General features: G+C 35.7%; 1 protein-coding gene across 1 annotated transcript; it reads left to right on the forward strand.

Moving 5' to 3' along the window:
• The first annotated feature begins 26,202 nt into the window (after positions 1-26,202).
• Positions 26,203-115,267, forward strand: Pen (karyopherin subunit alpha). Its single transcript, XM_081726911.1, has 11 exons — positions 26,203-26,360; positions 43,783-43,857; positions 58,832-58,997; positions 61,121-61,268; positions 73,688-73,943; positions 78,136-78,274; positions 86,831-87,006; positions 93,342-93,524; positions 96,391-96,573; positions 99,907-100,056; positions 114,985-115,267. Exons 2-11 carry the CDS (start codon positions 43,783-43,785, stop codon positions 115,081-115,083), a joined length of 1,575 nt encoding a protein of 524 aa, XP_081583037.1. The 5' UTR covers positions 26,203-26,360; the 3' UTR covers positions 115,084-115,267.
• The last annotated feature ends 21,771 nt before the right edge of the window (positions 115,268-137,038 follow it).

Here is a 137,038-nt window from a genome sequence, read left to right on the forward strand (position 1 = left end):
CATAAAACTGAAAGATTTTATTTCATTTCTAGGAGGTTCATGTGGGCAGGTCATGTAGCCAGAATGGAAGAAGTGGGAAACGCTTTCAAAGATTTCAAATAGGAAAACGGCCATTGGGAAGACCTAGGCGTAGATGTGAGGATATTGAGATGGAACTCGCAGAAATAGGTGTACAAAGTAGAAACTGGATATAGTTGGCTAAGAACAGAAGTCAATTGAGAGTTATTGTGAACGCGGCATTGAACCTGTGGGTTCTCTAGGCCATAGAAGTAGTTAGTTAAAATAATTACAAATATATATTTTAGAAAAGAGGAGAACGAAACCAAAATTTTGTACTTTATTTTTTGTATCTGGATGAAATAATTTGTGTTGGAATTTAACATTGTTGATACTAACGAAGATTAATCCCTTGAATTTATATTCTTATATTATAATGTAAAGTAATGCGAATGAAGTGGGCCATGGTTTACAGAAAACCGAAAAACCTCTCCATCAGAATGATAACATTAATCGGCAAAATTATATTTATTGAGACATAGGGTCTCGAGTCTTATTCCTTAACGGTGTTTGTAAAATTGCTGTTCACAAATCAACGTAAAAATTGTAATACACTAGTTCTATATCGATCGTCTCAAACTAAAACGACAAGTTGCGTTCCATTGACGCAAACCGCTATGGGATGAGGCATCTCCTCCCACTATTAACCTCTTAAACGAGAAATTTTCACCTGAGGCCAATAGCCTGTTGGGGAATTTTTAAAGCTTAATTTAAGATAGAAGATTTACATTATAATATTGCTTTATAAAGTCTTTGAAACAAATAATAGTACTAAATTTTAACTACATATTATTTTAATATAACCTACTCTAATACAACCCACATGAGCCAATAGAGATTTCACAGTTATAACCATCATCATCATCATCATCATCACAAACATGTCAGTTTGCTAATTTTCAGTAGTTGCTTTGCGTGTGATATATCTTGAAACACGGGATTGCACACAAAGGAACATCACATCCCAGTCCTTGCAACAATACACAGTTTCTTTCCGCACTGTTCTGCTTGAGCACACTACACAACACATTCTAGAATGTGACTGTCTGTTGCTGTGTTGTATTCAATGAAATGTCTGGCTGTAAGTCGAAGAGGATTTTCAGAGTCTGGGCGTCCAACTTTTCTTCCGGCTACAGTACTACCTGCATATTTTTCTAACACTAACAAGACACAATCTGAAATTCAGGTGATACATGTTTTTACCGCTCTTTTTGAAAATGATGTACGAATTGAATACCGTAATATGGAGCAAATGCCGAACAATTTTTATGTAGTACTTTTTCAGACGTTTCCATGCCAGAGGTATGTGACAATACACTGATCAGCAAGGTCTACCCGCCCATACCTTTACCATAATCGACAACTACCGTAGGCTTATACTTCTCATTACCTCGTTTCTTCACAACGGTAACATCATTGTCATGCACTGTCGAATGCATGAATACGTCCTTCTTATCTCGCCACTTCAGAGCCATCAATTTACCGCAAAACCATGTGCAGAATTCACCCGTTTCTAACTTCTTTTTTGCCATATCGTTTGGTAAGTCGCGCCTGTTTACGCGAAGAGCTGTAACTGCCTTTGTTTTTTGTGTTGGACCAAGAGATTGAAGAGCTTGGGCGAAGAGTAGTAGTTATCCATGAATACCATATGACCCTTGTTTAGAAGACCTTCCATTAGCGTAAGAACCACTTAAGATGGATAGTCAACACCAACCATTAGAATACCAAGCACTGTGTCAGGTATATTTGTTGTTTTACCTGTGTATACGAGCATATCATATACGTAACCAGTCGAAGACTCATAACTGAAACGCTTTCATGCCAAATCAGGATCTCTTCTTGGGAATATATACCTTTCAACCTAACCTTCCTTGCCAGAAAAGTAAACTCTCATCTACGCAGACTTTTGTTTCAGGTGTATATGTACTCTTCCATTTTGATATGAGCTCAGCAAGAACTGTCCTTATGTTGTACAGTTTACGATTGGGTTCCGTCTCGGGATCATATGCTTCATCGTTTGTAAAATGCAAACACGTCAACAAAAGATGGAAACGCTGCTCTCTCATTACTTCATTGAAAAAAGGAATTCTTAATATTTTCTTCTTGCTAAAACCATTGCTGAAGGTGAAAGTGAATGACATTATTATTTTGTTTGTGGGTCACCCCGCCGCCCCGACAGGTTAGAAGGACACGCTAAATTTATTTTGGGATGACAAAACGGATTGTGAAGGATATAGAAGTGAATATTGACCTCTTTCTGTTGAAAACATGATTCTACACGTTTGTTTAATTGAAATTATAAATAAAAATATGTTTTAGATTAAATGAAACATGATTTCTAGTCCCCATAAGCTTTTTCCCTAATAATAATGATTGTGATACGTTAAAATATATTTTAAATTGATTGAAACATGATTTGCAGCTCCTAGAAGCCTTTTTTCGCCTATTAATGAACAATTAATTAGTACGTAATTGCATAAGAATAATATTAGTCGGTTGCAGAAATATGTAGGAATTACATTTTGAAAAATTGTGAAAACAACATATTTTGAGTATATACCTCCTTTTGCGCCGCGCCACTGTGTAGTATTTTTAATGGAGTGAAAAAAGATGTGAAGATGAGTTGAGTTGAATTTTAAGTTTAGCAGCGCGGCTATGTAAGACGTGGACCTACTGATTAACGTGAAATTAAATTTGGGCCTTACCGCCCTGCACCACTGTGTAGTATATTTAATAAAAAAACGTTTTGTTTTGTAATGGAGTGAAAAAAGATGTGAAGATGAGTTGAGTTGAATTTAAGTTTAGCGTTTCTTTTAGCAGCATGGCTTTGTAAGACGTGAACCTATTGATTAACGTGGAATTGAATCCGGGCCTTTTGTGTGAAATGTACGTACGTACGCTAACCGCTTAAAGGGATGGGTTGAGGGGTTATTTATTTATTTAGTTGATAAAGTGGTTGAGGGAGGAATGATTATTTATTTAGTTGGTGTATATTTCATTTCATTTCATTTGATTTATGTAGATTTTTTTTCATAGTTGCGAGACGTGAAAAGCTTTGTTTGCAGAAACGCACACAATATGATCTGATGTCGTTGAAACATATTTTTCAAATGCGAGAAAGTGCCCAGCTATAGTGCTGAAGTTTCAGTGACCTATTAATGAGGTTAAACGCGATTGGTTGTTCTTAACATAGTTCATGTTCTACAGATAGCAGGATGCATTTTTCCCTCCCACTTAGCTGGAAGCTACATGGCTGACCCCATTCCTTGTTTTAATAATAACACATTGAATGCGTGTCATTGAACGTTAGAAGAATGCATCTTCTTCCTCCCACTTGGTTGAAAGGTGCTTGGCTGATTCACCCCCTTTCCTTGTTTTAATAATAACACGATGATGAATGCGTGTCACTGAACGTTAACAGGAGACATTTTCTTTCCCCTACCCGGTTGGAAAGTGGATGGTTGACAACCTCTTTTCTTGTACGTTGACTGACTTTCACTGCACATTTATCTGATGTTGACCAAATTTTTGTTAAATGTTCTATGGTACCACATGTATTTAGAGAGCCAATCTTGGTGCTTTTCTTTACCAAGAATAAAATTTAACACGAGGCAATGTTTATGATGCTTTGAAAATTACTGTTTGGTGTTCTTATTTTTGTTGAGAATATACGATGAAAATAAAGTTGTATCGTCATGACACGTTTTCGCAGAAAATGACTGGGGACAATTTTCATGCTATTAACTAGTATAACCCGCTAACATTGTTTATAGAACTGAAGTATTAGGTATATGAAAAATGATAAGAGTCTTGATTACTTTTTCAGGACATGATACGGTATTGTCCATTGGAAAATGATAATTTCCGTAGTAGGTAGAAAATGAATGGTGATTTAATGAACCATGTTATAAATATATGAATGATCATATTTCTTTGATTATTTATTTATTCGTGCCCTTTACGAAATAGAACTTTGTTTTGTTTATGTAATTTTAAAGTGTTACCCAAAATTGTTCTATTGATTAAGGTAAGATATATATATTAAATTATGATAATGATTGTTGGATACGCGGTGGGTTAGTAATAGATCGTTTACTTTCGATGCTTGAGTCCCTGTTTTGATTTTAGTTTGCACCAAGTGAACGTTGTGATGAACAAACAGTGTAAGCGTGAGTTTTATTTCAAGCTTAGTTGACATAATTGTGGGACGAAAAACTTAAAGGTTTTTGTTTGAGTTTATGAGACGTGAGCCTTTATGTTCACACAGGAGGTGGACAATATAAGTTTTACCAGGAATTAAACTCCCCCCGGGCCCAGTTCGGGACCCCGGCGTGCACCGAGTACGACCGTGACGCGGACGCGCTAGTTTTTATTCCTTCGCGCGCGGATGCTGTCGGTTACGGTACGCGGGTACCGAACGCGTACGGCACGCGTTTTTTATTTTAAAGAGATGTACGCTAATTTTTTAGTTAGGAATGAGTTTGCTAAGGGAGATGATATCAACCGGAATTGAAGTGGGGACCCCCTGATTCATTTAGGGAGTATTATTCCTAGGAAATTTACATATATATATTATGAAAATAATTTACGTAAGTTACATTTGGCATTAGAGATATGTACTTTTTCACTGCTTCCTAGCACACATATATTTTATTTCTGCATTAGAAACTTACTTGTTGAAGGGAGGGCCCTACAATTACTATTAGACTGTGTAAAGGCTATTCTTTTGTGTTTACCAAAACTTAGGGGAGAATGGGAAGGAGAGAGAAAGATTAGTTTAGTTACGTTATAGCTGTTGGGTATTCTTTTTCACAAGATATTGGTAGAGCTAAATAAAACTATTTTGAATAGGAAATATGTGGTCCTTCAAGAACCGTCACTGATTTTTTTAAACTTATTGCAGAATCATAACTAAGTAGATTTGGTAAAAATATGCTCCGTACACATATAGAACACTTGATATATGTCTGAATGACATGTGTAATAAATATTTATGTATTTACTACACTATGAAATAATTTGCTCTATTAGAAAACTTATTGTTTGTTTTACCTTGCATTAACAGTTTGATTGAGTAAAAAAATATTATAAAGAGAAACTACGTTTTTTAGTTGGTACGCTTCTTGTACAAGCTATTGAAGTGGTAAGACTCAAACCCGGAATATTTTAATTAATTATTCGAACACTACGTGTGAGCGTACTAAAATAATTAGTAATTAATTATTCGAACACTACGTGTGAGCCTACTAAAATAATTTATTTGGTTTGTATCTTTTTCATCCTTTTGCTTCACTAGAAGCTCCTTGTTAAAATAACATGTTTGAACAATATGTGGAACTTTAGTTGGTTCGTTTCTTATAGAAACTCGTAAGAACACTCTATGAGTGTGAACTTGTAAATAAATCATTTCCATAGCAACTTGTATTTGTAATCTTATTAAGAATGTTAGTGTACTAAAGAAAAGCTCGTTGTTATAAATTGAAGGGAATAAACTTTATTCATGCAGGACTTATTTTAATTTTTTCGCTTTATTAGATGGTAATAATTTGAAAGACGTTGTGTACGGAGTACGTATACTTTTGAGTATACAGCGTATGGTTGTTGGACGTCCTCTTCTGGTGAACTTAAGAGACAAACTGAAGTTTTTTGGAAACAGATTGGGTAGAAGTGAAAGTTGGTGCTGCAGACACATATTAAAATAAAAATAAATACAAAGAGAAGCGATACCGTGTCGGGTAGACATTACAGAATACTGACAGAGTAATAAAAATAAGTTTGGCGTCGTTATGATTAAACATAAGACATTGTCGGCGAACAATACAAAGAAAATTGAGGACGCATTAGGTAAACATGTTGAAGCTTTCTCCCATGTTAATTGACAATAGGAAAGAAGAAGTATGGCCCCACTGTGATTAAATGTAAGACATTGTCGGTGAAAAATGGAAAGAAAATTAAGGACGCGTTAATTGACAATAGGAAACAAGATGGTATCGTCATGATTAAATATAAGACATTGTTGGCGAAAAATAAAAATAAAAATGAGGACGCCGTAATTGATAATAAGAAAGAAGTTTGATTCAGCTGTGGATAAACATATTATGTTGTTGACGTACAATATAAAGAAAATTGGGGACGTGGTAGAATACCGTTAGGTAATAAAAACAACTTAATGGTTTGGTAGACGAACTTTAGATAATGACAGCGGAGAATATAAAAATTTTTACTATTACGAATAGTAAAACTTGACATAACATTGAACATGAATACAATAGCAGAATGTAACATGGATGTGATATTGAGTATAAAATACAAAGGAACTTTCCCTAAAATGAAGGTTATTGAGTTTATATATTGTTGGTACATGTTTTGTTTACCTTAATAACAATACTATTGGAAGATGTAAATGACCATGTAAACCGTTTATTTGCATACAGTTTATGTAAAATATTTTCTCTGTACATAGATGACATTGGTTTATTGGTACACGATATGAATACCGTAATAGAATGTAAACACCGTTAATGATTTTATTTTTGAAAAGAATTATTTGAGAACACAAATGAAATTTAAGTACATGTTTTCTATGTCCTTATTCGTATGAAAATTGTATAAAGAATTGGGAAAGTGAATGCAAAAATATTTTAACTGTTATACTAGGTGTGTTTTAAAGTACCACGTGATGTGACGTTGTTAGTAAAGTTTTCTTTATATATTGAATTTGAAGAGAAGATTGGTATAGTATTATCATGGCTTCGTTTTGTAGTCAAGTTCAAGAACACATTGAGAGTCCAAAAAAGAAGTTAAAGTTTTCAAAGGATTTTCCGGAATCTCCAGATATTATTATTGAAAAGGAGATTATTGATTTACGGGACGATCCTGTTTTAATTCCCACATCTCCAGTGGGATTACCAGCTTTCTTACATGGTGGTGCAGTAAAAGTTCCAACATTAAAATGGTGGTTAATGGAGTATTTATTTCCAGAATTGGATGGATCACCGAACATGGAGGAGGCAGCATCATCTCCCGATTTATTCTCAGAATTGGATGGATTACCAGAAGTGGAGGAGGTAGCAGCATCACAAAATGTATTTTCTGAATTCGATGGATCACCAGACGTAGAGGAGGTAGCAGCATCTCCTGATTTATTCCCAGGATTGGATGGATCACCAGACGTTGAATAGGTAGCAGCATCCCAAGATGTATTTTCTGAATTGAATGGATCACCAGACGTGGAAGAGGTGGCAACATCACAAGATGTATTTTCTGAATTGCATGGATCACCAGACGTGAAGGAGGTAGCAACATCACAAGATGTATTTTCTGAATTGGATGAAACACCAAATTTATTTCAGGAAAATGAAGAACAAGAAGAAGAAATTCATCGTTTATTCGATGAATTAGACAATTGCAAACCAGATACCTAATTACCGAGTGTTTCACCACTGGATTGTTTATTAGTAGAACAGGAGAAACTATTGGATTTATCATTACATTCGAATTTGGAAAAGTATAAATGCGATAATGTGGACAAAAAGTGTGTTGAAAAAAGTATCGTAAAGTGGAAACCAAAGAGGGTACTACTTTGCAAAGCTGTACCTTAAATTATTTCAATCAATTTGGACACAGGTGCCTTTTTGTAAACAAATTAAAATTGGAAGCGGAAGCAAGGTGCATGATGAAGTGAAATACTTGATACTTATATGAAAGAACATTTTAATAGTAAACATACAATTGTTTTATTATCAATATGAACAATTATCAAAATCAGCGAAATATATTGAGGACTTAGTTAATATATTAATTTATAAAGATAGAAGTTTATCTTCAACCATGTAATTTTGTATATACGTTTTCTTTTTGTGTGTGTATATATTATTTTTTGTATTATTATTAATATGTTTTGTATTTATTTTTTGTATTATTATTAATGTTTTGTATATACTTTTCTTTTTGTGCGTATATATATTATTTGTATTATTATTATTGTTTTCTATATATATATATTATTTTATGATTATGTGTGTTATCGAAATATATATATACATAAAATTTATTCTTGATTTTTATTTAATAAAAACATTTCCTAAATAAAATAATTATGTTTTCATGAAAATAATTGAAGAGCAATCGATTTAATAAATAAATAAATAATCAGAGTTTACGTAGTAAAAAAAACGAATAAAATAATTGCAAGTATGTTGGCTTAAAAGTCTCATTGTAAATAATACAAATTACATATACGTTTGCATTGTAAATGCTTTTAGTTTACGAATTAATTTTTTAAGAAGGAGCTTCCATAGGAAGCGAACAAATAAAATTATCACACTCATTAATTGTTTAGAGATCTTAACATAAATTGTATGAAGTAAACATCAACCTAGCATTTGAAAAGGAAAATACAAATAATAATAATAATAATAATAATAATAATAATAATAATAATAATAATAATAATAATAATAATAATAATAAAAATGAATTTAATATCGGAACGTAGTTTTTTTAGTGCTTATGCAAGAATTTTAATAAGATCGCAGCACAGCTGCTCCGAGTTTTTATAGGAACATAGTTCCTCAGTGCTTCTGCAAGAATTTTAAATAAGATTGCAGCACAACTGCTCCGAGTTTTCATAGGAAACGCTTCATTTACAAGTTCGGAACATAGTTTCTCAGTGCTTCTGCAAGAATTTTAATGAAATCGCAGCACAACTGCTCCGAGTTTTCATAGGTTATAATAATAAAACAGGTAATATATAATGTGATAATAATTTTGTTTACATATTTCATTGGGATATATATTTTAGTTACAAAAACAATTATAATTTTAAAGTTTTAATATTCCTTGAAATATTGTTTAATACATTCAATATTTATAATATTATATTTACAATTACATGTTGGCCAATTTAACACTGAGTTTTTTATCACTTGTTTTGTTAATTTACACAGTTTGTTTTTATTATTTTGCGATTGATTAATACAAGATCTTTTATTTTCCATTACAACTTTTTAAAAATGCATATTATATTGTAAATGTTTTTGTAAAAATAATTCTGTAATTAACTGAATATTGTCTTTATTTAACAACATGTTATATAATGTATATATAAATTCCCAGTCTTCAATACTATTGTACGCCATGTATTATAACATAGCATATCATAGTCTAAAGTAATACACTCATGTTCATTTAAATTACTGATTTGTAAAACATCCATAACAAAAGCTTTTTATGTGGTTTCCATCGGGCAATACATAGTAATACACAATCTTCATTTATAGAAAAAGAACTACATTGATATTCGCATTGATCGTATTTGTTTAGGGAAATACATTGATACTCACTTTGATGATTTTCGAAACATATTTATCTTGTTCAAGATACGCTTCTTTTAAATCATAAATATGATAATAATTAAATGTAATTTCCTGATATGAATAGTTAAATGTGTTTATAAGATTTGGAATAATGTTGGTATCTATATATTTTATATGAATTTTTAGATATTGTTATAATATTTGGTCACGTTTTTAATTAGGAAATTCCACACAGTAGTATTTAATTCTTCATCAGTTTTACTTACACATTTGTGTACAGTTTCATTTTCACTTCGAATCGCACAACTTTCACAAAGTAATGGTTCAGAAAGTTTATAATTTTCTAGTAGTTGTTTTACACAAACTTCACTTACTTCGTTAGAAGTACAATCACACTTTAGTTCGTTGAACATTAAATTGTCTTTAGAAATTGTATTTTTATCTGCTACTTCCTCTTCAGAGGATATTTCATTTGGATATCTGAAATTTCGCCTGTAACCTAAGTCTTTAATTGGCTTTTGCTTAGGAAAAATAATTTTACATGTATCATTTTCTTCAGGAATATCACAATCATTTGGATGCACAACAATAATTTTCTTTTGTTTTTCAAGTTCAAAGCGTTTTTCACGTGGTGAAATATACTTAGAGTCTACACTATTGGTTTTGGATAATGAAAGATCGGTTTGAATTTTACTTTTTCTTTTCTTATTATGAAACGAATCAGAATATGTTTTACTTGTTAACTTTGTACAAGTTTTTATTTATTTTTTGCTTTCCACTTATGGAAACAGACTGCCTTTGACTGTACATCTTATCACGATAAAATCCGCTTTATATTTGTATCACCCATGACTTGATTTATACTCACAAACCTGCCCAGAAGACTACGCATTACCATATTTACTTTTCAGCTACATCACTTTCTTTTTTATTATCCATAAACATTATGAAGCTTTTTATGTGAAAATAGACATTATGTAATAAATTACATGATAATGTGTTTTTTGCCCGTACCGTAGTACTCTAAAATAAAATCAATAAACATCTTATCAATAAACATTATGAAAATTTTTCTGTGTGAAAATAGACATTATGTAATAAATTACATGATAATGTGATTTTTGCGCGTACCGTAGTATCGTCGTATCCTCAAAACTCGTATCCACGAAACTCGTGAAATTTTGCGAGTAGCCACTCGAAAAATTTCACTTCGTGAATACGATTTTTTCTTTTTCTTGGTTGAGAGGACCTTTTCTTTCTTGAACTACTTTTACCATTGGTAAGTAGCGCTTCTTTTTTCTCTTTTGTAAAGTGTTTTCATTTCTTTCCCTTTTATTTTCCTCTACTATATCTAATAAATTATGTATTTTTCAAACCAGTCGATGTGGTTAAGGGAGGAGGAGGAAGAGGTGAAAGATGATAATGGTAATGATGATTGTGATTGTGATTCCATTCCTTCTTCTACAAAATAAAAAAATACAAGTGGTATTAGTACAACTTAATTTCACCAAAATAGTGCAAATTATTGTTTTTATTGTGCACAATAAAAGTTCTGTTATTCTTTCCACGCATAGGAATCAATTTCTTTTAGTGTACAAAACCTTAAAATATCTTTAGTTTCCAAATACTGTGTAATATTCTGAACAATATTTCATACATTTTTCGGATTTTCAATAAATCTGTACAAACAAACTATTTGTGCCGTGTATAATTCAAGCCTAATTCCCAATAAAATGTTCATATAATTCGATTTACCCGTTACAATTTTAAAAATCTATAAAAATGTCACTGCTAAACGTACCAATAAACATAAAGTCAACTTTAGTATTCCCTCATATCATAGTTGCTAACGCTCTCGCATTCAGTGCAAGCAGTCCCCAGTTTAATTTCTGGTGGTGTTAAATACTAGTCTTGCATAGCGTAGCTGCTAAAATTTTCGCCTTTTACTTCCAATGGTTTGAGTTTTAATTTTTCTTAGGGTACTACGGTGCGCACAAAAAAACACATTATCATGTAATTCATTACATAATGTCTATTTTCACAAATAAAAATCTTCATAATATTTATTGATAATAAAAAAGAAAGTGATGTAGCTGAAAAAGTGAATATGGTAATGCGCAGTCTTCTGCGCAGGTTTGTGAGTATAAATCAAGTCATGGGTGATACAAATATAAAGCGGATTTTATCGTGATAAGATGTACAGTCAAAGGCAGTCTGTTTCCATAAGTGGAAAGCGAAAAATAAATAAAAACTTGTACAAACAAGTAAAACATATTCTGATTCATTTCATAATTAGAAAAGAAAAAGTAAAATTCAAACCGATCTTTCATTATCCAAAACCAATAGTGTAGACTCTAAGTATATTTCACCACGTGAAAAACGCTTTGAACTTGAAAAACAAAAGAAAATTATTGTTGTGCATCCAAATGATTGTGATATTCCTGAATAAAATGATACATGTAAAATTATTTTTCCTAAGCAAGAGCCAATGAACGACTTAGTTTACAGGCGAAATTTCAGATATCCAAATGAAATATCCTTTGAAGAGGAAGTAGCAGATAAAAATACAATTTCTAAAGACAATTTAATATTCAACGAACTAAAGTGTGATTGTACTTCTAACGAAGTAAGTGAAGTTTGTGTAAAACAACTACTAGAAAATTATAAACTTTCTGAACCATTACTATGTGAAAGTTGTGCGATTCGAAGTAAAAATGAAACTGTACACAAATGTGTAAGTGAAACTGATGAAGAATTAAATACTACTGTGTGGAATTTCCTAACTAAAAACGTGACCAAATATTATAACAATATCTAAAAATTCATACAAAATATATAGATACCAACATTATTCCAAATCTTAGAAACAAATTTAACTATTCATATCAGGAAATTACATTTAATTATTATCATATTTATGATTTAAAAGAAGCGTATCTTGAACAAGATAAATATGTTTCGAAAATCATCAAAGTGAGTATCAATGTATTTCCCTAAATAAATACGATCAATGCGAATATCAATGTAGTTCTTTTTCTATAAATGAAGATTGTGTATTACTATGTATTGCCCGATGGAAACCACATCAAAAGCTTTTGTTATGGATGTTTTACAAATCGTAGTAATTTAAATGAACATGAGTGTATTACTTTAGACTATGATATGCTATGTTATAATACATGGCGTACAATGGTAATTGTGCAAACTTTTAATACGTTATGTGAATAATTTGCAACACTGCATAGTAACATCGAAATTGAAGACTGGGAATTTACATATACATTATATAACATGTTATTAAATAAAGACAATATTCAGTTAATTACAGAATTATTTTTGCAAAAAGATTTACAATATAATATGCATTTTTAAAATGTTGTAATGGAAATAAATAATCTTGTGTTAATCAATCACAAAATAATATAAACAAACTGTGTAAATTAACAAAAACAAGTGATAAAAAACTTTCAGCGTTAAATTGGTCAACATGTAATTGTAAATATAATATTATAAATATTGAATGTATTAAACAATATTTCAAGGAATATTAAAACTTTAAAATTATAATTGTTTTTGTAACTGAAATATATATCCCAATGAAATATGTAAGTAAAATTATTATCACATTATATATTACCTGTTTTATTATTATAACCTATGAAAACTCGGAGCAGTTGTGCTGCGATTTTTATTAAATTTCTTGAAAAGCACTGAGGAACTATGTTCCGAACTTGTAAATGAAGCGTTTCCTATGAAAACTCGGAGCAGTTGTGCTGCAATCTTATTAAAATTCTTGCAGAAGCACTGAGGAACTATGTTCCTATAAAAACTCGGAGCAGCTGTGCTGCGATCTTATTAAAATTCTTGCATAAGCACTAAAAAATCTACGTTTCGATATTATATTTATTATTATTATTATTATTATTATTATTATTATTATTATTATTTGTATTTTCCTTTTCAAATGCAAGGTTGATGTTTACTTCTTACAATTTATGTTAAAATCTCTAAACACTTAATGAGTGTGATAATTTTATTTGTTCGCTGTCTATGGAAGCTCCTTAAAAATTAATTCCTAAGCTAAAAGCATTTACAATGCAAACGTATATGCAATTTGTATTATTTACAATGAGACTCATAAGCCAACATACTTGTAATTATTTTATTCGTTTGTTTTACTACGTAAACTCTGATTATTTATTTACTAATTAAATCGATTGCTCTTCAATTATTTTCATGAAAATATAATTATTTTATTTAGAAAATGTTTTTATTAAATAAAAATCAAGAATAAATTTTATGTATATATTTATTTCGATAACACGTATAATCGTAAAATAATATATATACAAAACAATAATAATAATACAAATAATATATATATGCACAAAAAGAAAAGTATATACAAAACATATTAATAATAAACAAACAAATATATATATACACACACACAAAAAGAAAACGTATATACAAAATTACATGGTTGAAGATAAACTTCTACAGTACAACCCCTCAAATCCGAACCCCGGAAATCTGAAAACCCGGCAAATCCGAACACGTTCTCAGGGAAAAAAACTAACTACAGCTAGAAACTGAAAAAAAATTATTCACACAAATTTAGTTTTTTTAAGGTTTTAACATGCTTAGACTTAATACTTATTCAAAACGTTATAAAATACAATTAAGTTTAGATAAAATAGGTAATAGTTTACGTCTACTTACGTATTTGAAAACATCCAAAACAATGAAATCATTTTAGGTTAACTGGATTACGATTCACACCAAAAATTGGAACACCAGATTAAACAAACACTGATTTTTCACTTGAAGTCAGTTATCTTGAACTCTCGAAGATTAGAAATTCAGTGACGAAATAACTACGTAATATTATTTCCCGGGTAATCCGAACCCCCCGAAATCCGAACAGGCTTCAGCCCCAATTAGTTCGGATCTGAGGGGTTGTACTGTATCTTTATAAAGTAATATGTTAACTAACTCCTCAATATATTTCGCTGATTTTAATAATTGTTCATATTGATAATAAAACAATTCTATGTTTACTATTAAAATGTTCTCTCTTATCAGTATCAAGTACTTCAGCTCTTATACTGTTATTATTCATCATGCACCTTGCTTCCGCTTCCAATGTTACTTTGTTTGTAAAAAGGCACCTGTGCCCAAATTGATTGAAATAATTTAAGGTACAGCCTTCGCAAAGTAGTACCAGCTTTGGTTTCCACTTTACGATACTTTTTTCAACACACTTTTTGCCCACATTATCACATTTACACTTTTCCAATTTCGAATGTAATGATAAATCCAATGGTTTCTCCTGTTCTACAAATAAACAATCTAGTGGTGAAACAGTCGGTAATGGGTAGCTGGTTTGCAATTGTCTAATTCATCGAATAAACGATGAATTTCTTCTTCTTCTTCTTCATTATCCTGAAATAAATTTGGTGTTTCATCCAATTCAGAAAATACATCTTGTGATGTTGCCACCTCTTCCACGTCTGGTGATACATCAAATTCAGAAAATATACCTTGTGATGCTGCTACCTCCTCCACGTCTGGTAATCCATCCAATTCTGGGAATAAATCAGGAGATGCTGCTACCTCCTCTACGTCTGGTGATCCATCGAATTTAGAAAATACATTTTGTGATGCTGCTACCTCCTCCACGTCTGGTAATCCATCCAATTCTGAGAATAAATCGGGAGATGATGCTCCCTCCTCCACTTCTGGTAATCCATCCAATTCTGGAAATAATTCGGAAGATGATGCTGGTTCCTCCATTAACCACCATTTTAATGTTGGAACTTTTACTGCACCACCATGTAAGAAAGCTGGTAATCCCACTGGAGATGTGGGAATTAAAACAGGATCGTCCCGTAAATCAATAATCTCCTTTTCAATAATAATATCTGGAGATTTCGGAAAATCCTTTGAAAACTTTAACTTCTTTTTTGGACTCTCAATGTGTTCTTGAACTTGACTACAAAACGAAGCCATGATAATACTATACCAATCTTCTCTTCAAATTCAATATATAAAGAAAACTTTACTAACAACGTCACATCACGTGGTACTTTAAAACACACCTAGTATAACAGTTAAAATATTTTTGCATTCACTTTCCCAATTCTTTATACAATTTTCATACGAATAAGGACATAGAAAACATGTACTTAAATTTCATTTGTGTTCTCAAATAATTCTTTTCAAAAATAAAATCATTAACGGTGTTTATATTCTATTACGGTATTCATATCGTGTACCAATAAACCAATGTCATCTATGTACAGAGAAAATATTTTACATAAACTGTATGCAAATAAACGGTTTACATAGTCATTTACATTTTCCAATAGTATTGTTATTTAGGTAAACAAAACATGTACCAACAATTTATAAACTCAATAACCTTCATTTTAGGGAAAGTCCCTTTGTATTTTATATTCAATATCACATCCATGTGTCATTCTTCTATTGTATTCATGTTCAATGTTATGTCAAGTTCTACTATTCGTAATAGTAAAAATTTTTGTATTCTCCGCTGTTATTATCTAAAGTTCGTCTACCAAACCATTAAGTTGTTTTTATTACCTAACGGTATTCTACCACGTCCCCAATTTTCTTTATATTGTACGTCAACAACATAATATGTTTATCCACAGCTGAATCAAACTTCTTTCTTATTATCAATTACTGCGTCCCCAATTTTCTTTTTCTTTTTCGCCAACAATGTCTTATATTTAATCATGACGATACCATCTTGTTTCCTATTGTCATTTAACGCGTCCTCAATTTTCTTTCTATTTTTCACCGACAATGTCTTATATTTAATCACAGCGGGCCCATACTTCTTCTTTCCTTTTGTCAATTAACATAGGGGAAAGCTTTAACATGTTTACCAAAGCGTCCTCAATTTTCTTTGTATTTTTCCCCGACAATATCTTATGTTTAATCATAACGACGCCAAACTTATTATTATTACTCTGTCAGTATTGTGTAATGTCTACCCGACACGGTATCGCTTGTCTTTTGTATTTTTATTTTAATATGTGTCTGCAGCACCAACTTTCACTTCTACCCAATCTGTTTCCAAAAAACTTCAGTTTGTCTCTTAAGTTCACCAGAAAAGGACGTCCAACAACCATACGCTGTATATCCAAAAGTATACGTACTCCGTACACAACGTCTTTCAAATTATTACCATCTAATAAAGCGAAAAAATTAAAATAAGTCCTGCATGAATAAAGTTTATTCCCTCCAATTTATAACAACGAGCTTTTCTTTAGTACACTCACATTCTTAATAAGATTACAAATACAAGTTGCTATGGAAATGATTTATTTACAAGTTCACACTCATAGAGTGTTCTTACGAGTTTCTATAAGAAACGAACCAACTAAAATTCCACATATTGTTCAAACATGTTATTTTAACAAGGAGCTTCTAGTGAAGCAAAAGGATGAAAAAGATACAAACCAAATAAATTATTTTAGTAGGCTCACACGTAGTGTTCGAATAATTAATTAATAATTATTTTAGTAGGCTCACACGTAGTGTTCGAATAATTAATTAAAATATTCCGGGTTTGAGTCTTACCACTTCAATAGCTTGTACAAGAAGCGTACCAACTAAAAAACGTAGTTTCTCTTTATAATAATATTTTTCTACTCAAACTGTTCATGCAAGGTAAAACAAACAATAAGTTTTCTAATAGAGCAAATTATTTCATAGTGCAGTAAATACATAAATATTTATTACACATGTCATTCAGATATATATCAAGTGTTCCATATGTGTACGGAGCACATTCTTACCGAATCTATTTAGTTATGATTTTGCAATAAGTTAAGAAAATCAGTGACGGTTCTTGAGAGACCACATGTTTCCTATTCAAAATAGTTTTATTTAGCTCTACCAATATTTTATGAAAAAGAATACCCAACAGCTATAACGTAACTAAACTAATCTTTCTCTCTCTCTTCTTTCCCATTCTCCCCTAAGTTTTGGTAAATACAAAAGAATAGCCTTCACGCAGTCTAATAATAATTGTAGGGTCCTCCCTTCAACAAGTAAGTTTCTAATGCAGAAATACAATATATGTGTGCTAGGAAGCAGTGAAAAAGTACATATCTCTAATGCCAAATGTAACTTACGTTAATTATTTTCATAATATATATATATGTAAATTTCCTAGGAATAATACTGCCTAAATGAATCAGGGGGTCCCCACTTCAATTCCGGTTGATATCACCTCCTTTAGCAAACTCATTCCTAACTAAGCAATTAGCGTACATCCCTTTAAAATATAAAACGCGTGCCGTACGCGTTCGGTACCCGCGTACCGTAACCGACAGCATCCGCGCGCGAAGGAATAAAAACTAGCGCGTCCGCGTGACGGTCGCATTCGGTGCGCGCCGGGTCCCGAACCTGGGCTTGGGGGGAGTTTAATTCCTGGTAAAAACTTATATTGTCCACCTACTGTGTGAACATAAAGGCTCACGTCTCATAAACTCAAACAAAAATCTTTGTGTTTTACGTCCCACAATTATGTCAACTAAGCTTGAAATAAAACTCACGCACACGGTGTTTGTTCATCACAACGTTCACTTGGTGCAAACTAAAATCAAAACAGGGTCCCCAAGCATCGAAAGTAAACGATCTATTACTAACCCACCGCGCATCCAACAATCATTATCATAATTTAATATTGTAGTGTGCCACACGCGCCATCTCAATTGGCGCCAAAATTTTTGCCACACTCCACAATTACTCAAACAATTAACGACAATTATTTTTCTAATTGAGTAGACAAATTTAATTTTTTTCTTAAATCTTAAAACAAGGAAAAGCGAGAGAACAGGGAAATGTTAGTCATTCTCTCGCGCTCATTCGGCTCTTTCCAGCTGTCTTTATTTTTTTTGTTGGATGAAATATTCTGTCTGCTTCATCCCTCCCAGCCAGCTGACTGTCTGCCTCAAGAATCAGTTAAACCATAACTTTTCTCGTCTGGAGAAGATAATATTACCTCCTACAGGAAAGTAACAGATTCCTACTTTCGGTTATCACAATCTTAAATAAATAGAGACGACAGAATTAATCCGAATTTCATTTAGTTAACTTAAAGGTTAAAAAGGTTATTTTGCTAGCCAGTAATATATTCAATAACTATGACACAGAGTCTCTTTTCCTCGCGATACAACTACAAGTGTCCGATTATAAATTTGATTTTTCACTCTGTTTTTGGACGTTTTAGTAATATAAATTGTCACAGACCTAAGTTATTATCTTTACAGCACACTTGCAAAGTTTGAACTTTTAAACCCTTGAAATTTTATTGGAAATATAATATGTCTGGAGAGTCATGGTGTAATTAAAATTGTCTTAGTAAATTGTACTATCTGTAACTAAAAGTGACTCTTTGTACACATGAGTTCAAATGTTAACCTTCTCAGGTTATCAGGGTTTTTGTATCAAGAAATTTTCCCAACTAAAGAAGCTTTTAGGATACGCCCTCCGTCTGCTTACGCAGTCGCAGAAACTTAAATTCGTTTCATAAATAATTAGAAATCCAATCAGGTAAAACCCTGGCGTACCCCTGTATTCACACGTCCGTATCCTCGTGCCGTGTGAACATGATAAGGGCTAAACAAAAAGTGAGTACATCTCTCTTTTGGGGGATTCATTGGGGTATTATCATCGCTACATAACTACATAGTTTTCGAAGAGACACGGGCTTACGCCTGTTGCCCCCTTCGGGGGAATTCCGATAACCTTTCGAAGAGGCACAAGCTCCCGCTTGTTGCCCCCTTCAGTTAAAGTTCCATCAAACTCCACGACATGGACTTATCGTCCGCAGTCTAACTTGGAACTACGCCGGAACGTTGACACCCTTGTTATAGCCCGTTCTTCGGTCGGGAGAAACTTTGTTACATCTCTCACCGACTTGTGCTATTGTGTCGGCAGTGACTGTTAAATTCCATCATACGGCGTAAGGACGGTATTCCTTTCACCACGGTCAACTCATAAAGATTCATCATTGGAGACGAGCAGTGTGTGTTATCACTAATCCATTCCTAAGTGCTCAACTGGACAGTACCTCTGTTCTCACTGTGAGTATACAATCAACCTACAAACTTAGTTACTACTACTCAGATTCTGCTTACCTAATCTGAGCACTGGCCCTAAACGGATCTCTTCAGGATCTCTCATTAACTCAACTCTTGTGTTCCTAAATGCTTCCTAAAACAATATTAGTTAACCTGTGCTAACGCTGAGTTACGTATCTACAGAAGAATTTTTGTAGGAAAGTCACCTGTAATGTACCAAGTCCACGGACTTATTCGAGCCAGCTAATAAAATTCTTCCTAACTCGAACTTGCATTGTTTACGTCATTCAAAAACATTCTCAATACTTCCTTTTGGTGAACGTTTCATAATTCTTTCTCAATATCTATATTAACGCCTCGTATCGACGTGTCCATGTTGTAGTCTACTGGAGAAGGCAGATGACCTGTGGAATGAAATCCTGTCGGACGTAGTTCGAATCTGTTAACTGCATTCACCATTCGTCTCACCTCTATTCTATCATCCATCCAGGAGAAGACCAGCCTGTGCGAAGTCCCAAATTTTCCGAAGACTTCTAATCCCGTACGAAGCTCAGTGACGACATCGTCTTACATGAAGTCCTGATCATCGTCCGTCTTTCCTGCTCTTGTATTTCAGCCGCTCGAAGTACAAGTGAGTAATTTCATCGTAATTGTGTTTTTAGTGCTTTTAAGTGATTGTGCTACCTGGTGCGTACGAAACGGCTACAGCAACGTCTAGGTAACCCCGGAGTCTTCCCATCTCGACTTGGAGTGCCTGGAGGTAGGACCACGGACCTCAGGTGGGTTACCACTGTTTATTTAATATTTTCATGTACCTGTCATTTGCATTATCTTTTCCATCAAGTCGCTTAACTGTAAAGGGGATCACCTCCCAAGTAGTTTCAAAATTACTTTGAAACCTTTTGTTACTTAATATCGTTTGTATGAATTGCTAATTACTTTTGATTTCCAAGATCTCTTTTAATTCGAGCTGTAACCTCGTGTTTAATTATAACGATATAATATGTTTTGATATGCTAATTTGCTAAGTATTCAGAACCGGCTGATAGCAGTGGTATTCCAACTCGCTAACGCCTACTCGCTAATATCATAATACTTGTAATCATTCGTTCTCTTGCGTACTGACCACCCTCGTCCTTACTTTGACGAACACCGCCCTGCTTTTGTTATTTGTATTGTTACGGGACCCTAAAGCTGTCCCCTTGACGAGTGGTCATTCGATAGCCTATTTGCTTGAGATGGACATCTGCGCCTTTGCGCCCTGACTTGGTTGTTATTGAAACTGTATGTTATTTAACCATCTATCATCTGAGCTGCATAGCTCCTCTTTGACACGGACTAATTTAAAGTCCCTATATAAACAGACTTTTTCAAGGCTACCTCCTGCTATTATTCATTATTATTGTGGTAATAACAACCTCCTCCACCAAGACATACTTTGGCGACAGAAATGGTGGTAAGCGGTAAGGATCTGTAACCCTAAATGGTGCCAGCTACGGCGGGATACTAGCCCGCATCACAAGTGTAATTTTGGTGCACGCGCGACATAAATGTTGTCGGCCTGTGACATGCGATACCCCGCGTCACGCACATAATTTGATGACAGAATCGTTGGGATATGTACCCACTGACATAAAATGGTGGCTACATTGAGACTCGAACCCTGGCCCACACAAATAGTGGTCCTGATATGAATTAATCTTGTTGTGATATAATTATCCTCTGGCGGTATATAAATACTTGTTCTTGGCTATCGTTCTCTATATCGGTGTCTTCACACCCTGTCAGTACGCCCATAAATTAGTTAAGCGCTCGTGTATATAAAACCTATATTTTGAATTCTACCAGAGCTTACTTGGGAGCGTGAACAAACTATTCGTTGTTCTTTAAATGCAAATGATAGAAGCGGTGTTTTTACAACTTTCTAACACTGAGAATCCTACCAGTCCACCACGAAGGTCTAGTTTCCCCTTGAGACCGTTCGTGGCCGCGACAATATATATATCTTACCTTAATCAATAGAACAATTTTGGGTAACACTTTAAAATTACATAAACAAAACAAAGTTCTATTTCGTAAAGGGCACGAATAAATAAATAATCAAAGAAATATGATCATTCATATATTTATAACATGGTTCATTAAATCACCATTCATTTTCTACCTACTACGGAAATTATCATTTTCCAATGGACAATACCGTATCATGTCCTGAAAAAGTAATCAAGACTTTTATCATTTTTCATATACCTAATACTTCAGTTCTATAAACAATGTTAGCGGGTTATACTAGTTAATAGCATGAAAATTGTCCCCAGTCATTTTCTGCGAAAACGTGTCATGACGATACAACTTTATTTTCATCGTATATTCTCAACAAAAATAAGAACACCAAACAGTAATTTTCAAAGCATCATAAACATTGCCTCGTGTTAAATTTTATTCTTGGTAAAGAAAAACACCAATATTGGCTCTCTGAATACATGTGGTACCGTAAAACATTTAACAAAAAAATTGGTCAACATCAGATAAATGTGCAGTGAAAGTCATTCAACGTACAAGAAAAGAGGTTGTCAACCATCCATTTTCCAATTGGGTAGGGGAAAGAAAATGTCTCCTGTTAACGTTCAGTGACACGCATTCATCATCGTGTTATTATTAAAACAAGGAAAGGGGGTGAATCAGCCAAGCACCTTTCAACCAAGTGGGAGGAAGAAGATGCATTCTTCTAACGTTCAATGACACGCATTCAATGTGTTATTATTAAAACAAGGAATGGGGTCAGCCATGTAGCTTCCAGCTAAGTGGGAGGAAAAAATGCATCCTGCTATCTGTAGAACATGAACTATGTTAAGAACAACCAATCGCGTTTAACCTCATTAATAGGTCACTGAAACTTCAGCACTATAGCTGGGCACTTTCTCGCATTTGAAAAATATGTTTCAACGACATCAGATCATATTGTGTGCGTTTCTGCAAACAAAGATTTTCACGTCTCGCAACTATAAAAAAAATCTACATAAATCAAATGAAATGAAATGAAATATACACCAACTAAATAAATAATCATTCCTCCCTCAACCACTTTATCAACTAAATAAATAAATAACCCCTCAATCCATCCCTTTAAGCGGTTAGCGTACGTACGTACTTTTCACAGAAAAGGCCCGGATTCAATTCTACGTTAATCAGTAGTTTCACGTCTTACATACCCACGCTGCTAAAAGAAACGCTAAACTTAAATTCAACTCAACTCATCTTCACATCTTTTTTCACTCCATTACAAAACAATACGTCTTCTATTAAAAATACTACACAGTGGCGCGGCACGGTAAAGTCCGAATTCAATTCCAGGTTAATCAATAGGTTCACGTCTTACATAGCCTCGCTGCTAAACTTAAAATTCACCTCAACTCATCTCCACATCTTTTTTCACTCCATTAAAAATACTACACAGTGGCGCGGCGCAAAAGCGGGTATATACTCAAAATATGTTGTTCTTTCACAATTTTTCAAAATGTAATTCCTTCATATTTCTGCAACCGACTAATATTATTCTTATGCAATTACGTACTAATTAATTGTTCATTAATAGCTGGAAAAAATGTTCTAGGAGCTACAAATCATGTTTCAATCAATTTAAAATATATTTTAACGTATCACAATCATTATTATTAGGGAAAAAGCTTATGTGGACTAGAAATCATATTTCATTCAATCTAAAACATATTTTTATTTATAATTTCAATTAAACAAACGTGTAGAATCATGTTTTCAAAAGAAAGTGGTCAATATTCACTTCTATATCCTTCTCAATCCGTTTTGTCATCCCAAAATAAATTTAGCATGTCCTACTAACCTGTCGGGGCGGCGGGGTGACCCACAAACAAAATAATAATGTTATTCACTTTCACATCCGTTGTATAACCTCGAAATAAGTTTAGAATATGCCACGTGGGACGACTATGCGCTCCAGTACTCTTTAGCTACATTAACTTTGCTTACATCATTTGGAATTGTTTGGCCCTGAATAGAAATAATTGTTTGTGGAACTGATATTATTTTAGTACTGTGCCGTTTTAGTATATTGATTGCCATTCGCATTAGGAACTTTTTGTGTATTCTTTTCTGATGCATTGCAGTCAGTTGTAATAATAACTATTTCCATATCATTACTATTCGCCATGTTTGCTAATACTTATATTGTCTTACAAGATATTATGAAATGTTTCCACAAAAGAAATTACAATTAAATTATGGTAATTTCGAGGAATTAATTATATTTCACCTCTTTATAACACCACAATTGCGCTAATATATTAATTAAGATAAAAAATGAAATAAGTTTGTAAGATCTCACCAGGTACTGTTCCTAGGATATTGAAGAGTCTGTCTCTTCTTTTTTTAATTGTAGAAAACTGATTAAGTGTTTTATTAACACTAAAGACACTCTAATACGCCAAACTATGTTCACCAGACGATTACAGAAGGTAATTGCTGATTTATAGTATACACATATCACTTAATCCATTTTTCCTATTATTCTAACACTAAGTCTCAATCTTTGAATTTTCCCATGTCACCATGTTTTCTGCGAGAGGAACCAGCAGCAGCACTTGTAGAGGCAGCCATTTTTCTCGACAAATGACTAACAAGTTGCCCACTTAAAATATGCTCAATAGATGGCAGGAAAACCCAGAGGGGTATATGGTCAATGCATTGCAAGAAGTTTCTCAAAAATGCCACGCTCATACGGGGCATAAACAGCGAGAAAGAGATAAGCCGACTTATGCAGAGTCGTTTTGAGAAATGATTAGCGTTATGCTAAATGATTGACTACTGCAGGAAAGTTATGTTAGTCGAATTCTTTAGTATGGCACTAATCACGCGTCAAAACGACTCCGCTTAAGGCCCAAGATCTTTTCGCGACGCCAAAAAGCGGTTGCCCCAACAAAGGTTAGATTCTTCGTGACGCTTAAACGCGGTTCACCCAGTTGAGGTTAATGTTCTTCAAATTTGTTAACAAACGTTCGCAACGTATGTGTTAAGAAATTAAAATGTAAATCTATATATTTAAGAAGCAGCAATAAATAGAATTTTTCCATTATGCAAAATTTACTAATTGGCATCATATTACAAAATCAATATGATATCAATGATCACAAACAAAAACAGTAAAACCGCGCCTTCATTGCTTCCAAATGCGATTATGAATGCGAAAGCGAATTCGAACTGCGAATTCATATTCCTCTGCTAGAAGAGAAGTTTTGCGAATGCGATCAAGCTGCAATGTTTTTTTTTTTTCAAAGCTTCAATGTGAAGTATTTTTGCTTGAAAATTCGTTTGAAAGTTTTGAGAGCACGAAGAACACGAATGTGGATAAATGATATATTTTTATCAAGAGATAAGGGGGGAACTTTTAATTTATTACCTCAGCTAGGGCAACAAGAAGAAAAGTTTTTCTAGTATTTTAGAATGTCACCTGCAACATTCTAATACATATTCACAAAACCTCTCCTGTACTTGAAAAATATTCCAATTTTCGAGAGTGTCGTTTGTGGTAATGTGGATGAGCTTGGTTCCACAATGGAACTTTATCAAAAACACAATTTATTAAAGCATCAACATCTATTTCCATCTTTACTTTTATTTTTATTTTTTTTTATCTGCGCACCTCGCAACGCCGTCTGGTTTCACGCAAAACAAGCTTTCTTCTCTCACGTACGGTAGCGCTCTTTTCCTGTGCTCAGGACTCTCCATTCACACGAATTCGGACAGCAACCTTAGCATGTTGGGATCGTTCGCATTGGCATCTTTTCGTTGGTATTCGCAATTCGAAGGTCGGAATTAGTCGAGGTACTTCAATTTATTTACATTTGCTGGGAAATTCGTATTCTCAATCGCAATCGCATTCGGCTCCAATGAAGTCTTGGCCTAAGTCTGCGCACTATCCGATACGAAAAGAGTGCTATAGTAGAGCAATGCAATCTAAAGTGTATATTACCTCTTGGTAGTTAAGGAAAAAGTAGTGCTCGAAAGCTTAGGATTTTAATTTTGGTTATGCCCGCTCCATCGCTTATGGATACATATGCACATTTGATGGATTAAAGACAGTAGGAAATTATTTTCACAGAAATCGTTGAAGGTACTTGTTAAATAATTATCTATCATATAAATAGTGGAAAATATATTTACTCTTTATTGACCTTTCAGCGTTTATAAAAAATTTCCAAAAATTTTTGGTAGGCCCATGCTTACCCGATGTGCCCGCTAAAGCCGCCACTGCGTAAGATACGAATTTACAAGTACATAATTTAAGGTGAATCACTAAAAGGAGGGACGTTGTTCGCATTCGCTTTTTTTCTTTCTTTCTTTCTTTTTTTTTTTTTTCAAAATCAGTTGGGCTCCTTAATTCTCAACCGCATCGTATTCTCTTCCACTGTACGTAAGAGAATCGTAAAGAAACACGAAAACAGGAAATTTATGTTATATTCCCAACATCTCAAACTAAACCATGGACTGTTTATTGAGTGATGTTTACTGTTACAAAATGGGGCTCGCTACAGTTAATATAGTAGTTTGTTTTTAATTGTACAGTTTTTTCTTTTTCTAAAGTTCATAAGAGAAGAAGCATAAAAGCCAGTGAACATTATGTGCAGTTACTTTTTGTCATAGTTATTTTAACCAATCAGGATTAAAAGTTTTGTCTTGTTGTACCCAATTGGAGAAGGTTTCCTGGTTTTAAATTGTACCATTAACAATCATTGGATGTTTCAATTCATGGGAGTTTGGCTGGAGCATTGAAAGCGAGTGGTCTCTTGTGAATGAATTTTTGAATTGTGAAGAATTTGCGTGCTAGTTTAAGGTAAAATATATGTTATTGTTTAGTACTTTATTAATATAATTTCTTTTATTGAAAATCTTAATTTTTGTTGTAGATTTTTAGCAATGTGAAGTAGGTTTGTCCATGCCTTCAGTGTAGATTAACCTTTGGAATGTATAATGAACGTATGTTGGTGGAAATTAAATAGCGGTTCGGGGTATAGTTTCTTAAGTTACGCATTCATTCGCTATATACAGTAATTGTGTAATAAATTGGTAGTTCAAACATCATAGTATAAACTTCACACCTTTTGTAAATGTGTGGTGCTCAGAATTCGATATAAACGTGTCATCTCTGCACGTGTAATTCGGTGGTGAAGTTTCGTTGAAATATCACTTCTTTGTTCCCTGATTGTTTTTAAATATACCGTATAAAGTAAGTACTTTGTTAGTTTTTCAACGGTATTTTTTTCTCAACTAGTATAATAGGTAATTCGGTTTCACTCGATCAGACTTCTACCGAACAAAATTTACAGGTAAATACGATTTGAAACATTTTTCTTGAAGGAATGACTGTGAGTATAAGTAATTTGTTAATGTACAGTATGTTGGCGGGTAGAATCTGTAAGAATATTGTAAGTATTTAAGGCATTTATTCCGAGGTTGGCCTCAGCTTAGTTTTCTACAAAAAGCGTAAAACAGCTACGAAAATTTTAAAATTATTTTTAGGACTGCTTGAAATGTAATAGAATTGGATGGGTTAGAGTAAGGTAAGATAGGCCTAGGGATAAGTAGAATAGGGTTAAGTTCCAAACTTGGGCGTCCGTTTCCAGCAAAATTTTTAAAATTTACAGGAAAGATATGTATAATTTGATCGTTTGTGTGCTTGATAATATATAAGGGTCTCGAAAAATCTGTTTATTTGTTATATATAAGCGGTTATAAACATTTGACTATATTGCGAGCGGAAGGAACTACTTGGCGCAAGGTAACCAAACAGTTGCATTGTGGGAAAGTAACGAGCATTTATGTTACCAACATGGCGAATGTACAAGGGCAATGAACTAATAGTTTTAACATTTGTGAAGCGATTCGTTGATAACGAGCAAAATCTTTCAAAAGTTTGTGAAGAGCACGGATTAATGAACCTAATAACAAATTGTAGAAAATGTGGAAAGGAGATGACAGCAAAAAAACGTGGCGAAAGCGGACGCCCAACTTCGGAATAAATGCCGTAGAATAGGACAGGGTAGGTTTAGCCTGAAGTAAGGGAGGTTTTGACCCATTTTGTTGAAATTAATAGTGTAATTTCTCGTCTCTGCGTAAGGATACAAAATGAAACATCTCTGTATATTTGCAGACCTGTTCAGAATAGAAATGCTCGTTACTTTCCCACAATCCAATCAGTGGTGTCCTTGCGCGAAGTAGTTCCTTCCGCATGCAAATATTCTACTTCCACATGTTTAACCGCATATAAAAGAATAAATACCACTTCCGCTCTGTTAACATATCAGGCAGACAAATGAGCATTTTTTTTTTTTTTTTTTTTTTTTTTTACGTTAAACTTTTAAAATTTTGCTAAACGGACGACCATCTTCATAACTTGATCTGTATTTTTAGAACGTCTAACCCAGTCTAAAGATGTAGGAAGTGTGGAAATTTAGTAAACTGAAAGCTCTAACTTCACCTAAAATATAAGAAATATGACAATTTGGTAGAACCGTTTGAGTAATGACTTTAATTTGTTTTCTCTCTTTCGGTTTCACTTGAAATCAAAACTAATGTACTCTATTCTGACGTACTTCGCCATTTATGGATGCTCTTCTTGAAGTTACCGTGAAGTAACTAATTCTCATGAGTTGAACTGGCATGTGTTCAGTTTTGGGGATCCAGCCTTTTTTAAATTTAATTAGAAAGGTTAAAATCACCATAATTTTTGGTTTTATTCGGGTTAGGTTACGTTACGTTACATCAAAATTACCATCAGGCCCTATAGCATTTCGCATATATCGCTTCCATACAGTGTATTTTTAATCCATTGACTTCTCAATACTCTTACGTAACATCAACTCCTTTCTTCTTAAAATCTATTTTTACTTCTGTCCCAACACGTCTAGACATAATCCATTCAACTGAAATGTGACATATGTGAGACGGACTGTGGAAACGTATAATCATGACTGCAGTTTTTTTTTATTCTATTTTTATAAATACGCGACTTAGATCACATTTATAAAGGTGAAGGGTAACATATTAGAGACTGTCCGGGAACATGAAATCCTATGTCCTTCGGTTGTTCCCGTTGTGTGTTCGTCTTTCTCTGCGTAAAGGATGTAAGCATATGGCGTTCACAGGTAAATTAGGGAGTGTAGTTTAATTTAACTTCCCGTAAAGTCCCGTGGCAATTGCCTATATCATAAGCTGAACAGAGCATAGTATATCTGGTTTATAAACTGGTATAGGTTAATGAAAGTTTTTTCCATTTAAATTTGGAAACTGAAGCATATGTGCTCCCATCGAGATTCGAAATACGGGATCCCGCGCCGAGAGCTTTTAGTAGTAAACTTACAATAGCTTCTCCAGTTGCACTTTGGTAATTAGGACTGACCACTTTCAAAGGTTATAGTAGAGTAAGAGCGGTTTAGCTTAGTTTGGTCCTATTTTGTTAAAATTAGTAGTGTAATTTATGTCTGCATAAGGATACCAATTACTAGAGCTGGCATTGTAAAGTTTACCTACTTGTAACCGTATATTCTCAAGTGAATTCACGTAATATGATAGGTAGTTTGAATTATCGATGCAGATTTCTGTTGAAAGAATAACGAAAACTTCCTTCGTTGGAGGATCTTATCGCACGATCTGGAGGTTTTATTCGTACAGGTTTACTTTTGTCACAACACTAAAGACTTGTTGAAAAATTAATTATTTCACAGACTTCCTTATTGTCCTCTAAAAGGTTTCCACTGAGCGACATATCTCACTTGGCATAGATAAAATTCAAGAGGACACAAGAAGTAATTGTTGAAGAATTAAAATTTTTGACTGTTATTTAGTATCTCCCCCAATCTTGCATATATAAGATTTACAGTGTTACTTTACAAAATATAGCTGAGCTAGGGACAGCTAGCGAAGGGAGTTAGAAGGCCTCCCAAGGCCCTTGTACTTCTACTTTATCACAAATTAGACAAACAAGGTATTATGTTCTGGAACCATGAAAGTAGTTGGAGATACTGCCATCCAATTTTTTAAGATTTCAGATGTGTAGCATGAAAACTAGTGGAAAAACACAAACCTGTGCTAGGTGGCCACTAGACATCACAAATGATATCTAAGCGATTCAGAGAAGGGTGAAGCTGGTGGGCCCGCCATCCGAATGGAGCAAGCGCGTCAGCGGTGATAGATATGCGTGCGAGCGAGGATAGTGAAAGGAAGTGAGTTTTGCCAATGATGCGAGTTACAGTAGCACTTGTCATGGTTTCATACTAGTAACGTTGCACTAGGCAGAAATATGCCGCCTGCGTAAAACAGCATCGAATAGAGCAGTCTTTCATATGCCCTCACTTATTTTATCCATGGTAAAACCCGGACTAAAGTGCTTTCAAAACTATAAACAAATTGTTTGGAGAAGCACTTGGTACGCTGTTGCCACTTCGTGCGCTTCCCGGTGAGTCCTCGGCTGGAACTGTCTTGCGAGCCGTAACGGAAAAGAAAGTCCCAAAATATTGCTTTATTTGGATGGATGAAAAGACATGTTGGTCGTCCCAATTTGTGCATGTTGGGAAGGGGAAGAGGGGCCTATGTGTGTGTGTATCTTTCTATGTGACAAAAAGAGAAGTGATAGTAAAGATTAGTTTTTTTTTTTTTTTCCCAACTTTAAGAAAGAAAAAACTGCGAACAAAGTCAGTTATAAATTTAGATTTCTCCCTGAAGGTTTAATAACAGCACACTGCGAGATTATTAGCTCATGCCACACGCCAATTTGGGTGACGTGGACTGTAGCGACATTGCCAGTTAGGGGGAACGCAATTTCATTCTGGCACAAGATATAATGTAATGAACATTGTTTCACAAAGCAATTCCTGGTCACCACTTTATGAAACCAATTGAAGCAAATAATATTCCATTCCCAGCTGTCCTATATTTTAGTCTTTTCCTGTATTTCCTATATTTTTCTGTGATGGCTTGTATTTTTAATAATTCAAAGGTCAGTTCCAGTAATTTAAATTGCTACATATTAGTAATATGTTAAATGTGTCTTAGCATTTTTTTCTGAGGATTAGTCACTAATCTTCACTATTTCTTTTATTTCCTTTTCCCTATCTTCCCATGTCCACTTTTATTCTTTGTTTCCTATGTGCTTATTCTTCCCCAATGAAGCTTAGCTGAGGAACCTTGCCATGCTCCAGTTTCTTATAACGCAAGCTGTTAGCATTTTCTTTGTGTATGTGCAGCAATATTGGCTAGGTATTCACTGCCTCCCAATATTGCTGTACATAATATGCATTGTTCTTACGCGTCCTCGAAAACCTGGAAACAAATGTGTCGTAGAAACGCCCTGGAAAAGTCATAGAAAGCAGAAAAATGGTGAAAATCCTGGTTTCTTTAGAATTGTGGTCAGCACTGACAGAATATTTCTTTAATTTCCTTCCCAAGCAAAATCAAATTTCATTAGTCAGAACGCTACAAGAGAATCCGTCAGAATTTGAGATTTCCTGTTACATTTGCATAGTTACATTTTCTTATTAGTGTAGGCACTTTGATAAATTTCTTGTGATTATGCAAAAACAGGTTCCACTTATCTATATATTTGCATGATGAATTTAAAGAATAATGGCAAGAGTTGTAGTATTTGATCTGTACGATGAGAACTTCTGATCTTCTAAATATAAAAGTGAAAGAAAAAATCTGGCAGATAACAGAATTGATGGCTGATTAAGGCGCACGGTTGGCGTCGAAAGAAGTCGATAAGGTGCAACAACAGTTATTCACATTAAATGCAAAGAAATTCTTCATAAAAGTAACAAACTTACCTTCAACAAAGGCTGCCGCTAAACAACGGGATTTTGAAACATTGCCAGATTTTGCATCCTGCTGTTAGACATGCAAAGGAAGAGCAAGATAAGATATTGCCATCTTAGTAACGATTAGCGTTTTGTGTGCCCTAGGTGTTTAGTCAGGAAATTGACAAAGCCGTAGACGAGTAGCGAATTTGAGTGATCAGAGCATACACCATGACTTCTTTGTTGACTGTAGTGCTGACTGTATTGGAACAAAGTAATGCTGCTCGAAAATAATAAAAGGAAACCAAGCTGTCCAACAATTACTAAACTTGTGAAAGCAGTGTCAACTCTTTCACACGGTTAGGTATTTGTTGAATGTAATTTTTCGAGAAATAAGAACTTGATGCCATCCAAGAGACAAGGACTGAATGAAGAAACCATCAATGGGCTACGAACGATTAGTGGCTAAATATGCAAATGAAGTTAATAGCACTAAAGAAATGTTAATGTACTACAAAGAAGAACATAAGAAATATCGTGAAGATGTGGACAGAGATAAACAAAACTTAGAACAGCAAGAAATTGAGCATAAGATCACAGCAGAAAAGACAAAAGTGAGTGCCAAAAATGTGGAGGAAAGCATGTGTTGAAGTTCAAGAAGTTGAAAAATTAATTTCAGAGGGGGGAAACATTCGGCTTCAGAAAACAATAAAGCATCGGCTCATGGACTACGTGTCAGCTGCACAAGCCCTGATTGAGGATGGAACGAAAAGACTTAAAAATGCCACAACAAAGGTGTCGCAAAAGACACGTGTACTAGTTCATTATTGTACCTTTAAAATGTAAAAGTAAAAATGTATAATAGTGGTGTTTCGAGGGAAAGGCATAGGCAACTCGGACCACAAGAGTTTTTCTCTAAATCAGTAAATCAAGTCTTTTATTTCAATCTTTTTCAAAACAATACAGCAGGTCGGCTAAGTTTAAAAAGTAAAAAGTTGTATATCTGTATTAAGAGGCCTTGTCACTTTACAAGAACTTGTAGCTGTCATAAAAAAAAAAAAAAAAAAAAAAAAAACCACTTAACCCTACCATATTTCACAATGTATACATAGTCTTGAAAGGGTCATAAAACGTTTTCATGCAGAGAGTGCAACTTTCTATGACGTCTTGCTTGCTACTTGCTATCGCCCTCCCGCTGACATAAAGGAAAAACCAGTTTCGCCGCTTCTGAAACAACTGATTCTTTTCAACAGGGAGGGAGAATGCGCCAAAATACAAGTTTTTAATGAGGAAGTTCACTGTTTGTCCACTAGTGCAGTGCTGCATAGGTGGAAGTACCTTTCTTGCTTTCAAGAAGTTGTAATGTGTACACAGTAAATAGAAAGATTGGGTTTCAAGATTTTTCTTTTTTGACTACTACAAGTTCTTGTAAACTGACAAGGTCTCTTTAGTCTAAATCTTGTTTCCAGTTGGCTATTGAGGTGAAGGGTGGCCTTTTCTTACATTTTTTTTTCTGTGCTTTAGATATTCCATTGTATAAACCAAACTGTCCTATATTGTTTTTTTTTTTTTTTTTTTTTTTTTTTTTTTTTTTTTTTTTTTTTTTTTCAATGTCCTGGGAGGCCTGCATTAAGCAGCAATAACAAGACATCTTACTGCGACAAACTACTATCTTTCTAATAGCGTGGTCCTCTCAACGCTTAACAGCCTGACAGTTTTCTTCAAGCAATGGCATGAACTTTAGTGCATGGAATTTTCTTAATTTTTTTTTAAACTATTATAATTTACTTCATACATGCTTAGTTCCAGGATTAAATTGAGAACATTGTACAGAAATAGTTCGTTATTTCAAGTCACGATTACGATTCCAGATTAATGGTTTTTCTCTTGCAAATTTTTGAAGGTTCATGCACTGTATATTCACTGCACCGTGCTGGCTAACGTTAATACCTCGTTCTTCACATTAAAGGCCACGCATAAACAGTTCTCTCCATACACATTTTTGAAAATAACTAAATTTTTACCAATTTTTAGTTCTCTGTACAAACTGGAACAATGTTTTGGTGTCGAAATGCCTTCGACTTCCTATACTACAAGTAAAATAGATATATCAATAACATAAGCCACGCCAGATATTGTAGCGAGCGGGCAGTAAAATTGTTAGATATTTCATGCTCCCTTTGTTCTCCACTACATGCGTATCTTATTATACTACTGCGTAAAAAGTAATACCTTGCAACACTAATTTGAAATTCCATACTAATCAGGTCTGCTGTAACGAAAAATTTCGCTACTAAACTGAAAATTCGGGAGGGAGCTCTTAATTGAAACCTTCCATAATTTTGTTTGCTTACCTATTCCAACTAGTTTAGATTAGTTTATTTAGGTTTAGCTTTGCTTCAAACAATATACACGTTCCAGGGACGTTGAAGGGATGTGCAGTAAAATTAGGGATGTTCAAGGGGCACCCAACACGTCCAGTGGATGATTCTGGGACATAAACTACGAGACACGAAATTTTCTTATCCATACTCTGTTGCTATACAAGGGCGTAAGTAGACTCCGAGCTGTGGGTCGCACGATAGCAATGCCGAAGAACTTTCCAATCACTAACTTACAGGGTGTCTACTGGTCATGAAAGTCATGAAAAAGTCATATATTTTGCTTATAGGGCATGAAAGCCATGAAAAAGTCCTTTATTTACCCAACTGGTCATGAAAATCTGAAATCTCAGAGTATATTTTTATACTTCATACTTTTATACCTCATACTGCATGTACTGAAACAGTTGTATCAGGTCAGTAATTGTGAGAATTTCCCCCACCAGTTAGTGCTGGCTAACTGGTACTTTACTGTCTTCCTAGCTGCTCCCCATTTCATCTTCTAGTCTCTGTAATATAGTAACAACTTTTTACTGTCCAACTTTCTGATCTGCTATTTCTTTACTTCTAAGAAATGTAAATTGTAGATTTTTGGGCCTTTAGACTTATGCAAATAATATTATTCGTTTGAGTTTGCAGATTTTAAATTTGATGATTTATTTTTTAAAACTAATTTCTTTTATAATTTGTTTTGCCTTTGGGCAGTTCTCTGAGTGCTTAATTTCAGACAAATTTCTGCTAGATGGATAATTATACTCAGAATTAAAACTTCAAATACAGTATAGAGTGATTCACTGGTAAGAGCAGGCCCGTAATTAGGTAAGTGCTATTCTGTGCTCGAGCACAAGGCGGCAGAATTTTAGATTCTTTCTTTAAGATTCACAATAAGTGATATTTAAGACTAGCAACCCGCATAGTTCCGATGCACCGCTGATGGTAGGGGTTTGTTATTACTAATGGTAAATTTTTATCGCCATGGTCATGAAAATTTGAACAAAAAGGTCATGAAAAGTCATGAAAAAGTCATGAATTTACTTTCTGGTATTCCAGTAGACACCCTGACTTACAGACGAGCTCAAGGAGTTCGGACATTCCATCCTTAATCCCAATACATTCCTCAGGCATCCAGGGATGTTCTTTCACATGTAAGGAATATCCATACTTCATTACTTGGATTGCAATATTGGGACGTCAGTTTTCATCCCTTGGACATCCTGTGCAAATCTATTCGTCCAGGTGTGTGTGCAGTTTATATTTACAATGGCTAGGCTTATTTCGTTTCGCAGCTCTCTCTCTCTCTCTCTCTCTCTCTCTCTCTCTCTCTCTCTCTCTCACACACACACACACACACACACACACACACACACACACACACACACACACACACACACAAATAAATTAAAAAAATCAGGGTCGTTGATCTTCCTGGAAAGAACTTCACAGCTGAGAAACATGTTGAACATTTTCTCCTTCGGGTTCATCAAAAAGGCATATGGGAATCAGAAACATTTAAACATGATTTGATTTTAGCGTCCCTTTCATCAGCGAGGCTACGAGGCGTGGAATCCGAAACACGTAAGCTCGCGCTGCGAATCGAACCCATGTCTCCTATGTCAAAGTTGCGTATATTAACAGCAAACTAAAACCAAACCAAAAAACTAAAAATGTTCGTAAAAGTGTAACTATTCGTAAAATCTTGAATACACATTTGTGGGTTATCACTAAGGCCCGGATTTTTATGTAGTCCAAAGTACCGAAATATGTACATAAATATGTAGCAAAAATCAATGAAATATGTAAGAAATATGTTAAAAATATGAAAATATGTAAAAATATTTGTTCGTGTTTATTTTGTGTCTGTGCTATTTTCTTAGCTAATTAATATACTGTAACATATTTATGTAATAAAAGCTTAACAAGTGTAAATAACTTCCTACGGATACGTACAAATTTTCAGAAGAAACAAATGAAAATATGTATAAAGAAATTAAAAACCACATTATTGAACATATAAACACAAAAAAATATTTATTTAAACAAAAGGCACTTACTTTTGGGACGAACAATGAACCACTAAATAATTTTACGCAATGGAAAAACTTTGTCACTAACTTGTCACTGATACGTTCAAATTTTCACTAAGAACAAATAAAATTGTCTCGTGGAGAAATGAAAATCACATTATTGAATATCAAAAGAGAAAAAAATATTTAAAATAACGAGCGCTTACTTTCGGAGCGCACCATGAACCACTAAGTATTTTATATGATGGTATTCGAAAAAATCTAACTTGCCACAGATACTTCAAGCTTTTACTAGTAACAAATGAAATTGTCTCTGAAAAAATGAAAACCATATTATTGTATATGATGAAAAAAAAAGCGCTTACTTTGCTGATGCTCAATGAACCACTACATACTTTTCCAATTGTTCAGGAGCTAAAGAGAGTCGTTGGTCAGTCAGAATCCTTTTATAGGCTGAGAAAGACCTCTCCACGTCGCAGGAAGTGACAGGCGCGAACTTCAGCAAATGGCATTTTCCAGGACTAATTTCCTCAGGTGCCTCCGTTTCTTCTCCTGCATGCAGTCCTCAATGTTAGGTATCCTGGATTCCTCTTCAAAACTGACTGGAACTTTCGGGCAGTTTTCGCACCTGTTTCTCCCTGCACAATGTTGAGTTTCTTGTATTTCCGTAGAGGTTGCACATACAAAAAAGGTGAGAAAGCCAGCCAACTGTATGCGTTTTAGTTTGTTTTGTCGGCACACATCCGAGCGGCGTCTGCTTGCAAAGGCGTAAGCACAAAAATCCTTATATTGTTTTCTTTATTTATATATAAGAAAACAGATTTTTTTCAGGATTGGAAGCGGTAACTGACGACGTTTTTTTTTTTTCTTTCTTCATATTGTAGAGTGTACGATTTGGTTTAACCCAGCTTTCCCTCAATGCAAATCGGTTGAACAAAGTGAGAGAAAAAAAATACAGATATTTGAATAAAGTACTTTTTGAGTTATTGTTACATATATAAGCCTACTTTTATTTGCGTATTATTTAAAGAAAATTAGCGAAAAGGAGCCAGAAAACTGAATTTATTTAAAAATATGTACAGTAGACGGAAAATATGTAACAGACTTCAAAATATGTAAAAATATGTAACGTGATTTTGGTTTATATGGCTCCTTACTTCGTAATTTGCGAACATTTCATATTTTCACCAGCGTACATACAAAGGAAAAAATATGTAAAAACATAAAAATCCGGGCCTTAGTTATCACGTTTCATTCCCATATTCGTACTAAATTCACTTAAATTCCCCATTCTTTACAAAAAAAATATTACAAAAGCAATTTTTTTTATGTAACTTTATGGATGTTTCTTTTGTGATTTTTATATAGTTTATTATTGTTATGCAACCAAAGGAAAATTCTAAACAATCCTTAATTTTAATAATGTTTACTATTGATAAAATACATCGAAATGCCGTATTTTTTTGGGGACGGGGGTCATATAAACCCCACGAGAGGCAATTATTGAAATAAGAATCTTTGGTAACCATTTATAAATGGGTCAGAGCCAAAGTGGACTCAAATAATTCGTATCTTTATTCACTTTCCTTACTGATATGCAAAGTAAGTCGTTATATTTGTTTAACTTTGACTAAATTAGTTCTTCTGTACTCTGTAGTATTCTGAAATTGTCCATATGTAATTCTGTATAATGGTTCCACTTGTGCAATTGATCTTTCTGTCCTAATGACTTGATGATTATATTAACAAATATATGAAGATCAGTCAACGTATTTTTATCAGGAGTCCTTCGTGAGTCGGCAGACGTATCGAATTTGTGGCCAATTAGTCCCGGTTTCGAGTTCAAATGGAGGAAAATTTCTCTTGTATCTGAGCCGAGAAGCGGTTTGGATTACGCTTTAGGCTTATGTGACCCCTTCCAGCATAACCCGGTTGTTGCATACTAACACCAAGGCGAAACAAGCTTATTTCTGTCCATATGTGATATAAATACATAGAGCAAATTATTAAAAAAAAAAAAAAAAAAAAAAAAAAAAAAAAAAAGGGTTTAAACCCAAAAAACCGGGTTTTTAGGTTCTCAATAAAAACCATGGTTTTTGCCAACCCTGATCAACAGCTAAACCATGAGGGAGCTCCAGATGCATTGGTGATCCTTGCGTCTCGTCGAATCAAGCTTTTCATGTCACCACTAGTGCACCAATGTGAAGTTCTACAGCTTAAGTGGTTTTACATTGTAGGATTTGCTTCGGATGTATAATTTCTGTAAGTGTTAGTTGTTAGTGAAATTGTGGTGACCTTGCATCTGCTTCAGGGTTGAGCGCACGTTCCCTCTCCATGTAGAAAGGTTGTTACGTTTTCTTTATCAGAATAGATTGATGGTGAAAATTTGGTTTGAGGCAGTTTTCAGCGAACATGCACCACGGAGAACAAAAGCTAATTTTTATTTGCTTGAAACTGGGCATTTCAGTGCGGGGATGAACATCCTTCACAGCAAAACATGAACAATGAACTTGCGCCAGGAATGGCGAACGAACTTAACATTCGCAGTTTGTCAAATTTCATTCCTCTGACAGCGTTACAAAAGGAGGTCCGTGGGCACAGACGAATATCGTGTTTGGATGAGCTTCTCAATCTGCGCATGAACTGATATAGTGCTTAGGCTCTAAGGTTTTTCGGGTAATTCAATAGTAAAGTATTTCTCCTTAAGTGTATAAGTATCTAAAATGACCATTAATGTATTTCAAGCTAGGAAAATGGATCTTATTAACACGTTAAGTTTATATACAGTGTGTTACATACTTTGCCTTTTTCCTTTCGCTATTCTACTAAATTTATTTGTAGTTTGCAGTAAGAAACTGTGATATGAAAAGATTCCCTAAAGCTTCCAAGAGCGCTACGGATAAAACCCTTGTCTGTGTTGCCGTGACGTAAGCAGTTCATTTTTCCATTGTTTGAAGCGTTATATCTCGGTAACGAAGAAATAGATTTTTGGTATGTGGTATATTGAAGACAAGTTCTACACAATGGTGTCTTTAAATTACAACCTTTGGACAAAAAGGAAATGACCATTGGCTAAGGATAGAAGTCGGTGGAGAGCTTTTGTGAACGCAGTATTGAACCTCCTTGTCCTATAGGCCTTAGTTAGTATCAAGGCAAAACTGATACAATAGAAAATATTACGACAAGAGTTTTAAAGAACTCTTAAATATACCATTTTAAACAATATAACAATTTTTACAACTTGAATATCTCAGGAACAGGTTGACATATTACTGCAAATAGAGTTACCATCTTTATTCAGTCATTTACATAATTGGATTGTTATCTAAAGTCTTTCCAACCTTAGAACAAAGTAGACGTAAACAAAGCGAAATTTATTACTCCGCGGCTCACACGTGCTTCAGCAGCGAAAGACGTAAAGAGCAAGATCGCCTGCTTACTTACTGTCGTCGCATAATTTCCAAAGTGTAAGGTTACAGTTGGTGGGTAAATAACGCACTGACACAGTACTGTTATGTTGTAAATATATATTTTCTTAAATCATTCCGAGATTGCCTCTGTCCATGTTGTCCTCTTTTGTGTTTTATAACGCGAGACTAAGATGGATTGTTACTCATCGTCGCCAAGAAACTTGCATTTTACAATAATTTTAAATATGAGGGTAGGCGCGCGAACGCATACGCAGTAAATCCTATATGTTCAAATAGGAGTGAGGTTGAAATAAAGCTAAATCTGTTGTTAAATATTATTTATATTGCGTTTATCACAAAATGCAGGATAAATTCAAATATCTTCATTAGTGGAGTGGATTAGAGGAAAAATTCATAAGAATCATGCATATTGTGATAAGAACATAAAATTTTGCACAGTCTACTAATATAGTAACAAATTTTGACGTAGACCCCAAAATTCCGACGCAAATTTCCTGGAATTCTAGGCGCTGGAACATCTGGAGCACTGGAGAACGGTATGTTATCGCTGGAATAGCCATTATGTGAAAACTGCTTGACCTACAGAGCCAACGTAAGATTCAAATGCAAGAGAAATAATAAGCCTAATTTAAATTCTATATTGTCTTAATTGCACATCATCCAGGGCCGTACGAGGGGGCCAAAATTCATTAAAAAACATAAACCTATGGTTTTTGTTCATGGTTTTATCCATCTGGAAGCTTTGGTTTAACAGATATCGCAATAACACTCTTGCAAATCGTTTAGCAAAACCTTAAGCTTTACGTTGATATCCTTTTAGTGTATATGAGATCAATAGTCTCGGAGCTATATGCATTTAATGTGATGCGCTACACCAATGGTTTCCGTTCATGTTAGTATTGAATAAACGCCTGCAGCCATCACACTTTACTTGATCATTTTGTGAGCAAAAAATAAATGCAAAAGTGACCCACCCAGTGGTTGTATCTGACACCAAGGGAAGCATAACAAACGCATGTGTTTCCTCCCAGTATACAGTTGCAAATGTTTAGGCAGCAGTGAGAAATTAAGCGCGGTTAGGTAGATGTTTGTAGATAATTGCAGTGGCTGGCTACAGTGACTCCCAGCTGAAAATATGGTTGTAATGATAGAACTTTGCGCCGTAACTGAAGAAATCTATTTATATTTGACAAACGAGTTGTTGTCTTGAAAAATCAAATTATATTTTATCAAAAAAGCCTTTTAATATTACATGTGTGAAAGAAGCTTGAAGCTGGAACTTTAAATAACCAGCCGGTCTTTGCTGTTCATTGGGATATATGCAGATATTCAGGTAATGTTGATAAAGTTTTTGTTTAACAGAAACAGAGTTGAGAGAAGATTTATATATCACAAGAATCATCGTTGTTTAAGCTACCAGAATATATAAAAATTCCTACTCAACTACTGAATAACTTTCTCGCAATCTGTATGGGAAGGTCTAAAAATGGCTGGCGTGATCCTTACAAGTGATAACATGTCCAACATTAGGTTGGATTAGATTTTAGCAAGTGGAGGTTAAGCAACTACGGGTACAAACAGCGTTTGTGATATGAGATACTGAATAAAAGAAAACTTAGCTGTTGAATTTTGTGGATTACGTTCATTTTTTGAATAGATTTTTTTCTGAAAATAAAAAGGTGAATCCCGACATCTGCAGAATGCATTAGACTATTTACTTCGAGTTCTATTTTCTGGAAATATATCTGGTTACGTTTGGTTATAACATCAAAACATATCGTTTTTCTTGGAATGAAAACTATTCTGAGGTTATTTTGTATCAAATTACTGCTATAATTTTTTTTGGTAAAATATCTGCCTGTAGATTTTTTTGAGATTATAAAATATAAAAACAGATTGGACAAAAAATACAGAAAACAGGCCGGTAATGTGAAACTTTAATTTGTACGTAAATGTGTATATAATGGTTGAATATATAAGTTAGAACTGATAGTGCTACAATATATATATATATATATATATATATATATATATATATATATATATATATATATATATATATATATATATATATATATATATATATATATATTTTGAGGTATTTATAAGGGAGAAACAACTACTGAACAAACAGTAACAGTTAGAAAAAAATGTCGAAAAGAAAATGAGAGATTAATATCCCAGCCGATTTCAGCCATTCTAATTCTGAAACCATCGACTGGAACATGTGTATTTTATGTCAGAACGATAAAGCTGAATCGTTGGTCTGTCTTGCTAACAGCTCGCGCGTGGACAATGGAGCAAACTTTAAATCTTTGTGCAATGATCTTCTAGATTTTAAAGAAAAGGTTGGACTTCCATCAAGCATTCAACTTAATCTTCTCGACGATGGAAATGGTATAGAGGAAACGATGAGTAGAAAATATGCGAAATTTCACGAAACTTGCCGAAATAAATTCGAGAAAAGTAAGCTAGCGCGGGCTATTGCTGCCAAACGAAAGCAAGATGTTAAAAACTCTCAAGCAAGACCATCTACTCGATCATCATTCCCAGTTGGTCAAATTCGCTTGCTGCTTTTGTGATGAAGCAGGTGATGAAACATTAGTAAACGTGCGCACGTTGGAACTAAGGAATCGTGTACGCGAAGAAGCTGTGATCCTAAATGACACTAAATTATTAGCAAAACTGAGTACTGGGGATATGGTCGCAACAGATGATGTGCAATTAAGACAATATAGAATTTAAATTAAAGGCTTGTTATTTCTCTTGCATTTGAGTCTTACGTTGGCTCTGTAGGTCAAGCAGTTTTCACGTAATGGTTATTCCAGCCATAACATACCGTTCTCTAGTGCTCCAGATGTTCCAGCGCCTGGAATTCCAGGAAATTGTCGTCAGATTTTTGGAGTCTACATCAAAATTTACTATGTTAGTAAGCTCTGTGCAAAAGTTTATCATAATATGCATGATTCTATCATTATGCTACTCCACTATATTTTAAATTATTTTAGTAGGGATTATATTGCGGTAGGATACTAGTGCAGTGAGACCAATAACTAATCGACCCACTGGGAGCCAGGTATGTTTGTTTACATCTACTTTTTTCTAAGGCTGGAAAGAGAATAAGCAATCTTTGGAAATAGTCCTTTGAAGAAAATCAAATTGCCAATTTCTTGTAACTTTGTTTCTACTTGTTTGAAAACGGCCATTTGATGACTAGTTATTCTACACAAATGTACTTCGGATATGCGTTGTGCCTTCTCACTCGCATTATTACTGTTGTAGAAGTCTCTAAAAATTTGTTTTTCGATGTTTGGGGTTTTGCAGCGTCGTTGGTTTGTAACGGCATAATAGTTGTGCTATTGTGAGTTTTCATTTAATATGTAGATTTGAAATACATAATAATCTGATGTAGTGCCATTTGAAGAAAAAGAAAAAAAAAACTAGTGGCAACTGTTAATCTGGTTGTATTGCAGTTTTTTTTTCTTTGCCTGGTATTCAGTTTTATATATATATATATATATATATATATATATATATATACTAGCAGCGTTCACCCCGCTTCGCTGCGGTCACCCCGGAACGCAATAAACGTTGTTACTTAGATAATTTTTACTTTTTCGCTTTCAAGTGATATGATAAAAACCATAGAAGATTGCAGTAAATGTTAACATTATATCGCCTGTCATTTATGTTAACCCGCCCCGCTTCGCTGCGGTCACCCCGGAACGCAATAAACTTTGTTACTTAGATAATTTTTACTTTTTCGCTTTCAAGTGATATGATAAAAACCATAGTAGATTGCAGTAAATGTTAACATTATATCGCCTGTCATTTATGTTAACCCGCCGAGTGACACGGTCATGCGGGTTGCATATAAATACGTTTATTTTTACCTATGATGAACTAACAAAGGATTTGTACGTTATGGACACTTGAATGGTCAATTATCTCAAGACACTGGTAATTAAAAATTAAAGTGATATGATAAAAACCATCTAGGGTCCAAATCCTAATAACCCCCCAAAAATGAAAGAAATTGGTTCAGCCGTATTAGCGTGATGAGGGAACAAAGGATTTGTGCGTTCTCTTTTATATATATAGATATATATATAATCTCAAGAACCATACAAAATTTGGAAATCTTGTTACATTTTACTCAGGTTATTTCTGCTTATTCTAATATCACTTGAACATAACTGCTGCGCCTAGAGGAATGAGAGCTATAAATTCCCTTGTCACAACGTTCTAGTTTTTACTTTACAGCTGCGAATGTAGTTAGGTATAAACTTGTAACTTAACTACATCCCGCCAAGTGAATTTTGTAGTGGACAGTGTGCATGGGTTTTCTCGGGGTTATCCCGTTTCCTCGTACTTTATTCTACCATTCCATTCATTCATCAGTCTCTTGTAGCCTAGCCGGCGGAAACGTGGGACGTAAAATTGAAAAAAATAATTTCATTTCGAACTTGCAACTTTTATTTCTGTGCTGTTAATTTACTTGTTTTTATTGTAAATATTCGTATGCTTCGTACTTCAGCGGACGATTGTCATGTGTAGAATGAATCAGTAAATTCAATGTTAAGATTTATTTTTTAAATATTTTTTGCAACCTTATTCTCATCCTTGCAGATGGAGGATATACCACAAGAAAACGTTGTGCCTAATAGATTGAAGACTTTCAAAAATCGGGGCAAGGATGTTGAGGTAAGTATTAGGTAGCTGTCCTTAATAGTATTTTAGGGAAAATGCATGACATTATCTACTTGGAGAGAGTGGTTCAACTTCCAGGTATTAGCTTGTGGCTTGCTTAGATTCATGAGCGCTTTCTTACTTGCTGTAGAAACTCGAACAGTGACTTTCATCGGTCGCTGTGGAACTGATTACGTAATGTTTTCCTTTATAATTGTAAATGTTACTAGCAATTTGTTTCTCCAGTAGCGGAGAGGAGTCGGAACTTTATGTACACAAAGCAAAATACGAATAGAATTTCTCTTGTACTTTGCATGATCTGTCTGTGGTAAGTAGTAGTTTTAGAACCATAGGGGAGACGAAGAAAGTTTCCCACAATAAATCAGCTAATGAAGGCTATTGTATGTAGTTAAATGTGTCTGAAATAGGAGACATTGAAGTCACATTAATCACACGAATTGAAAAATAAAATTAGTCTTCAGATTCGTACGAATGTTTTTACACGAGAGCAGTGGCTCACTGGTATAGAAAGTCATCTAGCGCAGAGGAGTGTATGTTTGATTCCAGGTGAGCGTATGGTGGACGGTTTCCATTAATCATAAGATTTGTCTTGTGGCAATCTTGGGACATTAATTTACTTTAACTTTGAAAGATTTCATTTTACTATGTGAACATTTTCTTTAAATACATTGATTACATATTACGATTAATTTAAAAAATAAAATGCCGAGAATATAATTGTCACCAATAATAGTATATTCCTTTCCACTGGCGGTGATTGGGAGTAAATACCCGGTTTTTCATTGGGATCTGTGTAATAACTCGTAAATGTTCTTTTGTAACGTTTTGGGGGTTTTCGCACAGGATTGGCATAACGAGAATACTAGCACAAGCGGGCAACCGTTCACTAAAGACAATAAGAGACCACGAATTCACTCCGCCATATTGCAGCTTGCATCACCATAATTTGATTTGAACTTGATAGTGCACTTCTGTTGGTAAGTGTTCAATTTTATTCCCGGAAGTTTTATAGTTTTTATCCTCCGCGATCAAGACTCCAGGGGAAAGTTGAAAGCTCGGAAGTACACACATTAAGGAATTACAAAAATCTAAGTAGAATAATGGAATTCCATTCCATTCGGCGTCTATAAGATGCCGTGTAGATTGGCCCAAACTTAGGTTCAGATGGCCTGTTCCCTATGATTGTCCAAAATAAAGTTGTATTAATGGCAATTCGTAACACTTTAATGATAGTGGAAAAACTTGGAGGTTTTCTTTTTAATTTTTTCCCCTTGAACTGCTCATGTTTTTCCTCTTCCCATGATCACGCTGTCACAATTGAATTACAGTAGCAATAGTTATTTCCCAAACTAATGGAATTCCTAAGCGTGGTTTGCATTGTCTACGTTACAGAAGTTACATCTGCAACAATGGCGTAAATTACAACAAATGTGACATCCGTTGTTAAGCGAAAGTTGAATGTAGGTTTGTATAAAAATTACTTAAGCTAATATTTAATTGGATATTAACGCGATTTGATAAGTAGATTGCACAGTTTTGGCGTAGTTCAGCCAAGTTTTTCAGTGTCTACTTGAATGCAATGTTGCCAGACGTTATTTCTTTAACGGATTTCTTGTTATAGGTGTTCTTGCAGTGTTTTCCATTAACTCGTAAAAAGATCTGATCTGAAATCTGCAAGACAATTGTCTGCAGTGTACTTCTCTATCTAGGAGACTATTTCACTTTTCGCCTCATCTGCCTATTCTACCACTTTTTATGAATTTTCATAATCCGCGCAATTTCAGCATTGGTTTTGCCAGTGTTCGAATTATACTGGCCTTTTGTTTGTATTGTATTACCCTTTTTTTTTCCCCCATTCTGTGTCCGATGTAAATAAATTTCATGAACTAAAATCACTCATTACAAATATTTATAAAAACAGAATTTTTAGACAATTTGTCGAGCAAAACAATATATTCACATTTAAAAACTACATACGTGTGAGTTTTGTCAACTAACACTGAGTCCATCATACTCAAGAATTTGAAGAGTATAAATTTGAATTTCTGAACTGATAAGTTTCACTATACGTTTGACTACTTCAACGCTCTATTTGCATAATTCTAAACACCTACACAAGAATGGACAGAACAATGGTACTGCACAATTGAAAAGTTGATAAGAGCGCGGACCTCACAGTAAGCTAGACCGGCTCAGCCAGGAAATGAACATTCGGAAAGACTAATTTGTTTAATCTGTCACATTTTGTCAAGTATCACATTGTTGCAAACATTGGTAACTTAATGTGCATTCTGCATAAAATTCCTTTAAATTGGATGGTATCCAGCCAGACTAGACCAAGTATCAATTTTTGCGAAATTGAGTTACTCATACCAAAATACAGGTAATGTAAATTTTTATCTGGCAAAGTAGACCAGCTATATTATTTAAATACACAATTCGATATATAATTCACACTAAATTATATATATATATATATATATATATATATAATATACAGTCGCGGCCACCGTTAAGCGACCCTTACCCATACCCTTCGTAAGAAACAGCTCCTTCCACAAGCATGACCACAAAAGTGTTTTCTGCACGTGCTGAGGGACAAAGTTGTCACATTTTTTCTTAAATGTCTGGACACTATATGTTCTTCCTTCTAGAAAGCCGTAGTATAAACGTATTGACTCGTGAATTGTGTAATAAAAAGTGATCTAAGAAAAATGTTATGATCGGGTGCCAACAAAATTCAAGTAGGGCGAAAATACCAAAACTGAACACGAATTATTTTTTTAAAAAGATATATATATATATATATATATATATATATATATATATATATATACTATTTTAAAAATTAAAAGATTATATCTAAAGTGACTTGCTCATCAATACCTTACTCAAACTTATAGATAGAAACATGGATTTGTACAGAATATTCCTTTGTCAAAAGGCAAGGGCTAATAAAACAATTTTAAAAATCCTTTTTTTTTTTTTTTTTTTTTTTATTAATACTTAGAATGTATCATAAATTCTTGAAGTTAAGATGGAACTAGGGGATAAATTCTTAAAATTAACAGAAAACACGTTTCAATGATTGCGAAAACTTCGCTCCTATAGGAGAAAAGAGGGGGTTTGTATTAATATTCAAATTTCCGATTATTTGTTTAGAAAATGCCGAATGTGAGGATTCGCTTAAAGAGTAAGATTCAGCACATACACTTCTCATTAAAAAAAAAAATTACAGGCCGCGACCTTCGGATTTTCTTTTTTTTTTAATTCTGTTCTTGAAGGGAAAATGGGGTCAATTTCTATAATATTATAATTTTAGTTTTACTAAAGAAATATCCTCAGGTAATTAGAAACAAAGATTAGTGCAAAATGTCAGCAAAATTAAAAATTTGATTAGCACTCGGTTGATAATACTGTCAGTACCGAAACTTAAAATAAAAATTGAAAACAAGCTGTTGAGAATATCTGTAAATACTTTACTTTTGTATTGAAATCAATGTAATTCAATTGAGTGCAAGTATCTTACATGAAAACGTATCCTAAGGTTAGTGACGTGGGCTGGGTCTATGGTTTCATCATTGAAGCCAATAAACTGGTGATATTAAATAAATGTTTTAGAATTTTTATATTATTCCAATATGTGATCATCTTTGATTAAAGTAAGGTCACTGGTTTGGGACGCGCAAAAACGATTTAACTCAGACTTGACTAGTGTTGTCCACGAGAGGAGACGTCTTGTTAAGGTTGAAGTCTCGTCTTGTCTCGATTCTCAAATAATTCTTTATCCTCTCTTTCGAAAATGTTCTAGTTTTTTAATTTTATATCGACTTTTGAGAGTAATGTACGTCAATTTTTGCACTTAGTAATAAGAAAATTAAATGCTTTGTGGGGATAAGTGTTGAATAATTAGCATTAATTAAAAAAGATACATATCGCCCGCATTTCTTAACCAATATTCATATCGAAACCAGACCCTAGCTAGGAGTAGCTTCGACCACCTTCAGCCCCCTGAAACTTTCGTGTTTTGCTTCCTCTGCTTTGCTTCACTTCCAAGTACACGATTCTTTTATTTGTTACTTAGACTTTTCTGGCCAGAAGGACCAGGTTGCTTATCTGGTACCGCCGAAAGAAATTAGAAATTTCCAATCAGCAAGAAAATACGTAGACACCACCACCATACTACAATCTCTTCGAACAAAATCTCAAGGGAAAGTAGATAACTAAAACTTACTATTTGACAACTGTGAAAAACATTGGTCATAAACAATAAATTGAAGCGTTCTATAAGGAATGAAATTTTTTGAGAAAGCATTCCAAGCTAAGATTTTTCACTTCCTTCTCTTCGTTTCTTTAATTTGCAAAACAATACAAAAAAAAAAGTTAACTTTTAACTTCTTTTTGTGTTACTCAATCGTGGATGAAGACGTACGACATATTGTCTTTCCTTCTTTATATATATATATATATATATATATATATATATATATATATATATATATATATATAATATACTTAAAAAAAATCATGCTTAAATTTACAAATATGATTCATTTCATTATGGCTTGCAAAAATCGGAAAACTATAAAGGGAAGAAAGGAAAATCACCCTACTACCTGCCTTTAGTTGTAAACTATAGCGGCAAAAGTTAGGCTCTTGCAGAAATTGAGAATAAATATCTACCTTTTTAAGTGCATAAATTTTACCCCTTTCCTTACTTTTTTTTTTTTTTTTTTTTTAAGTCATCCTGAAGAAAATAAAATCCGGTTTAAAAAATGAGATTCTTCGTTAGCTAATTTTTCCTACAGATATTTTAAGGGCAATAAATAAATATATCACTTTATCGAAAACTTTCGAATACTAACATAATGCAAGTTGGGTCTACGTTGAACTGAAAAATAAGTTTTTACTTCTGCTGTTCCCATATGACAATCTGGAATGGAAACCTTCAAAACAGAGAGGAACCAGTTCATTCAGTTTAGAAATCTGGCATCATTGAGTCCTTCTACCTCCAGTGCAGTTTGCGGTTGCTATATATATATATATATATATATATATATATATATATATATATATATATATATATATATATATATATATATATATATATATATATTAGGGATGGCCAAAATTTTCCGGAATCCGGATTCCGGAAATTTTGTTTTCCGGAATCGGAAAATTTACTTTCCGGATTTCGGAAAAATTCCGGATTTCGGAAAAATTCCGGATTTCGGAAAAATTCCGGATTTCGGAAAAATTCCGGATTTCGGAAAAATTCCGGAATTCGGAAAAATTCCGGAATTCGGAAAAATTCCGGAATTCGGAAAAATTCCGGAATTCGGAAAAATTCCGGAATTCGGAAAAATTCCGGAATTCGGAAAAATTCCGGAATTCGGAAAAATTCCGGAATTCGGAAAAATTCCGGAATTCGGAAAAATTCCGGAATTCGGAAAAATTCCGGAATTCGGAAAAAATCCGGAATTCGGAAAAATTCCGGAATTCGGAAAAAATCCGGAATTTAGAAAAAATCGGAATTTTTCCGAGATCCGGAATTTTTCCGATTTTACTTTCCGGATTCCGGAAAGTAAAAATTCTGGAATTGGCCATCCCTAGCTAGTAGCTGTTAAAAGAGAAACACAATAATGAATATATATACTGTATTAGTTTCTTGTAGTTGGATATGTCTTTATCACTTACGTAGACAATTGCTACTGCAGTTATTTACTGCTTTATGAGAAGGTCTTATTTTCACACACAAAAAAGTCGCCGGTATGTCTCAAACATTATCGCGTTCCCACCTGCAGCTGCTCCAAAGCACTGCAAACTACTTTTTAATCAGGCGAAAGGCAGTGAAGGAAAAGAAATCTCAACAAATATTCTAATAACATTCGCTTATTGTCAACATACCTACAGTGAGCGCAGAAAGTGTTCGTACACCGTGCATACTTTATATTGAAAACAGCTAGCATGAGAACGGGAGGTGGAAAATATATATATAACCAGAATTAAGACTACACATTCATACATTTTATTTCTATATACAAGAGAAAGGCCAAACAAAGACAATCACTGTTTTGCTCAGAAGAAAAGAGAGAATTCCTTTTTTGTAAACGCAAAAAGTCACCGTACACTTATGATTGAATTAATGCTTATAAAGTATATTACGTTATTTATTATTTTGTGGGATTACCCTGTGCGTTAATGATTGTCTGTAGTCTTCGTGGCATTGATTTCACCTGTAGTAGTTCGTAGTTCTGTAGCTTCGGGACTATAGAAGTCAGTGGAGAGCTTTTGTGAACGCGGCATTGAACCTCCGGGTTCCATAGGCCATAGAGTTAGTTAGTTAGTTAGTAGCTTCGGGACTGATTATGTCCCATTCTTCTTGAATAGCTTTTCTCAGGCCTTCTTTAGTAGAAAAGCTGTGCCTTCTGATTCTTGTCACCAGAACAGACCATAGATGTTCTATGGGGTTCATGTCTGGGGATTGGGGAGGTGTGCGAAGCTGTTTCAAGGTATTATAGAGTAGCCACAATCGAGTATTTTCCGCTGTATGTTTGGAGTCGTTGTCTTGCTGAACAATAAATTGTTTTCTGCGCACTAGTATGGAGATTTTTCTTTTAATATGTTAATATACACTTTGTGGATCATCACTCCATCGATAAAGTGGAGACGACCCACTCCTGAGGCACTCATACAACCCCAGACGAGCACGGACCCTCCTCCGTGTCTTACTTTAGGGACGAGATTTTGAGGATTCATCTCTGTATTCACCTTGCGTCATACCATACGCCTCCCATTGGATTCGATAAGATTAAATTTACTTTCGTCCGAAAATATGACCCTATTCCAGAAAGAAGCCTGATCCCTTATCTTTATACTCTTTTTCAAACTTTAGTCTCTTTATACGATTTGTCTTGTTCACCCATAACATTTTCCTGGTTATCCGAGCATGATACCCTACAAATATTCCGCACTGTACTGGCTGATACTTTAACACCGCGTGTTTCCAGATCCGTTGCCAATTGCACAGCACTACTTTTCGGAAACTTTTTTCTTTCCCTAATAATGTAACGTTTATCTTGTTCACTCAACACTCTTGGTCTTCCAGTTTTTTTTTTTTTTTTTTTTTTTTTTTTTTTTTTCGCAGTGATAGAAACATTATACATCGCAATTATTGTTTGTACTGTTGAACGAGGTCTGTCTGCAAGGTTTGCTATCTTTCTCAAAGATTTACCCTTCTTATGCAATTTAATAATTACTTTTCTTGTCTCCTCATTTGTTTCTGTTCGGTTGCTTCCCAGTTTTACAGCCCACCGTGCAGTTTTTTCACTCCTATTCACAACTAAACTTATTCTGTTATTCGTCATGCTATAAACAGAGGTATATAATCAGGTGAATACTAGTGAACCCCAGTTGTGGTATCTTTGTTTCGTATTCGTACGTCAGGTGTACGATCTCTTTTTGCGTCTACTCTATACACTTTCTACGGAATTTATTTACTTTCTGACCATTAAACTTGTCTTTTTGTTCTTTATTGGTATATTCATAAAGCTTAGTTTTCATTATTCATATTGTGTGTGTTACTACACTTCTTAAATTTTCTGTTTCTTTTTCGCAAGCATTCTCGTTTCAATAGCATAGGTGTACGAACACTTTCTGCGCTCACTGTATGTACAGTAAATACAAATTTATAATTTTTGACTTTACGAAGTATACAATGTAATTGTTCAATAATTAACATAAGCAGGCATTCATTAATTTATATTAATATAATAATTAATAAAACTAATAAGCGGGTGATTGATGACTCAGTGGTAGAGTTTTCATCTATGGTATTCTAACCCAGGACATGTGGGTTTTCGATGGCTGATTTTGTGTTCGAAAATTTTTCCGGTGGTAGGCTTACTCTTGGTTCCCTTTCTTATATTTGTTCCATCATCACTCATTAACGAATTTAGTTTATCAAAACTCTATAGCCATATATTCATTCTGTCCGTCAGTGAAACAAACAGTCTCAAGTACTATCTGATGGATTACCATCAATTTTGGCCACGATGTACAGAGTCAATAGTTAAGAATCGAGTTCCCTGATGAATGTAATATTCAAACCGGAAGCGGTACAAATCAACCATTTCCGGTTTTAACGTTAATCATTATATAGTAAATATGGTAATAGATAGCGAGAAACGGTTTCCAGTAATCGACATATATAACATTCATGTAGATAGAATGTTACCCAATTTGTGCATCTGCTGAAAATAATGAGCTTAGGTATTTAGAGAGCATTTTCCGCTTTAGAAAATGTGTGCTTGGTAAAGAATGTAGAGAATTAGCTGAGTCAGGCACGTAGCTAGAATATGGTAATAGGAAGGGGGGGTATGTCACGAAATACTGTGGTTATTTACCAGGGGCTCAATCATTCTAAATTATTTTATTGGCAACATATATTGGTTCGTTTAGCCAAGATTTCTAATGGAGGGATGATATGAAATACTGTGGTTACACACCAGAGGCTCGATCAATCTAAATATTTTACTGACAACATACCCATATTGATTGGTTAGGACAATAAAATGAGGATATATTAGTAAGTATTTTAATAAGAAGCTATGAAGATATCTCGAGTAAAAAATTATAAAAAAGTATTTAAAAAGATATAGTCTTCCGAGGTCATTCGAACGGTGTCGAGAATTTTGCGTCTGGGAAATTTGCGCCCTACCTCAAGAACAAGGAAAATTGCGCCTGCAATGTACCTCCACCGGGAAGTTTGAGTCCTGCGAAATAAAAGAACCTATTCGAGCTTACGCATTTGCTCGGAAGGGCTGACATTACAGCATAAACAATCGTCCCCCCACAACCATGCCATTTGTGATTTATTTTCATTGTGGCTATATAAGGGGACAATAAACTTCAATATAAGCCAAAAGAACACAACGGATCAACGCAATCACTGCTTCTTCCAGAGATGATTTTGGGGGAACACTGGCCTCCCCAGAGCTCTCAAAGTGCCCCCTCGGAGGAGACCAAAATAATACGTCTATAATATAATAATAAATAGAATAGTACCAGCAGTGACCCCCTCCGGAATACTAAGTGTGCCCCCCCGGAACATTTTTTCTGAAAGAACGACTGAACGCAATTGTGTGTTTAAAGTGTAATTCCAGCAAGTAAACACACTGTACATAGTTTTCTTGATAATATTACTGAACTGATTTTAAATTCACTTTACATTTTCTTTTCTATATTTTGTGTCCTAAAAAGCCAAACAACTCGCAAGGATTGTGAACAGAGATATCTGGGTAGAGCCAAACAGCCTTTTGTAGATTAAATTATACTCTTTGATTATATTAATAAATAATTATATATCAGTCATTTATACTTTTATTGTAAATTTTGTAGTATAATGAAAAATTGTATTTGTATGGATTGCCCTTCAGTGAACTAAAATTGTATTTTTTTTTTTTTTTTTTCATTTGTTCGGAATATTATAACGGATGGAGTAACTCACTGAGACGATGAGAGGAAAGCCTAGTTCAAGTGTGAGTGGAAGTTACTTTACACAGTACAAAAATAAGTTGAATTGTAGGGCGCTAACATCCCAGTGCAAATATATAGCCGGCGCATTTTCCCCTCTTTTTGCGGTAGGGCGCAAACATCCCATTGCAAATATATTGCGAGCGCATTTTTTCCTATTTTTGTGGTAGGGCGCAAATTTCCTGGGCGCAAAATTCTCGCATTCAAGGGAAATATAATGTCCGTGAAGTTGACAAGCCACTTATGTCAGACTCCAATTTCGACTTTAAACGTCGCTAGTGCTATGTTAGTGTTCGATAGTGACGCAAATCGTTAGCACTCCACAGATAACGTGTGCTTTTTAAATAATGGATATGTCTTCTAACTGCATGCCAACACGCCCACTTCTAAGAATCATCTCAAAAATGAGGTTAACCGTTAGAGCAAGTAAGTGCTCATTAGTACCATTAACATTAACGTTAATGCCTCCATTGTACGGCCCTTTGAGTAATAATTACACCACGTATAGTCTCAATGGGTCCCTATATTCTCGCGAACATTCTGACGTGCCCAAGTTAGTTACTTTTTTTTGGAACTATTGTTTATCTGTTATTGTTTATTGCTAGTCTGCAGAGTAGTCCTTACATTAATATGCCATTGTCCTTGATAATCATTGCGTATTTACAAGCAGTTTGTTATTACTGTTAGAAGATATCAAAAAACAACAGATAAAATCTACTACTTAACGGTTCATATTTTTCTTTTACAGTACACAAACGATTAATAATAATAATAATAATAATAATAATAAGACTATTCCAGCATAAAAGTTATCAATTGCATCACACTGGCAACAAGCGACGCATATTTTAACTTCATAAAAATTCGTTTCTCACGATTTTCTGGAAAACTACGTATGATATCTTCATTCTGTCAAGTTGTTTATCTCAGTGTGATATATGTATTACCTCTGGACAATATCACAGTAAAACAAAAATTAAATATTAGGAGTGCATCGTACTTTTGGACTACATCTCATTAACCATGGGAAGATTGAGTAGTGTATACTTTAGGATGTAAGTTTCAGCTTAACTTGCATCATACATTCTTAGGATTACAAAAAGGAAATTTGTTCGTTTGCATTTGAACAAAATTCTTAGGATTACAAAAAGAAAAAATAATTTTTCTGAATTCCGGAATTTTTCCGAAATCCGGATTTTTTCCAAAATCCGGAATTTTTCTGAAATCCGGAATTTTTCTGAAATCCGGAATTTTTCTGAAATCCGGAATTTTTCTGAATTCCGGAATTTTTCCGAAATCCGGAATTTTTCCGAAATCCGGAATTTTTCCGAAATCCGGAATTTTTCCGAAATCCGGAATTTTTCCGAAATCCGGAATTTTTCTGAAATCCGGAATTTTTCCGAATTCCGGAATTTTCCGATTTTACTTTCCGGATTCCGGAAAGTAAAAATTCCGGAATTGGCCATCCCTAACGCGCCTTTGAACCAGTTCATTAGTAGAGCTGTCTATTTTTAACAACTCTGATGCGGTAGGAAATACTTATCTTAGTCTTGATAGGTTCCCAGTGATTAAAATCTAAAGGTACAAATGTAAGTATGAAAAATTAGTGCTTCACCTTACACGTATTAGTTCCATGTGTCTAGCTTTTCGATGTATATACTTCCTACTGACACCTTCCAGGGCCGCAATACCTTAGGGTCAGTTTTATTTTGCATCTTCTACTTCTATAAAGATTTAGAAACTCTTGCCGGAAACGCTGAACTTCCAAATCTAATTACTGAAATTCGCTTGTTAAAAGTTAGGAAAACCTAATTGTTCCGTCTGAACCTTCGGCAGCTGCATGCAGTAGGTTAGTCGTGCTTAGAGCTCTAATTGTTTATATTGAACACTTGTATTTGCTGAACCACGCCAAACCCCATAACATACTTATGCAAATATTCAAGAACTTCGTTATAGATATAGGCAAACGAAAGCGCAGGTACCGAAATCCATGGAAGTTGCTGAAAATATTCTTAAATGTCCAGTGTGAAAAACTACTAAAGAATTAAGTAGTTGGCAACTTTGAATCATTATGGAAACTGAGTAACACTGCACAACACGAAGTTTGTCCTGTGCTTAAAAATGTTTTTCTAATGTATTTTCGAAAGCTATAAAATATAATCTGCGATTGGTTTCTTCATATCGTATACAGTTTTCCCGAAAACAATCTTTATAGATTACCTGTCTTACGTAAGAAACAACTGTGAATTCGTTTTTAGGTTTCTTTCTAGCACTTGATAAGTGATATCGCTATCAGTTCAGTATTGTTATAAAAATAAACATTACGCTAAATCATGTAGTGATGAATGTTACATTACTATCACTGTACAGGCACCACTGATGAATAGGCGCTGCAATCTGTTTTGCACTGTGCCACATGAAGGTTGTGCTTTGCAATTGCAGATGTTTGTAAAGTGTTATCGTGTATTGGGTTTCTGCCAGTGAGGTACAAAAAGTCCACTATTCAGTGTATCAGAATGTATTCAGTGTAACGATAACCCTGATTTGTTTTGTTAGTGGTGAACTGATATTGAGTCAAAGAATTAACCTTACCCATGTTATCAAAGAGCACTCTAACTGTATTTTGGATGGCGAATAAATCAAGGTAAAGAGTGGGTGCCACACATCTGATGTAATTCTTGTTCCAGGAACGTGCGAAACTGGATGCGTGGAAAATTAATTCGATTAAACTTTGCGGTATCAGTTTGGGAGGGACCTGACCACATAGATGACCGGGGCTTTTGACATGCAAAGGGCTTCTCGTCAAAATCGAAACATCACACCCCAATATCCTAATTTGAAATCAGCAATGCATCCAGTGCCCCATTATGAAGATATACAGATGGTGATCAGAAAGATGGAAACACCTGAACGAAATTGCAACTTACCAGATTAATATGGTGTCGGGCCACCTTTCGCCTTTAGAATAGCCTTGATGCGACGTGGGATGGAGGCATAGAGGTCGTGAATGGTAGCAAGTGGAATTTTACACCATTCCTCGTGCAGAGCATCGGCCAGTTCTGTGAGAGAGGATGGAGGTGGAAATCGTCGCCGGAGTCGTGTTTCCAAGACGGACCACAAATGTTCAATTATGTTGAGATCTGGGGATTGGGAGGGCCAGGGGAGGTGTTGAACTTTATCCCGATGTTCCTCAAACCACGCTGCAACAACGCCAGCTGTGTGAATGGGTGCATTATCATCCTGGAAGATGACGTCATTGTCCGGGAACAATATCCGGACCATAGGATGCAAGTGGTCTCCTAAAATTGCGACATAATCGTTGGCAGTGATTCGTCCACTAAGTGTGACCACAGGACCCAATGAAAACCATGATATTGCGGTCCACAGCATCACAGGGCCGCCACCACTGTGCCGGGCGGAGACACTGCAGATCATAAGCTTCTTTGGGCGTTCTCCACACATAAACACGGCCCGTGGTTGGGAATAGGGTGAAGGGTGACTCATCCGACCATATCACACGTTTCCAGTCCTCAACGGTTCAAGTTACATGGTCGCGGCACCATTTGCGGCGTGCGAAAGCGTTATGGTCCCTGATGAGCGGTTTGGCCGTGCAACACGACCCCGTAAGTTCATATCATGTAATTCGCGGTGGACTGTGATTGTCGAAACAGGGTGGGGAAAGTGCTGATTGAGTTCCTCCGTCACTTGCTCCGCAGTGGCACGACGGTTCTGCGTGACAATGCGCTTTAATACTCGGCGTGACCTGTCACTCATGATTTTCTTCCGCCCACTGTTCCGCTTCCCCGATGTGGTTTTCCCGTGTGTTGTGTAGGCCATCACCACCTTCGACACTGTCCCACGCGACACACCTAACACAGTAGCCACTGCCGTCACACTCACTCCACATAACCGCGCACCAACAATTTGCCCTCTTTGAAAATCTGAGAGGTCTCCCATTTTACACTACCTCCGTCTGCTGCAGCCACTGGACACTGCTGTTCCACTGCGCCTGACGTAGTATGGAGACCGACCTAACACACCACCACCAGCGGTCCGGCGCTGCGGGCGCCACACCACTGCCAACCCATACATCTGACGTGTTGCCAACTACAGGTATTTCCATTTTTTTGATCACCATCTGTACCTGTGCGAAGGCTCACGAAAATTCTAACTTTTGATGTAGAAGGCAGTTCTGACAACGAGAACGTCGAGCCACTGTCTTCCTCATGTGCACTATATCTCATAACAAGAATAGTTAAACGATTTAGCACGAGCCACCTTCAATCTATCGAAAAGAATAGTGAGAATCTTATTCTAGACTTCAGGAGTGGTCTTGGAGAAAAATGTCAGCACGTTTCGAACAATACAAACTTTTAATCTTACTTTTTAAGAGACTGGAGGAATTGTTTTGTAACAGGTAAACAGTAATTGAAACTTGTTAATGATAAATGCAGTGCTTCCAAACCATGAGATGGCACAGGTTTCTGAAATTACCCGTTTTGGATTGACATACTTTCCAAAATAATTTAGGGGACGTTAGTAATGGACATGAGGAACTGTACCACCAGGACATTGCAACATTTGGACAGTGGTTCAGTGTACGATGGAACAGCCGAGTACTTGCTCAATATTGCTTGTCTATCAGACTCCTTCACAAAAAAAAAAAAAAAAAAAAAAAAAAAAAAATCATTTCCGTAGAAATTTGTATAGACTTGTTTGTATACGTAAAATGCCTGTCCAGTCTAACAAAATGACCTCACAATAAATAGTACGTATGAGAAAACTGACTACATACAGATTCAACACGTAATTTAGTCATCTTTTCAACTAAAAGACACAACAGGACTTCAAATTTGTTGTACAGTATAAGAAGTCTTTCATAAGTTTTGCACATTAAAGTAATTTTTCACAAATTTTAATTTCGTGAATTTGTGATTGGACAGATCTGGAAATTAAGTGCTTTCATATAATGTATGCTAATATGTAAAACAGAAAACTAGATTAGATTTTACGATAATGTGGCCCAGAAAGATGTCAGCAAGTAAATATCGACATTGGAATCATTGGAGTATATTATTCCAATATGCATAAAGTAATACGTATATTTATTTTTTTTTATTGCTATACATGACTGCATATTATACAAGCTTGAAAACCATAACATACAAATTAAAATTTGTTTTATGGACTGGTAAATTTATGTACATGGAGTGTCTTGAAAGTGGAATAAAGTTCAGTTGATAGTATTTTGCAAGTGTGTAGTGCTGTACTATCTAAAATTAACTAGTTTGCTATTATTGAATTCTTGGATACTGGCGGGGGGGAACATAGTGTAGACGAAATAACTGGATTTATTTTTCATGTGAGCACACTATTTTTAGGAAGGAATAACTCTTGGTGAAAACGTTTGCTATATTTTTTTTTCTTTATGAAGGAGATGAGACGAAGGAGAAATGAAGCAAACATTGAGTTGCGGAAGGCAAGGAAAGATGATCAACTTCTGAAACGTAGAAATATTTGCAGTGAAGACGAACCAAATTCTCCATTACAAGAAAGTAACAAATCTCCGGTTACAATGTCTATAGAAGAAATAGTTGAAGGTAAGTTTCCAGTAAAGTTTGTTTATAAATATAGTGAGAAAATTATCACGGAATAGTAAGAGCACTATCCTACAACGAGTGGAAGGGGGGTGGGTGGGGTGAAAGACCTAAGCTTTCATTAAGTCTCATTGGGACTGGAAGAAAAGAACAAATTTCAAATGGTTAAATTGGAGTAGTCACAGTAGGTTGAAAGCAATTTAGTGAAGGAAAGTAGAAGGAAAAGCGGTAAGTGGTGAAGAGAAATGTGTGTGTGTAAAAACTTATAGGCAAGAATTTTGGTACATTCGTAATTTCAAGATGAGATTTCCTAGGGTTACTTTTATTACTGGACAAACTGTGTTGTAATGAATGCTATCCTGCAGGAGATACTCAATATGAAGCAGTTTCTGGATGCATAATTTCAGTCCTGTTTAACCCGTCTTAGGATGTGAAGTCCACGTGGCAGAATGTATTGCGAGATGGAATAAGTTGTAGATTTTAATCTGATACAGATGCTTTCGTGTCCCAAGAGAAAATGAGGTTTGGGAACTGCGATTCTCTCGATAGGGGACCCTTCCTGCCCTATCCTATTTTTGGAAAACGGCTCATCGAATAACTCGTCACCTGCAACGAAGTGCAGTGGTACAGTCTAGAAAGAGGAAGCACTCTCTCCCTGGATAAGATATTGGATACATCTGATGTTCCATTGTTGAACATGGAACCAACAAGTCGTGTGTTCCATTTTGGCTTTGCGCCCGATTAGTGAAAATAGCGGGAAGTTGGGTATAGGATACCGGTATATGCAACCATAAGCAATGGTTATGCAAGTTTAGTTTTGCGCTTACCGACATGTCCAGTTGAAATTTTCCTATCCTATCGCCGCCCGAAAGTTACCTATCGGCTTGTGTTGTACGTATTTTTACATTGTACCGATGTGATTTTTCCAGTGAATTCTTGTACAAAGTCTTTACTCACACCTTTTGAGGAGGTATGCAACCACGCAGTGAGTTTTACCTCATCCGCCATCTTTAAATCTGGGTCTGAGTTCTGACCTGCCTCGTATTATTTCCAGACAGTGAGACGTCCTTTACATGCTCTTGTCCACTCAATTTACATCATAAGTCCGGGAATCCCTTGCGACGCCATTGCATAAATCTGAAAACTGCAAATTTGGATAGAGCAGGTTAGGTAGTAGTAGTTTGACGATACTATGCCGCATCACGTCTACAGTCAGTAGTTTGTACAATAAGTGTTTTCGAGAAATACCGTCCCCCTCTTAACAGTCGTACTGTTTGAAAGGGTTGTTTGAAGATAGCACTGAGTAGAGTTGTTTCATTATTTCGATTCAAATACACATCGTAAGAGAAATGGAAACATACCTTCCATATATTTCTCCATTAATCTAATTTCCTTATGCTAAGAATATACATTTCAGCTATTTGTTAATACTGTAAATATGAAAATATGAAAAATATATTAAAAGCTATCGATTAGGAGCACCTTACTACTGAAAGACTTACATGTATTATTTTGTCATGCTGAGTGCACATAACTTCGTCAAATATTTATAATCATATACAATTCATACTGATGAGTTTTGCCTTAAAATTGTCGTTATTCAAAATACATTGATATCTAGTTACGATAATAATAATAATAATAATAAATAGACTTCTTTAAAAATAAACGATATACTGTATCCTGCTCTGCAACACAATGCAAAAATCTTCCTAATTTGTAAAATTGTAGCATATTTGACTTTGGTCTTTTTACCGATTAAGGAAGAATATGTACTATGATTACCATAACTCTCTTGTCCAATCATTGTGAAGTGAATTCTGTGAATCGTATGACCGCCCATTGTTATATATTGAAAGAAATGCACTGCTACTGAGTATTTCGTGTGAAAAACCCCGTAGTTCACTAGTTGCAAAAGAAAAATTATGTAAATAGTGTTCAGTTTAAAAAAGTGATTTAAATAATTCAGCTCTGGTATTAAAATATAGTTTAGCATTTCCTTCAAGATGGATCGCATGGAAGAATGTCTTGTGTGTACTTCAACTAATGTTTAACTAATGGTAATTGTTTTATAATAGATTAATCGTGTTCGAAATAGTTTCTGAAATTTGGTATTTATTCAACAGGTATGTCTTCTGATGATTTGACCATTCAGCTAAATGCTACACAGGCTGCTAGAAAGACTCTTAGTAGAGAACGTAATCCTCCTATCGATGATATGATTAGATCGGGAATTGTGCCTAGATGCGTCGAGTTTCTGGGTTATTTTCACTGGTGAGTACTTATAAATATTTCCTGATAGATATATGCTTAATATAATAAGTCGTACCGGAAGCGTTAAAATCGGATTAAGAACTGCAAAGTTGCTACAAATTGTAACCCTGAAAGGAATTATATGCACATTTAAGTGAAATCCTGTTTATCACTTGCAACGCAGAAGGAAGCATCTGAAGTGTTCTAAAAATTCAGAAATAACCAATTTGAGTGGTAGCACTTGAATTAAAATTTGATTCATAAAAAGTTACTTGATCTAAAATCTTACTCTGTAGCTAATCATTTTTTATAAAGTACGATATAAATAAATTAGAAGCAGATTTAACAATGTGGACGCCACAGGAGAACAGCGACGACAATACGCTAGGTGTCATCTGGGGCAAGAACTCGCCTTAGCGCCCCCCTGACCAACCAAACCAAACAGCTCCCCCAAATATTTGCCCAATCCGGCGTTCAGGACATAAGTTCCGTTTGCCCTCCTGCCCCTGGTTACGTTACTGAAGGAGAAAGCTGTGTGTAGCCTGGTTCATAAGAGACGGCCCGATAGCCAAGTGCAACGAAACTTTCGGGCTTGGCATACTGAGGTAGATTGCCATAAACAGGGAGCAGGTGGCCCATCTGTTTCAGACGCAAACGTGGACAAGGTACGTCAGGCATTTGCAAGGATTCCAAGAAAATCAGTGTGCAAGGCGGCCAGTGTTGGAAATGCCACGATCGTCAATGCAGTTTTGCACAAGAGGTTCTTTGTTTACAAGGTGCAGCTGCTTTAGGCACTAAAGCCTGCAAACCTACCTTATCGCAACAGTTTGTAGTGGAAATGCTAGCTAAGAGTGACGCAGACAATGACTTTGGAAAAAATTTTCTCCGATGAACCAATTTTTCATGTATCCGGCAAACTGAATAATCATAACGTTCGTGTATGGAGATTATAGGGTCTTCATGGTACCCATGAAATGGAAAGACAGTCCCAAAGTCAGTATGGTGCACAGTTATTCTGTTGCATCATTGGCCCGTTCTTGTTTTTAGCGAGTTTACCGTCAACAGTGATGTTTACCTAAACACGTTGCACGAGTTTGTGCTACAATTGAAACACCTGCAACCTGACCTCATATTCCAGGATGTGGCATCACCTTCACTGATCCTGGAATGTCTTAAATTTCTGGATGGAAAGTTTCCGGATAAGTGGATTGGACGAGATGGTCCGATTCGGTGGTTGTTACGACCATACCTAACCTCACCAGTAATTTCTTATGGGGTTTTGTAAAGGATCAGGCACAACCGAATCAAGGTTACAGAACTACAAGACTTGAAGACATGCATTCAGAATGCATTTGTACATGTAGCTGTGGAATTCTGGAGCGTACATGGAAAGAAATTGAATACGAACTGGATGTTGTCCGTTCGAGGGCTACACACGTTGATATGCGAGGATAAAAAAAAAAATTCAACATATTACTGAATTTTACTAGCCTTTGTCCACTTCTTTACAACACTTTATCGGACGCGATTAATAGATAATGCAGGATTCGTTTATAAAACCAATAGTTTTTAGTTCGAGTCCATGGATACGAGTTCATGTGGAAAATAAAATTTTCCTGTGAAAAACATTGCCCTTGGTTTTTGCTACACATATTGTCAACCAATAATTTTCGCCTGAGTTGCAGGTGCCTACAAAAGTTTCTTTGGATCTTCATGTTTCTGCAGAATGTTAAAGGGAATCACATGAAGTCTGTTTTAGCCGAGTTAGTTGAAAATAATTTTGGATGGCAATGGAACAGGCAGTTCTGATCCATTTCAGCGTTCAGTTCGAATCCAAATTTCAAAACAGCTTAATTAGTATTCTTGAACTAGTTCGTATTCGGATGGCTTTCAGCTAAGGAATTTGGATACTAAAGATGTTAGAATGTGTTTGATTTTCTCTTATTAAAAAATCAAATCTAAAAAGAGAATCTTAAGTCAGTGCCGAGTGTGTAGCAGATAATGTAAAAGAACAAATTTTAGTAGAACTCACTTGCGTACGAATTAGTAGCTGCTTCGGGTATCCTTGAGGAACATATGGAAATTTGCTTCATTATGCATGAAGTGATCGTATTAGTTTTGCGGAAGCAGCAAATTAATGACGAGAGGAAAGAAAAAAGTTGAAGATAGGAAAATAGATTATTTTGAACCGGCTTGAAAATAAGACTAATATAATAGAAGATATGCGCAATGCTGACGAGGAAATAAAGCATTTGCAGAAGTGAAATGAATTACGTAATGCTGCTTTTTTTTTCTGTAAAGATACGTTAATATACCGCAGCGAGTATTATATACACTTCCCCGAAATATAAATGCACGACTGAACTTTGTGCGTTAAAATTGAGTTTGGCGGCAACGCACTCGAAATAATAGAGGGGAAGTCATAAAAAATAGTGAAGCATTCCCAACAAATCTTGTTTGCTGTTTGAAATATTCAGGTCCTATTCCATTACTTATTGCAATGTTCGAGCAAAATCGTGCCTTGGCAAATGCAGTATTTAAAGAAAACTCACTTTTAACCCAAAGAAAAAAAAATTAGGGATTTCCCTTGCTACCAATACACTGAAAGATAGTTCAACAGTGTGTGTGTCGATAGCTGTGCATGGTTTAGTTGTTGGAAACACTTTTGAACCTGGTTGGAATCCCACTGGCAGCTTTTATTTAGAATTTTAAACTTCTGTTAGGTTTTTTTAAATAGAAGTCATGCTTTAGAAAGTCGCTGTTTCCCATTTGAATCTACGATTTCTGAAATGCCAAGGAAATGAATAATCAGCATTTTTTTCTAAGTGTGCAGTCGCCCCTTGTCAGTCTGAAAGCTCAGATAACGCACTAATTAATGGTGTAACTGGGGATGTTAGAGATGACAAGTTGCACCCAGGATTTTGTAAATATTGAATTTGGTAGAGCATAAAGTACAGGATCTGACCTGGGTTGCGTACAAATAAAATTGAGCATATACAAGAGAAACAGATTGATGTCAAAGGGGTTGAAAAGGGTGAGAAGGGAGTAACTTTTAGGATTGGTTAATCTACTCGCATTTACTTGTAAATCTCGGTGTTTCCTTCTCGGCGATTCTTCCTGTGGATTGATGTCCGTCCATCCTCTGGTCAGCTGGGCGTCCAGATGGTAGTGAATTAAGGTTCTACGAAACCCGGGCAGGAAAACTAACGTTGCGAAGACAGCAAATTTAATCAAAATCGAAATTACTCTTTAATGAATTATCCATCGTAGCTAATAGTTATAACAAAGTGCTCTCTAGGTTAGAGCAAGGTAAACTTCTCGTAACTCAGAATTGTAGCTCGTGCTCCTACATGTTGACTCGTCTCTCATCTAAACCGGACTACTACTTCCCAAAAGTCTCTCAATGGTTTTGTTCGATGTCCCTTCCGGGTTAATATCCTGGGTCGTTGATTTCTTCAGTTTCGATGAAAAATGCGTGCTCCATAGATTAACCAAAGGTGAGGTGATGATTGGAATGCTGACAGAGAAACACTGTCTTTTTTAAGAAATTACATGTGTTGAAAGAATTAACAAACAGCAAGAAAACTTCCTTGTAAGAAAAGTAAATGAACTTAGAAAAAAAAATCGAAAAGTTATTAAACTTTAAATAAACGATGCTTTTTACTGCATTGAATTTTAAAATAAAATGTACCAAATTCCGAAATAAAATGCTTCATTGTGTGTTCAAATACACATATCTTCACATAAGGGTATTAGATGCTACAAATTGTTACTGAAGTGGGTTAAAGCGTTTGTTCTTCTTAGTGTACTTATTCACGAGGGAATGCTAGGCATTTAACCCTGACAAAAGTATATGCTCCCTTCAAGAAAATTTTCATCCCCGGCATGGGTAACTCCCCCTGTAGAATTTAAGTGTTCACGAGAAATGAAACAGGCAAACTTATTTTGTAGGCAAAAGTACTATACTTAGAGACAAAACTTGTTGAAGAGATTGTTTTATCAAACTTGCGTCATAAATCTCCCCTGTCCGTGTATCAGTTTTCTCCGCAAGACTACAATCTCGATTACTTCATGGATCACTATCACATGTGTTCAGCATGTGGGGTCAAAAGTTGGAAATAGTTCGATTACGGAGGTAATATTCAAACCGGCCGTAATAAACAATTACCGGTTGTTAACGTTGGTCACTTATGTATCCCACTATAGTCCAGTCAATATGTCATTAACCCGGAAAAAAATCATAAGCTGAAATTTTGCACATTCTTCGGGAAGGTGTATATATAACATACTAAGTCCTAAAAAATCTGACGGGTTTGGCCTCCATATTGGAAAATGACCGCCAAATAGTGATTTTTAAAGGTAATAACTGTTTCTCACTTTAACAGCTATAACTCATGTTGTATTTGCACTATTGCTGTTATTTTTACTTCATTCGAATAACAAAGGATCAGGCTTATAGACTATACATAACTTTTACCAGTTTACTGCACATGTGGGAAGTAACGGAGGGATTTCTTTTTAAAAATGACCAAAATTTCCCTTCTGATTAGTTTTCTTATACATTGACGCAGAAAAAAGTAACAAGCTGAAATTTTGCACATATCTTGGGAAAGGTGTATATAAGATATTAAGTCATGAAATATCCGGTGACTGGTTTGGCCGCCATATTGGAACCGTTATGTTGAAGGTAATAACTGCTTCTCACTTGAATAGCCATAACTCACGTTGTATTTGCACTATTGATGTTATTTTTACTTTAAATAACAAAGGACTACGCTTACACACTCACCAGTGTACTAGAAATGGGAGAAGTAACGGAGGATTTTTTTAATCCTGAAACTTTCCCTTCTTTCCATTACTTTCTCTTAAGTTGACAATTTCGTCTGAGAGTAGCAATTAAACCTACATTAAATACAACATACCGAAAATATAGCTTCCAAGTTTCACTGCGATCATAATGATAGAAAAGAAATAAATATTTATACAACTGGTGTAGCGGGGTTCTATCGGAAGCGAGTTTACCATTAATCTTAGGCAAATTATCTAAAAATCACCAAATTCTCTAATTTATCATTAGTAACACTTGACAAGAGTAAAACTTCTGATAACGTGCATTCTACAATAGTTCCAATTAAAGAGGCTTTTACAATGTTTTCATGTATCCAAAGTGAAAGGCAATCATAATTGCAGAATTCGTTAACAGTATGCCTTTTTTAGTACAGTGTTTCTAAATGCAGTCTGGATTCTCAATAACGATTACGTTTCAGTAGTGTCCACGTTCGTAATTTCATCGGAACTGATTTCCTCATAATAGAAAATGATGCAACCACTGCCATTACAATGTACACATAAGGAGGTACATATCAGTTTTTTTTTCTTTCTTTCTTTCTCCACTAAAATACGCGTTCGCATCCCATCTTGCAGCTACAATATACAGTGGAGCTTTCACTGTCATGCTTGGTTCCTAACACGTTTCAATCCTCTGCGATCCCCAGGGAGTAGGGGGTAGCTTGTTACCCTTCCAAAGTTGTAACTGATGGTAAACCCAGAATAAGTGCTGATGGGCTGCTGCACTAGTAGGTGGCAAGCTTCCAACTGAATCTCAATGGTGACGGGATATTTCGCAATAGCTTTCATGAATGCTCGATAACGCAGCCAATCTAAGGTAATCAAATGACCTTTAAGTACAGTACAAAGAAGAAACAATTCAACTGTAGCAGTGACGGATTCAGGTGTCTCATTCTCATCGTTGAAAATAGACTTGTTCTTGTAGGTCTTTCGAGTTTCTTCAGCAAATGGTATGCCTTTTACTTTCCTTGGCGGTAAGGAGCTGATGTATCGCACCTGTGATAGCATATAAAAATATTAAATGTGTCTTCATGTTTCAAAGATTCTCTTGTAATTTTCTTGATCTGAATACTTTAGAAGGGACTTTTCCCCTGCCAGGTTTACTGAATGTAACATCTATAAAGGTAACTAAGAAAATTCTTCACCTACCACCTTCGAACATTGATATATCTTTCAAGACGTACCTGGAATATCAGTCCCCATCAGCATCGACGACCTTCTGACAACGTTTTGGAAGACAATGGATTCCATCGCGGTAGAAGTTGGTGGGTCGTGAAGCGAAGAAGGTATCAAGTGTTTTTTCCCCTCTACTAGGGATTTGAACTGGCGTCCCGTAATGTGATTGTCCAAAGAATGGAACAGGTGATAATCGGACAGTGCAATATCCGTGGAGTATGGCAGATGAAAGTGTTTCCCATCCAAGGCGTAGAATGGTTCCTGGATCATCCTAGCCACCGTGGGGCTTAGTTGTCCTGTAACAGGAGGACCCCTTATCGATTCAGAAGTGCTGGATAGTTTTTTCTTTCTTTAACACTGCTCAACTGGCGACAGTACAGTTGCACTGATCCTCTGACCAGCAGGTAGTAGTTCCCGATGTACGATGCCTGATGCGAGCTGCCCACCAAACACAGGATGTTCTTCTGGTGCAGTGCTGGTTTCGGCTGTTTTGAAACTTGTTCATGAGATGCTAGCCAATGATTGCGCCGTGGAGCCTTGTACAGGACCCACTTCTCATCACATGTCATCGCACTGTCCAGAAATGGTTCCTTCCTCAGACGAAACAGCAAAAACCGCAGGTGTCTCCTCGCGTTTCCTTCTAGCCCAGTCAAATCATGTGGGACCCATCGACTCAACTTGTAGTGCATTCCAAGTTGATGGCGGAGCTGCCGAATGATTTCTCCACTCACACTAAATTGTAGTCCCAGTTCCTCACATATCTGGTCATTTGTTCGCCTCAATTGCTGCCTGAAGATCATTTTGTACATGTGTTGGTCTTCCGGCACGTGGTGCGTCTTCGAGTGTTTAGTCACCGTCCTTAAACTGGTTAAACCATACTGCATGTCCGCGTAGTCACTACACCCTCAACAAAGCCTGGAATATCTTCTGCCTGGGTGCTGGGCGTTTGACCCCAGTTTTAACTCTTATAGCATACACACCCTTATGACGCTCTGTGGAGGTCCCATGTTCACTGTCCTTACTCAAGTTCACGGTGTAACTGAAATGCCACAACTAGGTAATGTTGGATATACATACACCAACAACTGACCTTCACGTTATCTTCATTCACATACAATCACGGTGTGAGGGCCAATTGAACAGATCTCCACAAAAAGCGAGAGAACTTTCTTGGTTATTTTTATTTCCCCACTTGCTGAGAGGCCAAAAGTACAAGATCAATCTTCCTCAATAATTGATACTGGATATGGTTCTTTGATAGTTGTATTGCAGTACGCACAACCTGGTATCTGTATCTCCAGAGGCTTGAAAAACACTGGTGCGAGCCGATGACAGATGCTTAGAAAGTACTTCAATAACTCTAGATTTGTTCTTCAGATTCGCAAAGAACTTCTTATGACAACTGGCGTTGAAGTAAACATAGCAGTTGGGAATGTACACTCATGTCCAAAATTATTGTCGATTGTCTATAAATATGTTCTAGGAATATAATTTGATAACGAATTCGCCCGGTATTTCTTATAATGTTAGTATGTGTATAATCGGCAAAGACATGTGTGGCAAATTTCAAATCAAACAATATTAAGAACAATAAAACGAAAATACAACTTCTCCATTTAGCAACATTTTGTTTTACTCATTCTAATTTTCGTATTTCTTTCCCTATGAAATTTACCACAAATATAAATTTCCCGATTATACACATAGTAACAGTATTAAGTGCCCTGCAATATCATTTTCAAATTATATTCTTATAAGACAGTTATAGATATGCGACAATCATTTTGGACATGTGTGGCTTGACAGAACGCCTTATTCCCTCTATGCGTAGTCAAGGAGTAGTACTTAACAGTTTTGTTATTCCGATTCTATCACGGATTTCAATGAAACTTGGATGTTATATTGTGTGTATTATGGTGTATTTAAGTTTAATTGCTACTCCCATGCTCGGTTGCACCAACCGAGGATTAAGATCGGATAAGATAATCGGTTGATTATTTTTCTCTGGATAAGAATCTTACATCGTTGCACCAACAGATTGTGAGAAAGATTAATTTATCCACGAATAATCGGAAGCTGTATAAAACGGACTTTTACATCGTCATTCAGTATTATAAGTTTGATCAGCTAGAACAGTGCAGTAACAACTGGAAACTGATTCGCATAGCATGTAACTTTTCGCTAGATATGGGAATAAAGTAGGCGAAGTTGACTCCTCGGGAAGACAAATGTCTTAATGCTGGTGGACAAACATATCCTTTAACCAAGTCATATATCAAATATGGATAGCTGGAATCCAAATATTCAATTAAAAAATAAATTCTTTATCCGCCTGTTAAGCGACATTTTCAAGTAAGGGTGGGTAGTCCCTTTTTCTTAATGTTTGACTACAACCTACGCAAAGATTCACACAAATAGTCTTCTCTTAAATATAACGTTCGGTTTTTGCACTCAAGTAGGCTTATAGGGTAGGATAGGGGAGAGTAGAGGATATTAGAGTAGCATATCGTCGCATGAGAACCAAACGAACGTAACTCCAAAAGTGAGGTTTTAGTTTTCTTCATGATTACAAAATAGCAACTTTATAATTACATTTTTTTTTTGTGACAGTTTCCTTTGTCAGAAATGTCTTTCTCATCATATATATATTTAAAAAATTGAAACAGTATGATCCCATTGCGATCCCATCATCAAACTTTCTGTATATGATGTCGAAATTCACATGTTCCTATGAATTTTTCTTTTTCCAAAAATGTGAGGTAGGTTTTTGTAAAATTCAAGATCAAATTTTGTCCTTGATGACCTTGAAATTGAAACTTCTCCAAAAGTAGTCATGTTGCATACCAAACTAAAGCGCATTACAATATCAACAATTTGGTACAAGTTTCATCCTTCTATCTCTATTCTAGCCTGAGAAATCGTTAATTTTGTGAATAAATGTCTGTAGAAAATGGTGCTTTTTTCGAACTTTTGTGAAGGACTGCTACTGGTCAACTGTCATAAAAGTGAAACTTTGCTATTTCTTCTGTCTCTAGGAGTACTTCATACACACCAAATATTACAAAATTCGGAAATGGTCAAGTTCAAAATGGTCATAAATTTGGTTCACTTGACGTGGAATGACCCTATGTTAATATAAAACTCATTGGAAAAAGGGAAATTTTGGAGATTTTTAAAAAGGAAATCCCTTCGTTACTTTCCGCATGTAAACTGGTGATACACGTACTGTAAGCGTAGTCCTTTATTCGAATGAAGTAAAAATAACAATAGTGCAGATACAACGTGAGCTATATCTGTTAGTGGGAACTAGTTATGATCTTAAAAAACCACACTTTGGTTGCCATTTTGCAATATTCCGGCTTCTGTATATTTCAGGACTTTTAATGTTATTATATACACCTTCCCAAAGGTATGTGCAAAATTTTAGCTTATGATTTTTTCTGGGTTTAGCTTTTCTTTTTCTAATTTGACTGGACTATTAGCACATTTCATATATCCGTTACTTTCTATTAAAACCGGAAGCAGTAGATGTCTACTAAGGCTTTAGGTTTCAGTACTGATTTAAACAGACCAAAAATGAGAGCGAGCTTTTTATTTTTTTAATTATCTATTTAGTTCTAAGAATAGGAAATATCTTCTGTCTTAACCCCCTATTCGACCCAGAAGTTTGATATAAACAACTTTCGGATTTAACGTTGATCCCATAAAACAGTAATAGATGGCGAAAACAGATTTCCTGTAGCAGAAAATTGACAACTTTCAGTTTTAACGTTGATCGCTTTAGAGTGAAAACAGTAGTAGATACCAAGAAGTGCCTTTCTGCAATCAAGTATCCCAAGATTATACAGTCTTCACTCTAATCTCTCTACTACAACCGGAAGTGGTAGAAATCTAGTACAACTTCCGGCCACAATATTGAAAAAAATATCACGCTGTACTAACCACTTCTACACGTACCACTGCATGTATATCGAAGTAGTAATTGCATGCTTGCCCGTCTGAGTACGTCCATAATTATAAAACAAGTAGGTGACCAGTGTACACTACCCGAAGGAGTGGTTTGTGATATTTACATATACGAGTAACGGCTGTGTACGTATGTTTGAATTTATATCTCTGGAAAATATATTGTTAGCAAACTGATTCTTTACCGGAAAGTTATGCCCAACAATTGAACTTCCAGTAAGTTTCATCTTGTTCTTTTTCACGTTTCAGTGCCACAATCGTAAATTGTTAGTTCAGTTAAAATCAGTAGTTCCTGAACTTTGCCAGCAATAAAAACGCTTCCAGATAATGGCGACACAGTGATTTCCTGACTATTTTTTGTTCTCCAGTTTACGGAAATCTTAAGAGTCAATGTAAGAAGTCGCTTGCATTAAGGAATTAAATTGGGAAATATAGAAAAGGATATACGCCCGTGCGAGTTCTTACTTTGGGTTAATTAGAAAGTTGTCAATCATCCTCGCATAATACATATAATAATAAAAAAAAAAAAAAAAAGAAATAACAGAAAAGTTAGAAAAAGTCATCCAGTGAGATTCGAAGCAGGTTCAAAAGTATTAGGAATGTATAGTAGCCTCACTTTAGACAGCCATTTGCCCACAAAGGGAAGCCGCCCCCGTGTGCTGTTTTTCATACTGTCCTGTTTGGTTTTCCTCTCCCTTGGAAACTGACTGAAGGGCAATAAACTGAACCCAAACCGTTGTGAAATTTTTGTCAATGATCCTTTTTCTTTGACAACCTCACCCACACACTGTTACACATGGATGAAAGAAAGAGGGAGAGGGGAAAGGTACTACGTGTGGCAACGTTTGGCATTTTCTTTCAAAGGGACCACCAACGTTGACTGCTTCTTTGTGCTAAATTGTCTCCCGACTGGCTATCGTCTGGGCGCGCTTTCTATACCGATACTGAAGAGGCCGATACCGATTGGATATATCGGGATTATCCCGTAGCAAAAATAAGCCAGGGAGCTTATCTTAATGCGCTGAAAACTGACAAAATTCCGCTCAGAACAGTTGATAATTTTCTTCAGTGGTTTCTTTGGTGCTCAGCCTACAATGAAATTGATTACCAAAGTGTACTTGGAACTTGCGAACACTTTGGAAGGTAAAAGCGTGGGACTGACCACTTCATCTTATGTCAGAGATCAAGAACATGTGAAGCATTTCCATATTCCCCATGCGACGTTGGTCTTTTCTAATATGTAAGTAGGAGAAAATGACAGCGTCGTGTGGGTTTCCTCCATAGCATTTTTTTTTCTGAATCGAAACCTGCCTAGTTTGGGATTCAAATGACGGGTCTGCTATCCTGACTGAGGACTTTAACTTTTCTTCCACTATTTTGGCATGGAGGGACTAAAACTCAGTTGAGTAAGAGTATGCAAATCAAAGGCGTGCACATGCATAAAGAAATCGATTGTACAATTAATAGTTTAGATCTACTTTAAAAGAAATGTATGAAATATATGTCACTGTTAATATTAAACAAATTAAATAGTTCGGAAAAACGTATCGCTAAATGTGTCCATTTGCTGATAGATACTTCCAAAAGTGGACGATATTACAGATATCGGTACATCCCTAAAAAGTATTACAGCACATAAAAACAAACCCCTGAACACGCATGGCTATCGAAACAGCTGTAAAGTTTTCTTCCAGTTCTATTAATGGATCACGAACTCCTTAATCCTTTTTTTTCACGGCATTTGTCAAAGTACTATTTTGTTTTAAAGATATTATTACGTTAAGTAACATGAGCTGAATATTTCAAACATCAAACTATGACCTATGTTCGGAAGTCAGTTTTTCCGTCACGTCCCCTCCTATTACTTAGAATGCGTTGTTGCCGAACTGACAACTTTAAGGAACTACAGTAGAATTATTTCCACGTGCAGTTATGTTTTTGGAGAAATGTACATACAGCCTCTCTTTCGGCCTCTTTCATATATGACAAACTTACATCATGATACTGGTTATAAATTCAATTTTCAGGAAAGATGTTTTTCTTGCGTTATACAGAAATATATATATATATTAAGTGCTTTGTAATTTCGTAAAATACGTTGTATTTTTAGTATATATTTTTGTAGTTGATTAGGGAAAAATACATTATGTATCATCGTTGTATTTTCTTAAGTCTTGTTTTTACCATCAACATTGAAAAGTCTGTATGGGTAATTACATATCAGGGAAAATGTCAAAATGTTCTGAAAAACCTGGAAACTTCAAGGAATTCTTTCCCCGAAACCAGGAAATGCCAGGGAATTCTTTTCCATAAGTTTTGTCACCATCTTGTGTGTATTCGTACTTTGAAAACTTGGGCATTATGTAGTTTCCTTCGAACAGTGAAATTTGTTAGTGATTTCATGTGCTTCACTTATTGCAAAATTTGTTGATAATTTATTTGCTTTCCAGCCCTGCATTACAGTTTGAAGCATCTTGGGCACTTACAAATGTAGCTTCTGGAACATCAGAACAAACCAATGCTGTGATAAAAGCTGGTGCTGTGTCAAAACTTGTTGCCTTGCTGCGTTCTCCCTACCAACATGTTGCTGAACAGGCTGTATGGGCTTTGGGCAATATAGCAGGAGATGGACCTGTAGCTAGAGATTTGGTGTTACAAGCTGGTGCCTTATCAGAATTAATAGACCTTATCAAAGCGGATACTCAAGTAAGTAAAAGTTTGATTGCATAGTGTCTATACTAAATGGTCCTACAGGTTCAATATGATTGAATTTCAGGAATACGGCTAAAATTGGAAGAAAAATACAAGGTACTAATACAGAACTGTTTGAAGTATTTGAGTGACACTCTTGTATATAACTACTGTTATGTAATGTAGATGTAGATGTTATACTGTTAATGGATGTTATAAGTAGAGCATTTAGTACCCACATTGGTGATCGTAAACGATCAGTAGGGATGCATATATTAGAAACGGCAATCTCCAGCAGTTTGATTTAAATCTTTCACGAGATTTGTTTCATATCACATACGTTAAAATTTTAGCTAGAACTGTGTTTGGGTAAAGATTTCTAGATGTTAACGTAAATTGTCAATTTCGCGAGAAAGCTGTATTGTTGCAATTTCGTTGGTACACCTTTTAGTTGTAATGTATCGGGTAATTGATATTTTGAAGGTATAAATATTAGATAGCCAAAACTTTGATTTGATACCACCAGCGGTTCAGAAGGAAGTTAACTACTTTTCCCCTCGTATCACTCACGTGTAAGGCAGCAACAATAAATACGATTGTTTAGTTTTCAGGAGACACCTCAACACTATCAGTTATCCGCTTTTATATAATGTTTTAATATCTATATTTCACTCAGTGCAAATCGAATTGTTTCAGCTAGAACTTACGGAACTGAATGTTATTAATATGTAGGGTGTTTTTCAGAATGATAGATGTAGTGATGATAAAAATATGCATGACGAAAAATGCTAAAGTAATTTTAAGTTTATAAAGAAACTGGTGGGAGCGTTTTGCAGTGGGATTAAGCATTATTGCCAGTAGTAGTTTCGGGATAGAATGTCTTTGAGAGAAGTAGAAAAAAAGTCCTGAATATTTACCCTTTGGTGCACATAGTTCCGGGTTAGATTCTCAGCGGAGAACACAAAAAATTGAATTTTCACAATCACTTTCATTAATCACCAGTTTCATTTAGTCCAAATGGTATAACCATGGGATGTTAAAGTACAAATTTAATTTAATTGAGTATTCAAGCTGAAAGTAGTGGGATGCACTTCTAACTGGCCGCTCTAAAACACTGATGGCGAATCGGAACATTTTAACAAAGTTGGACAATGATTGTATTCAAGGGTTTAAATGAGGTTGAAAGAACCACAATTCCTCAATGATGATTACTGATGTGATCTGTGTAGCTATGATATTGCGAAGCTAGACAAGATATCAAGCACATTTAGGGATATGATGTTTTAAGGAAGATAGATTCTCGTAATAATGTGAAGTTGCGATTTCTGATATTGTTGAAATTGTGCGGGGGGTAGGGAGGAGGAGAGGAAAGGTTCCAAATGTAGCAATGTGTATAGGTTAAGATAAAGTATGAATATTACGTCTACAAATATTTCTTTTTAGACGACCTTTCGAAGGCCATGAATTTGTTCGTAGTCAGATACTTGGAAACAAATTTGTAGATGCATTAAAGATTTCTTCCCCTCCTGGCAACACTGGTACGATTAGAGTGTTGTGTGGGCAGGAGACAAATTAACGTAGTGTGTTCCGTGGAAATGTAAGAGTCAGTTCAACGCTGCTGCGGTCCCATATTACGGTGTGTGGCGAGTAGTGTTAAAATGATTGTTGTGTGAAATACCGCCCTTATGCAATGTTCACATGTGCAGAACAGCGTGTTTATCAAATTCCAAGTGGCACGAGGGCGAAATGCTAGAATTGTTTCTTTCCCTCCTTACAGGTAGATTTCTTCCAAATGAAATGACTGCAATTTAAACATGCGCGTTATTCAGAGGATGACCATAATAGGGATTTGGTTTTCCAAACACCTTTTGCAGATTTCACATTTTTGTCCAGATCTCGGGAGTCGCTAAGCGGTTACCGTATATGCCTTTGACGTAGGAGAGATGTTATTCATGTCTGGAATTCGTGGTTTTGGGTCCCACGTTAAGCTGTAGGTCTGCGTCTTACGTGGGGACGCTGAATTCAAAATCAGATCAGATCATTTTTTTTTTTTTCCACTAATTTTGTTGATTTAGGGAATGTAATTTTTTTTGCAGATACAAAATCTCCATCCTACACATCCTGAGATACTTCTTTAGTTATTGTTGATATTGTCAATGCATTTAGGACACTCATCACTAGAAACATCTTGCCTTTTGAAACACCTGAAATGGTTTTCGTTCTCAACCTTAAAAGTTTCTTTCCTTTGGCAATGTGTTTCACCCTTTTATGAATATGCAAATAGTCAGCACACTTCACTCTTGTGCCCCCAGTCATTTCAAAATGTTCTTTCCACAAAGCACCCTACAACTTAATCAGCTGGATCCTCGCAAAAAGTTACTGTTAGACCGAAAATTTGAACTGCTCTTTGACTGTTGACAACTAAGCTGTAAATTCCTGTTCTCCCTTGTATGGTAGACCAAACACACAATTACCTGGATGGTTCCAGAATGTTTTAAAAGGTTGTTGAATTCTGGAATAATTTGTATAGTCGAAAGATTTAACGAAATTTAGGAATAAACTGGATTGTTTCAAATTGTTCCAGAAATCCGTCCATGATTTAGAATGTTACGTGAAAAAATGCAGACGAATAAAAACATTTAAGCAGTTGCAACTTGGTTAAATTTATTAATTTTTATTTAATCATTGGTCGGGAAGTGGATATTTTACAAATCGTACGAAAAATTCTAGAACCAGTGGCGTGTTTTCCTTGTCAGAATATGTAGTACCCTTAGAGATAAAATTCCTGGAGAATTGTTTTGGGATTAGTTCGAGACGGAAAAAAAGTAAATAAAATGAGTTTAGTTGCCCAGTGTGGAACTATGGTAGGCTTCAAATTAATGTGAATTCAATACTCGAACTTGGAGTACATGTGTAACTACTTAAAGGCATAAGATCAAAGATAGAACTTGTTCCTTGGACCCAAACACAATCCTAAACATCGAAGGAGTGTGACAGATGCTTGATGATCGGGGGCTGTCTTTAAGAATGATTGATAGTACAAGAATTGAAGATAAGAAAAGACAGTGTAAGCCCTATTGTTCACGAACATTTGAAAAAGCGAAAGATTTGTGCCAGGTTTTACTGCACACGCTGACAGATGAACAGAAGCAAATTCGATTGGAAACTTCTGGAGATTTCATACATATCTGACCGGAGTACTCAGTTTTTGGAAACAATCATTACAGGAGATGTGGGACCTGGTGCTACCAATACGAAGCGGAGACAAGCGACATTCAATGGCACGGTGTTAAACATCAAGATTGACTGTCTTTTTTTTTCCTTTTTTTTTTTTTTTTCCTGAGGATCAAACTGTCAGCACGGGAGTTTCAGGAAGTTTTTAAACGGCTGTTGCAGCGCATCCGGCGGATTTAGCCAGAACTGTACCGAAGTGGACAGTGGAATTTCCTCCACAACGCCCGTCTGCACACTGCGATCCACGTGCTCTACTTTCTTGCTCAACTCAACGTGACTGTTCAACACCCTCCCAGATTTGACGCCGGCAGACCTTTGTTTCCCCGCCTTAAATTAGCCCTGAAAGGCTCATGCTTCGCAGACGTTCGGATATCCAACAACGCGTGACGACGGTGCTTCGAGCGATTCCACAAGAAGTTGGCTGACACTTTCCAATAGCTTTACCACCGATATGTTGTAGCCAATAGTGATTATTTTGAAGGCCAGTAAAGGTATTTTGTTCGTAGCTCTTGATTTATTTTCTGAGACCATTCACCGAACTTTTCATACACTTAGTATTTTGCCGAAAATCACACGTAAGAATGGCATCCGAAGAGCCATCTTTGGCACCCTGTATTTCGGGCCAGGATTTTTTTTTTTAATTTTTTATTTTTGGTAATACAAAGAAATACGGCTTCCAGAATTTAAATTCAATAACATCTGCGACTAGCAAGGCAATCTTCGTGCTTGAATTGATATGGATTATGCTTATTCCGTTAATGTTTACCAATCTAAGGTTTTGATCCATTATCTAATACTAGTTTTCATAAGTTTTCCATTTTCTTTACTCTGTAAATATTGTTTTCCGGAAACTTAATTGTTTCTTCGTGGATGTATAAGTTTGTCGTTTTTGACATTAGAAAGAAAACAATGCTCCAAAATGAACTCTTGATACTCATTGTAAATGTTAATTAATACTCGTATTTTATTTCAGGTTGCAGTGCTGAGGAACGTCGTGTGGACTATTTCGAACCTATGTCGCAACAAGAACCCGTCTCCTCCCTTTGAAACTGTAAAGCAGTGTCTTCCAGCCTTAGCTAGATTGTTGCACTATGGAGACAATGAAGTTCTAGGTAGTTACGTTTTGAAAACTGTCATGTATATTTCAAATTTTTATTCCAAGTAATTTTAAAATTCAACATCGATGGCCTGTAGTACTTGAATTTTTGTTTTTCTAAGCATGGGAGATTCATCAAATTTTGCCAATAATCTGTCCGAAGCTTATGTAAACACTATCAGAAAATATCAACAATGGTACTAAATTTTCACTTTAATAGTTATGGAAGTATATGGGAAGTATCGGTAGATAATTTTTAATTGTTAAAGGGAACGAAAACCATAAAAATGACAAGTTTTAACAATTCAGTTATATCGACCATTATTTTTCAGTTCGTATTATGGCATTTAATTTGAAGCATCTTGTCAGAGGCATTACAGGTAACTCATCTGTAAGAAACTAGTTTTGCAGTCAATGAGCCGTTGGTTTCATAGTTGTGAATTTTCTGTAGGTTATCCTTTTTACTGTTATCGTCTATCGGTTGAGATTTTCAGCTAATAATGTTACATTGATCTATTCGTGCATAGACGAGGGAGCATGAAATCTCGCCGCTCTGTTACAGCCGACAAAAAAGTTTTATTGGCTATTACCTACAATACTTGTATTGTCAATTGTCATATCGACACAAGAGTAATTCAAATCAGAACTAAGTAGTTACTGGTTTCAATACAATTTATATTTTTGAATAAACAAGTTACAGTACTTGTTTTATTAGTCTTTAAAATGTGGATTTTATTGGGTCACCCTGTACATTCAAGAGCTTACCCTAAGCTGGTTGTGTACTATAGTGTGTATTACACAATGCAAGCTGTTTGAATGGTTTTAATATTTTAATATGTTTTTAAGTTTTCATCATTAATTTTAACGGAAGGAGGAGTGTCAAAAGTTGGCTACTGTATGAAATTAAATTTTATGATGTACATAATCTCACAAAACTAATGTCAGTATTAAGAACTTCAAAAAACTGATCGGATGGGGGAAGGCTTCCGGTCCGGAGGCTAGCGCTTTGCATCGCAGATTGCGCTCTGGGATACTGTAACACATTTAAATACTGTTGTCTTTACCAGTTTCGCCTTCAAACATCTGAAAGTAAATCTTGAGTTTAACAGCAGACACTACTCTAGCTTAGTTGTGGCTCATTCACTGGGAACTCACTTGTAGGCAGTTGTTAACATGTTACAAATGACAATCTGTCAACCTTTACGCTTTACATTCATATGCATTCACTTAGTACAGTAAAGATAGCTCATTTTTCTGCCAAGAAAGCAACAAATTAGTGACAAGCTCAAAATTGGCGTGGAAGTAGAAGAATGTTAGGAATAACATACTAAAAGTCTCCTAAAATCCCACTGTAGCTTTTCCCGCAATCTTAAAAAATGTCCACCATCCTTAGACTACGACAAGGAATTTATTGGAATCGTCACCCGTTACGTTAATTCCTCTAGCCACAGTTCTAATTATCACAAAGCCTTGAATCATATGGTTGGAAAGCTTAAGATACAAAATCTAAGTAAATAACATATCCCCATCATGCTAAATTTCTAGAAGAGGAGGAAGAAAAATAGCTTATTTCAAAAAGGAATATTTTCAGAAATCATGAAAAGTTTGCAACACTGACAGTTATTGCACATCAACAAAACAGCCACCCAATCCTTGATATTTATCTTGATATGTATAATTGGAAATCTTTAAACGTAAATTTGAACGAGGTAACACATACTAATAAAGCCCAATCTGTGGTGAAAGCGTAAAACTCAATTTCGGGACAAAACGGGATTTTCATATAAATTGTTTAAAATTTGCAACACTGACAATTATCGTATGTTAACCAAACTCCACAACCGTTTTCACTATCATACTTTTATTAATTTACTTTAAAAGTGGCGTACATTTTTTTTGAATGGAGTAAGCTCTTATGGCACAGTTTTACACCACGTAACTATAGAGAAAAAAAAAAAAAAAAAAAAAAATTGACAGTATTAGAAAGTAAAGAAATTGGTAGTCTGCAGCATGGAATAACCGTGATTCGCACCAGTCTCAACTGCAATAGTCATTTAAATGTAACTTCGTTTTTAAATGTCTTGTTTATAACTAGAATGCAGTTTTCCCCTCACTTATTAAAAATCATCTCGTTCATCTCCATGGTCTTAATTTGGTTCTGCATGCATACATCAAATTCCTCGACACTGACTACATAAATTAGAGCACACAGTTCCTGCTTGACACCGCACATACCATCACAGCCCTTTTTACAGTTACAGGATATTAAATGCGAGTCATTACACAGAGCGCATTCCTTGGTCATTCTTGCTGGTACAAGAGTACCTCTTAATGTTTTCCATCCATATTCAGTCGCTCGCGTATAATTTCCACGCCACAATTGAACTTGATACGCTCTTAAGATATGTTGTTTCGCAGTATCACTGGTGGGTGGCAATGTTGCTAATTGTATTTCGTTGTGAATAGGGCAGCGACTTACTGCACTGATGTGTGAATGATACTGAAATTCATCTAATGAAGTTACTTTTGCTGGGCAGTCGTAGTGTTAATAGAAATGATGTACTAGCTGCAATCAGATCGTACACTAGCATTATAGTTTTTGAAAACTTCAAGTGATTGACATAAATCTTCCTGGTTTTGAGGTAATCGCAATGCCTTTTTTTCCTGGCGATACAGATGGTAATTAAGCAAAACAATTACTACATTTGTCCATGTCTCTTGCAAATTCTTAACACTGAATGTTATTATTTCTTGTCCACGTCCTGGCTTTCAAAATGTAATGTACTGATTATTACCTTGTGCAAGCAAAATTACTAAAATGTAAACATCCTCGCCAATTACTATGATGTGCCTACAAGGATTTAAAGACTTGGCTACAGCAGTTTTAGCTATAAGTGCGTCAGCATCACTTCTTGCTTGTTTGGTTTGAATTCCAGCTTCTGTCAAATAAACTATTAACTCACGGGTGACACAATCCTTATTTTTGCAGTTACCGAAGAATTTATCTTCGTAGTTGATAATACGGTATAACGTACAGTGTTTTCAATTTGAGTTTTAGAATCTGTCCGATATTCAAACATGTCATACAAAACAAACCCTTTCGTTTCTTTCATGGACATTTCTGTGAAGAGAAAGTGGATAGTATGCAAGCTCGTAAGCAAAACACTGTCGGAGTAGTTCTTCGGACTTCACTGCGCATATGATTCGGTTGAAGATTACCATGGTGATTACAGCTAGTAACTCATCACGAATGCGCACTGCATTGTGCATTGCGAATATGGGACGACTTTATCCTTTTAAGTTTCACATTTCCAAACATTCCTTCCATAGCAGCCAATCTGATTTCCTTAGCTTTATCACAGTTGGCAATTTCATTATCTACCATGCCAGCGCTTAGGGACGCGAGCTCCGGGTATGAGGGGAACGGAGAATGCTGGCAAAACCATCGCAAGAGTTTCTCGACATGTAATATGACGCAATTCATTGCTTTGGTACAGTTCCGCATACCAATCAGTGTGAATTTCATGCCTGTCTTTCTTATTTTTCAAGACATTCTCATAAGTGGCATCCTGCTGGCGTATTAGACCCACCTAGATATTACCTTTTCAGTCGTGCCTCTCCCATGGGCCAGTCCACCACTGCTCTTCATTGTTCTCATTAAAATATACTCAATCGTCATTTCCATCCATCCAATATGATCCATTTCATCCTCCAACCGCAAAATTTCTTGTAAGTATAGATGTGTGTATTTGGTATACAAAAGATAACCAGCTGCATGGAAGTATGGTAACATTTCTCGTATGCAGTGAAGATGAAGATTCCAGTCTTCAGTTCTTTAGGGCGAGCAACTTAGAGGTACGGCTTTTTTTTTCTGCAGAGGCGTCCATGAATAACTTAAGGTCATTTGCAATCTTGATTATATTTGAGTGTTGAACAACTATATCAGCATCGATATCATCTTTAGTCATTAGAAGAGTACAAATTCCTCAGTGGGGTCTAATTCATTAAATATACATAATGCGATTGCTAACTGTTTAAAAAAAAAAGGGGGGGGGGGCTCGCAAAGCACGAGCATAAGAATGGCCTGGCATCATCTGTGGAATGGAGTTACTAGCATACACATAAGACCAAAGTTCTTCAATGCCACTAACTTTTATTATATATGGACCTGCTCCCATAAATTACAATGTGTGGAAAGCCCCAATTCTAATAACCAAAGATAGTAATTCACCAGAATTTCTAAATGTTGTTACAATGTCACATGCTTTAGCATACAAAGGTTGATCGAACGTGACTAAGTTTTCTTTTTTTTTTTTTTTTTTTCTACGCGTTTTGTTGGCAAACATAAGCGTCGAGTATATAGCATCCATGCCTGTTGGCTGAAGATTGATGAAAGTAGAATCACTACTTGATGTTTAGTAGTTACTGTTATTGCTTGTCATCAGTTGCATGAATCCATTCCGATTCGGGTAAATGGGTGTCTTCAAACACTTGAGTGCCGTCCATTACATTGTGCAGAAAGTGGGCTTGAGTTCGGATATTCAGAACACGGTGTCATATATCAATGATTAAATCCGAAAGGCATCACCTTTGCTTGTGTACGTTAAAACTGGTATCTTGCATTCATTCTTTGACAGTGTACGTTCTTCGAGCTGAGATACTGCTTAATGATACACGAGCGACTGAATCTGGACGGAAAACATCAGAAGATATTCTTGTACCAGCAAGGATGACCAAGGAACCCGCTCTGTGAAATGTTATGCATTTAAAATCATGTAACAAAAAATGACTGATCGTATGTGCGGTTGTCAGAAAGCAGGAATTGTCCTCTAACTTACGTCGTCAGTGTCGAGGAATTTGATGTATGAATGCAGATCCAAGTAATGAAGACTATGGAGATGAACGAGATAACAATAATCTCATTGATTCCTAAAAAATGTCTGAATGACCTAGTTACAAAAATGTTTTTAAATAATATACTAACGTCTAATGTAAACATTAAGTTTGATTTGAAGAATACTAGTAGGAAAATTGCATTCTAGTTATAAACAAACAAAAACAAAACAAACAACAACAACAACAAAAAAAATACATTCAAATTACTGTTGCAATTGAGTGGTGCGAAACATGGTTATCCCATGCTAAGCAGACTACCAATTTCTTTTACTTTTTAATACTGTCAATAGATAATTTTTGTGCTATAGTTACGTGGTGTAAAATTATCATAAACTTACTCCATTGAAAAAATGTACGCCATTTTTTAAAGTAAATTAATAATTATGATAGTGAAAACAGTTGTGAAGTTTTGTTAACATACGATAATTGTGTGTTGCAAATTTTAAACAATTTATATGAAAACCTCGTTTTGTCCTGAAATTTTGGGTTTTACGCTTCTTCCACAGATTGGGCTTGATTAGTATGTGTTCCCTCGTTCAAATTTACGTTTTTTAAGATTTCCAGTGTACTTAACTGTTGGTTCTGCTAATAACAGAAGGTGTCTAAAGCCGTGAAAGTGAGTGTCACCTTAAGCACTTTCGTACAGAGAGGTCAGAAAGTAATATTGGTTATTTTTTTCTCAGCTTGTTTTGCACCAATTTGTGTCATTGTTGGCTATGTTTGAGATAAATATCAAGGGCTGGGTGGTTGTTGTGTTGATGTGCAATAACTCAGTGTTGCAAACTTTTCATGATTCCTAAAAATATACCTTTTTGAAATAAAAGTTATTTTTCTTCCTCCTCTTCTAGAAATTTAGCACGATGGGCGTATGTTATTTAGATTTGCTGTTTTTCAAGCTTTCCAACCATATGATTCATGGCTTTGTGATAATTAGAACAATGGCTAGAGGAGTAAACGTAAAGGGTGACTATTCCCACAAATTCTTTGTCGTTGTCTAAGGATGGTGGACATTTTTCAAAATTGCGGGAAAAGGTACAGTGAGATTTTAGGGGACTTTTAGTATCTTACTCCTGACACATTCCCCCTACTTACATGCCAATTTTCAGCTCGTTACTAATGCTCCTTTCTTAACCTTATCTTTACTGGACTAGATATATTTCATCCACACTGTGAAGGAGGGAAGCAAGCTCATTGGTATTTGCCAGCGATGTGGAAACTAATACAATAAGCTGTATTGACTTAGGAAAAAGTAAAGATCACTCGATAGTGAGAAAGATAGGTATTGATTTAAATTTTCCTGAGGGGGCGCGGTGGCTCAGTGGTAGAGCGTTCACCTCTGGTGCTTGGGGTCCCGGGTTCGATCCCAGCCCCCGCCAAGTGAACTTTGTGGTGGACAAACACCGTGCTCGTGGGTTTTCTCGGGGTTCTCCCGTTTCCTCCCACTTTCTTCATTCCACCATTTCCCTCATCTCTCATAATCACCGTCTCCTTTAGCCTAACCGGCATAACCGTGGGACGTAAAACTTAAAGATTTCATTTCATTTAAATTTTCCTGAGGAATATTTATTGAAGGAGAAAAGCGCAACATATACCTGTATTGAAGCTTATTTTCAATAACTAACACACAATTAGTTACAATCCTGGCTGTGGTATTTTTTCTATCTTTCTGTAAAACAATCTCAAGACTTGTCTGTTTACAAAAACGTGGTCATATTTGAAGACATCTCTGTACTTCGTGTTTAGTAAGCTTACCAAAATATTCCAGTCTCTAAACTCTAAACAATTTCCAGTCTCAGAGCTTGAGGGATTAATTCACATTGAATAAACTTCGTTATAAAATACGAATATATAATCACGCAAATGCTCTTGAACTAAAAGTAACTTTTTATATAACTTCATGGAAATCTATACCGTATTTTACGAACTATGACTAATTTTTTCTTTGAAAAATTGCTTCCTAAATTCAGGCGCGTCTTATACTCGAAATTAATATAAAAATGTCCATTTCTTGATTTTAAATTCCTGCCAGTCTTAAAAATGGCCATATATTCGATGGCGTGGGAAACTTCTATCTGGCAACATTGGATTCAACTGGCAGCAGCAGTGCAACGGTGCGAAGATTGCGAGGATTCACAAGCTTTTGCTAACATTGTCTTCCTCCCGCTCCGCCATCACAAACCCAGAACCACAGACTAGAATATACAGACCGTAAACTGCGAAAAATTGGAAAAATGTTACGGTTTTTTTTATGCTTAAAAATTAAGTTGCGCCTTGTAGTTCGTAAAATATGCTAATATAAATCATAAATTTTGGGTGCTCTGATTATTCTGAAGTTGTTTTCTCTCCCACTTCCCTGGAATCCTCATAATGAGCGGCATGACCGTACTGTAGAGACCTGCACGGGCCGAATGTTTCGGCCCGAATGTACCTAGGCCTGGCGCAGCCCCGGCCCGAAAAGTTCTGATTTTCGGTCCGAGCCCGGCCCGGGCCCGATAAATTTTAAGTTTTTGGCACGACCCCGATCTGATAATTCTTTAAAATTTAGTTCGAGCCCTAATCTTTCTTAAAATTTAGTATTAAACTTGACCTGAGAAATCAGTGTCGGTCCGGCCCAAAGAAATGTCAGCCCTCCCAAACCCGGCCCTTGCAGGTCTCTACCGTACTGGCAAGGACTTGCGTCATGCAAGTGCAGTTGGCGGAACTCCTGGCCGCATTTTCCTTGGTCGTAGTATAAACTTTCCCACCGTGAAATTGAAACATTTTGGACCGTGAAAAATCCGTGAATTCTGTTTAGTTTGTGGGGATCCCTGTTAAAATCTTGCCAGAAATCTGATCTCCCCCTCCTCCCTTAGTTTTTTATAAGCCTTTGCTTTCATGACAAGAGAAGTATTGTCCAGATTTCAAAACTTGCTGTAAAGTGTGGCCTGGGAAATGAATGTTTCTTGCACTCTTAAATATTAAACCATTATTATTATTTTAAAAAAAAAAAAACCTTTCAAGGTAGGTCTATTTGTGTGAACAGAAACATATTTGATTTTTAAGTCAAATCATCATTTGCAAGGAAGCAACTAGCTCTTTTCTCTTAACAGAACAAGGATATTTATGTAATATGCTACTTCGTTGAGCTTGTTGAACTAAACAGTATAATCTAATTTCTAATCTTCCATTTATAAATTTACAATAAACCTAAAACATTTGTATTTAAATGAATACGAAAAGTACGCATCCAATACGGAACCACCATTAAATAAAGTTACTATCTGTAAAATTTTAAGACTAAAACGTGATGCATAATTACTGTAAAACTTTACTATGCCTTTCATAAGATATTCTATTGGCATAGGAGAAACCATCTGTATGACTAATAGTTTAAATAACTTTGCAAAGTATCCAGTTTATGGGTGGGTAAAGAGAAAGGGTAAATGCCTCACTGGGTATTTATTCGACTTACATAATTATGTTGATTCCAATTTTGTTTTTTCTCTTGCATTATTACGAATCTGATAGAATTAAGGTTTTTATTTTTAATGTTCCCAATAGTAGTTAAACTTAAAATAGCTACAATTTAGTAACATTTGCTAGAATTACATACCGATTTAGTTACTTCTAATCAGAAGGTAATACAATTTAAGAATCGTATATTTCGTCTAACTTAATTGGAATTTTTAATTTTTAGCTGATACATGCTGGGCACTTTCCTACTTAACTGATGGGACCAATGATAAGATTCAAGAAGTGATCGATACAGGAATTGTACCACGGTTGGTAGAATTGCTCGATAGTGAAGAAGTCACAGTGCTGACACCCGCACTTCGAGCAGTTGGCAATATCGTGACTGGAAGTGATGCACAGGTATAGTATTCTTTTAGTAGTACAATAATTTCTGTAGTAAATGCAGTTTAACTTTTTGATGTAATTCTGAGGGGAAAGACAACTCACATTTATAAGGTTTCATAATGCAGAACTTAGTTAATTCAGTTATTTTGAATGGGCTTTCAAAATTCTTCTTCCAGAAGTTCATTAGTGATCTCTTAACCATTTTGTTAGTCTTTTATAAATAATTTCACTCTCACGAAACTGTTACAGCTTCATTATTATTATTATTATTATTACCACCACCACCAAATTCCTGGCGCAACAGCCCTTACAAGGCCTGGTTTTATGGCATTCATTCCTGTGTGGTGGTGTTAGCAGATCGGCTACCCTCGCCGTTAATGCTGACTTCTTGGACTGTAGTTCGCTACTTTTTTCAAGTAGCTTCCAGTTGTCCTTACGACGACGCTGGGTAGACGTCGCAGCGCCAACACCGTCTGGTGAGTACGAATAGTCACACCTATCTTTCCTCTGACCAGACCCAGGACTGCTTGACTTCGCTCTCATGGGGAGTGATATTCCAGTGTGGCTAGAAATGCATATTGAAATAGCGAGGAAATTAGCTAGGAAATATAGAGAAGTACTAAACTGGCATGGTGCTACGGTCCATGAGGGGTTAACCATCAGCTACGCATTGAAAACATTCGAGAGAGGAAGATCTCGGTTTTTAAACTGTATTTCTATTCCTTTACGCAGTGCTTGAAGTGGAAGAACTAAGGAAGTATACCTCGCATACTCCCTCTTCTATTTACAGCATTGCCTTTACGTCATTTATGGAAAAAAAAAAATGAAAAGGCTTGGATCGGGAGTAAAGAAGATTCGCTCAATTCGATAACATTTACATACTTCCCGACAATTAACATCAGAGTAATTTGTTTTAAGCTGAACAAAGTAGAGTAAACTAGCTTTCATATATTGCCACATATGGGCTGATTGCAAAGCCTAGCTACCGAAATATACGTTCTTCAATCACTCTGTACGATGCTACTGTGAAAACCGTAATGGGGTTAGCCATACTGAGAGCTTTATAAGTTCTACCTAAGCTGGAGCAGCAACACCGGAATTTAGTTACAATGGAGAATTTATGGTACAGACAAGTAAACCCTTAGATCTTGACCTTCAAGGAAAAAATTGGTTAAGTTTTGTCGCGTACTATAATATTAGACATGTAATTTACGTAATGAAAAAACTGCAGTTGCACGCTTTGTGATCCCGGGTTGAATTCCTGGTGGAAGAATATTAAAATATTCAATAACTTAGAGGTTGTTCAGCCTACGTTTGGCCGATTTCGTTCCTTCCCCCTTCCTGCAGAATGGACCACCCGACCTGGCTCTTGGCGTCCTGCAGTGTTGTGCAGTGGCTTCCTGGGAACGGAGTTTTTTCCGCGCGGACGACAATAACGCACAAAACAGGACCATTGTTGTGAGTGTTATGTTAAATTTGTTTCCAAGTGTGTGGGTTTCCTCTAACCAAAATGCCGCCCAAATTAAGCCGGTTTTGGAAAGGCTATGTTGCGGCTCTTTATGATGCCCTCTTTAGTGTTTCTGTAATTAGAAAACAGTACAAGAATGGTTGCAACATCAGTTTAAGTGGAATAAAAATGTTATTAAAAAGTACAATGGCAACGAAGCTCCACCATTTGGATCACCAACGAAGTTTCCTAGGAAGCGGGAATGCACCAAGGCCACCTCCACCATGCAGAGGAAACTTTGCAAAATGGCAATGCAAGAAAATCTGCCAACACAAAGGTGTATGGCTAATCGTCTTGACGTGTCTTTGGGGACTGAGCCGGACGTTACACCAACTCAAGCTGGAAAAAGTCATGAAAGCTCGCGGCCATCTTCTCACGGATGCCCACCAAAAGAAAGTGTAACGCCCGGAAACTGTACGAACGGAATCTGGCAAAACAAAGGTGAATGTACATCGTAACGCTCGATGAAGCATGGATTTACCTTTCCGACTGCGGCAAACCGAGAGCAATCATGTACCGAGAGAAAGGCGCCAAGAACTTCAGAAGGTGGGTCCGTGTCCGTCAAGAATCCTTCTCAAAAGGGTTCATGGTCGTTACTGGCTACTGTTCCGAGGTAAACTGAAGATTCGTAAGGTGGCGAAGAACTGCAAAATAAACTCGCAGTGTTTTCAGGAGCAGATCATGCAGCCGATCTACGAGCATAAGATTCCAACAGTGTACGGAAATGACTGCAATCTGGTGCGCATTCACATGGACAAGGCCTCATCACATACCTCACGATCGTCCCTCGGATTCTACAGGGAGATGGAGGAGGCAAGTGGTATACAGGGGATACCTTTCAATGAGGTACCTGTTAAATCTCCAGATGTAAGTCCTTTGGACTATTGTGGATTTGGATTGCTGAAGCAGACTTTGGGGAAAGGCGTGTGACAACTGTGGAAGGACTTTGGAAAGCTGTGCAAAGGGAATGGGACAAGATTTCCCTCCCAGTTTTTCAGAAAAGCCTATTACAGTGGAAATTACGCTTTCGGGCTATTGTTAAGAACCAAGGGAAACACATCGAGCAGTTACGGACCTGGCGCCATGGATTCTTCTAAATTTTTAAGTCGAAATTGGGCAAATGCAGACTGAACAACTTCAATATTTCTTACAAGATAGTACCATACTTGTTGACAAAGCACGATATTGTAGGATGTCGTAAATATTACAGAATTGTTTTACATGTTCTCGCACTTCCTCAGATTTATGCATAGATCTTACAAAATTGGCATTCACAATGTAATATTGTAATTTGAGGAGCTACATAAGCTTAGTAAGTAGAGGTGGATCTCAGATTTTTCAAAAAAGTACAGTTTCCTTCAAGTGTAATATAGGAATTTAGCGCTGCCATATAATTCTAAGTGATGTAGGTACTCTGTCGGATCACTACTTTAAATTCAGCACTCAGGAAATTTTTGAGCAGTCATTGGAAGGTGGCACTTCATCTTGTCAAGAACTAGGAAATGTACCCTCTTCATGTAACACCAAGGATGTTACCCTTGAGTGAAGATTGGCAAGTAGGTTGGTGTGGTTAGGATTGGCCAAGTGATATTCGTTCCTCCTATTCCACGTCCCATCATTTTTACCTGACCTTTTTTACCTTATAGTAATCCGTCCACTTTGGGTCGTTAGACCAATACCGTAGGTTTAGCTTGTCGATCATCTCATGAACGAAAAACCTAGTTTCATCACGAAACAATGTTGGCAATTTCGGGATCAGTGGTTATCGTGTTAAAATCATCCAAGAACTGGACTCAGTGATGTGGGTCGTCCGCCATGTTGCTGTTGCAATTTGAATCGGACATTTGTATCTTTAGTATCCTGTGGATTTCCTCCATCGAACCACATGCTATTGAGTACCTCACATCTTGTAATGAATTATTGTTCATTATTCTTAAAATAAATGTTCCTTCGTAGTTTTGCTCATGGGTCATATCATGGAATGGGACTTAGTCCACGACTATTGTGATTTGAAACAGCATTATCAGATTGGTTCCCGATCTGAATGCCTTTCATTAGTGCTGATAATTTGCGTGGAACTTTGGTCGCTAGGTAGGATTGTCTATCCTTCCTTCAATCTTGTCAGTAATATTACGTCAAGCATTAAGATACATCTACAGAGGGGGAAAAACACAAGAAGTAGTGGTTTGCACCAGGGTGGATTGATTTAAATCTGTCCGATTTAAATCACTTAATTTTTAAAAAAATAAAAATCTTTGATTTAAATCGAATTCCGAAATAAATTAAAGTGAAAATAAGTAAAAATCCCGTTTCTGTTCTATTTCGATTATGGAAATTAATAACCATAATACAATGACTCATGTACAGTATAGTATGAAAACAAATGTCATGCAGAGGATGATTACGGAAAATCCCGTTTCGGAGCAATCCTGCTTCTCGTAACAATGGGTTTGGGTTTTAAAATCGTTAACTATTCCAACGTGGAAATCACTATCGACATTTAAGACGAAAATTCTTTTTTGTGCGTGTTTGTTTCTAGATAATAGGGCGTATTTAGAGGGGTCCTATCCCCTTTTTAATTTTATAACTAGGCGGAATTTATGTATTTCATGCCGCAAGCTAGTTCTGAGTTTTTAAAAATAGAACCCCGCCAAATATGAGTAACTTTTGTGAAAAAAAAATGTAATTTTGATAAACGTTGCTATACTTTTTCCTTAATGCTTAACCTTTTAAATTATATAACCTATTTTTAGGTGATAGGGTAGAATCTTCATTATTAGATTAAAAATGTACCAATAAGGCTCTTTACTTAGTTTTCTTCAAGACTGGAGGCATTCTAGAACACGTTACATATGCTTTCACACCTTGGTGCGTTGAGGCATAGTGTGATGACGTCATAAATTTAAAAAGATATTTTTATGCGTATTATTATTATTTGGCGGGTTACATTTTGCATTCAGAAGACTGAAATTTTGCATACTCGTTCAGTGCACCCCTAAATAATTTTCAGATGTTTTCAGATCTCTACGTGGAAACGGCGGGGTCCAGAGGGGCAAAACAGTTAATAATATATATATATATATATATATATAGCTTTTTTCCTGATTTTCCCGCCTCAGATGGAGACATATGAATGGTACCGTTTCAAAGGCTATTCTGTTTTGAAGAAAATGATGTACGTACTATGCTCCTAGGATAAATAGGGATGTCTCAGGAAACTGTTATGAGATCCTGTTTTATACAGGAATCCGGGGTGTTTGGGGAATATTATTTTTCGGGGGCTTACTTTTGCACCTACAAGATTAAAATTTTGCACATATATTCGATGCACCCTTCAGTATTTTTCAGATTTGTTTCAGATCTCTGCCTTAAAACAGGGGGAGGGGTCCACAGAGGTAAAAATGTAGAAAAATAAACAGAAAATTCTTTTTTTTTTTTCTTCGTGATTTACCCGCCCCAGATACATGGAGACATTTGAAGGGTACCGTTTGAAAATTTGTTTTATTCTAAAGAGAATAATGTACAAATCATGATCCTAGGATAAATAGGGATGTCTGAGGAAATTTTTATATTGCATCCGGGTCATCTGGAGCATTGTGGGAATGTTTTTAGCTCATTGTTAAATAATTTCCTCACCTTTACTACTCAAGATGGAAGCTTGAAATTTTGTACACACATTTAGTACACCCTTTAGTATTTCCCAGTTGATTTTGAAATCTGTGCGCTAACACAGGGGAATCCAGAGGATCAAAATAAAAATAAAAAAAAAAAAAAAAAAAATCGATTACTCAATTTCCCGCTTCAGGGACATGATAGGGAAATGTGAATGTTAGTTTCAAAAGCTGTTCTATTCTAGTGATATATGTACCATGATCCTAGGATAAATAGGGATGATGCTGTAGCTGCTTGACAGTCTATAATTTACCTTTAAAAAGAGCCATAATTTAAAAGTGTTACGAAACAGTTTGGGATTGATATAGGTTAATGATTGGGGATAATCAAAATTCAACCCCCAATACTTTCACTTAAATGGCATAATTAGCATTTAATACTAATTCCTAATGCTTTTTCTTCAATTCGCGACTTGCATTATAGGAGAAGAAAGATTTGATTTAAATTAAAAAAAAAAAAAAAAATACATCCTGGTTTGCACAATTTCTTACAAATTACACGTGTTATACGAAAAAAAAATTGTGTACCATAAAACATAGCGTATCACCATGTTGCAAAAATGACTTTCTGAAACTGCAAGAGTTCTAGTCCTGAAACATGTATATGATGGTAATATTAGGACGACTTCAACTGAATCAGTTGGACGGATCTCGTAGTCCATCCGTAGTTTACTCCTCCCTCTCCTCTTACTCACTCCCGTCCCTGATTTGGAACATCTTTAATAGTACCAATAAAAAAATATATTGATGCATTTTAATGTAAATTGGCTTTTCCATATAGGTTATATAGTAAATCGTTTTCGACTTTACATCACCAAACTTACAAAACTCGAACAGTTAACCACTTCATTTCGATAGAACTACCTAGGTACATTTGTTATAATATGTGAATGTGTGTTTCAAATAGAACAAGTAGCAATTGAAATACTTTATGCACAAGGAAATGACAGGATATTTAGATGAAACTTAATTTTGCCTTTGGTTGCCATAAGATAGTTGCAGTTGATCTATTTCAAAAGATATGTTGAAGCTAAATTACTTTCGAGCGTGTGCAAGCAATTTTGTATTTGTCTAGATTATCATGCAATAACTTTTCTTCCATAAAATCCTAGACTTAATTTTCCTGAGATGTATGAAATATGTGTATATATAAAATTAATTTTTTTTTCCAGACTGATAGCGTGATCTCTTCAGGGTGTTTGCCTCGACTTGCTAAATTACTGCGACATCCGCGTATGAACATCACCAAAGAAGCGGCATGGACAGTATCCAATATAACAGCTGGAAATGTGCAGCAAATTCAGGAGGTTATTAACGCTGGTGTTCTTCCGCCTTTAGTGGAAGTGTTAGAAAAGGTAAGCATAAATAAATGAACATGAGTTACTTTCTGTAGCTTAGTTTTATGGCCTAACTGGTTTAGATAGTATGAGGAGGGTTTTATGAGATGTGATCGTGCACTCGCCAACTTCACTGAATTAATTGAAAACTAGTAATCCTTCATGGTCTCTATATTGTATAATTAAGTATAGCAAATTGTCAGATGCCCCAAAACTTACATATTCTCTAAGAAATATTTAACACTTCAATGTGTTTGTTTGGATGTGATGGTTTCACATGCAATAAACACTCTATATTGTAGCTTTAAAGCCCAATGCCTTTGTTCAGCTCATCCTCATAATATATTCTTTACTGGAGTTAAAGCAGCGCGTTGTGTAAAATCTTAACAGCTTATTTAAACAACACTTTTGAGATCTTCTGAATACTTATTTTATGACAGATAAGTATTCAGAAGATCTCAAAAGTTTGTTGTTTAAATGAGCTGTTAAGATTTTACAAATATTCTAATTTTTTAAGCAATCTGGGGTTCAATTCTTGCCTTGGGTGTTGACTCAATGAAGGACATTAAATGGAGAAACATAAACTACGTAAACTAAATAAACTAGATTTTAGGGTACTCTTAGCCTGAGGGCGAAATATTCGTGTCTGTTTATCTTAAAGGTTAAAATAGAATATTTAAAAAGATAAAAACAGTGGTTAATAACTGTTGTGCTTCAATGTATAATTGTGACAAAACAAAAGTTTCAATTAATTTAATATTAATGATTCAGTGATGTTTATAAAAACATTATTAGCGATTTAAAATGTGTAAAGATTAGACATACACCAATCAATAGGCCTCACTGAGTAGAAAATGACCCAGTATAAAAGCTCATGCATGGTTTTTGAAAGATTTGAATTTTTTTGTAAATCTAAAAATTGACGCTGAACGAAAGTACCGCCTATTAAAGTGAAAGTAATACTGAAGTATACACTCACGAAGCTTTTAGTTATGACACTAACAAGATTATAGTGTGGCTAATGAGACAGGTCAAAATTAACTCTTAATCTTTGTTTTCTGTTTAATAAAAATAGTGTCCAAAGGTGACATCAGTTGATCACATCGAGCTTGACATGCTTAAAGGTAAATTCTTATGGATGATTTCTAAGAAAATAGATAAACGGACTTCTGTATAGATAGTATGTAGGTCTATGCCAATAATTGATACTTCTTCTGCAGATTTATATATATAAAGTTTAATCATCATCAATGTTGTTTCCTAACAGTAATACACTCCTAGCAATGACGTGTATACTCTTAACAATTACGAACATTCTACTTATTCTACTTTTGCAGTATGTGTTTTAATTCGATTTGCACCGATGCTAGATGAGTGTTCACGATAAAGGTGTAAAAGTTTGTATCGTAACCACGTTACGTAATAATAAAATAAAATATGTATCAACGTAGCCTATATTCTGTGCAGAACAGTGCTTACATATGCTACTGCTGTTGAGTACTTTTACAATATTTTATGTAGAAATATATAATGTAGAAAAATCTTGAATTGTGCGTACAATACAGGGTACATACTGTACAATGCAGTTCATGATGTACGTACGTATTCATTGAAGAATTAAAACTGGAAAAGTAGTACACAGTATAATATACGAGAACAGCATTCAGAGGGAAAATTTTGCTCTTCAGTATATGGCTGTTTTTCGAAATTTTTAATTTTTTGTGAAGAAACCAGTACGAGGGTTTCTTTCCTGTTTTAGAAAAACTTCATCCACACATTCAACCAATTTTCATACCAGATACGGCTGGTCACTCTGCCGACCCTCTCCATCTGTTCTCGGAATTTCATTTTCTCATGAAAAGGGTTTTCTGTTTTGCTCTCTTACTTTTGCTAAAATTACCTCTTGTAATTTCAGCATTTTTACCTTGCGAATCATGATCATAACTTGCTATCAACGTGATTTTGTTCTTTGTGGTATCTATTATGTGTCAACTTTGTTTCAAAGATGTAAGATGGAATGGTGACCAGGTGACAGGGCAATAAGTAAAAATCAATAGGGATTTTTCTGGTTCCGAAATAGTGTCAAAGTTCATGGGTTTCATTAAGTTAGTCATTTAATGCTTACAGTACTATTGAGTTAATATTTTCAAGATTCTTCGTAAAATGAAGACATTTATGCCCGACAGTTGGTCAGTGACTCTCAAGATACAAAAATAATTTTGCAAATACTGATTGGTTCACTTCCTTACTATTCAACTTTCTTTACAGTTTCTTGTTAATTAGTTTTTAAAAAAATGTGAAAACAATTAAATTCAAAGGATAAACCATTCAATCTCTAATAAATTTTTAAATTTAACCGCAAGATAGACGCGAATCGTTTTATTTTCACTTGGTACAAACATAAAGTATTGATTACTGTACTTGCTATATGCTATGAGTCTTGTAACTTTGAAACTAAATTTCCATACATATTTTGAGTTCTTTTCTTTGTATGTCTTTTATAATCTTAGCGTGACAATATTCTTAACCTGGTATAAAATATATGTAAAACATAATTATAAATAGGTGTGTAGGCATAGTATTTTCAGTTCACTAAATATCGTTAGACAGTGTGAAACTAGATGAAATGAGCAAGAAATAATTCTCTGCGCTATGTTATTCTTCAGTGCCATTTGTGATCTTTATTTATTATTTATTTGGTTGTACAAAAATTCTCGATGTACAGGTAAATGTTAGTTCCATAAAAGAATTGAAACAAAAACGAGGATTTGAAGTTTGCGTCCAAGAAATGATGGATCAAATACGAATGGAGATTTAATTACGGCTGTAAATGTTTAATTTTGAAAGTTAAGTACTGTATGTGATGAATGATTTTCTGTAACAGGGCGATTTCAAGTCTCAGAAGGAAGCTGCATGGGCTGTAACAAATTTCACATCGGGTGGATCAATACCGCAAATTGTTACTTTGTGCCAGCACAACTTAATGAAACCTTTTTGTGATTTGCTACACGCTAAAGAATGGAAGACTGTGCTTGTTGTTCTTGACGGTCTTCAAAATATTTTGCAGGTAAGTAGTAAAATATTTAACTAAAATTATTTGGTTTCATAATCGTAAGTTATAATAAGGGCAACATTTTCCTATCCCATTATTTCTTCCATTCATTTGTATATAACAAGTTATATTGCAATTAATATTTACTTGTAAAATATTGATTTCACATGCTGTTTTAGAAATTAAGACTATTCTAATTATATAAAGGTAATCTACGTAGTAATAGAAAAATCTGATACAACCCAAATGTTGATTACCTCTTAACGAGCAGTTTCTGTAGCAAATTGTTTGCAGCTACGACTTTTTTCTTCAACTTAAACCTATTCTTAATAATTTACTGAAGCAGACACTAAATATTTCAGTTGAGGAAGCCCTTAGAAAGTGTATAGCGATATAGTAACATACAATTGTCAATGTTTCAGCTGAAATACCGCAAGGTGGTCCAGATGTCACCTACAGAAAGGTGTAAGAATGCCCAACAATGTACCGAATTTAGTTGATCACTGATCTAGATTATCTGTATGCGTACATTATTTTCGTGACAAAATGCAGCACCATGTCCTCCTGCGATTTACGAAGCGGTACCGGTTAGTGATTATCTGCATCCCGGGTTACATGGTGTCGCTCCTGGGGAAAATTTTCCTTGATATTAACTTCATAGAAAATTGTCACGAGGCATGAGGTCAGGGCTTTTGGGAAGCCAATAGAGAGGCACTGGAAGTTCATCCTTGCCCTATCCATCACGAAAAACTTTTCAGGTGTTTCCTGATAGTGATGGCATATTGCATGGTGCACATTCTTGAAACCAGAATAATTCAGATTGACATTCAGCCTCTGGAGCTGTGGAACAAACTACTATCTTAATATGGTAAGTTCAGGCGCAGGTTAGCAGCTTCTAAGAAATAGGATCCTATCAAATGCTTACTGGATACTACGGTCCAAATCACATGTGTGGGCCGGAAGGGAGAGGGTGGATGTTGCACTCCAGAAATGTTCCTAGCCCGTCCACATGCCACACGTCGTGTCCGTTTCATTATCACTTTGCTAGTTAACAAAATATTTTCATTGAAGATCCTGACAAATCTCCACTTTCGCACATGTATCCCTTCTCGTGGAAGCTCTTATCCTAGCATTGTCCTTGATTGATTCTGTACTCAGGATCAGTTTGCTCTCTCTCTCTCACATCTAAAATAAATATATATATTATGCAAGTGATATATCAATGGAGTTTATGCTCAGTGTGTTTTTATTGAAACACGGAGTTGATCTTAATCACAGATGCTGAAGGAATTTTAACTAAGTTTAGGATTTTTAAGTGCTCACTTGTTTCATTTTAGAGCGAAAACAAGCTCTCTGAAAATACCCGAGGTGTCAAATGTTGCTTCCAGTTGGTAATAGATAACACCTTTTTAACCTTTTCGAGCTTTTATTCCTTCAATTCTCCTTCGGTTTAGTCTTTTCACTGTTTTTTAAAATTTTATTCCAAATTTCATTGTGATTAAGCGTGCGAGAATTGTCAAGACCACTTTTCGTGGCCCTTCTAGACCTTAACACAAAATGCTATTATTAATACAAAAAAACACAATTTAGCTATTTGTAAGAGAATTTTTAATGACTTGCCCCTCTAACATATTCATGGAACCCCCAAACCTCTGTGGCGGGTTGCGGGCCTGGTAAGTGCTTTCTCTGTATCCAGACTACGTAGGTACCATTTCGAAGGTGTTTTTTAAGCCAATCAGAAAATTTAGGATTGCAAACTAATATTTTGTCTATGATTAAACTGCCATTAGAAACTTTTTTAAAAAACAGTTTAGAAAAAAAAAATTGCTATTTGCCAAAGAAATGCTTGATTAATCTTCAGAAGAATCAGTGTTGGGGGTGAAAGCGAAGCTTGCTTCATTGGTCTCTCTGAATGCTAAAGCAACATTTAAAATCTTGAGATACTTACACATGTAAGAGAGAATATATAGTTTATATTTTCAGTACAGTTGAGGGGAAATAACCACTTTATTGCCTCTTTCTCTCGTTTTAGCAGCTTTTCCGTTCCTTTTCTATGAAAAACTTCTGAAGTCGTGACACTGGTTATAACTTAGTGGCCAGTAATAAATAATAATGTTTCCCAAGCTAGATTGAAAGTCAGGACAAAATTCTAGTCAGTTGAATTTTCTAGTGCATGCGTCTTTACCATTTAAATTTTTAAAGCAGTTTCAGAAAGACCCACTAATAAATGTACTTCTGGAAGAACTTGCACCCTTGTAAAGTTAGCTCCCTTCGTTAACGTTAGAGAGTTTAAATTCAGTTGATGAACTTATTCAGACAATTTCTAAATGCATACATACATAATACTTAGCTGGAAGTATGATTTTAAAAGAAAGGAAAGTTCTAGAAAAAATTAAAAGCAATCTGTTCTCTAACATGGAATGAGTTTTCTCAGAAGGTTTACTTTTTTAATCATTAAGAATAGCTTAAATCTCCTGAATTAAGAGCAAGGTTTTAAACCCTCTTTAAAACGGCTTTACTAGAAACTTGTTTAATCAGATAAAATACTTGTAGCATCAAGGGAGAGTAAGTAATTCTAATGGCTTCAACTGATGGAGTAAATGGGTGAACCGTGATAAGTAATATTCAGCACAGGGTGCGTTCACAAAGTTTCAAGACTGAGTGTTACCTGAGTAGGGGCATGCGCACAGACCCGTTCCACTGACAGGATACGGTAGTAGGGGGTATCATTTAACCGACCGCACAAGCGTCAGTTGCCTCCGAGACGCGGGAGTGAGTAGATCACTAATGGTGTGAGTGCGTGTTAGTGACCCCTATCGAAACCTGAATGAATGGAAAATGCAGTGGCATTAGGAGCAGCGTAATGCTGTAAAGTTCTGTATGAAAATTAACAATATAAACAAATTAAATATAACAATATATTAATAAAATTAACTATATAAAACTAATAATTTACAATTAATTGCATACAATTACCGCATGAGCTGTGAGTAAACTTATGTAACCTCTCAATAACGGAGAAATAATGTTCCATTGGTTTCACTGTATCGGTATGGCAAATATATTTTCTCCACTTGTCATATCCTTCCAACAGTGAACTCAGTCTACATTTTCTATACTTTTAATACAATATTTTAAAAGAAAAACTTCATGGAGTTATCTTTAAATTTCACTTCCAGATTTGAAAATATTTGACAAAGTTTATTAAAGTTTATAAATATTTATAAATAAAGTTTGACAATATTTATTAAAAGTTCTTTTAATACATCTTAATTGAAACATTTGAATGGATTTTAAAAGATTTAAGTGTAAAGCTTATTGTGAGAGGTTTTCTTTTCTTTCTTCTAGGCTGCTGAAAAGCTTGGTGAGATGGAACGCGTAGCTTTAATGATAGAAGAATGTGGTGGCTTAGATAAACTAGAGTTGCTTCAAAATCATGAAAATGAACAGGTTTATCAAAAGGCTCTAAACCTTATAGATACTTATTTCTCAGAGAATGTAAGTATTTCAACAAGGGTTTTATCAAATTTCAAAATTTTTAATGTATTAGCCTTACTATTGTTACATTATTAGATTCTAAATGTAAATTCTTTGCTGTTAAATAGCTGTTCATCTTAGAATGTCTGTAAAGTAGTATTTTGAAACTTTTAACTGCTGCTTTACATATTTCTCGTTCTACTAAATAGAATTTTTGTAAGTCAATTATGCCTGGCAAGACAGTTCTTGTATGAAGACTAGTTGCCTTCTCTCCCGTAGTCTTGACTCGTTTGGAAATTGTCTACACGATGGTGACTACTAGAAATTGTTCTTCAGTTACCCTCTCCATACAGCCTAGAAGCGTAATATCGACGAACCTGACAACAGCATCTCTTTTGATTCAGTGAACTTCATGGATGTATATGAATTGTAATGATCATCAATTTCTTCAGTTAATACAATTAACACATGAACAAAAAGAATAATGCTAAATGTAATTTTGAAAAGTAGAATTTGCAGGAAAGGAAGATAACGTTCAATAAATAGGAGCATTAGTATTACAAGTCAAGAAATCAGTTTAAGGTGCCTTCCATTTCTATTCAGGCAGAGCATGTAAAATCACTATCTCAGATATTGTTGAAACTTTTTTTTATAGCAGTACATGTTTTTAAGAGTTTTTTGTCGCCGAAAAAAAAAATTCCCGCCAAGTAATGGGCCATCAAAGACGGAGTACATTTATGAATTGCAGAAGACATGGAAAATGGTCAACTTCGGAACCCCACCATTCAGCTATGGAGACAGGTACTTAGAATTCTTGTTGTGTTATGTAGATAGGAATATAAAAAACTATATTTTATTGTAGTTTTGGCATGTGTATGCGTATCGTTTTGTACATAACTTAACAAATGAACGTCAGTTGATCTGAAAAAGTCGAAGTTTGCGATTTCTTTTCGAGCACTTCCGGTTCGAATTTTAAAATTGTTTTCACGGTTAGTAAGACCTACTTACCCGCTTTCAGAAAAAAATTTGTAACTCTTCTGTGTGCAACCGTTTTGTCGCAAAAAAATTCGAGAAATTGTAAAATTTTTAAAAATCGCCATTTTCTTAAACACCATATTTTAAATTTCTGAAATTTTGTCAATGGTTCAACTTTACTTGAATAAAAAACATACCAAATATCATTCTCGACCAATGCTTCATGGATTAGCTACAGCCTTTTGAAGTTAGTGAAATTTCGTTAACTTAGATGTTAGTTGGCAACACTGAGAACAATAAAAGTGCGACAATTTTTGTGGTTCACATTCATTAAATGAAGAATGAAAAGGTTTCCCTGACTATTATTTTAATCAAAAATGCTCTCTGAAATAGTAAAATGAGCCTCCCCTTATCCCTCAGTTTTCTTCAACCAAAGTAATCTGAGATGGAAATTACGATTACGAAATACACAAATTTTAAGTTTACTTGAAATGGCCATCCAATAAATTCATATGATCTGTAGAAAGCCTGAACTATTACCTCAGTGATTTGAAATGCTCCAGTCTCAATTAAGTGCGATGTCATTAGTGATCGAAAAAGAACAGTTTAAAAAAAAAAAAAAAAAAAAAAAAAAAATCGAAAAGTTTTCTTACGCGTTCCATCAAAGAAATTAGGGACTCTTTAAACAGAACAGTTCCAGCATAAGAATGGGTCACTCGGAATTTTATAGTATTCGACTAAAGTGGGCCAATCCGCAATCTGCGAGGGGTGTGTGTGTGTGCATTGTGCAAATTTTAAGTTAGCTGCTACTGCTTTAAAATACATCAGGTGCAGCCTGGATTGAAGCTGACATCAGTAATCTATTTCCTTTAGTTGTATGATCCGTAGAAATTGACAGCTGTCTTCAAGAATGTGGTGAATGTCCTGGAGTGGATGGAATAAGTATGGAGTCTTTAATTACGGATCCTGATGAAAATAGTGTTACGTATGCCATATGGGATAAGAATGGTCTCGTTAAAAAAAACTCGCTGTTTTCGTATCGTACGTTGCTGGTTTAACTGTAAGAATTGTAATAACATCAAGAAAATCCAAAGAGAATTAATTGCTACCGAAAAGCATCGTATAAAATTTCAAGATACAAATTCTGTTTTACTTCATGTGAAATTCATTGAAAACTTCTGTTATTCTGCAAAGTGAAATTCTGTTTTACTTCATGTGAAATTCATTGAAAAAGACTGTTCTGCAAAGTGAAATTGTTACCGGAAAAACGAGCAAATTTACGACAGTTATTATTAACAACTGCCAGTTTTGTTGTAATAAGCGACCACAAACACACTATTCGGCTCATGTACTCATAGCCATAGAAAAGATTCTAAAAATACTCGAAGACAAGCGAAAATATAGGTTATAGAAAAAGATTCGAATATGTTGAAATAAGTGTCTACAATTTCCCAAACCGTATCAGTGATTTCTGATGGTGCTGCACCCCACTTTAAAAATCGCTTTCAGATGTTCGAGATGCAGACAGGTCCGATAAAACAGTGGCTTTTCAGTAAAACCGGCCATGCAAGTCTCTGTGACGGTATTGATGGGAAGGGTGGGTGGGTGGGGGGGGGTAAAAGAATGTGACAACGCGGCATAACCTTAGACAAAAACAGATACACATTATTAAAACTGCAGAAGAATTCGTGAGTATAGTGCAAGTACAAACTTCGGGTATTACTCTAGTTTTGTTGCCTGGAACTGAATTCGACAATTTTCGGAAATAATAAAAATGAAAGAATGGGAAAGTGTGCGACCGGTAACTGGTATTCAACGAAGTCACCTTTGGCTTTCGGAAAATGGCGAAGTTTTAATCAGTAACGGATCACCATGAACTAACTCATGTTTCCCCCCAAATCGAGCTTCTGCAATTCAAAGTGTAGATTTCAGAAGCTGAAGAAAGAAACTTTTGTTACATATATATATAACTAGTGCTGGGTAACGGAAATATCATGAATTACGTGAAGTTGAAGTGCTGTTTGTTTCCACATGGACCTTCAACAGGGTACAGTTTTCCAGAAGAGCATAAGAGAAGTGAAAGTAAGCGTCTTGTGACTATCGACAGTGCTACGAGTTGAGTGCACGAACACCTTTTCGAGCATCTGCACGATTACATGCTGTTATCAAAGACAACACCAAGCAAGCAAATGATTGGTTCATGTTAAAAAAAAAAATATCAGTGAAATTGTTTCCGAAGAATGATCTCGTTTAAAAAACTGCCACTTTGTTATTGTATCGTACGTTGCTTCGTTTTCGAATCAGTGAAAATTTTAGATAAATGAACTTAAAATTTGTGTGTTTCGTAATCGTAATTTCCATCTCAGATCACTTCGGTTGAAGAAAACTCAGGGGTAAGGGGAGGCTCATTTTACTATTTCAAAGAGCATTTTTGATCAAAATAATAAAAAGTCAGGAAAACCATTTTATTCTTCATTTAATGAATGTGAACCACAAACATCATCAAATCGTTGCACTTTTATTGTTTCCAGTGTTGCAAACTGTAACATCACAGTTAACGAAACCTCGCTAACTTCAAAAGGCTGTAGCTAATCCATGAAGCATTGGTCGAGAATGATATTTGGTATGTTTTTTATTCATGTAAAGTTGAACCATCTGACAAAATTTCAGAATTTTAAAATATGGTGTTTTCGAGAAAATGGCGATTTTTGAAAATTTTACAATTTCTCGAATTTATTTGCGACGAAACTGTTGCACACAGAACCGATACAAATTTTTTCTGAAAGCGGGTAAGTAGGTCTTACTAACCGTGAAAACAATTTTAAAATTCGAACCGGAAGTACTCGAAAAAAAATTCGCAAACTTCGACTTTTCAGATAAACTCACGTTCATTTGTTATGTACAAAAAGATGCGGAAACCAAACTACAGTATAATAAAATAGTTTTATATCCCTATCTACATACCACAATTATAACTGTCTCCATAGCCGAATGGTGGGGCTCCGAAGTTGACCATTTTCCATGTCTTCTACAATTCATAAATTGTACTCCCAGTCTTTGATGGCCCATTACTTGGCGGGATTTTTTTTTCCGACAAAACAAAACAAAAAAAAAAAAAAAAAAACCTCTTAAAAACCTGTCTAGTTGCTATAAAAAAGTTTTCAACAATATCTGAGATAGTGATTGTTCAATTTTACTTTTTTGCCTGAGTTGAAATGGAAGGCATCTTAAGTGGTATTTAGCAAGATGTAGTTAATGTGGCACATTCTAGGTAATTTTAAACACTTATATTCTAATTTACAACTATAATACGTCCTATTGATGTTTCTCAATGTGCTCGTAGTCTTCAATCTCAGTATATTAGATGTTTACACACCATTCCTTTCAATAACTACCGAAAGGTTTCTGGGACAGACGTCTCGCTTTTTCTGTTATTTTTTTTAAAAGCAATCTGTCACGAATAAAAATTGTTGCTGTCCGCATCTCAATGAAGAACGCATGTAATAACTTACGACACACTTAATTGGAGATGTATGGAAGTTACACCGTACTTCCAAGTGTTTGTTTGGTACCAACTCATAGGACAACCATGTGGCAAACTTCACCTTAACTATTGCATGGAGCTTCTGAATAATAATGGTATGATGTATATCTAAATCATATGCAGTTACACGAACACTGCTCCGAAGGGTTTCTAATTAGGAATCCCACTGTTTTTTCGTGGAGTTCCTAATTGGTTCATCGGAACATGCTGTTGGTCAATAACCGTGGGGCTCACTTTTCACTTCAGGAAATTTCACGAACCAACTGCCTTTCACTCATTTAGCACTTCTGGCTTAGTCACTGCTTTTCTTGGTTGATGTCCCAGTTTAGACTCGTGAAAGTTTACTTGCTGTTGCATGTGTTGTATGATGCACTTTCAGATAACCCTGTACTTGTTTAACACTACTCGTAATTAGGCATCCCAGCCTGTTATTTCAGAATATCCCGAAGTTTTTTGCGGTGCAACTGATAAGTTTCCAAACAGACGTAAAATCACCGCACGAACCCAATACCAGTCAAATTAGTAATGTAAGTTTTGATAACATTGAATGAAACTCATGCCAATACAGCACCTACTATCCATTTCATAAAGATAGGCCCCTGACTTCGTGGTGCTGCCGTGACGTTCAGTCAAAACTTATATTGCATTGTCGTACCTCGTTGGAATTGCTGAAATGTTGTCTTTTCAATACTTAAGACATAAAAATTTTCTCTGTACTATGTAGTGAGAAAAAAATAAAAATTAATGAAAAAGTGCGTATTTTTTCGTACTTTTTTGGTAGATCAATGTTTAGAGGACTATATCTCAGAAAAGAGATCACGTGAAATAATTTCCTGTGCACAATATGTAGATGCATCCATTAACTGTTAGTTGTGAAAAGTTCAATTTTCATCACTTGATACTTTTTGTGTAATTAAAACAAATGTACGACGCTCTGATCTCCTTTACCATGGTAGTTAGAGAAACGTACAAAACACTGTTCGAAAATTTGGAAGTCTAGTGTTCCAAATATTTGAAACTATTAACATAAAAAGGTTTAGTTGGTAGAGTATTTATTTTTTTAAGATTTTTTTTTTTTTTTACTTCAACATGTTCTCTGCGTTAAGCGGTGAGCCATGTTGCAGCCCAATCTTTAAATTCCCCGCGCTTATATGAAGAAACAGCATACAGTAAGTGGAAGTGCGGCAACGCTGTCGTGCAGTGTTGTCGCGTTCAGGAAGTTTGTAGCGCGAAGCTTACTTCATAAGAATGTAATAGGAAAAAGTATTTATTATAACCTTTCACAACATCATAAAAATAATAATAATGCATTACACATCTCAATTTAATCGAAATAAAACGTTGAAGTAAAACATCCGAAAACTTCATTCACTTTCGTAATGGGTTTGTTGACTCATAGCTGCTCCTGTTATCTTCCTGTATACTTATTAACAATGGCTCCATTTCTACCTCAAGATCCTGTATCAGTATACACACTTTCCAGCTTACGAACATGTTAAAGGTTAAAAAGAAATGTATCCTTGGCAATCACGTGTTCACCTAAGTTCTGCGATCAATTCCCCTGCCGAATGTACAATAACACAGAATGGGTCCTTTGTTTTCTTTCAACGAAAAAAAAAAAACAAAAAAAAAAAAAAAAAAACAAAGCAATGAGTAGGTGACGAGGGCTGTATTTGGGTCTAATCACGTTGCACTGATTACGCCTTCAACACTTCCCTTCGGTTCGTAGGCGTCAAAAACTTAGACATGCACTCACACCATATGGGTTCATTGCAATGAGACGGACGAATAGGCATTTATATTTTCCTTAGTATATGTCGTGGCTTTTGATTATATATATATATATATATATATATATATATGGATATTCCTTTACGAGCGGTGGTATTACAAAAAGAAGAGACAAAATTTTTAGGGATAATGAAATTGCAGAACTGATAAATGACTCCGACTCAGACGGTTATGAGTTAGTAATGAATAGTAATGACATTGATTATTCTGTGCTCAGTGGCGTATTCGGGAGTGAACAAGATAGTAACTCTGTTTCAAGTGAACCTGAGGCTGCGCTGGGAAAGAGAGAAAAAAAGTCGTTCCTATTCAAAGACAGATTCTGATGTAGCTTGGAGCGATGAAATTCAAGTAAATGCATACCCCTGTTTAGTGGTATCTCGGAAATTGATCAAAATGCTGGGCTATCTACAGAGTATTCCGCATATAAAGTGTTTCAGCTGTTTTTACCGATGAAGTTTTATAGTAAAAAAAAAAAAAAAAAGTTGAATTGATTTTGAGTTGAACGTCTTGTTCAGCAGTGAGGCTATATGAGACGTCGACCTACTGATTAACGTGGAATCCAAACTACATGAGCTTCTCCCAGGAATAGTAGTAAAAGTTATGAATCAATACGCAAAACAGCAGATTGAGAAAAAGAAAAAAATACTAAAACAAAAATCTTTGTTTTCTAAATGAAAGCGTGTTACTTTAATTAAAAACAAGGAAATTTTTACACTAATTATTCACATAAGCCTTGTACGGAAGCCAGCTTTACGCGGTTTTACAAATCAACTACGCAAGAGCTATTAGTATGTCTGTCAAGTGATGGAACAGATTTTCTGTGAAGTGTAAACTCAATATTACATATCAACTAAGGTTGTATCATATAATAAAGTTTATGCTTGTATTTGTTTCTGTGAAAGTGTATTTTGTACTGCGTGCAGTAAGTGAAAAACTGATAAAAAGCAACAAATTTTCGAAGACCATCACATGCAAATCCAAACAAAATAAGAGTTCGCTTTTCTAATTTTGAACATTTGGCACATTTTTTGCATATCCTGTTAATTTCTAACAAATTGGTTTAAAATCTGTGGAGATAAAATTTTAAAAATATCTCTAAAAAGTGCCGGACAGTGTGCGTGACAAGTTTAAATACCCGTCCGTCTGAGAGTGTATACGCGCCAGGAAAATGTGGCAACGTAGCACTCCGTATAAACTGCGATAGCGAAGGGCGCAAAGCTGAGAAAATCATAATGTCATATTTGTGATTATTTATCTTTTAAAACAAGTCAAAACAGTTTGGTTGAAAAAGCTACTTTAAGATCTTTCTAAAAGTTTTTTAAGATTGTTAATACACCGCAGCAATTCAGAGATAATGATGTCTCACTTTTTACTGAATAACAAGAAAATTACTACGTGTTGAGTGATGAAATTTTCAGAACTTACAGGTAACATATGCATCTACATATGGTGCACAGGAAATTATTTCATGTTATCTCCTTTCCGAGATATAGTCCTATAAACATTGATTTACCAAAAAAGTACGAAAAAATACGCACTTTTTCATTAATTTCTATTTTTTTCTCACTACACAGTACAAAGAAAATTTGCATGTCTTAAGTATTGAAAAGACAACATTCCAACAATTCCAACGAGGTACGACAATGTAATATAAGTTTTGACTGGACATCACGGCAGCACCGCCAAGTCAGGGGCCTATCTTTATGAAACGGATAGTAGGTAATTTGCTTTTCTGGAAATAGAGAAAAATAGTTGTCCTATTTTGTAAGTTTGCAGGAAAAAATCGCTGGAGCAATTTTTGTCATACAATGATTCCCAACTGTTCGGAGTAAAGTTCGATGGGTCGACCGTTTGAAACTCGGTAAATTCTTTTAATTTGATTTGATACTCATAGTTCAGACACCAGCATCTCATTTGAAACTTGTCTCGAGAAAAGGTTCCGGCATTGGCCCTGTTTACCAGTACTTATTCACATTGGAATTTCAGAGAAATATTCAGATTTTATTTAACCTTAAGAAAACTCGCATAGATTTCTATGGGTTTCTTGAATATACCCGCTCACCTCTGAGCTGGAGTGAATTCGTAGGGCATAATTCGGTAGCTCCGGATGCTTTAGCCGAGGTCATGAAGATTACGAACCGCTCGCGTTGAGAAATAGCTCACCTGATAACCTGAATGCTAGTCCTCTGATTTGCTTCTATAGCCTGGCCCACAGGCTCGAAGTCCAGTATTCTGCCTAGTTGACCTTAGCTGATCGGTAAATTGAGTGAAATTTCTTGAATCATGTTGTTCATGTGCTGTGATCAACTACCTCTTTACCTGTCGCACTTACTGCATAGCGTTACGACTCGGTTCAAATTCCTAAAACAAAACTATCCCGAATTAACTTTAAATTTCACTCTTTGCGACTGTCAAATCACGGAACTCATCACTAAATTTTGAGGGCACAAACTACCGCATTGATGGTTTGAGTTATGTTACGTGCCACATTCACCGCCAACTATGCGCGATTGTAGAACTTAACTCTCTCTTGACATAATGCTTTTCAGACACTAGACTTAAGCAATACAATGCTTATGCCATAACAATTATTAAATGTTAAATAAATTTAAACCTGTTTAGTTGGCTGAAACTAAACTAGTTTTACTCCAAAATGTTGTGTACTACATGCACTTCATAGATAGGTACGAATAACATTGACAGTTCTTATTGCTACTAGTTTTTTGAACTTTGAATGAACGCTTGGTCATTGTACAAATAACTTTTTTCAGTGTGTATGTGCAATTCATATCTGCCGGACTTTTAATGCTGTGAATTCACAGGAGCTTTCCAGAAGTGTAGTCGTGAAACTTTTCTTCTACATATGGTGCGTACCTATTAAACTAATGAATCGTATACTCACTGAAGCTGAAGAAATGCTAGTGTTTTTACTTTTATAGTCTAATTTTCAGCAGGCAACCCTGTTGTAAAGATAAGTTATTCGGATAGTCTCCGAAGCAGCGGTGTTTACCACCTTTAATTATTCTTGGATTGGAATGACATGGTGAAAAACAGTGGGCTGGCTTACCTTTGTTTTCTATTAGAAACCAAAACTTTAACCTTCATGCTTTTAACGTAACTTAACCAAGGAATAAAATAAACCTAAGAGGAGAAAGATTCATTCAGAGTAAGGATTTTGTCGAGAATGAATAATGCGGTATAAGCCTCAATTTATACTCATCCTATCAGTAAAAACTCCTCCAGGTATAGGAAGATTGTCATCTGACACATGGGCACTGGTGGAAGAGTATACATACATCCAATAGCAATTCAGTACCAGTGGTAGTGATCTCAACTAGCACCGTGGGACATCTCGAAATTTTATACTCGGTATTGCTATCCGACGTTTGATACAAATTTTGGTGTGGTTTGATAGTGGTCCTTGCCGGAGCTCGTGCCGGTCAGGCATTGTACATCTGTTGGATAGATTTTGGTCCGAAATCTGACACGTCATGGTACCAAAACGTTTAGAAAGTATTCTTGGTGTTCAGATGAGACCAGTATTGAATTGAAGTCATGAATTTACGGCACATGAGTCATACTCTCCTCTAATGACTGAGTGCAAGCAGGATGTGTTGCATATTGCAGTTTGTTGTTAGTTCCCTAGAGTGATTAGATTTTACACGCCAAATTTACCTGCTCATAGATACGTCTACAGACATGTACTATCTACAGTGGTCATCTACCTCTCGTTGGTTATCACCACCATCCATTCATCTCGCCACTGCAGCACCTTTTGCCTGCTGTCGTCTACGCCAACAGTGCATCACTGACATGTCAATACCCATGCAAGTGGCAGTTCCGAAAAAGAATTATCTCGCATCCTCGTACTCCCGCGCTTGAAGTCTGTTAGCCCGCCCAGTCTAATATCGACTGGTCTCTAGGCATTCCTCAGTGATCACATACACCCCAGAGCTAGTGTTAATGCTAGTGGCCTTAAATATGACGAAGGGGGCACTCACATCATGGCATGGCTCAGTAGTAGAGCACTCACATCTGGTGTTAGTGGTCCCTGGTCCGGTTCCAGGCTAAGTGAGTTTGTGGATATGTTTTTCCTCCCCACATACTCATTCCACCAGTTATTTACCTTTATCACCCCTTTACCCTAAAGGCCATAACCAAGGGGGTGTAAAACTACAACGAACTAGTAGCATGCTCTGGATACCAGGCGCGGCTGGTGCTATAAATTTGCTTCGTAGCGCAACTACCTTCTTTTTAACCTGCAAGATTGTTTTTGAAATGTTTGAGTAAAAATAACTCCGCTCTTCAGCTCAGTTTAATATTGATGCATTTCTCAGATTCATAAGAAAAAATGTTAAGATTTACTCCTAGAGATGTATGAGTACTGTAACTATCCAGTATCATTGAGTATGATAGCTGGTTTTCTATTTAACATGGAAAGCACATCCTTGCATCGCTATCTTGTATTGTGAGCAAGCGGTTGCAGTCACTTGACAACCAGCAGCAGTCAACTTCCATAAGAACTAAGACTTTCTTTACTTACAATGTTAGCGGCATTTATTTGCCTGTAAACTATTAAGATAGAAGAAAGGAGAATGGCTGACTCTTTACATAAACATACATGAATATAATGGTAGTTAATAAAATTTAATTAGTCTGGCTCAAACGTCTGTCGAAAACCAATGGTGTGCAGGTGCGACGTTGTCGGAATTAGCTTGTTTTCGTGTACAGGTATAATTGAATAATAACCACATATCTTCAATGCAAGCAGATTGGTAAAACAGCAGTACACCCGATTTCTTTCAGATACTAAAGTCTATCAGCAGCTCAAGGAATTTTCTCTTGAAAATGATAATCTTTGTCAAATGTACGCAAACATATTAACAAACAGAGAATATAAGAAATTGTGATCTGTTGTGAAATTAATACTTACGCTTTCGCATGGCAACGCGAATGTTGAAAGTGGATTTTCTATTAACAAAGACTTACTAGTGGAAAATTTGCATGAAGAGACAGTTGTGGCTCAAAGAATGGTGTAGAACTCAGTTTATGTAGAAGGTGGTCCATTAAAAGTGAATGAGACCAACAAGATGCTTCAATATGTACGTTGGTCCCACTCAACATGTACAGATGCATTACAGAAAAAGAAAAGTGAACAACCAGATGAACATAGAAAGAGACTGCAGAAGACACACATTCAATGTCAAAAACAGAACTTGAAAGTAAGAAATCCAAGCTTATTACAAATTTATCTCACGAGGAAGCAGACATTGATAAGAAATTAAGACTTGCGAAAATTTTCGTAATTATGTATCATAAGTGCAGAAAGTTCTTGGCAGATATATATATATATATATATATATATATATATATATATATATATATATAATCTGTAATAAGTCTCACAAATAGTCAAACTGATAAAATGTTTTAACTTCTGAATCCATCCATTAACAACTTTAACGATTGTAAATGTTTACTATTATTACTTCTGTGAAAAGGAAAAATAATAGAATACTTGTAGCAATAAATAAACAGCCATACCCCATCCAGGGTGAAAAGTGAAGTGAGGCTGATTGAAAATGTTGAGCACTTTCATAAATTCATTGGCAACATTATTGAGCAGAAAATGTACGTAAATAGCGTACAGGTTTTTAAGTTTTCATTTTTTGCCTTATCCGGCTATTTGGTAGGGGGCATTTCATAATTAAAAAAATGTTTTGTTTCTTTTCCTTCATGTGCAAATTATTTTTCTATGCACTGGTATAAATGTGTGCTACAAAATGGTGTACCTGGAAATTTCTGAGAAGTGGCCTGAAAAACTTGGAATAGTCAGGGAATTTCATCTTGGAAAATGAGGGGGAACCCTGTGCTAAGAACCAAACATCCCTTATGCCACTTAAGCACGATATCCCTGTAGGACTTCTCGTCTCGTCTTAGTTCACATTTTCTCACTTCAGCAGGATTGACTTTTTGATTTGCAGGAAGGTTCCAATTGTATGAGTTCGTTGCCTAATCAATTCGCAGTTAAGGGAAATGGATGTATAGTAGTTTCTGTACGCAATTTTCTTCAATCTCCTAAAAAGTTATTCATAAGCTCAATAACTTTAGATGGAACTGTTCTGTCCCCTTGTTTTTCTCTCCCACAGTAAGATTTCAAATTGTATGTGTATCCCCCTTGCAGGCAAAGCTGGAAGAGTTATGCCAATTTTTGTTCGATAGAAATATTGCTTGAATTTGAGGCGATCACGGGATGGCACTATAGTCTCTATGTATACATGTTCTCTAGGTACAGCTGCTTTTTGAAAACTTCTACCCGCTAAATTGGGCAAGGGATTTATTTTACGAACCCTATCGTCTGTATCTGTAGCATTCAAATTATCACTAAAGTAGATTTTTAGGAATTTTTTTTTTAAAAAACTTTCTGGGCATTTTTTTTTCATTTCATTCTAATCTCTTTTAGACTAATATAAATGAATTTCGTGAAAATGACAACCCCACCTATGAGAATACCAAAAAACTTGTTTCATCCGTAGTTATTTCCATTGAGTTAGTCATACATTTTTAAGTATTCCTTTCGCTATGCACTGTTGGTCATATCGGTTTCTTCACAAACTATCTGATTATGTGAGATTATGATACTGCCATCAATAAGATATAAACTACTTATGCTGTGTGGTGGCAATTCTGAACTATTTGCACTTAAATTCTGTTCAGTCTCACTATCCGGCACATCATTCGTGAATTGCGCTATAACATTTTCAGTTATTTCCGCTGTTCCGTCAAGAGGGATTTTCAACGTGAGTCCGTTATTAGATGTGGGAGGGAATTTATCTACTGGAATACTGCCGAAGCAGGTTTTTCACTAGGGGTATTGTGCTTAATTTCTTAACCTGGCTTTCTTCATTACTACCCTAATTTGAAGGGTGGTATTCATCGAAAGTATATACATTACAGAACAATGGCTAGTTATCAGTATTATCATCTTCATCGGATAAGATTTCGTACCAGACTTCACTTATGTTTTTCTTTATTTTCAAGAGCACTCGTAGTTTCGAAGAAAAGTTGTAACACAGCTTATTTGCACTATTTTACAAACGATATTACCCAAAGGTCTACATGTGTTACACTCAAAACTGAAACGAGACAGCAATTACGCGGAGTGAAAGTACAAGAAAGCGTGCAGAAGTTGCCGCCGTACTACACTTGTTACTTCGCATTTTCTGGGGAGAATCCGGACACAACCAGCTAAAATATGCGTAGTGACATGTTGGTCTCACGTGGCCGCTAAACCTATCTACAGGGTTGGCTGGTTTAAACCAGAAAACGAGAAATGTTCGTAAGGTGTGTTTGTAAAATCTTGATGAACACACATTTGTGGGTTATCACGTTTCACTCCCGTATATTATTCGTATTATATTCCGACCTAAATTCCCCATTCATTACCCAAAGATTATACTATAAAAGCAACTTTTTTTATATATATGTAAGTTTATAAATGTTCGCTTTGTGATTTTTTTTTAATGTAATTGCAATCAAAGAAAAATTCTAAATATTGTTTCGTTTTAATAATGTTTACTATTGATGAAATGCCGTACTTTCGTGTGTGTGTGGGGGGGGCATTTAATGAAATGAGAGCTATCTTTGGTATCTGTTTATGTATAAATGAGTGAGCAAAGTGGACTCAAATGACTCTTGACAATTATATTAAGAAGTATGTAAAGATCAGTACAACGTATTTTTATCAGGAGTCCTTCGTGAGTGAGTCGGCAGACGTATCACATTTGTGGCCAATTAGTCCTGGTTCAGAGTTCAAATGGAGAACAGTTTCTCTCAGATGTAACTCGAGAAGCTGTTTTTATTCCGCTTTAAGCTTATGTGGCCCCTTCCAGCATAACGCGGTTGTTGCATAATAATAATAAGGCGAAGCAAACTTATTTCTGTCCATATATATGATATGAATACATAGAGCAAATTATTTAAAACAAAACCATGGTTTTTGCCAACACTGCCTATCTAGTCTGAGGCCGCATCAGACCAGCGTGTCACAACAAAGTATCAATACTACATAGTACAGATACTACAGAATTACCCAAAATGAGTAAATTATTACTTAAAGACAGAAACCATAAATGAAGAAAATTAGTTTTGACCATAAGGGATGTTTTTGTTGCTATAAAAATTTGCAATGCAGTTTCCACTGTTTATAATTTCAGTTAATCCTGTCAACTTATCCCCATTTAGTCTGGATTATGGAAGTTTACTATATAGTTTATCATTCTATAGTAGTTTTGTTGAAATTCTTAAATTTTCAATTTGTTATAAATTTATGGTGAGCCTCAAAGTGGCTCTTGATTGAAAGTTCGTTATGAAGATAGTCTCCCCCGTCAATATTGAATTAAATCACATGGATTACATTCTCTTTATCGATATGTACCAAATTTCGGACCTTTTTACGTCCACCTCTCTTGCAGTTTGAACGATTTGATGGATTTAGTCTCAACAAAAAGTTTGTTAGTACATTAGTAAAAAAAAAAAAAAAGCCCACTTCGAAAGCCCGTACTTAATTGATCTTCGATGTGACTCAGTTGTAAAAATGTTTCTCGCAAACTAATTTATGAAATTTTGATTTTTTTCAGGAAACTGTTGAAGATCCCAATTTGGCTCCTCAGGAGAGAGAGGGCCAGATAGACTTTTCGCAAACTAACTCTGTTCCAGATGGTGGATTTTCGTTTTGAAATTTTCGTGATCGTTCAACTCGAATCTTTCAGACTAACTTTCTTCTTTTGTATATTTTGCATAAACTGTTGTATAGTTCCTATTATTAAATTAATCCAGTTGTCCTTTTTTCATGTATGTTCTTATATATTCTAATTTGTATTTTGTATAATTTCGTAATGTGAATAAAATTTGTCAATTTTATTATTCTTATTTTAAAATCCATCTTAAATTTAAAAGGTAAAAAAAAAGAAATTCTAACTAGATAGTATTCTACTGGAGCGTCAGATGAATAACAAAATTTCCTGTACTTAGTTACGAGTAACATTTGAAGATTCTGTTCTACTTGTAATGATTGAACAGGTAATGAGGGATAGGTACAATAGGAATTCCAGTAAGCACAATGAACCATCCCGTAGTCTCAGTAACCATCCGTTGTATTTACAATGGTTTGTTCATCTCTCTAAGAGTGAACTTAATGAACAAACCTGGAATTATGGCTGTACGATCTTTCGATATATATCGATCGATCTCTATTTCCAAATATCGACGTAATTTTTGACAATTTTCCATCTAATACGGTTTATAAAACTTGAAGTGATCTTGTGTAAAATCCATTCACACGAATCCGGCTGAAGAAGTTCAGATGAATTTTGCAATATAATTATCTATCTCGAACTTTTTGTGTTGATTTGAATAAGATCTGTATATATCCGTAGAAGAATTAGTCATGCAAAAAATAGTGATTAAAAAAACCTCACGGATTTCATTTGCGTCTAGAATTTCTAACTGAAGTCCGATTTTCATGCGGTTTGTGGCAAATGATCAAGGAAGGATTGGAGATTTATGGGACTGTATGTACTGGTTTAAATTCATCCGGAGTAATATCGATTACCCGTAAGAAAAACAAATCTTCGCCAGTGTACCTTACAATTAGGAGCTTTTGGATTTTTGAAGCGAAACTGCAGAAAACAAATTAAGTGTTAGTGAGAATACAAATTGTAAGTGGTAACGCCCGTAAATCACATGTTGAATAGCTATAGCCGGTTTCTTACCACAAACTACGGAGAGAGTTCTTGGGTTACCTAAGTAATCGATAACTGACATCTTTCACAACACCCGTCTGCGGGATCAGTGTTACTTCCAATTTATTTATTCATTAGCAACCCCATTGTATTCCTGTCTGGGAAAGAATGTGAGACAAATTTGTTTCTGAATGCCCTTTGCATAGGAACAACAGATTGTTCTCCAAAGTTTTTAACGATAAATGTATATTGTTCCAAAGAGGATACTATTCTGTGCGCTGATCATACTCACACAGTAGCACAGAATTGTACAGGACAATTCCCAATACAGCCTACCCAGTTTCCTGTTTTATTGACCTTGGCAAGGTTGCCATCTAATGAAGAAAATTCAAATCTCCACACCACACCGCGCTTCATTCCAATGGTAAGGTACACTGGAGAATTTTTATGCGTAATCGATATTGCCCCGGATGATTTTAAACCAGTAAAGTCTCATCCTTCCTTGATCATTTGCCAAAAACCGTATGAAAATCGGAATTGTTAGAAGTTCTAGACTCAAATAAAATCCGTGAGTTTTAAAAGAATCCCCTGTAGTTTCGTAAAAGTGCCGAAATATATGAAATTATCTATTTTCAAATGTTAGGTTTATGTTTGTCTCCAATCCTTTCGAAAATGAGATCTCGAAAACTACGAGTAGTAGAAATATGTGCCGTTTTTGCTGGTTGATTCCAAATTGTGTGTAGATTGCCCAGTTCTAATTGAATATTTAAAAAATATCCTGTAAGTTATATATTCAAACACAGTGGTATACAGGGGTTGTATTTATCTCCGGCGTATGTTTCATGGCCAAATAGAGAAACGAAGGATAACAGTTTCTCCAGGCTGAGACAGGTGACCAAGCTCGTGAGCTCGGCACTCGCGCTCAACCGGGCTCGGGCTCAATAATTAAGCGTGAGCCCACTTGAGATTAGTGAGCGGAAGCCCCAATGAACGCGAAACCAATCGAGAGGAGATCGCGAGCCCAGTTAACAGAAGAGATCGCTAGCCCAGTTAAGAGAAATGATCGCGAGTGCGAATGAGTGCGAGCCCAGTTGAGAGAAGTGACCGTGAGCCCGAGTGCGTGCGTGCCCAGTTGAAAGAAATTAGTGCGTACCCGAGTGAGAGCCCATTAGAGAAATGAGCGCGAGCCCGACTGAGTGCAAAAAGTTGAGAGAAGTGAGCCCGAGAGAGCGCGGCGCGCTCACTTCGCACTCACGTGGACTAATTTGCTTTCGACTCAAAAAGATAGGAAACTTATTCCATGTGCAGAATTGAAAAGGAAGATTGAAACGACTTTACAAAAAGAAAAAGCACATTCTTGAGGTCTCAGCTGTCATTTTATTGCTCAAAGGACTTCAAACACATTTCGATAGAAAACACTTTTCATGGTTCTTTTGAGGGGATGGTATTGGTTTGAGGCAGGCAGTTATTTTTGTTTTAGTAACAACTTCATGACCCAAGTTTATATATAAATAAATAAAATAGGGGTAGGCAAAAAATTCTAAAAACACTTCATACAGGCACACTGTACAAAGCGTGTTACGGTTGCCGATCGTTTTTTTCAATGTCATGTGGACCTTCCTCTTCCGTCTGGAGTAACCCGTTCACCTGCGAGTGTCGTGTTGTGAAAGTAATGCGGTAAAATGGGTGACCTGACACTCCCAGAGAGGCATGTTCGTTGGTGCCCGTCTGGTTGGAGCTTCAGTGGCAAGTGGCGAACATTGTGGGGATATCGAAAGGCACTGTCCAATGTCACGACGGCATACACAATTCATGGGCAAACGACGTCTGGAAAGCACAACAGTGGTCGAAAGACAATCCTGTCAGATAGGGACCGGAGGGTACTAAAACGGATTGTAGCAGTTAGAAAGAAGACCACTGCAATGAAAATTATGTCGGAACTCAATTCCGGCCTACAGAACCCGGTTTCATCAAAAACAGTGCGAAAGGAACTTCATAAAATGAAAATTCATGGCAGGGCCGCTAACACCAAACCCCTGGTCACAGCAGTAAATGCGAAGAGGCGTATCCAGTGGTGCAAGGATCATAAGGCGTTGACTCATGAGCAGTGGAAACACGTAATGTGGTCCGATGAATCGACCTTCACCTTGTTTCCAACAACCGGTCGTATTTACGTATGGAGAACACAGTCGCAGGCCTATGATAGATTGTCTGCTCCCAACTGTAAAGCATGGGGGTAGTTCTGTTACAGTATGGGCAGTGATATCGTGGTTTTCTGCAGGTCCCATCATAGCCCTGCATGGAATGATGAATGATGAAGGCGTATGAGCCATTTTGAGGGACCAGGTTCTACCCATGGCCCAAATATTGTTCCCTGATGATGGCATCTACCAATATTATTTGGCACCCTGTCACGCTGCAAAAAACGGTGAAATCATGGTTTGAGGAGCATGACCAGGAGCTATCACACCCCTGGGTCTCACAATCACCAGATCTGAACATCATTGAGCCCTTGTCTGGGTTAGAAAGGCGTGTTCAGTCTCATTACCCTCCACCAGCATCCCTTGAACTGGAGCATGTTTTGGAGGAACAATGGTATAAAATTCCACACACCACGATTCAAGAGTTGTATACGTCCATTCCACGTCGGATCCAAGCTGTTTTGGACGCAAAAGGAGGCCCCACACTATACTAGGTATGATTTTCACACTTTTGCAAACTTTTTAGATTTTTGTCAAACCCCTGTGATATATATATATATATATATATATATATATATATATATATATATATATATATATATATATAATAAATCAATGGTAAGGAAACTGCTTGACCTTGTGAAGTAGGAAATTTGTATACTAGCAACTTATGAAGCTGTGCGTTCATAGAAAAGTCGAGCGAAATAATTATGTATTATTTAATTGTAGCTTCTTTAAATCCTAATAAGCAAGAGTGGCTCTTAATGTTTAATACCTGCACCATCATATTCAGTCCATTAGCTTTTTAGTAGGGGAGCCAAAGGCCAAAAAAAAAAAAAAAAAAGTCTGAACCCTGCACTTTGTTAAAAAGGTGCCACTCGGATATGTTGTTCACCTGATGCAACTAAGCAGGAATCTAAGTGGCCCCACTCCGATAGGTGGCCAGAATCCAATATGGCGGCTATCAAAAATGGCCGCCTCTGCGAATTCATAGTGTTGGTTTTAGAGGCCTATATCTCCTTAACTAATAATCCGATCTTCACGATTCAAAAACTGAACGACGTAAAAGGTAACAGGGTCTAATAAATTAGCAAAAGTTTTTACCTTACACTAAAATTAACATCTGCAGAAATAATTTAATTTAGGACTTCGCAATATTTTTTAAAAATAACAAGTAAACACTTGGGATTATCGAAAGAGTGTAACTTTTTAAAGAGTTAAATTATCTTTCGTTTGGTGTATAGTTTATTCAGATTGGTTGATAAACAACGAAGTTATGGCAATTTAAAGATTCACGTTGTCAATTGATTTTCCCAGATTTCGAACGATAGTTCATTTACCGTAATAAAACATCACTGATGGTTTCTGCATTGTACGAAACAAATCATTCTCTTGTGATGTGTTCTTCATAAGTCCCATTTTCACCAGAGCACAAGACAGGCTAACCCAGCCCGGTTATATGAATCCAATATGGCGGCCATTATGATCCATAAAGATAAGTTCATTTTCGAAATATTGACTGAAGTATCTAAATTTATAAACAAGTACGACAAAGTAATAATAAGCGTTTTTGTCCCCCGTCCTTCTGCCCCCAGAGTAAGTGTGGGAAGGAATGAACTCCAAATCATTTTTCGAAATACATGAAAAGAATCGAATAGAACTGTTAAAAAAACATGGATTAACAGCAGCACTTTTCTCGAAGTATTTCTATTGAAAGTAAGAATGACTTAAATCCCGTGTAATGTTTCGAATAGTTTGGAATCACACAGAAAGGCGAATTTTGAGGCGTCTACGCAATTCTTGTTACCAAGAAGTCTCCGATAAGCCTATTGTCTTGAGTGGACTCTCATCTACGGCTGCAGTCTGATTAACTTTTCTGACGATAGTGTGTGTGTTGAAAATTTGATCAGTACAAAGAAGTGACAAGTAATGCTGTTTTTTGCCTATTCCAGTGCTAATAGAATGGTAATTCAGGTAAGTTTTATCACTGTATATAATACAGATTATCTAATGTACCGGTAATTAAGATTTCTTTTACTTTGTATGACTTCTTGATGCTTGGTGATTGAAAACGTTATTGGATAATACATAGACATTGGAGATCGAACCCGGCGTTTCCCAAACTTTTTTTGAAAGTGAAAGCGCTTCAGTACAGGAAAGAAATTTACATCGAAGAATCTATTTTGCAAATCGTGGAATTTGAAACAATTTTCTTATAAGAGATATCCAGAGAAATCAACATAAGCAGAAAAATTGTGTATGGTTTTGGTAGTTTAAGTGGTACAATACCTGGCCGGCAACCAGATGGTTCAAACTCGATTCCCGATCGGAATGGTCCCTCACTTTAGGTTATATGAGAAGTCATTTATATAGGCCTTTTCATGAAAAGATCCTTTATATTCTTAATCCTTTATATACTTGTTTATCATCTACAGTCTTCATTCACTTTTAAATATCGCTTTCAGTTTAGTTTTCTAATGAAGGTATTGTGCCAAACTTTGATAAACTAGTAATTTAATAATGTTGATATTACTAAATGCACTTTTTGAGTTTAATGTCCCACGTGTACGCCTTGGTGGCTAAAGGCGTGGAGCTACTGATTATAGTGAAATCCGATTATAGTTGAACCACTTTCGTTCAACTCTACCCCCACTGAGAATCGAACCCGGAATTACGCGCACAGAAGGCAAGCGCGCAAGCCATTAGACTAAGCATGAGTTCTAAATGCACTTTATGTCGGTATAAAATATCACAATTATTGTAATTAAAGCATTGTAAGTTAATTTGACTATGTAAGATAAATAGTCTCAAGTGGGTCTAAATTGATCATGTTTAATGATCGTAGGAAAATGGCAACTTCCTCGAAAAAGGTAACACTTGTTGGAGGTAGTTCAATGGAAATTAGCTCTGTAATAGATTGGAAGAAGTGTGTACTGTGCCAAAAGGGTGATACCAAGTCTCCTGTAGTTTCCAAAGACAATAAGGATCCAAGCAGACCTAACTCAGCATACTCTACCTTAGGTAGGAATCTGGAAGCCTTTTCAAAATTAACTGCTTTACCAACTTACTTGCGCCCTTCGATAACGGTATCGAGTGATATGGCAAACATTTTCGGGAAATTCCAGGCAAATATCACAAAAATTGTAAATATTACAGTAAGGACAAATTAGACTTGAGCACAAGATCTTATCATCCACAGAGAAGAGAGGAGTCAGCTCCCTTAAAGAGAAGAACACTTAAGTCCGAAAGTAAATCACTGAAACATGAAATCTTTTTTCTGTGAACGTGGTGCTAAACCTGCGAGAAAATTGAGCTTAGTTGCCACAAAGAGAACTCCTATTAAGTGTCGCAGAGTGCGCTGAAAAGTTAGGCGATGAAAGGAATTTGTAGTGCCGGGGATTTGATTGCTTAAGAGGCAAAGTATCACGCAAACTGTTTATCCAGCTTTTATAATAAGGCAGAAAGAAAACAGAAAATGAACTAGAGAACGATCGAACATTATGTTTTGCTTTTGCCGATGTACTTACATATATTACTGAATCTATTCGAGGAAGGGATTCCAAAGGACTTCTCAAAATGAGCGATCATCTTATCTTAAACTCTACAGTCCGCGGCAAAAAGCCTGCAACATAAGCGTGTAAGTTTGTGAAACGACGAAGTCTTTTGCTCCAAAATAAGTGTGCAGGGGAGGACGCCGAGGTTTCTCCTGGCGTGATTCGTGCCACTTAGACTTGATGTTGATTCCCTGGCCTATTAGTCGTAGTTTCACAATTAACTTGCGCATGTTGCAGGTTTTTTGCTGCGGGCTGTACGAAACGGTTAATGACTATTATGAAGAAGCCTCTATCAGAAGAAATAGAAGTTCATAGTACAAGATTTCGTGAAAGGATTCTTCGTCACAGGCCAGAGCTAAAGCTCATCTGTCCGGCAGAGAATGTTTGTTTCAGAAGGATCTGACAAGTGAGCTGGAGAAAGACATTGATGAAGATGCTATGGCACTAAGTCATGTTGTTAAGATGCTTCGAAAGGATATGGCAAACCACAAGTCATTTTGCAGGAAAATTTGAGAATCACTGCAAGGAAGATTCTGTTCCTTCTCCACTGATAGCTGCTGTTAATGTTACTTTATGCTTCATCTGTCACTCCTGATAGCAACTTCAACTATTAGTCAACTTATATTTCATAACTGCCATAATATGCTTTAGTACCTCCTCCTTATATCACTAATAAGGTACCAGTTTTACCTCAACAGAACCCGCAGTTTGAAGATAAAGTTCTTCCACGAAGTGGATTTTTCGCAGAAGAAAGAAAATAAGAGGCGCGTTGGCTTGAAGCATGTTTAAAAAATGACACTACTTGCTGTTGGTCTATACACCATGCCTCGAAAACTGAAAACTCTGCAGGAATGCCAAGTATATGCTGCCTGCTTCCGTTAAGGAAGACTCAATCTGTTGCTGTGATAAGGCACGGAATGAATGTTGTACGAGAACTTAGACAAACTCAACAAAGGACAAGTTCCGGTTCTTGTAATGGATCAACCCCTATTTGCCTTGGGGAAATGAATTCAATGGAATTGGCCAGAGTTCATCAAATTCTGATGCTGGGAGGGTTACACATAGAACAAGTCTTCCTGCGTCTTATAGGCATATGGTTAGATGGAAGTGGTTGGGTAGAAATATTATGCAAGACAGATATAACAACACCAGGAACCGCTAACAGTTTATTGAAAATAACTCACATTACAAAACCTAGATTTGCTCATCAGATTACTCTCTAACAATTTTACAGCGTACAGCAATGCATATCAGAATTCATCAGGGCAATCTTTCAATGACTGGTGCACTGAAAAGGAATTTTCGTGTCCAACGTTTAAGTTTTGGATATATTACCGTATCGTGATTTTACTCTTAATTTACATCAGAGCCATACGTCAAGGAAATTTTAAGCTCTACGTTGAAACACTAAAACTAATGACAGAATGTTTTTTTCGCAATGGACCACCTAAATTATGCTCGTTGGCTTCCCGTTCACATTTTAGATTTGAAGTTGAAAGAAACACATCCTGAGATTATGAATGCTTTCGAAATTAGTTACTTTGTGAGATAAGACATCAAGACCTTTCTCTGCAATAGCTATAGATCAGGCTCACGAACAGAATAATAAAATTATAAATTCATTCTTTTATTCATCCATGTCGTACATTATTGATCAGACCAATACATAGGACTTGTCAAGTAATATGAAGACATTTCAATATAATTGATATTACATCAATTTACAAACTATCACACAAGTATCATCTTACATTTTGTTACAAAAAACCAAGTTCATTTTTGAAATTCAGTATGCTTTTGATATCCTTCAAATAACTTGAGCTTATTAAACAACTTAGCGGACATAGGAAGGTAACTTCTTTTGGTGCACGCATAGTTTTGGTATGCTGTGAATATGTTACTCTTTTGTAATGTGTTGTATAAATGTACATCATCAACATGAAGAAAACTACTTTCATTTCTCTTTACATATATAATACTTTTGTATATGTACAGACAAGGGACAGTTAAAATTTTATTTGACTGAAAGACCCTTTTGCATGAGGTCCTTGGTGATAGATTAAAAATAATCTTATTGCCTTTTTCTGTAGACAAAAAGTAGTAACACTGAAATAGGAGGCTCCCCAGAAAATTATTCCATAATTTAACAAGGATTGAAACTTACCATAGTACAATAACAGCAAAGTTTCTTTTGACACCCAACCACGTAGTCTATAAATGACAAAACAAATACTGCTTAATTTGCTATTTAGCTCAGTAATATATGCATCCCATGTAAGCCTATTGCTTATTGTTACACCTAAAAATTTAGTGGATTTTGAATAGTCAACATCAGTTGAATTTATCATAATGGGAGGTACTTTTCGAGGTGTATATGAGTAATGAAAATTTAATGTTTTTGTTTTCTTTGCATTTATCAGCAGTTGATTCTGAGATGTCATTTTATCAAACTCTTCACAGTTTGTTTTAATTTACTTTCTAGTTCAATTGTATTGTCCGCTGTTACAAGGACATTTACATCATCAGCATATAGTACAATATGTTGGAGATGCATATATTGAACAAGATCATTTATGTAAAATAAAAAGAAAGAATTGGCCCAAGAATTGAGCCTTGAGGAACACCAGCAGAGATAGTAGCAGTTTTGGATGAAAATGTGACTCGCTTATTGTTAATTATTTTTTGTATTTTTACTACTTGTTTTCTATTTGTCAGGTACGAGCGAAACCATTCATGTACTACACCCCTAATACCATATTTCTGGAGTTTTGCCAGTAGAAAAGAATGTTGAACACTGTCGAATGCCTTAGAGAAATCAACAAATAAACCTACTGCATATTTTCCCTTATCAAATACTGTAGAAACCTCTTTAATAAAGTTAAATAACGCTGTATCGATTTACTTTTTTGGGGGAGGGGGAATTCATGTTGAGAAGACGAGCTTAGGTTATGGCAGGATATAAAATTTCTCAAGCGCGATAACATTAGTGATTCAAAAATCTTTGAGAAAACACAAAATAGAAACAGGCCTATAGTTTTGAACATCATAAGTATTTTCTTTTTTGTGCAAAGATAACTTTTGCAGTTTTCAATCTGTCGGGGAAAACGCCTGATTCAAATGATACATTTACAAGAAAGCATAGTTGGTTCACTATTAAATGCGCACTCTTTTTTTATATTTAGGGATGGGACTTCATCTATATCTGCAGAACGGGCACTAGAAAGCCTTTTGATTGTCCAACAATTCTTCAGTTACCGGAGTCACATACATACTATGCTTGTTGCACGGAATATTTGGCTCTATAGCGAGATCCGACTTTTCAGGTGTTAAATTCGTATTAAGAAAATAGTGATTAAAGACTTCGGTAATGGCAGCAGGATCAGCGAAAGAATTATTTCTATAATTAACTTCTGATATTTCGCGCATTGGAACAGTCTTTGATGAATTGTTTATTACGTTCCACGCACCTTTCAATTTGTTTTTGTATCCGTGTATTTTTAACACCTACCTCAAACTGGGTTGTTGTCTAATCATATTTATTAAAGTGCGTATCCTAATAGAGGAGAAAGGGTTGAAAATAAATAACAAGAAGAGTACTTCGCGTTAGTGAGATGAAACTTAGTACGGGAAGACGAGGTTACTTTGCACAAGATTTAAGCCATTTTAAAGAAAATCGCATGTAACTTACAAACGTAATGATTTAGACCACTACTTTAAACATATAGGTCCTTATGCAGAGTCGTTCTGACGTGTGATTAGTACCATATTAAAGAGTTCGACTAACATATGTTTCCTGCAGTAGTACGGCCTGTAGTACTACTCTAATCAAACGTCAAAACGACTCTGCATATGGTCCATAATAGCTAGATATATAAGGAAAACATTAGTGCGAGTATTGTGAAACAAATAAATGTATGTTTTCTGCGGGATAGTATCTTACCCCTTGCTGCTATGAAAATAAAAGCTTCATATTTGCTCATCAGTTAAAACAGTATTCCTGGGCATCGTGGCGAAAAATGTATTTGCTTTTTCGTGCATTGTGCGTAAAAACAGTGAACGTGATGAAAACTAAACAAGAAAAAATACAACGCTATTTAAAGTGTTTGGACTCTTTCGCCAAATAACTCAATGTAGCGATTTCCTTGCAAGCAGGTCTTGATGGTGTAATCGGTAACACCGTGGGCATAAGTTCACAGGGTCCCCAAATCGTTTCCTCCTGAAGACATACTTTTTATTTTCTTTAAAACAATAGAAGTTATTTAAAATTATCCAGTCATCCGAGAAAAGGAAATTCTGTAGAAACAACATTTCACTTTTGTATTCACATTACCGCGAAGAAATATTATAATTTCTTGCAGTTCAAACCGTAGACAGTAAGTTAGTGAATAATGTTTTTCGGTCTTTTTATAAACAATATCCAGTGTGTTGTTGTCGGCAGAGCTCTACACTGTAGATCTTAAAGTCGCAAGTTTCTGAGGAAAACTGTGCCCATTTATTATTATTATTACTAGAATGACAAAAGGAAAGAAAAAGACACATAGTCGAAGCTATTGATAGGAACACAAGAAATATACTTTATATGATTCTTTTTAGGTTTAGACATGAACGACATATTATTACATTTACAGATTGACAGAATTATTATTTTACGAGAACAAGAAATAGATTATAAATATTTGTTAGCTGGTAGCAGTAATGAATTTTGGTTCGCCCTTCTTCTAGATAGGTTGAGCTGATTTTGCTTTAACGTCCCTTTCAGCAGCAAGGCTATATGAGACAGGACCTACTGATTAACGTGGAATCCGAACCACATGAGCTCCTGTCGGGAGTCGAACCCGTGTCTTTTTCTAGATAGGAAGGTGAGGTGATACCTTGAACAGAATTGTTCTTGTGATTAGAGTTGTAAGTTCAATCACTATTTGTAGTTTGTGTCATTCCTTTAATGCTTTATGAACGTTGCATGGAACATTAAAGCTAATAATAACTTACTGGCGAAATCACGTGTAAAATTGGAAGACCGAGTTAGTTGTGTAAATTCGCACACAGATCGAGGTAACGAAGGTAGAGTAATGTGCGTATGTCTGTGCTCTGGCCATCCTCGCTCGTAGAGTATTCAATAGCAAGGTAGACTGAAGATCTTGTAATCCACGAATCGATTACCGTACACGCAGAACCATTTTTATTTCTTAAGCACAAGAAGAAAAGGCAAAAACACGAATCGAGATTAATGAAGTTTACAGCTAACAAGTAAGACGGAATCAAAGGTATGGGTCATTAAGTGATTTGTTTAAAGAAACAGTAAAATGGAGGAAAGTTGTTTTGTTTGTGTCTAGGAACGGAGTATAAATAAAAAAGAAACTACACTTCTGTCGCTTGTCTTTCAAAATTATATAAATAGAAATAGCTCTCTTTCTTATGATAGAACAGTGTGTCTACTGATTCTGGAAATAATGGAATTATACTGGAACTTAATTTTGATACTGGAAATACTGAAATTTTGATCCACATACTTCAAAGATTATGAAGTATACAATTATTATCATTCTTTATAATCGACCCTGTATTTTTGAACTCTAAAATTTCAGGGTAACAATAATATTCCATTATAACTAGAATAGAATGATACACAATTATTTATACAAGTTATAATATAACTTAAAAATAGAGTAACTTGGGTAAAGATGTCCCACTTTTTCATTATTACCCATTTTCCACTTCTGCAATTGAGATGAGGTTATTAAATTTATGATCAATTAAAAGACTGATGTCTTGTTTGTAACATCGCGAAAGACAATTTTATTTCAGTAAATTAAAGAATTTAAAATAAATCATTTACAAAAATCTTCAAGTGTGGCATCTTCGGCATGCATGTTGAGGAAAGATGCCCCAGTTCCGCAGTTTTTCAAAATGTGTTCATAAACATCATAGAAACAGGCAATTATGCTTTTGTATCACTAATATTACTCACTTTAATTTCTACTATCTATCTAATTATAAAAAATTAACAAAATGACAAACATTCTTCATGTATATTTTCTAAATCCGTTCGTAAACAATGGATAAAAATAGAAAAAAGAATTGTAGACCTTACATATTATCATCATTTATTCATTTGTTTAAACTTTGATTCTTACGATCACAATTACTACAATGACATGCAGTGAACATATAGTTTAAATTCAAACCATCGTAATTATTGAAATTCTCCGAATCAGTCACACCGAAAATCGAACCCGGGACTTCGTGCACCAAAGGGACATGTGCTAGCCGCTAGAGCAGAGGGGAGGACGGCTTTCTTTTAAAATGTAAAAATTTACTCCCTGAAAAAGTAATGCCTTCCCTAATAACAACTTGCTAACTACAACACTGGAACACCCGTGATGATATCTGATGAATTAGTGGAAATGCTCTTCATTTTGCGATGAGGGATAATTGATTAACCCCAAAATTTGCCTTTTCAAAATAACTCAACCAGATAAAGGAAGTTGTGACAAATCATGTGTGTAGCAAAACCCATCCTCCAAGGATATACCTTTTTAGTTTTTTGAACAACCATCATACATATTTAGATCACACAAATGGCTTAAAACTTAATCCATGCACATTTTTTGATTCAGCTTGTTAGCCAACTAGTGTCGTATGCATTATGTGAAATTCATTCAGTCCAATACTGATCACGTAAGGAGCGAAAGGAAAAAAGTTGATAAATAAAATATTACATCATTGAAAGCAGCAACCCAGCCAGGAGACCAAGCCCTTGCTCCATACGGGAATTTCCCGTTTGCTTCTGAGTTGATAATTAATTGCAGGTTATGAAAAATAATTAGGGTTCCATATTCAAACCAACCATTGTTTAAAACATAACAAACGGATAAATCCTTCTAACACGTCATAAAGTGGTTGTCTCAAACAGAAATCTTAAACCTTTAGTATTATAAAGTGGTGCATCTTTGCTTCGATTTCACTGGGGCAACTTTCCCAATTTTGAAGCAAAGACGCCCCAGTCGATCACGTGACATACTCATTGACGAAGAAACACAACAAAGCACATTAAGAGGGAGAAGGAGTGCGCCACAGCGGCCGGAATATTGGTGTTCAATTTAACATGGGATCTCAACCATTTTTTAGGCAAATCACGGTTTCATTTCGTTCTTTCGCAAAAATGTCTCAGTAGCGCACTAAATATGATGCATCTCATTTTAAAGGTGCAATTTGAACGCTGTGCGTGATATTTTCTTCTTATAAATACAGATAATTATAATCCAAATTCCCATAAGAAAATGATCAAAATCAGACGGAAAAGTCTTCTGTTTTTTTACAGTAAGGAAAAGAGCTAAAAACTCCGGACTTTTTTGAGAATGGAGTAGAATCTTTGTATTTGTGCGCTACTGTACTATTTTTTCGCTGTTTCCAAAGACATCCATTTCACAATCGATGAGAAATTATATTCTTCATAATTGAATCTACAGAAATCAGAAATCAGATTTTTTCGTGTTCACGTACTTGGCCGTATAACTGCTAGATGGCACTATAGTCATTCCTCATCCCCCTTTCCTTCTCAGGGGGAGCCAGTCCTTTTGAAAATCTACTTTGAACTTCTTAACAGGGGCGGGAGGAAGGAAATCATTGTGAAGGACGGGAACTTCAAACACGAGGAATGGCAAAATTTATGACCTCTTTGGTTGATGGTTTCTGTTTCAGCAGTACAGTGTGTTTGTAGATGGTTTTTGTGAGAAGAAGTAATTTGTGTTTGTAGCGATAAAGTCAACCTTTCGACAAAAATTTGTGAAGGAGAAGCCGAACCAAAGTCTTCGTTTATCTATTCCAAGAAAGAAATGAAAACTTCCTGCAGGACTAAGAATATACATGCAACAGAAAAAATAAGATACATTATTATAATCTTTAGGATAGATTAATTCCCGAAATATTCTTTGTTTACCTGTCAAAAAATCAAGAATAATATGGTATAAAGCTCTTTCATCAGCTTCCATCGTACAACATACTAGACACACACATTTATATACATACATACATGTACATATATATATATATATATAGTGGCGGATCCAGGATATGATCAAGGGAGGAGGTAAACCATAGTTTGCCTCTTTATCCAGAGTAAACAGGATTGAAGCCCATTTTATCCAGTGTATACCTGAGCGTCAAAGGGGGGGGGGCGGCTATAGCCTCTATAGCCACCCTTGGATCCGCGCCTGTATATGTATACTATTTACAGTGCCGGAGTTACGTGTAAGCGAAACAAGCTATAGCTTAGGGCCCCGCTCTCTTGGGGGCCCCAAAATCTAAAGAAAAATTGGATTTCTAAAATATAAGAAAATTTTAAAAAATAAAGTAAAATTTATATATACGTAGCAACAGTGCTTCCTGCTGTGTAGCCTACGTTCGTGTAATTAATAGGGCTCCTTCTACCAGTCTGCTTTCTAAATTATCTCTAGTTTCTTCATTGCTGTATGTAGGGTGCGTATGTTCATCTGGACACATAAAGGACCCCATTACCTTCAGCAGCTTGGGGCCCCACTAAACCTAAATCCGACTCTGACTATTTATACACGTTTGCTCCCTCTTTTTTCGAAGCAGTGCTTCTTTGATATTGCTTCCAATTTCGGCAGGTTTTACCAAGGGGGGAAGAGTCCTTACTCATTCCAGGCATTCAAACTAGGGACTGGACTACTTGCTTCCAACATTCTGTCCCCTATGTTTCCCGGTCTGAATCAATTGTCTAAAGCCCATAAAACATTCAAATTCATATGTAGATGTTGCTCATCAGTGTCGACACCTAAATATTTCTCAATCAACGGTAGGGGTGTTTGGTATCCTCAATCTGTCTCCCTCTTATTAGCGGAGCGGTAGTAATATTCGGTAGTAATTCTTTTAAAAGAATGTTTTTTTAATGTATGTAGTAACGCATAGGAAACTAAATTTTAATATACCCTAGTAGCAGTGGCGTATTTAGGGGGGTGGCTTCCGGGCTTAAGCCCCCCCGAAATCTTACTTAGTATAGTAAAGTAAATGAAATATCTTGCAGAATTTTCACATTTCCAGGCAAAGCCCCCCCCCCCGAAAGTTAGCAAAGCCCCTCCCGAAACAAAATCGTAAATACGCCACTGCCTAGTAGTATAGAAACGTACCATACGGTACCTTACCAAAATAAACACCCTATGCCAAGGACGCAAACATTAACAATAATAAAAAAAGATAATAATAAACATTTTAAAGATATTCTTTCATTAATCAAGTCGCACTTAAAAGTTTAAAAAAAATGTTTATGCGTGACTAAAAAAAGGGATGCGCTCTCATATAGGCTTACAGTTACTTTATAAATTCTTAAAATAACGCACTCCATTCTTTTTATTTAGTCTTGCATAAACAAAATTATTTTTAACTTTTTAGTGGGAATTTATTAACAAAAGAATGTCTTTAAAAGGTGTCTTATCATTTTTTTTAATTCGTTGGACACCTTTTCCAAATCCTAAAGTGGTATGCAACCAGGGATACCAGGGCTGGTTAAAGGCTAGTATTTATTTTAGGATAAGGAAGTTGAAAATAAAAACATATTAAAATTTGCTTTTAAAATAAATAGATATATTGCAAAGTATGAAAGTAAGAATGGAATATTGTATTGTCACCGGACTTACATCGCTCTGCAACAGTTCTTAGTTTTATGACGTCAGGAAATAAGTTTAATTTATACGAACACTTATTTAATGTTTGAAACAAACACCTGTTACATCCTTGTACACTCATGTCCAAAATGATTGTCGCATTTCTATAACTGTCTTCTTGTAAAAATATCATGTAATAATGATTTTGCAGGAGACTTTTAATACTGATACTATGTGTACAATCGGGAAATATATGTGGTAAATTTCATAGGAAAATACAGTAATTATAAATACGAAGATTAGAATGAGTAAAATAAAATGTTGCTAAATGGACACGAAAGTTTTGTTTTCGTTTTATTGTTCTTATTTACTGCTCTTTTGACATGAAATTTGCCATTGCCGATTGTACGCATACTAACATTATAAGAAACACCGGGTGAATTCGTTATCAAATTATATTCCTACAATAACATATTTATAGACATGCGACAATAATTTTGGACATGAGTGACACATCTTTTAATTCTATTGTTAATGAAGTGGTCTATTTCCCCCAATAAAAACCAACATCAAGCAGGGCATGTGCTCCCTCCTGTCCTTCTAAGCCGGCCCCCAAGGCTGAATGTAACATTGCGGCTTTTTCCTGTTATAATAGGAAAAACTCACGATGGTCAGCAATTGGTATCGAACCCAGGACCATTCGAATGTGAAGGCGAGAGAGAGGGTAAATCTGGTGGTCATATTTTGAAAAGAAAATAAGGAAATGGATTCCACTAAAAAAATGATTCACATTGTCAATACATTTCAAATCTTTGTCTGGGTTTTCTGCCTTTCAATTCCAAGTTTTTTTTTTAAAAAAAACCACGAAGGCCCTAAATAAATTAGAATATCGACTCTCCCGTGTGTGTGTGTGTGTGTGTGTGTGTGTGTGTGTGTGTGTGTGTGTGTGTGTGTTTTAATATTGGCATGATTCTTCATTTTATATCAGATTCTTCCCGCACTATTCTGTTATTTACCATAGGTAGAATCCTTTGAGAAAGAGACATGCGACAAGTGCTTTAGTTCTCTATGGTATGTTTGTGACCGTTGTAGATATTTGAGTGGCTCTCTGACAGGGAGCTGACGACTGATATCATGTTGGTCCCTCTTATTTATTTGTTTCTTCAGTTCTGTTTCTCTTTTAGCCAAAAGAAAAGAATTTCACTCTTCTGTCCCATTTACAGCCGTAACCATCCCCCTCCTACGCTGTCCAACTTTGACCACATGCAGGGGAAAACGAAGGAAAAGGACGGGTGCATTTGCTTTGACGGCATTTCAGCGACAACCCCATCTGTTGCCAAAATAAGGAAACACTTTGCACTGCGATATCTTCGATTTGTCAAGGTCACTTGACTCCTTCCGACTCTTAACGACTAAAAGACTGAAGTTCTTCAGCAATTATGTTTTATTCATGTACTTCTATTTAACTACCGTCAAAACCATTACAACGTTTCACTCTCTAGAACTATAGGCTCTGAAATAAGAGTTACTTAGCTTTGTGGACAGGCCTGAACAAATCCAGCTTCTTCCTCCGATGCAGCTTCTACATACATTTACTCCAGACTGTGTACCCTTTCATGCGGATGACAAGTATTGTGACCACGAGTGACAGGCCTTGAGAAATTCAAGCAGGCGCGTCTTCACGCAGTGAGGCATTTTTACCCAAGGCACTATACATGTATATAATACAAATAATGCTCCTGGCTTACTGTATAAGGCCAGTTTTAGACGAAAGCATTTATCGTAGCATTTCTCGTAGCAGATGTGCTGCCAAAAATCTCGTACAATATTCTATGGCATCAAAAGTATATTGTGCTTTTACACGGTAGCATTTTGATAAGCATTTTGTCGTGACGTAGCAAACAAATCACTGGAGAAGAGCGCAATTAAGGCTCCAAAACTAAAAACAGATATTTCAGTCACTATTTCTTCTAAAGCCCTTTTTCGCATATGGTTATTATGATACAAAGGACTTTTAACGGTGCAGTTATACTATACAGATCCATAGATTTTAAAATTTACAGAAGAAATTTCTAATGTTTTAATAGAGTAGTAAATAAGTAATGGAAATATGGTGTGCACTTACATCTGAGATGCGTATTTATGTGGAAATATAGAAATTAAAGTCGAACCTGAAATGCACGTAATTTTCAATAAGCTGCCATAAAATTTTGGCAAGTTTGTAATTTCCCCATTTTGTATCGAAAACAGAACCCAATCATCCCCTTCGGGGCTTCTAACCCATTCCCACTACTGCTGCTACTACTACTACTACTACTACTACTACTACCACTCCTATTCCAACTACTACTACTACCCGTTCCTACTCCTATTCCTACTACTACTACTACTCTTACTATTACTACACCTACTGCTACTGTTACTAAGTACTCCTACTACTACTACTTCTACTATTACTACTACTACTACTACTACTACTACTACTATGAATACACCTACTACTACTTACTCCTCCTCCTCCTACTACTACTACTACTTGTACTATGGATCCGTATAGTAAAACTACACGTTACCACCTGTTAAAGTGAACCTGCACCGGAGAATGCAAGAGCACACCAATAAATGAAACGAAAAAGTTTTTTTTTTTTTTTAATGAATTTATGTGTGTATCCGTATAGTGAAACTGCACGCTTTTAACTTTGCACAAACAAGGATGTTCCTCATATTTTTTAATCAACATAATAATAGTATCCCTACTACAACTCATTTTTCTTTACTACAATTCAATTTCCCACACATCGCTTCCTTTTAACACACCACGGCGCTGCAATCGGAGCAGAAATGCTGGGGAAAATGCTACGAAATAGAGCAGGTTCTATCGACAAGAAATGCCATAGGATATGCCATGGCATGGGAAATGCTATAGCATTTGCTACTTTACACGGTAGGATATCGATGATACGATTTTTGCTACGATAAATGCTTCCGTCTAAAACTAGCCTAAGGCCTCCGAGCAGAATTTTTACGGGCCATGGAAGTCATGAATTAAAGTTGTCGGTCAAAGGAAAGTAGTGAAATTAAAATTGAGGAAAGTAATAAATTGTGATTTTCCCTAATAATCCGGCGAGGTGGTGGCATCTCTCTTGGAGTTGCAGATAGTCACTAACTTCATCCTTTCTACTAATACTGTTTTCAGTTTCCGCTCTTTTCTTTCAATACCTCACATATACTAACAATGGATACTTTTGATAAAGTGGATAGTTTTAAATATCTAGGATCAATATTAACAGACGAAAATCATATTCACGGAGAAATTAAATGTCGACTAAAAGCAGGGAATTCGTTTTACTATTCGGCTCAAAATCTCTTGTCGTTGCGAATTCTGTCGAGGAATTTGAAGCTTAAAATATATAAAACGATAATCATGCTTGTTGTTCTGTATGGCTGCGAAACATGGTCACTTACTCTGAGGGAAGAATATAGACTGAAAGTATTTGAGAACAAGGTCCTGAGACGAATATTCGGACCCAAGAGGAATGGGAATGGGGAATGGCGGAAACTTCATAACGAGAAACTATATAATTTATATGGTTTACCCACCATTGTTAGGGTCGTCAAGTCTAGGAGGCTTAGGTGGGCGGGTCATGTAGCTAGAATGGAAGAAAGTAGAAAAGCTCTCAATGTCTTGACTGGAAGACCAATAGGAAAACGACCATTAGGGAGACCTAGGCGCAGATGGGAGGATAATATTAAGATGGATCTCGCAGAGATTGGAATACAAAGTAGTAACTGGATGGAGTTGGCTAAGGATAGAACTCAGTGGAGAGCTTTTGTGAACGCGGCATTGAACCTCCGGGTTCCATAGGCCATAGAGTTAGTTATACTAACAATGGATGCATTTTATTACATGCAATGCTTCAAGTACATGATACAGGCTGCAAAATAGTCAGTAAAAGTATGCTCAATGATGGGAAACTGAGGACCAGTTTTAAAGCTTGGTATGGATTTGGCACATTGCGTGTGTAAAGATTTCGGTGTTTTCGTGAGCAGCTACATATACTTAATTATTTGTATTTCAAAGAAATCAAGGGTAACTAAATTTACTAAAAATAAAACATTCTTCTGATGGTAAAACAATTACAAACCTGAAATCATCAAAAGTGTGATTATTTCTAAAGAACTTAAAAAAAGTCATTGTATTAGATACTGGAATTTTGCTGATAGTTATAGTGAGTATACTGGAATTTTGAAATTGAAACCCAGTAGGCACCCTGTAGAAAATGTTAAATGTCTTCTTAGAAATATACATAAAAAGGAAACCAATATTTTCAAACAAAAAAATCTGCTTACAATTAAGAAATAAAAAAGTTATAATTAATAAGAGAAATCTCCGAAACTCATATTCAAATTCCGTTTTCGTAAGCGTGGCAAACGCGCGGCGAAATTTACACAGAGAGAGGGAGGGAACTTTATGTGTTATTAGAAATACAACGTAAATTTTTCATAATATTAGTTACCATACTTATTGCATAGCTCTAATAATAATAGGTATTAAACATTTTATACGTAAGCAAACAAAGAAAAGGAAACAAGCCACAAAATATGCGAAGCGATCTGGTAGTTTGTGGTAGTGATTTTCTGATATGCGTCTCCTAAGAGAGCGAACCTTAACATACCTTCATAGAGTATGCGGTTATTGCGCGCTTCTGAATTGCTTTGTCTTTATCCACGATCCCCAGTTCGAATCTCATACCCTACATTGACTTTTTTGTTGTTTTTTTAAGAAAAGCTTGATTCTATCAATTTCTTAAACAGCAATGTTTTGTTCTAATAATGTTGCTTAGTATTATCGTCTTCATTTTAGTTTATTTGAATATTCCCAAATAATCCAGAATCACGTCCTTTAAATAAAATATTATAATTATGAACAATTTTATAAAAATTGGAAACTTCATTTCTAATCATTATCCTAACCGGAAGGGGAAACTTATAAATATTTGAAATAGTAATTAACATATGACTAAACTTGAATGAAACATTACTAAAATAAAACATTTACTCCGAATAGTTTCTGCAAGTAATTTGTAGAAATGGACAGAAATAATGAAGATAAACTATTAGTTGTCAATTGAAAGTGTAGTAGCGATAGTTCTAAACCCAAATAGAATATTCACTCTTTGCTTCACGAAAATAATAAACATTTTACAAAAATAATGATCTTTTGGCTCTATCGCATATGTTTTAGTAAATAAATAAAATAATATTATGTATGATTTAATCACCTAGACTCGATAACTGATTACGAGGGTGAAGATAATGAATGTTACTACAAATTGTTACAAAGCTAGGGGCCGCATTGGCCCAGTGGAAGCCGGTAGGTGTAGGTGAGCAGCCTGAGGTGTTAGACTGACGATCGTGAGGTTTTCGAGTCCCTCTGCATGGGAGGAATTTTAACTGTCCTCGATGTGTGTGTGTTCATGTCCCTGTCGATTCTAGTAGTCCTGAAATGTGATTGAAATAGAGAATAAGTCAGGAAGTAAAAAAAGTGGTAGAGTTCACCTCTGGTGCATAG

This window comes from Thermobia domestica, chromosome 1 (genome assembly GCF_964235325.1).
Source record: "Thermobia domestica chromosome 1, izTheDome1.hap1.1, whole genome shotgun sequence".
In the NCBI taxonomy this organism is placed as follows: domain Eukaryota; kingdom Metazoa; phylum Arthropoda; class Insecta; order Zygentoma; family Lepismatidae; genus Thermobia; species Thermobia domestica.

Coding starts and splice junctions, on each gene's coding strand:
- Pen (XM_081726911.1), top strand. CDS start 43,783: ATGGAGGATATACCACAAGAAAACGTTGTGCCTAATAGATTGAAGACT. Junction 43,858..58,831: donor ATCGGGGCAAGGATGTTGAG/GTAAGTATTAGG, acceptor TTCTTTATGAAG/GAGATGAGACGAAGGAGAAA. Junction 58,998..61,120: donor TATAGAAGAAATAGTTGAAG/GTAAGTTTCCAG, acceptor TTTATTCAACAG/GTATGTCTTCTGATGATTTG.